Source organism: Chelmon rostratus, chromosome 6, assembly GCF_017976325.1.
Source record: "Chelmon rostratus isolate fCheRos1 chromosome 6, fCheRos1.pri, whole genome shotgun sequence".
Taxonomy (NCBI): domain Eukaryota; kingdom Metazoa; phylum Chordata; class Actinopteri; order Chaetodontiformes; family Chaetodontidae; genus Chelmon; species Chelmon rostratus.
Window position 1 is genome coordinate 25,774,630 of NC_055663.1, and position 115,617 is coordinate 25,890,246.

Here is a 115,617-nt window from a genome sequence, read left to right on the forward strand (position 1 = left end):
AGCAGCGCAGCAGCTGCTCATCAAGCATTTAGTCCCCACAGTCCTGAATGCAGATGAAACCTGGTAATTACTGGAGACGTTTTTGAAACAACCTGTGCTGAGAAGACATCTCTGAAAATGGTGCAAATTATGGTTTCAGAAAGATTTTACAACAATCATGAGAGTTTGCAAATGCATTTGCAGAATGTGTCTCGATATAATTGACTGACTGCAACGAGAGCTCATTAATGTGCCTTGAAATTGCATCGCATCCGCTCACATTACAGCCAGGTGTCCAACACTTTTGGACATTGGAACAATAACGAAAAGAAATCACATCATCGACGAGGGTGAATTCTTTGGCCCACAATTCAACTTCAATATCAGCTATTTGCGAGATGCAGACACTTATTTCAGAGGTGGAGAGGAGTATGAGCGCCCATGTGTTGGCAGCGCTTTGCCCTCAAGGTAAATATGCTTCTGTTTTATTTCACTTTAAATGTCACAGTTTCCATTTTAGCTCATTTGTGAAACACAACAGTGAATTTCGGGGTCGTATTTGTGTCCACCTGATGAATGTAGATCCAATATTCAGTTGCCTTTTAGCTCTGGTTTGGTCTCCAACTACTGAGAAAGCTATCTCTTATTTAGCTGCGAGGTCTCCCAGATTTCTTCACTTTGTCGTGTCAAAGTGTGTCAGTCTGCTGCTTGTTGCTAGGCAGGTAGTTCACAGTGGGTTTATGAGAGCTGAAAACAGCTGCTGGAACAGGATGAGAGCTCTGAGGCTGAATTCCTCCGTTAGACGTTTGATGCTCTTTTGTTGTGTCCTCTTCCTCTGCAGTGGTTTAATGGCACCTGACTGAGCTGATAGATGCTGAACTGCACAACAGAGCTGAGGAGAACTGCAGATTAGGAGATATTTCCAAGTGCTTTCCAAAGGCGACTGGACGATGTTTCACTTCTCATCCAGGCAGCTTCTTCAGCTCTGACAGACCGGTGGGGAGTTTCAGGTATTTCTCCTCTTGCAGCATCGTTGACCTGCTGTGATTGGCTTCTCTTTCACTCCTCTTTCCAACCATTGATCTTCTCTGGCCAAAACACCGCCTGAGATCCCTCCCCAGGCAGCGTGACAGCTGCCATATAAAATCATATCTAAAATAAAGACGAGAGTAACATAGAAACCATGCAATGAAACTCAATTTGCAGGCAATAGCAGGACAGATACAGAACCCACAGCTGGTGTTGTGGTGCAATACCATTCCAACAATGGGTAAACCACGTGCAGCTTATAACTCAAACCTGTGTGTAGTTTGAGATGCAGGCTAATGGAGAGCAATCAATCAGCTATCACAGATTAAATGTTTGATTAATCACAGCTTTATCTCTTGTGTTTCCCTTTAAAGGGACTTTAACATGAAACAAAGTATCATATCACAGCACGCTTTGTCATGGCTGCACCGTTATGTCAACATGGAAATATTCTAGATCAGGAGTCGGCAACTCGCGGCTCCGGAGCCGCATGTGGCTCTTTCATCCCTCTGATGCGGCTCCCGAAAATAATTAATGAGCATTTAACTAAAAAGTATTTTATTTTAGTTCGTTCGTTTTGAAACAAATCGCGCTCACAGATGACAGTTTACGATCCTGCGTATACGATGCAGGTGACGGCGCACAGCGCTGATGTGCAGACGCTCTGCGCCGAGGTTCAGGAGCAGAAATCACATTAACCACGTTTGATTTATATTTTAATTGCCTATTATTGAGCATATATTCATATTTTTTCATTGTTCAGTGAAATAGTATATTATACTATTAGTTATTATTCAGGTTGACAGCTGACTGCACGCGTCAGTAAAAGACTGACGGCACGCAGAGAGTGGACGGTATTTTTACCTTGCTGCCGGTGGAGAATTTAAGTTTGGTGTTTTTTTCATAAATCCAAGAAGGACTCCAATAGACATTGAGAATTTTACTTGAAAGTATACCCAACGTCTTTTTGTCGGACTTCAAAATGTTGTTGTTGCACGCAGAATAGCAGTCGTTCAGCTATTTCATAAATGCAGCACATTATCGTTTGTTTGTACATAGTATAAAGGCAAAAAAAACATTATATGCAGCGTTATTTTATTTGACACGTCAAAAGGGTTTTGTGGCTCCCAGTGTTTTCTTTACTGTGGGAAACGGGTCCAAATGGCTCTTTGAGTGGTAAAGGTTGCCGACCCCTGTTCTAGATGCTTTGTGCATTATTTTATATAATGCATGCATTCAACAAGAGTTTGAGATGAACTGGAAGGTGGAGCAGAAAGTGAAGTGAAGTGAATAAAATGCATTGAAATTTAAACCAGACCAAAGTAAAACTGATGTTGACACACAGAACTTTACATCCACATGAAAGCTGCTTTCATCTTCATCACTTGTAAGTCTTGCTTCAAGTATCTCCTTATTGACTTTATTTTTCATGCCAACTATCATTTGAAGTTATTGTTTCTCACACTTCATGTTGAAAAAGTCCCTTTTAGTCCCCTAAAACTAGAAAAATAGAGACCTGTAAGATGAGATTTAGCTTAATTGATCCCATGCCAGGACAGTTATGTTGTTACATGTATACACATTATACAGAAAAAGTGTATGAAAAGAAAGTTGTAGAAATCACTGAGCTGTGAACGCGTCCTGCTGTTTCTTCTGTCACCACATGCCTGCAGCTGTTACTCCTACGTGGGCCGCATCGGTTATTCCCAGGCTGCCTCTACCACAACACCGTCCAGCACGAGCTGCTCCACGCCCTCGGCTTCAACCACGAGCAGTGCCGCTCCGACAGAGACCAGTACATCTGGATCCTGTGAGAGGACATCGAGCCGGTCTGTGCTCTCTGACGTGATCAGAGTGTTACGCCTGCATCTGATTATTGCTTCAGCTATTTAAAAAAATCTTTTGATTATTTCCTCAATGAATGGAATTTAGTAAATATAAGAAATAGTAAATAAATATAATAAAAAAGTTAATGTTTTAAAATGTTCATTATCAAAATAACAGATTCATCGATTATTAAATCCCCAAAAAACCTGAAAAAATCCCGAAATTTATTTTAAATTTAATCTCATTTATCAGAAATATTGATTATAACTTTAAGTATATTTTTACAATGTTCATAATGTGACTCCAGCTAAATGTATTTTGTAAATTACACCAAAATTGACATTTTGTTTTATTTTTGGGGAGTAAAATTGTGGTAAATTCCTCTTTACTGTGGTGGTGGTTACCTGGTGCAACCGGCCCTCCGATCTTTCATCCTGATACAACGTCTTGATGAAGTGACGGACAAACTTCCCACATGTTTGTGATGTTGTGGCGTCTCGCTGTGATTTCTTCCTCTCAGGTGGCATGCAGTACCACAGGTCGACATTTGTCACTTCCCAAACCAGTTTGCACAATGTTGTTTTAACTAATCACAGCCAGGTAGCTCTGATTGGTTTTAAATCTGGTGTCTGAGTTGACATTCGCACGCTGGAACACTGGTAGTGATGCTTTTCACATTAATCAGCAAAGTTTGTTTTTTTAATTCAGGAGCCGGCTTTGATATCTGATATATTTGTTTTTTCTGGATGGCGAAGGCATGAGCCATCCTACTCTGTCTCTGATTGGCTTACTCAGATGTTCTTACTCTAACCATAAACAGTCTCACTCATCAAGCCTAAAACTAACCAACCCAACCTGTGAGGGGTAAACTACAACAACCTGGAGCATGGCGTCCGTGGTGCATGGTGTAGTTACTCTCACTGCCACAAGGGGGCGACAGACGTTCTGCACTGCAGGTTTAACGTCTCTTTATCCAGATAAACAAGCATTGATTTTATGATTGATATAACTTTGTTCCCTCATTTTTGAAAGTGCCGGTTACAAATGGACTGTATGCAAAATATCGGGTTAGAGAGGGGGGCTGAATCGCGTAGAAAAGAAAGACGCTCCCCCACCATGTCAGCATAAACTTTGGACGCTCAACTTCACTGAGGAGTAAAAACACAACATCCTCCACCAATATCTGAAAATAAGAAAAAAAATCAGCCACCACTGATCATTTTCATTCCTTTAACATGAGTTTTTATCCAACAGGTGATGAAGACAACCAACAGCCTGGTGAGACATCAAACTAGCTGTTCTCTCACTCTTCAGTTAGACGCTGTTGACAATAAAAACCTTCAAACTTTGAAGCGTTGCTGGTCGTTTGTGCACGTTTGTTACAAATGTTCCTGAATCCAGACCACAAGAAAATGTGACTCGTCCGAGGGTGCCGAGTTCAGACCCCTGCAGCCCGCTGCTCGTCTCGGCTGCAGGCTCAACGCCACGTTAGCTGCTGCTAGCATAGCACGTCAGAATCTCCAGGCAAGCTGTCAAGTTGCGAGTGGTGTTGACGAGGAGGACGAAGGTGTGGTTCTGCTGCATCAATTTTCGTACAAAATTGTCCATTGAGAGTCCGACAGTGTTAAAGAAGGACCGCATCAAAGCTTCATATCCTGAAACCACACTGGCACATAAAACCAAAACTGCCTGCATGGCGAGATACATCTAGAAGCAAGCGGTTGGTTTATTTTTTTTAGGTGAACTGACCTTTAATGGCAGCAACATCGACCAGCAAGTGACTCCAGCTTCAGTTCAGATTAAGAGCATCTGATGCTGTACGATATAACCTCGAACACCGTCTCACCACAGGGTTTAAAGGTGTAATGACCAGAAAACTCAAAAAATCAACTAACATCATCAGCATAATGAGAAGAAGTTCTGGAGGTACATCAAAGATGTTGCAGAGATTGATGTTAGCATGCTAACGGCTAGCTGCAGCACGTCCTGTCTCGTAATACCACTTTGTACCTGAGGAGGCCAAACTAGCTCATGATGAAACACACTTCAAACTCGACAGAAACAAAACTAAACTGATGTATGATTGAAATATATTTTAAAATCCTTGTTTCAGTAAAATGTGACAAACTGTTGACGGGGAATATTTGAGGTCAAGCATCTGATCCAAACCAAACAAAACTTAACAGGCTCCCATACGGGAATTTGCAATGTGGCATCAAGGTGAAATATTTTTATCAGGTGATAAGTTCTGTTTCCACTTCCTCCCCCTCTGTCCTGAATATCCTAAAAAAGGACTTATTTCCGGTGCGGCTGGTGATTTATAATATGACATCTCACCACTCATTCCCACTGTTTCTCACCTGGAGGAAAGCAGTAAGTACTGTTTCTGAATCGACATTGCGCCCTTTGAAATGCTGCTTTTTGACAACCAAGACAGAAAAATCAGGAAAATGAAGTCACCGCTCGGGTGGTTAGACGTGTTTTTGGTTGCTTGTGTCTTGCTGCAGGTTATTTGTGGACATGGATGTGAAGTGCGTTCTGGGTCTTGTGGTCTTGCTGGCAGTCTCAGCCTGGGCTGAGGAGGTGAGTGTTTCACCTGTGGAAGAAGTATTAAAATCTTTTTCACAAGTAAAAGTACAAACATATGAATGCAAAAATGAGTTACTGTGAATAAAAGTTTAGAAATGTCATCAGAAAAATGTACTTTTTGTGTTAAAAGTCCTTCAGAAAAATGATTATTATTAAGACTGATGCAACAACGTGGAAGCATGCAGCTGTTTCGAGGTGGAAGAGTTGGACTTATTTTAAATACAGTTATCGTATATAAAACAAAGACTTTTCTCCAATCTTTGCTTTTTTGTGAAGTATAAGTAATAATTCACCTGTTTAGGGCTTCATAAAGTTTAAATGAAACCATGTGAGAAGTTTAGAGAGAAAGTTTCTGTCTACATTTGTTTTTCTGTCTCCTGTTTTCTTGACATGTAATTTCTGGGAATCGTCTGATTCTGTAAGTCATCTTTTTTTTATCCAAATATAAAATCCTGAGTGTTGTTTTGTTGTTTGTGCTCATAATAAAATGCTCAGTACGATCTTAAGGCTAAAATAATGGATGTAAATTTAAAAGTGAGGCTTAACCTCCTTCATGAGCTCAGTTAATTAACTGAATTCTGTTTTCTGCATGCAGGTGTTTCAGGATTTGACGGTGTCAGAGCTGATTGAGAGAGCCAATAAGAACATCGGTAAGTTCAGCCTTTAGTTTTAGACCTGATCCAAGATGACTTCTGGTTCCTCTTCATTGCCAATCATGAGAATAAGACCCAGATGTACCAAAAACATATCTAAGGCCTTTTTTAATGTACATATATAAGTGCATTTTTCATATTTGTTCAGTTATTTGTCTAACAAGGTTTTATTATTTCTTGTCCATCAAGAAGGTTTAAATTCTGCTTCCAGGAGTTCAGAATTTGCACTCCTGGAATCTGCTCCTGAATCAGGCTTAAAAATCAGATCTAACTGAAAGATGTTCCTCTGTTGATCCGTGGTGTGCCGCAGTCCGTTCTCCTGGTCTGCCGCATGTAGTGGACGACATTGCGTATGTTTCTGAGGGTCTGAGGAACGCTGACCCCTGCACGTCTTATGGCTGCATGTGGCCGAAGTCCTCCGACGGGAACGTCTACATCCCCTACACCCTTTCCCGCGTCTACAGTGAGTCGCTTGCACGGTGTCCACAGGTTATTCTGGGGGGGGGGGGGGGGGGAAATCGAATCCAAGATCATCATCGGCTTTAAAGTGATTTCTCTTTTCTGTTTGTCCAGCCTCTCGCGAGGTGTCCGTCATCGAGCGCGCTCTGCAGTCCTTCCACCATGTCTCTTGCATCCGCTTTGTCAGACGCACCAGCCAGAGAGACTACCTGAAAATCCAGTCCCTCGACGGGTCAGCACACACTTCCTACGTGTTTTCCTTACGCCGCCCTGTCCACATTATCACAAGCAAATGTGTTGATCGGATGTTTTGTAGCACATTAGCTGTATAGGCTCATTTCTAGGAGGCCGAGTTGCCTTTAGGCGGCAGTAGGTTGCTTTTTATGAAATGTTCCACATGATTCTGTATCGTCGCAGGTGTTACTCCTTCATCGGCCGTAGGGGCTACGGGCAGGAGCTGTCTCTGCGGCGCTCCGGCTGCATTTACCACCACACTGTCCAGCACGAGATGCTCCACGCACTGGGCTTCCATCACGAGCAGACACGCTCCGACCGCGACCAGTACATCCGCGTCCTGCTGGAGAACGTCACCCCTGGTGCGTCACAATAAAACAGGAACTCAACAGATGAAGTGGGATGAAGTAACAGAAAAGTGATGTAAAAGAGTTTGAAGATTGATACGAAACTCATAGATATGAAGTTACAGCCTGTTAGCTTAGCTTAGCACAAACACTGGAAACGTTAGGAAACAGCTAGCCGGACTCTCAGCTCTGCTAAAGCTCACTGATTAACATATTACATCTCACTTCAGTGTTTTCAATCCTGCTTCTATTGCATGGAAATAATAATATCAAGCACTAAACCTCCACAAGAAAACAAATATCCCAAAATGTCAAACTGTTCCTTTAGCAGCAGTATATGTAACCACAGGTGTAGGTACCACTCAATGCATGCATAGTGGAAACAGATCGAGACCGAGTTCGTGATAATTCTCTTTTCTTCTTCAGGAATGGAGCACAACTTTGATAAAGTCAATACTCTGAACCAGGAAACCACCTACGACTACGGCTCCGTCATGCATTACTTCAAGTAAGAAAGAAAAGCCACTCAGTCACCACTGTGGTGATGGAGAACATTTAAAGATGCGAGGGGCCGGTGTGGGTCTGCGAGTAACAGAGTGATGCATTTAAAGGGTTGACACATGTCAAAGCACTGCACAATGCCGGCCTGAGACAAAACTATTTTAAAAATAAACCCCCCGCATGCATAAGAATGCAGGATTATGGCTAAAATGTTGATCAGGATTTTTTTTTTCTCCTCACTTATCTCTCACATTTATCCTTATTAACTGTGATTGTGCATTAATAATTGTTTATCATTATTGCTATAAACTATAATTTGAAATTACTAAAGAAAAATGGGCACAATTATATTTTAAATTGAAAAATCGTCACATCAATAAATAAAATTTATCAAAATAATTCGTTCTATAATGAAAGTTAATCAAATATTCAGCAGATGAGTTTAAAGTAATCAAACTAATCAGAAAGAGGAGTTAACTTCTCCTCCAGTTTAAGTGGATTTTCTTTATACATCCTGCTGTTTTGAGTCTGTTTTTACAGTTTTTGCTTTGTTTGTTTGATTTTTTTAAAGTTTTTTTTTCTTTTGCCACATTGTTCTGGCAGCTGCGTGGTCTTAATCTGTCGCCCGCGTCCTTCTCGCCGCTCTCGTTAATGTTTGGCTTTGTGTGGTTTCAGCACTGCTTTCTCTAAGAACAGCCTGCCCACCATGGTGGCCATCCCTGACTCCAACGTTAAGTTCGGCTTTGCCACTGAGATGAGCCAGAAGGACATCATCCGGCTGAACAGGCTGTACAAGTGCTGAACAGGTGCTGGACAGGTGAACATCACGCAGCGCGGTTTTTCAAACACAGCAACTCAAACATCTCTGAAGCAACAACTTTATCAACTCTTCTTAAACAGGTGAATGAGATCATGCATTCATCCTTATCAGCATCATCTTCATCATCGTTGCTGTCTCCTCTGGCTCAACAATAAATTCTATATGATTTCATCAACTTCAATAAATGTTCCTGTGAGTTTTACTTTTACTTTTCCTTATAACTGTCAGCTGAACTGAGTCACACTCAACACAGCAAGAAATACTCTAAAAACTGCATCATCTGTCATATATATGAAAACCCTTCATCCCTAGTTAAGTATTCAAATTTTTATGATGATCAAATAAAATATTACAGCTGCACATTAATCTGAATCTGTGACAGGACGATTGATAATGTAAGAATGGTGGAATGTAACAAAGTACTTTTACTCATGTATTCTGCGTAATTACAAATAATTTGTACTTTACTGAAGTATCTCCATCTAATGCACCTTTAAACTTCTCAGAGGCAAAAGTCGTACTTTTTACTCCACTACATTTGTCTGACAGCTCTAGTTACTGGTTACTTAACAGATTGCATTTTTTCGTGCCCTTTCATACTCCGTCTCATTAGTCCATTTGTTTAATTTGAGGTCTTCAGCATCACTTAAACTATATTTGTACTTTCCTGTTGATGCCGCTGCAAAAGTTTGAGTCACACGCTGATCAATGTGAGATGAAAGGAAAATCTCATCATTCATTCAGGCTACAACTTGTTGTGGGAATCTGCAAGGTGTTGGTTTTCCTTATCAGCTGTGAACTTTCTTTTTACCCGGCATTACTCCCACCTCAGTGTCCTGAAAGAACTACGTCAGGCTGTGTTGGGTGATGAGCTGCTTTTTGTGTCGTGGATGTCTTAAAGGTCAAGGTCATGACACCTCCATCAACACAGGACTCGTACAAGGACAATCGAACAAAGTGAGCTTCAAAATGGACAAAAACTGAATCCCATGTGTGCAAAATATGTAAAATATGAAAATGTCGCGTGTGAGAAAAGACACAAATCTGAGGCGCAGATTGAAATTAAGTTTATTGAGCGCATTCAAGCGGACAAGCCCCTTTAATTCTAATGACCCCACTTCCTTTAATGAAATACCAATAATTTTAAAACCCAATACGAATTCTTCACAGTGTTTTTCAGCACAGCACAAATCTCTCCTCCATCATGTTTTGACGGGTGCCTCCATGTTCCACCTGTGGGGTTTTATGTCAACAGCAGCCGCCTGCCAGCACAGCAGAGCGAGCCGTTCCCACAGCTCGGCTCGGCGATAACCACACTGCGTTTCCGGTGGACGCCTTCTAATGTGAAGCAGCAGCTGCAGGAATCAGCGCAACGAGGCCGAGATGTGAGGGTGTGATCCGGCCCACAGGGGTGAGACCGCGACTGAAGTCCAGACACACCTTGTTTGAGGGTCGAGCGTCACAGCTTGGCCGTAGACGTCGTGGAAACGCATGTGATCAGACTTGGCACAGCTCAACACTATCAAAGCTGTGGAAACACAGCAGTGCTCGCATGGTCTCTGCAGCACAATGCTCGCTTGTTTGCTCTTGTCTCGGGTTGGGAGTTTGCCTTCGACAAGATCAACACTCTGAACCAGGAAACACCCAACGACAGCAACCCTGTCCAGCCTCTCGCGAGGTGACGTGTCTTCTTCTGTCTTTTTTATTTATATAAAACCAGATTGTCTCAGCGAATCATCCAGGACACCATAAAACCTGATTCATCTGTGTATTCAACAAGTTCTCAGCCAGCGTGGGCCTGAATCTCACCACTGTTTAAACTCCAAGAACAACCCGCCCACCATGGCGCCGGTCCAGGACCCAAACGTCCATAACGTCCGTAACCAGAGTTACGTCACCAGGCTCAACAGGCTGAACTCCAGATAAACAACTACTAAATACACACATGCACAACACACACACACACATGCACAACACGTTCATTCGGCTGCATGTGGAGCTGAGAGCCTGAAGGAGCTTTCGCCCACGTCATCGTTAGGTTTTCTTTATCGCAGCACTGTTGAGGAAGTTTTAGAAGACGGTTTCATATTTGACCTGAAACTCAATGATGTGGCCTCGGTTGGCCTCATTTTGTTTCCTGTAAACTGAGGCTTAAGTATTTATTGTGGATGTGTTTATCAGCTCAGAGTCAGTTGGTAAATGCTTCTTTGTGATGTTTTGTATTTTGTGTGTTACAGAAAAATGAGATTTCTGCCTGATTTGAATGTGATTTTAATTTTCCGGTGAAAGGCCCACACGAGTTTCTGCCTGGTTCAACGAACCAGTGAAGACGCACATCTGTATGATTACTGAGCCTTCATTCAGTGTGAATACAAACGTCTGGAACAACAGATCCTGACGCTCAGTGAAAATACGTGTTGACTTGTGGTCGTACCTTGTTTCTCCTCTCGATTGTTTTCTTACTGTAATGATGATAATAATTCTGTTCTGCACAGTGCAAATCGTGTCAGTAAAGCTAGAAAACTGCATAAATCATATTTTTCTGTCACTAAAAAATGGCTCTTTAAAAAATTAGACAACAATCAGACATTTTAGATGCATATTTATTGATTAAACAGGAAAATCCTGAAAGAGGGCAGAAAGTAGAGTGAAATGGATGCTGACAGGCCTCCACTCTCTACATGATTCAGGGTGGTGGTGGTGGTGGTGGTGGTGGTGGGATGTTGAACCCGCTGTAATGGCCCTAACAGACGACTCCTTCTGCTGCAGTTCACATCAGACAGAAACTAGCTCCTGCAGTACAGCAGGTTGATGCGGTTGATGTCGTTCTGGTTCATCTTCCGGGCCATACCAAACACAGCGCTGGGGTCTGGGACCGCCACCATGGTGGGGTTGTAGTTGTCCCTGGAGAAAGCCAGCCTTAAAGGAGGAGACGATCACAGCCCGCAGTTATTTCTCCTGCTCAGGCCGTGATGTTACATACAATACAGAGCTGTGGTGCTTAAAGGATAAAGGGATGGTGAAAATGGTGAAAAACAAGAAGAACAACAACAAAATGAGGAAAAACAAACTGAGAACCAGTTCAGAGGCTCAGTGTAACAGGAAGCACGACGCAGGGATGACAGCAAGCATCAGACAACTAAAACACAATCTGCAAAGAGAATCTAAGGTGGCGTTGTGGGATGTCATGTTGAACTGACCTGCTGTAGTGCATGACAGAGCCGTAGTCGTACGGAGTCTCCTGGTTCAGAGTGTTGAGCTTGTCGAAGTTGTAATCTTCACCTGCAGTGGGGAAGAAGTATTAACAGCCTATATTAAAGTAAATTATATCATTAAATATTACAGGACTGGATTTTTTATTGCTGATACATGTAAGCAACATATTAATATCATAGCTGCTCAAGGTGGGATAATTTAACCACCTCTATATTCTGTCTGTTGATCTGAAGTTAAAAATCTAGTGTAACATGTAACCAGAGCTGTTGAAAACGAGGCTGATTCGCTTCCTTTACATGGAGTCAAAAATTCCCCTCAAAGCTCACCCTCGAGGATGTTCTGCGCCAGGATCCGGATGTGCTGGTCCCTGTCGGCGCGACACTGCTCGTGGCTGAAGCCCAGCGCGTGGAGCAGCTCGTGCTGGACCGTTCCGTAGTAAATGCAGCCGCGGTGGCTCAGAGACAACGTCTGGCCGTTGCCTTGGCGACCCACGTAGGAGTAGCATCTGCAGAGATGTTGGATAGCGCACTGAGTTCATCCTTCCTTCAGCAAGACACTTTTCAACATGGCTCAGCCGTCACTGACGTATGGAATTACATATGATATAAACCACATTACATTAACAAGCCTCATCGCCTACGCACCCATCCAGAGACTGGATGTGGAGGAAGTCCCTCTGGTTGGTGCGGGGAAAGAAGCGGATGCAGGTGGAGTAGGAGAAGGAGTTGATGCCTCTTTTGATGATAACCAGCTCCTGAGAAGCTGGAGGGGAAAACACAAGGATGTAAACCACAGTTTGAAATAAAAAGCCTGAAATTGGACGTTGTTCTACGATTTCCTTACTGCAAACCAACCCCATGAAAAGACCAAAACCAACGACCCTCACTATCTACAGGAAACCATCCCTCCACACAGTAATGAACCATCAACTGTCTGATGACATCAATGTGTTTTACTGCTGGTTTAATAAGCCGAGACTCACACCGTCACCTCCTCCAGCTCAGCCATCACAGCTAGCTGGATCTGGATCTGTGAAGAGGAGGTGTGAGGTCTTTCTGTGCCACCCTCCCGTCTGAAAGCTGAGCAGCTGTCCACCTCTGAAGCTGCATGAAGTCCTGCCCTGCTTCATCTCGGCCCCCACAGTCACAGGATCACATGCCTACAGGCAAATCTGTGGTCATGAAATCCTTTAAAAGACTGCTGCTGAGCCACCTGAAGGACATCACAGGCCGCCTGCTGGACCCCCTTCAGTTTGCCTACCGGGCCCACAGGTCAGTGGATGATGCAGTCAACCAGGGACTGAACTACATCCTGCAACACCAGGGACACACAAGGATCCTGTTTGTGGACTTCAACTCTGCACTCAACACCATCACCCCAGAAGTCCTCTGCTGGCCTGCCAGCCTCCACCTGTCAGTGGATCACAGACTTCCTGACAGACAGGAAGCAGCAGGTGAGGCTGGGGAAAAAAATCACATCCAGCACCAAGACAATCATCACTGGAGCCCCCCAGGGATGTGTACTCTCCCATCTGTGCTTCTCCCAATACACCCGGAGACCCATCTGTTATACTGCCGAAATCTGCAGACACAACACGAGAGACGGGAGGTTGAACAGCTGGTCCTCAGGATGCAGTCACAACAACCTGGAACAGAAGAGACTAAATACTGTGACACTCTACTTTACCCCAAACACTGCCCCCCATCACCACACTCTCAGTATCTCCCAGGACATAAACTCCATCAAGATGAACTTCCTGCAACCAGCCCAGGAAGTTCAACCTGCCTCTGGAGCTGCTTATCCAGCTGTGCTCCACAATAATCCGGTCTGGGTCGGGAACAGACCACAACGACAGTCAGGACTGCACAGAAAATCTTTGCTGCCATCCGTACACCCTGGGCACAACCTGTTCCAACCCCTCCCCTCTGGTAGGCGCTACTGAGCTCTGTATGCATAGCAAGCAGACACAAGTCCAGTTTCTTCCTGCAGGCCATCACTATGATGAAAAGTTCAATCATATTTTGTCAATAATCCTCTCATTCATCATACACTGACACACTATGCTTGTTCGTACGTTCAGTTCATTGTTGGTTTTGGTCTTCGCTTCACGCTATCACCAGCTTCCTTTTTTTAGAAGAAGTTGGACCTTTGCAGTTATTTAAGAACATCTCTGCAACAGTGTACAAAGGGATATATGGATGTGCTTACAGTAGTGGTTTGTGATGACATAGGGAATATAAACCTTGCCATCTGTGGATTTAGGCCACATGCATTCGCGCAGGACGCAGGGTCTGATGCTTCTCAGGGTGCGATGATGAGACACGATGAATGGGCGGTCTGGGTTACTGTCTGCAGAGACAGGAGAAGAAATGAAATGACAGTACATGATGTTTACAGCATGACAACTCCGCTCCTGTGTGCAAACTGCAGCCAAACTGTAGCCAGCGACTGTACGTTCAAGTCATTGTTAGCAGAGCCATTACAGTTCACTGCACACACACAAGCCCTGCATGTAGTTACACCCATTATAAACTCATGTGTCACAGACATAATCAGAACAACCAAAGCACAGCCATCCCATGACTGAAGTCATGATCACAGCTACAGTCTGACAGAATCAGCTGGGACATACGCTCACTAGCTCTGCTAACTAACTAGGGAGCTAACATAGGGAAAGGAAAACTTGATGAGAAGGAACATGAAAGTATTGCAACTCATGCAAAAGGCTTTGAGGAAAAACATTTCTATGAAATATTCATAATAAGCCATTTTCAAGACACTTTGACGTCACAGCAATAAAAGCACAGGTGTAAATAATACAAGTAATGACGGCTGAATTCCATTTAGCTGCTGCAGTTTCAGGGCCTTACGGAGGCTGCTGTTGGCTTTCTCCGACTGCTGTGTGACGGTCGGGTGTCCCTCATCTTCGTCGCTCTGGTCACCGCTCGCTCTCTTCACAACCTGCGAAAAGAAAGCATTTCTGCCACGAGCACTATGAATCTTCCAGAAATAAGCCAACACGGACAAAATGTCCCTAAAGTGAAAGTTTCCTGCTGAAGTGACTTTGAATGTGTTGATCTGAAGACCAGGCACCTGACTGAAAGCTCCAGCTGTGGAACTTACCCCCGCCTCGGTCCAGGCTGAGACTACGAGCAGGACCAGGAGACCCATGATGCACTTCACTGCCGCCATGTTACCCCAAACAACCAGCAGGCCGAAACCATCCAGCAGTGTTCGTGTTAGGAGCGTCAGGAGCAGGCAGGCAGTATTATTCCCTCACCTTTGCCTCTTTATTCCTGCTCAGTAGGAAGCGTCTCGCTCTGTGAAGTCATCCTTTATAGCACAACATGCAGAGATCCACCTTCAGCAGACCGTACGCTGGCATCGCCTCCCTAATCCTGCAAATAGGAAGAGATTTACCTTGTTAAACCTCAATGAACATGAGTTCATTTTTCTTATCTTAATGCTGACAGCGAGGTCCACCCTTAGCAGATATACAGCATGACCACACTAATCCAAGAAGACAAAGACGGTGTTTAAGTGTTTACTGTTGATGCTGAGCTTGACTAAGTGAACTAACTGCACTGAGACTACGTGCTCTTTGGGAACATGGAGGGGTCGTATGCACCGTCTTTAACATGTACATATGATATATATGTATGATTTTAAGCTTTTAGCTCTAGTCCATTACATTCATTTGAGTTAGCAGCTACCTATAGCCTTGCAGATGAGTCTCAGTAGTCTATATCGAGCTACTACAGACACCATAGAGGAAGTAATCCTGTGCATGCGTGCTGCTCGGTCATTTATTGTGTGTGAGACGGCTGCCATGTCTATTACGTTGCATCCTTGATATCATGGTCAATAAACCAAAGTCTGAAGGCAAACAACTCGTATTAATCCTGCAAGCATTCAGCACAGTTCATTGTTAAACACTAAACCTGTGGATCCAAACCGTTTCTGCTCGTCATCCCCGGCAGAAAAACAGGGTCTGTTTGGGGCTCGTTGTCACAAGGTGTTAGCAGTTGCACCAAAGAGACTCAAATTTTGACAAAAAAGTAAAGATTAGTCCGAATGTTGATTAAATTAATACAGTTTCTTGCAGCAGAACTTCATTTTTTTCTTCTTTCCTCTCTCATCAATCATCTCACGACCCCTCAGATTCATCCAGTGACCCTTTGGACGGTCCCTGACCCTCAGGTTGGGGACCACTGGAAAAAATAGCTCCACTTTGACCAGCCTCAACAGTGAAATACTACACATGCACTGATGCAATCCAAACATGTAAGATATCCCGTACAGAAGACGTTTTTCTATCACGCAAAAACTCAACAAGCTGCATCAGCTGGTTAAAAGCTGATTTTTAATGTATTGTTTTAATCTTTAACACCACTGAGAATAATATCAGCCACTGGTTATCAATTATGCAAGAATGTCCAGATTATTCATTTCAAAACGTTGTATTTGCCTGTAATGGAGAATAAGGACAGCTGTCGATATTTTTCTGTTATTTTGAGATAATTAAAGTTTTTAAAGACATTTCAGGATTTTTTTCCCCCACTGGAGATTAAATGTCAAAAATGATTAAATACATCAGTGAGGTATTTGTAATGATAAATGAGCTTTCTGCAGATTCTGTATCAGTTTCTTCACATCTAAACCAACTCAAGTGTTGGCACGTAGTTTCTATGTATTATTATTGGTGTACATGATTAAGAATAATTAAGATAAAATCTGATTGTTGTAATTTACTGTGCAACCATTTAACGTGTACTGGATCAATATGTGATACTATGATAAGTCAATATGTTGGCCTTCATGGCCTTTATGGACGGTAATCACAAAAAATAATTTTGGCAAAACAAAGTTATTTTTGCAATGCAAACTATTCATACGTGGTATCATATAATTTAGAAACAGGGTTAATCTTTCTCAGGTGATTTATTACCTCCTTCACTAACACTGTGACACTCGCCTTACTCAGGGGCTTTGGACTGTGGAAAAACAGGGGACTGGATCCCCAGAATTTTGTGCTACACCCCTGGTCTTGCTCAGGAGGGCGGGGCCACGACACCTCGAGTCCAATCAATAGAAAGATCCGATGTTGAGTAATGATTCGGGGCTTAGGGTGTTTTATTTTAATTAGATTAGTGAACTGCACTGTCAAACCTCCTTGTTCCACCAGGAGGCGACACATCATTACAGCTCGAAAACACTTGACATGCCCGGACACCCTCTGCTACACCTGTCCTTCCAGCCAGACACTGATGTTTTACTACCTGAGGTCACAAAGGCAGGCAGGCAGGTGTTTCAGTGTCTTTGATACTGAACACCTCAGCATGAAATCCTTTGCAATGGAAATCAGCCACTGAAATAATTCAAATATACACCAAAATCCAGGAAAAGGGTAAAATATGCAAAAAAAGCACTATTTTATGACAAGTTTTACAGATTGTTTGTGCATAGCTTTAGAAAAGCAGGAACTGTTGTTATACGTGGCTCAAATCTGCTATTTAATAAAAGGCCAGCACCGACCTCATATATCAGAAAAGCAGCCTAACTATAGATTTAACACCTGGCTGTGCTGCTCCTGGCCTGCAGGTCAGGACTCCTCCAACAGCTCACGTGACAAATCTGAGCGCCTGTGAGCTGATTCACAGAATAGAAGAAAGAAGGAACAACACTGTTGTGCATTTTTTTCATCTCTTTGGGCCTCAAATCACTCTGACTGATGTGTGTGACAGCTTCACATTAGGGAGTCGTCAGACAGAAAAGCATCTGCAGTCACCGGGTTGAACTGAACAGTGTTTGCTCTGGGCAGGTTCCTGAAGTGGACGCCGTGCAGCTTTGTGAGCGTGAAGCAGAATCGCTCTCAGCAAACCTGCACAGGTTAAATTCAGTGTTTTAAAAAACCTTTTCTTGAGGATTTTATCACCCTAAAATAAGACGTAAGGACTGAATCTGCACCTTGCAAACACAAAATAAACTGAAATAGGCCTTAAAATGTGGTTTTCACAGGGCCCCGTGCAGATAAAGTCAAATCCTCAGTTTCTAATGTGTTGTTTTTCTCAGCAGGTCGTCCAGTCGTCCAGTAACAATGTTAATAAGAGCATTAGTTGGTAATTAATGGGCGATTTGCCAGTGGCTGTGACAGGAAGTTCCTCCTGGATGTTACTGTTTAAATACTGAAAGAGTCTTCATATGGATGAAGATTTGAAAACAGTACAGCTGATCCAAAACGCTGCTGCCGTTAAACTGACTGACTGTAATGTTCAGGACTGTGCTGGGGGGGGTGACGGCTCCACGAAGCGCTGAAGTCGACAACTTTCTGGATGACTCATCTTGGCATCTGAAGTCGGGGCAGGTTCTGAACAAGACTGTCGTTGTCCCTGAGGCTGGGTGCCAAGAATCAGGGCCGTGACCTCGACCACGAGCCGGCCCGACCGGGTGGGACGGTGATGGGAAACTCTGCAGACGGTGATTCTTCTGCCTCTTCTTCTTTTCTCTCTTCGACTCATTTTCTCTTATGCATGTTCGCATTCCTCAAATGTTTAGCATCCTTTTTTCACATGAACAAAATGTCAAGGTGCGTCCACAGTCGATGTCTCAGCGAAGGAGATTCCTCAGTTCACCGAGCACTGTGGTGGGTATGTGTTACTAATTCTTCAAATCCCTGAGAAGAAGGTTCAGATAAGCACTAAGACAGCAGGGCAAAAGATTCAAGAAATAGAAAATGCAAAGTGGTTCCATCACAAGCAAGTCCTGCATTCACCATTTTACTCAACACTACATGATGACGAGTACTCAAAGCATCACAATTTAATAGTGGAATCAGGAGTTCTGTGTCATCTTATTGGATTATTATTGCAATAATAACTTGTCTCTGATACAGTTTTCCACAAATACATTTCAGTACATCTTTAAAAATTATATTCACAAATGTGCAAATATGTTTTCTTTCAGGAGTTGAACTTCTGTTGAGACACGAGCTGCTTCCTGCTTCAGTGAAAAGTCTGTTCTCTCTCAGTGTCAGTGCAAAAACATGTGTGCACATGTTAAACTGAGTAACGCTTCCCCTCAGCAGATGAATGAGAAAACAGCCTTCGACTCGTAGTTTAGTGTGGATCCTTGAATTTGGGGCAAAAAGCAGTGACTGCAGCCTTTCACTATTGAGTAGAAGCACCTGTTGGCAGGTTAGACAGAGAGACAGTGTGAGGGAGACAGTGGAGGGAAGACAGCGAGCTACACTGAGAGGGAAAGAGATCAGAGCTCAGAGGGGGGAGAGAAGAAGACAGAGCAGCGCTGACTTCAGATCAGCAGGGATGGTGGCTGAACAGAGGCCTGGTTCAGCTTCTGGCAGCCCCTCAGGGACAATCAGACGGAGATGTGGCCCAGATCCCGGCTCTCCTCCTCCTCCTCCCCTCAGCTTCCTCCCTCTCTGTCAGTAGAGTCACTATCTGGACCCTCCACGTCCTCCCATTTGAAGCTCCGGCCAGGATATGGGATCCGGGGCTCGCTGTCTCGCTGTCTTTATGTCTTTCCTGTGCGCCTGCTGGTCCACCCAGCCTCAGAGCCCCGGCACACAGGACCCAGTGATGGCCGACTGGCCGCCCGGCTGCCCTCTCAGTCCACTATGCCCTCTTCGACAAAAAGGGAGTCATTGTGCCTGCTGCGTGTCCCCACAATGAGCGAGTTAATACGAGCCAAGTATTCCCTCAGGACTGAGGCAGGGGGGCTCTGGCTGAGGGACCCTGCTGCTGCTCCCCGACTCCGGCCTCATCCATCAGTGTCCGTTCAGTCATCTCCGGTTGCACCGCTTTCTCCCGGTCCTCCTCTCATGGTCATCATTTGAGCCCGGAGCTGGAGGCCTGTCTTCACATCCCTGCCCACCGCGATGGACCCTGAGGACATGGTTTATGGGTCATCCACGGATCGCTTCCAACACATACAGGAAACACTGTACAGACGACCAGTCATCTATCCTAGTGATGGATTACTACTATTTTAAGGTCCTTGCAGCAGTGCAGTAAATGAGTATTTAGATTTTATGCTGCTTTATCATCTACTCCATTACATTTCAGAGTAATTGTAATTTTCACTTCATAGTCAGTGGTCATTTTGCTGGCTCAGCTTTTATATAAAAACATTTTGTCCCTCGAAGAAACGCCAACAGAATGAGACTAAATGTGGAAGCCCGTCAAGGGAAAAAAAATTCAGATGTCCTCAATAATTTTTCTGCGTGCATGTTCATCATGTGCATGAGACATCCTTTCATTTGCACAGATGTTCCTCGGGTCCTAACGTCATTTCAGATGCTGATTTTGGAGGCAGGGTTATCCACAAACCGTCCGTCTTGAATCAATAGTTTCCCCTGTGATGGTGCAGGACCCCCCCTTATAAACACCAGTTAGGCCAATTACAGCAAACATGATTAACCTCATTTGGTGAACTGTAAGATCAAGTGAGTTAGAGCGGTAGTTCCCCTCAGCTGCCCGTAAACAGTTCAATCTGCATCTGCAAGGTCCTGGTTCACCGAGTTCATTCACAGCGTCTGATGACTTTGACAATAGAGGGACCCCGTCAAGATGTGGTCTAACAGTGGACATATGTGAAAGAAAGCTCAGAGTGTTAAAGTAAAAAGCTGGTGTTGTTGTAGATTTTTTAACAAATGACATGAAAAGACCAAAACCAGCAAAGTGTTTTTGCATCTTTAAATACTGTCTGACTTCCACAGCCTGTCTGTGGCCCCCCCGGCCCTGCAAACCCCAGGATCTCTTCAATAAATTAGAAATAAAATAGTAATAATAATAATAATAATAATAATAATTAGTATAGATTTTTTTAAAGGCTCAGTAATTTCCTAAGACATGGGTCCTGTAGTTATTAGAACAGGAACACAGTGTGTATTTATTTGGGACTACTTTCTGTGGCGGATTAATACACATCTGGTGAGTATTAACAGCAGCAGGATGATACATGTGGCGTTGAGTTGAAATAAACTGCAGTGTGTGTGCTCATGGTAATGAAGGATGTCAGCGAGTGAATCAGTGTGGCTCACTGGAGGGTTTCTGGTCAACAAGCTCCAGAGCTCCATCAGGTCTTTTCATGGGATTTGTTGATAAGAAAAACACAGAATATCACCAGCTTTGCACATTTCTGTGGCCTGAATGCTGCAGCTTCCTCCGTAAGTCCAAAGACATAGTGAGGTCAATCAGAGACTGTAAATGTAGGAGCAGCTCAACGTGCTGTACACACAACACAGCCTAATGTGTGTATTCATTGTCAACTTCGCAGAAGGATCTTAATAAATGCTGGTTTCAAATATAGAAATATGACTGCAGTAACAAATGTAAAACCTTCACATCACTTTAATAAGCTTCATGTGTGCTACCAGTGTTTAGCATGGCATCAAGCAACAGACAGCTTGCATGCCTGCTCGTGTTTCTGGCCCAGCTGCTCCTTTGTGTTTCGTGCTCGGCGTAGGAGCGACTTCAGCGGCTGCCAGGAGAAACCAAACGATGCACAAGATTCGACAACACACACAGCAGCACTACTACCTCGACAAAATGTTTACTGTGATGATTTATGTGTCTCAGGTTGGTGCACGTTGATTTTTATGTTGCACGAAAGCAAAGAAGGCTGGAAAATAATCAGAGTCATAGAGGCTTGGTTTAAAAAGGTCCCAGCAACAATGAAAAGTACATTTATTTATGTAGTCGGTTAAAACACATGTAAAAGTACCAAAGGTTTTCATGTGATCATGACTTTAATGCTGAAGCTGGTAAAGGGTTTTTTTTTCCCCTAAAGAATCAATAAAGTTTTAACTTAAATTGTCATATTACAACATCATTTATTTGTTGATTTTATTTTGTACTATTCACCTAAATGTGCAAACTAACTTGTGACTGAAAAAGTACAATAACTGCCTCTGAATTGTGGAGAAGTAGGAGGGGGGGTGGAGGTCGTCTCTGGACTCCCCCCATAATGACTGGCTGGTTACCTCCATCTGACATCTCCATCTCTGCGGGAAAGACGGGAATTCACACCTGAAATTGTCCCGTGGACGACAGAAAACCGAGCGACAGCCTGGTGCAGATACCATCATAACAGTGTGTGGCATCAAGGGAACGTGTAACACCACAAAAAAGACTTTTGAAAACACTGTGCGGTGAAAACATCTATTTTTTTATGATCTGAGGTGAGTTGCTGTCAAGATTTCAGTGTCACCAACTCATCAGTGAGCAGTTCACACCTGAAACAGACACATTTCAACACATCTGTGGGTTCAGTTTTGTCAATTTCTCCATTGTTGCTACATTACAGCTGTTTTCCCTGGTGACAAAATATTACACTGAGATTATATTTTCTGAAGAATGTTCTAAGTACACGTTGTGCTATTTTTGTCACCTTCAAGTATACTTAAGTGTACATAAGCAGTGCCTGAGTACCACATGAGTAATACTTGAGTGTACTTGGAATGTAAATTGTTGCTAAATTGGAAGAACGTTTTCCAAACTTTACGTTTAATTGAAGTCCACCAGTGAAAATCAGGATTCATGGGCTTCAAAACACACTCGCAGTACAGCTGTATTTGTGTTGGAAATATAGTTATATATACTTCAAATGAAGTGAAATTAAAGTACACTTTAATTAAGCTGCTAACAGTGTTTTACAAAGGACATGACAAGAAATTTAGTTTTCATAAATACACTTTATTGCTATCAAAATTATTTTAAGAACTTTTTAAAAGTACACTTAAGTACAATTTCTAATACACTTACAATAAAGTACACTTTCTGTAAGTACTTTGAAATACCACTTTAAGTACTGCAGAATCAGTATATTCATTTTTAATACATTTAAGTAGAATTTAACAACATCTATTTATAAGTACACTTTTTAAAAGTATCTGTCAAACACACTTTAAATGAAGCACAAACAGTAAAAGTGTTTTCATGATGACTTTTCTCTGCTGCAGTTGTATTTCTAACACACTACAGTAAATGACTTTTTGACTGGGAGTTGGGTGAAAACCTTACAGATCAAACATGTCAAACATTCAGGAACCGTCTGTCTGAGTCTGTCCAACAGGGTTTGAAACATGAGTGTGAAGGGTGGACAAGTTGTTTTTATGAACTCCCCGAAATTAATCAGTTTCAGCTAAAAAACACAATAATACAGGACATTTTCTTACTCAAGTCAACCACGTGTTGCCACTCACATCCCTGAAGTCACCGCACAGTCATGTTCTCTCATTGTTATCCTGGATGTCGGTCGTGCAGCGTTTGACCTAAATAGGGACTTAATAACCTCATTCTGGATGACCAGGCCGGATCAGCATCAGTTAATCCTAAATGCCACATCTGGGAGCTGAGAGGGCCCCTATCCTCTCTCTGCTTCTCCTGGATAAACAGACCCAGAGCTGAGAGATTTGAACTCTGAGCATCGACTCGTGTAAGATTAACATTCGGGCTTCTGGTTTGAGGCCTGTGCTGTTTGGTTTCAGTTCATAAATGGGAGGCGTCACATAAAGTGAGCTGCAGGGTGATTTACTGAGCTGAAACGAGTGGAACAGTGAAGGTGCACGAATCATCAGCTTCATTGATTTTAGTAAATATCTGCTTATTCTCAATCTGATGCAGCAACATGTTTCAAACAAGTTGGGACAGGAGCAACTTAAGACTGGGAAAGATGTGGACCGCTCCAAAAACACCTGTTTGGATCATTTCACAGGTAAACAGGTTGATTGGTAACAGGTGACAGTATCATGATTGAAAGGCTCAGTGGTTCACAGCGAGGATGGAGCGAGGTTCACCACTTTCTGATCACTTGATGGTATAAAGGAGATTAATACCTGGACTCAGGAACATACTGAATATTCTTTACTTGAGCTTGTTTTGAACATTAAGATTCTACAGATAAAACATGTGATGAGCTGCTAAAATATGATTCATTACAACAAATTATCCAACAGTATTAATTAAAAAAAAAGCTCCACCTCAATTAAGTTAAAATAACAAACATGACTTGCAGGTTGCATGAGTGCATCAGCAAAACAGCAACAAACAGACTTTATTAAAACACAGAACTGATATTCAGTAACTGTTGTTTTGAAGTAAATGTTGATGGAATACTTCGTTATATTGGAGTATTTTTACATTGTGGAATTACTACTTTTACTTAAATTTGAACGTTTCTTCCACCTTTAGAGACAGGCAGGATGTTGGCCTCCTAAAGCCTCAAATGCAGCCACAAGCATCTCTTCTATAATGTGGAGCTTCTGGATTTTATCATATTATTATTTCTTATTTCCAGTGAGCATCAGTTTGGTTTTTTGGGTTCATGACCTCAGTATTTCTAAAATGTTTTATACATGTCTTCTTTTCACCTATTTTGAATTGTCTTTATTCATCTGGGTCATGTTATTGGCGCACCGGTCCCTGGAGGTCCCTCAGCCCCGGTTTGCAACCACTTGCTGGCTTATTTTATAGCTACAGAGGCCGACAAATGCTGTTGTCAATCAGTCCGTCCAGACGCACCTCCTTTCCAGTTGGGAGCGCACCGGGTCTTCGCATCTGGATTTTACGCGTCGGTCGGTCCACGCCTACAAGACTGCCCGCCTCCCCCCGCTGCAGCCCGCACACTCGGCTGTGGGCTTCACGACGGCGGAGACCTGTCGTCCTCTCCCCCCTTTCACAGCTCCTCCAATTTGTCAAGTGTCGTCTCTCTTTCCTTTCAATGGCCGTCCGTGGCGTGATTCGCATTCAGCAGCGCAATAGTTAATGAGTGCCGGATGCGCCCTCACTCCAGCAGACCGCTACAGTACGAAGATGGCGTCGGAGGGAGCCAGCGGGGAGCAGCCTCCTCCGGTACAAACACTGGCAACCGCCGTGCTGGGAAGTGTGGACACGGTAAGACACGGGGGTTCGGGACGAGGCGGACGCTCGCCGGGTGGTTTTTGTCGGTGTGGCGTTGAAGCGGTCCCGGGGAAAGGAGGGAGAAACGCGGTGCGCATCTATTTCGCACAGGCTCGTGAAGCAACAGCGGTGGCCAGCGGGAGCCTCGCGACAGCGTCTGGAGAAAAACAAGGGGCTCGTGTCGGTTTTCGGCTCCCGGATGAGTCAGAGCAGCCGCGCCGCGGCTCTCGCGCGCGGAACGCTGCGTTTTCGTCCACACGAACGTCGCCGTGAGTTCTTTTGTTCGCCTCCGCCGCCGGCTGTGAGCGTTATCCTGCAGCCGCCGCTGGCTTCACGGGTTGTAGCTCAGATATGACAGCAAGCGGGTTCATACGCAGGCTGAAAGCCGGCTGCCTGCACCAGAGTTAAACCTAAAAACAGGATTTCTCAAGGCTGCTGGAGCTGAAAACATTTTGAATACATTTTTCAGATGATATTCACCTGGACTGCGGAGCTGATTGTGCATGAAAACCTGGTGTTTACTGAAGTGGTCCTCCACCAGTCAGTCCTTCACAGGCTTCCACAGGTTGACACTGATTCTGAGACCAGATGATTGACTCAAGGCCAGTCGAGTATTTCTCTAAAAGCTGACCCTCCTTGTCACTGACCAGTGTTGAGCTTCACTTGTTTGTACACACCTAGCTGTGATTTCTCACACTTGGCCTTTTGCAGGTGGCGGCTCATGTGCCGAGGCTGTAAACTGATCAATCCGACGCCCGGACCGCCGGGAGGTCGTGAAATCCTTCCCCTCCGTGATGCAACCCGTCACGCTGCTGCTGTCCACCTGTCAGCTAATGCAAAGCGGGCAGCGGCGCTTTTCAGTTTTTGTCCTTGTTTTTTTGAACTTTGCAGCACATCCTGTGAAATCAGGATCTTTGGATGTGAGCTGGGGGAGGCAGGCTGGCGTGAGCGCGTGGAGTTGCTGGAATAGAAAGCCGCCACGCTTCCTGAGGTGGGTGGGTGGGAGTGTGGGTGTTGAGGTGGGGGTAGGGTCGAGTGGAGGAGATGGTGGGAGAAGAGTTGCGGGGGTGGATGGAGGGCAGAGGCAGCACGGTGGAGGAGGGGGTGGAGGCCCTGTTCACCAGACACCTTTCTAAATTGGTCTTAATTTCAGTGACTCAGCTGGCATAGCTGGGAGTACCGTGTCAGCCAGCCCCCCCCCCTCTCTCTGAGCGCGCTCAGAACTGCCTCGAGGCTACTTTACATTTAGCGTCGAGGTGAACAGGTGCTCCGGAGACATGAGAGCCGGGCAGCCTCCTCAGCTCACCCGCCGCTCTGCCAGCATGCTCTTCCTTCTGCAGGTTCCAGCCAATGACAGGGGGCTTCCGCCTCCAACCCCCCCACCACCCACCACCACCACCAACGTGCCTGCCGTGGTGGTTAAATAAAGCACTTTGCTCTTTGCTCACCCCTGTCTGACTCTCCGTTGTTGGCTCACGGTGGGGGAAGTTTCTCGTTTGTGAGGACCAGCTCTCATGGTCCAGAGAGGGGTCAGAGGTCAACGCAAGGCACTCTGCCGGTCAACTCCGACCCATTTACCATCAGAGGTGTCCGTGTAGCTCACAGTGTGTTGAGTTTTGTAGTTTTGAGATTATTCTATGAGTCGGTGAGCACTGAGGACGTGGCAACACGACAGGAAGCATGAGTCAGTCGATTAAATGAGAGTAAACAAACTCCCAATTAGGCTTTGAAGAAGTTTAAATGTGATGTCACCTTTGATCAATGATGTCTGATCACCTCTGAGTGAAAATGTGCCAAATGTTAATTTAACGTCATTCAGCTGTGCTTCACCAGCTTCTCACTCCAAATACTGAAGATCCACAGCTGAGCGGTGAGATTCTTACACTGAAGCGAGATGATCAGCTGATTCGTCTGCTGAAGTACAAAAACGCACACTCCACTGGCGGCCCTGCATCAGTGTCACACAGCGGCGTGTTTTTCTCTCTGGCACAAACAGACACCAGCTGCAGAGAGGAAATTCACCAGTGAACGGACAAACTTTTCATCTTGGCCGTCGCGGAATTAACGCGAGTGATCTGCAGCTGATCCGATCTGCTGCCGCTCACGTCCGTCGTTCTAACAGCGAAGAGCGAGAGGCTGCTCCTTCCATGTTTTCCATCGTTCTTTTGGCTATAAAAAGAGCGAGGAGAGATAAAAGCTTTGGAGGGAGATCTGCTGGCGTTGGAGCTTTAATGAATCCGTGTATTTTGCCGACCGGGAACTGGATCCAAAATGGAACCAGCTGTTGGAAGCCATCCTTGGTGTAAACAGTCACCTAGTTTAGCCGTATTTAGGTGCAACTACCCCAAATTGTTGGTTTTAATCTCCCGTTGCATAGAAGAACTGTGTGCACACATGTTCAGCGGGTTCAGTAGGTCAGAGTTGAAGCAGTCTTCGGGAAGCTGCTGTTTAATGAGCAGCTTTCCTGTTTGGTAAAGCTGGTCTGATGATCTGGCTGCTTGTGCTGCTTCTGTTAGAAATTAAGTTTGTAGTTAAAATGCTTTGATCACAGATAGGATTGATGGGAAAGCTACAGAAATAAACTCCTGTTTAAATGTTCAGCTGCGTCTTCAGGCCGCGCTGGACTAGTCCTGGACCAGGACTATTGTGTACTGGAAGCCTGAGAGTGGTCACCAGTGGTTATGTGGGAAATGCTGCCATGTTGGAGCAGTGCCATTAACACGAGTGGCTTTAATGTCATCGCTGCTCCTTCCTGACAACAGAATTTCTGTGCCCAGAGACTGTGGGGTTCAAATGACCCTGTAAACAACTCGGAGAGGTCACTGGAGGAGATTAATAGAGTGTACCATTATACTTAAAGGGTCACCCAGATTACAGAAAATACAGATTTTATAAATGAGCTCTTGTGCTACTGTTTTTCTAACCTTATGGAAGCATTTTTGGTTGATTTGTCCAGTTTTTATTGTCTTTATTGTTCTTTTTTATGTCTTTTATTCTTAACAACTTAATTTCCCCAGCGTGGGATCAATACGTTTATCTTATCGACACGTGCTCTGGTACAATAGATTCATGTGCATGCACAGAATATCCCCGTAAAGCTGTTTACATGAATAATGAAAATGAATATTCCACTAATCATCCTGTCTACATGCAGCTGTGCACGCTTTACAAACGCAGCCTCCACCTTTCATTCGTTCACTCGCCTTCATGAAAAGATCAGAGTTGTGATTTTTGTGCATAGCCAGAAACCCGTTGATGAGACTTTCATGTATAAAAGTAGGTGTGTTTCTCCTTCAGACCAGACCAGTGGGCTCTTCTTTTGTGCGTGCATCATCTGCAAACTGCAGTAAAAACCCCAGTGGAGATGCATTTTCTGAATATGTGACCAAAGAAACATGAATAACATCAGCGAATTGCACTTCATTCAGAATAAAGCCTAATTAGGAAAATCCAGCGGGAATATGCTGTTTACATGACCCATATAAAATCTGGATTATTGTCATATTTGGAATAATAATAGTGGAATTTCAGTGTGTATGTAATTGTAGTCAGCGTCCCTGTTGCTGTTCTGTATAATCCAAAATGGAGCTGAAACAACTGGTCAATTAATCAATAGGTGGAACCTTTTGGATTGTGGAGCAGTTTGAAGATGTGACCTGAGGCTGTGGGGAAATGTCATTATCACTGTTTTCTTACTCTTAATTAACTAAATGATAATGGAGAAAACAGATGATTAGTCAGTAATAAACAGCTTTCATCTAAATTTCAGAGGAAAAAGCTCCTATAAAAGCTGGTATACAGTGTGAGACCATTGATAGAAGAGGTAAATGAGACAATATATTTAATGGTAATTAAGTTATTCAGGCCTTTCCCTCACAGGCGTCTGTTTAGAGGCTCGCAGTAACAGGACATGACTCTGAGAAGCTTACAGGCCCACACAAGCTTTTGCCAGCAGAGCACGGTGGAGGAAGTTGCACAGAGCGAGCAGTTGCCTTCCCCCCCCGTGGCTCACAGTGAAATGGCACAGGCCTTATTAAGTGGACCGGGGCTAACAGCGAGCCTCCGAGTGCCGGCCAGGCTGCTCGCGCCCTTGGCGCAAAGCGCACGGCTCATGGAACAAATTAGTGTTCGCTTCCCTCACCTGCTCGCTGTGCAGAAATGCCGGAGAGAAGCAGCGCGCCGCCTCCACCCCCCACCCTCACCTCATCTCACCCGCCACCCGAGGCCCCGTGACCGGACGGCGCGGCTCAGGGTTGCCGTCCATCAAGGCTCCCCGAGTCGTCCAATTCTCTGAGTGGTGAAAACGCTGCCGGGAAAGAGGGGGCTCGGCGATCGATTTGAAGGCTCGATGCGAGTGAATCAATCCCTTGGAATCTCTCCTGCTTTCATTTCCAGGCCCGCCGTGATGGCATCAGAATAGAAACGTGGTTCGACTAAGCTGAAACATGTGATTGACGCAACTCTTTCCAGCTCCTTGTTCTGAAAAGAAAAAGGTTCATATTAGAGTGAGCAGACACAAATGTTCCTTTGTTAAGAACTGATTTTTTTGATAAGACCTGACGTGATTTTTGCTCAGCACCTGTCTCGAGAAGGCTTTTCTGGCTAAAACGTCCTTTTGGAAAGGAGAGCCTCTGAAGCAGAGGGTTCATTCGTATGGATTTATTACCTCTGGCCCTGTTTGAGCATGAACTTTTCCCCCTTGAAACGTCACAGGAGCGTGTAAAGGACACATAGAAGGCAGCAGCTTGTTGAAATCCCACACCGGCCTGTTCAAAGTCATATTCTGTGTGTGGGACCTCTGGAGACGTGGGACTCTTTGATGAAATGGAATAATCTTGGCTGAGCTTTTGATACAGGCTTGTAAATCAGGCGTAAATGGCCGGCTGACAACTGAACATCACCAGAATGAGCGGTAGCAATCGGGCTGATGTGCGCCAGAGGCCGGGACGCTCTTCGCCTCCTCCATTTGCTCTCCCGGCTTTGGTTTGTTAAGGTTTTATTGAACAAATAGCCTGGTGAAAAGCTTCCAGATATTGGTAGAGCAGCTGGATGTGGCTTTTTCAGCAGATGGCTGCTGGAGTCGCCGGCGTGGTGACTGGAAATTCTTCTTCCACCAGACTCTGGTGTTTTCTTTTGGCCTCTATATGTAAGGTTGCATCAGTTTTTTGACTCTACAGCCAAGAATTTCACTCATGTTCCTCACCTGTGTGAGAAAAATCCCTGCGAAGGTCCCTGAACACAACAATTTGACAGTTTGCTTTGGAATGTCGACTAACCAGGTGCTGTCGTGACGTTCGGATGTGACCAGGAAGCTCTGTGGGATCAGATGAATAGGACTCGCTGCGTTGTCCCAAAATCCTGACGCCATGACAGAGATTTCCTCTTAGTTTGTTGTCGAATTTTACATCTTAACTCTAAAAGCCAAGCTTCTGCCACATTTCTCATGTTTCGAGTTCGTCACAGAATCGTCTCTCGTGACTTTTCTGAGATCTATACAAACCACTAAACTAATTTTACTCTTCAAATGAACACGTATAAACACACATACAAGAACTCAGTGTGTAACCACGAGTTGGCGGTACTAGATCTCCAGTGTTGGAAGACGTGCTCAGATGCAAACTTTAAATCTCCCTCCTCTCAGAAATCAGTCTTTTCGATTGGTTTTGCCACGTGAACAGTGTGCAAAAATGCAAAGGGGCATGTTTTTATGTTTTTTGTATGTGTCCTCCTACACTTGAATGTGTAGGAGGACACATCTTGTGTCCAGCGCTTAAACTTGTGAAATGAAAAATATTTGCATATTCATGTATTGTGGAATTTTTAATGAGGGAGAAGGAGTAGGTTTCATTTTCACGATTTTAATGTGATTTTACTTTTTCTCTGCAAAAACAATGTCAGACACACAGACATTTTTTCTGTGTGCGTGTGTGGAGGGAATCAGTAAAAATAGCATTATCAATACAATTCAGAGCTAAGTTACTATACTGTACATCAGGGGCTGCAGCTAACAATATTTTGGTGTTATTGATTAATTTCACAGTTATTTTCTTGAATAATCGATTACATTTGGCCTAAAAAATGTCAAACTTTCCAAACCGACGAGTTTGTTTTGTATTTTTGCTTGAAAAATGGAAATGATTAATCAATTAGCATCAATGAACTAATCGTTTCGAGTCTACTTGCGCACACAGTGTATTATTTTATTGTTATTGCGGATGAATTAACCTGCACACAACATTTGAAAGCTGAAGCTGATCTGAAGGGAGCAAATTCCCTCAGCTTTATATATTTTGGCTGGTTAAAACTACAATAATGCAATATTTTTATGCGCTGACCTTGTGTTTGTAAAATCTTGTTGTCACACACAAGCCTGGCAGACATAGAGGAAAGTAAAACAGTGTCTTAAAGATTGATCAAATGGAGAAAGTCATTGTAATTGAATGGGTTCATCCAGAATTAAATCAGTTAAAGTTTGAGAGGCTGATGCAGGTAGAGAGAAGTGACAGAATCATCAACAGGACATAGTCATATACATTTGGCACTTCATTTAATTTCTAGTTTTACATAAACATTTACTCGTTTTTTATCGCACAGACCACATGATTCAAAGTCAGACAAAAAAAGAAAATGGACTTTAGCTGAAAGAAGTCATGCTGTGCTCCTATGAACAGACTAGACAGATGCAACAAATAAGCTTTTAATAAGTAGACCGGAAAAAGCTTTTAATTGACATGAGGGGAAGCATGAAGTGGTCTGGTCACTCCCAATTACAGTCATCTCCGCCCGTGAGCCCTGCGGTTGCTACGGACCAAATAGGTGCTTAATGACCTAGCTAAATGTAATTAGACCTTCATCGCTTCAAGGTAGGTCGGGACATGTAGCCTAATCTGAGGGCTGCACTTAATGAGACCAGCTGGGAGTAAATGGTGCATTTGTCATATAAGCAACTTTTTTTCCTGCTGGTGGGGTCTGCACAACGTGGGTGCAGTGCTGGACGGGTTGTCAGATTTTTGGTTGCACTTGTTTCAGCACTGACGGCGTATAAGGATTTTGTTTGTAATCATGAAATCTTTAAAATCAGACACTTGAAACTTAGCTGCACAAAGGTGTTGCATATGCAAAGTAGTCATTTTTAGTTAGTGTCATGGCTGCAGGCCTCTTGATTGGTCGATGACAGTTTATAGCTGGTTTGGTCCAAAGTGAAACATCTTTGAAACTTTAAATGGATAATTTCAATGAATGTTCGTCGACATTCATGAATACCAGAGGATGACACCCCCATTATAATGTCCTCTGCAGTACTTCAACCTGTGCTGATGGTGCACAGGTCAGATGCATCAGCGATTATTAGCTGGTGTATTCAATGGAGGAACGGTTAGCTAATATGCTAAATGTTAACATGCCCAACATCAGTAGGTGAATAAGTATTTAGATTCATTAGTATTTAGATTCATACTTACTTCAAAAACTTAAGCAAACATGCAAAATGTTGCAGGCTTACATTAGCATTTGCTAATTCTAAAGCGTGGATATACTCCAGAACAGACACGGAGATGACGCTGTTTATTCGAGACATGCAGACAATTCGTGCAGCCCATGTGGTCCATATGTACGGTATAATATTATTATAAAGAACAGTAATAATTTGAAAGATTCAAGCAAATGTGAGCATATTATGAACATCCTAGCTTTAGCACGCTAAATGTCAGCATGTTCACACAGGTTGTTGACATTAATAAACACTGCGGACTGGTTAAAGAATGATTTAAAACCGTTTTGACGTTGAAGACGTGTTTGGAAAATGAAGTGCTGATTGCGTTGTGTGATTCTGACGTGTTGTTTCTGTTGCAGAAATGTGAGTTCAACATGGATAACCTGAGCAAGCCAGAGCTGCTCACCCTGCTGAGCATCATGGAGGGCGAGCTGGAGGCCCGCGACCTGGTCATAGAGGCCCTGCGGGTGAGTCCAGACAACACCGACGCACTCCTCCGCTCGTCAGCTGAGCCGCCGCCGCCATATTAGCATTGTCGGGTTTGATGGAACGCCACCTGCTCGGAGGAGATTGCCTTTGTCGGAGCCTTGAGATGAGATGATTAGCTGTAATTGTGACCCAGCACTGAGTTGGTATCACTCGGTTTAATGAATGATGAATGGTCATGAACGCTGCTAAATGAACGCAACATCACAAAATCTGAGTCGCCGGCTTTTTCCCAGAAATGTGCAGAACACTTGTGAGATCACGATGAAAGACTCTGCCCACTGTTTCTTTCTTTCCTTGGTAATTACCCGCTGATAAGCACTCTCTCTAATCGCCTTTGTTGAATGGAGCTGGCTGAGCGACTGGTTAGCATTTAGTTTCTTGCCAGAGAGGCCAGTGTGATCAAATCATTGCGTCCACCCAGCACCACCTGCTTAGCTAGCGGTAATAAACACATGATTGAAGTCACTGGCTCTGGCTCTTGTTGCTCCTCAGTGACTATTACGAACCAATTAGGAAGAAGCCGCTTGAGTAAAAGGTGAAATTGTTTTCTGTTGGCTGTGGAAATTTGAGCCTGAAAAACAGCACTGTCTGTAGGTGATCACTGCTAAACGATGTATTCAGCAGACTGTGAGGTCGTCTGAAGCTCAGCAGCTGGTCAACACACAGACAGGTGTGTAAGGTTTACTTTTTTATCCTAGGATTACATTTATTCATGTATTTTTGCAGAGCAGTGCATGGTACACTCAGTACTTTGAACTACAGCAGAGTGAAATCTCTACATTTGGAAGTGTTCTGCGAAGTAAAATGAATCTTTACAGAAAGTGGAGGCAAAGCGCAGACAACAGCACTCAAACTCAAAGATGACATTCCTTTTCAATCAATCGTGGTTTAAATTCAGAAATTGCAGATCCAGATAAATCACATTCCTTGGTCCCAGACCGATCTCTGAACCTGCAAACTTTCGTACATCTTTGTAACCCAGTAAATGTGCAGCAAACCTGTAAAACATATAAGAAATTGAAGCAGATGGAGTCTGGAGAGCTTCCACTGGTCACACATGGCAGACTAGTGTTCGTGGTGTTTGGAGCGTCGTATAACAGCTGTAATGGGGGCTGATCTAAGCTCTGCTCTGTGTGGCGGGCTCTGCCCTTCATTTAAACAGCGTGGAAGAGGACATGAGCTGCTGTCAGATCTGTGAAGTTAGAAGAGATGAATCTGATTCTGCTCGGTGAACATTTACTGTCCTCGGCGATTGAAGTGAGTGTATGCATGGGAAGAGTTGAAATGGACGACGTATTGATCCTGATGGCGCGCAGGTGGTGGCTCTGCGCCGCCCTCGCGTTAGAGGTCGCTCGTCCTCTGCCGGGTTATTTCCGAACCAACACGCGCACGTCCCTCTCCGCTGTTCTGCATTCAGGTCAGGATCTGCGCCTCGGTTTGTCCACGCTCTACTTTGAGGCTGTCCTCTTTTGATAGGCCGTTAACGTGCAGCTCATTCACAGTGTTGGGGCTGCAGCGAGGCTCGCGTTCAGTTTTAAGGGTTGCTGGTGTTCCTCTGAAGCAACAAGTGGAGCCTGAGCGTTTTGCTGCGCTGCAGGGATCGAACCTTTTGGTCGCGTAGCACCTCCTGTTATGTTTCTGGTTCAGCTCGTGGACGTTTTAGTTCAGTGTTCCTGACATTGAGCCTGTGTGTGACTTTCCACTCGTTCACTTTACTGATATTGAACAGCTCTTTCTTTCCACATCAGCTTCTTTTCATCTTCATCTTTTTGCTTCTCATTGTTTGCAGTCTTCTTCCATTCAGGTCCATCTGTCTATCGTCTATCATTTTCGCCGTCTCCCTTTCTTTAGATTTAGGACAGTCTGAGCCTGGGTGTCACCTCCTCTCTATCTCTTTGTGTTTCTGGTATTGGATTTTTGTCCCCTCCACCCTCACCGCCATTTCACCCGTGTTTTCTCCTGGCATTAAGAATCCCTGCAGGCCCCTTCTTCCCTGTGAATGGATATCCTATCCAGGTTTCAAAGAAATAAGCCTCCTCTGTGTGCCCTGACGGCTCTCGCAGAACACAATGAGCCTGTTTGTTCTGTCGCCGATAAGCCCCATCCGAGAGCGAGGGAGTCGGAGGCAGGCAGGAAGGAGGAAGAGCCGGGAATGAAGAGTTAGGAAAGAGTTGAGAAAGAAAAAGGAGTCCAAGTCGTCGGTTCGAATCAGAGCGAAGGCGATGGAGGGCTGGAGAGATGCAGAACGAGAGGGTGGAAAATGGAGGCCTGACATCGTCTCTGACAAAGCGGGACAGTGTGACAGAGAGGATTAAGTCGACTCCCCTGTCCACTCGCTTTCCAGCTCTCTATCCACCCCTCCCCTTCCACCCAAAAGGCCTAAAGAAAAGCATCATCTGGCCACCAGCTGCAGGGCTATCAATGTGCACAAAGCTTATTTTTAAAAATCAACCCACAAATCAAGCTAACCAGCCTTAATTAGTCAACATTTTCGAAGCGTCTTGCAGTGGCACAGTTTCAGAGAGCTTCGCAGGGATCTGAACCCTCAGCCCTGGCTGTTTTAGTACAGGTCCTCTATCTACATACTGCCCATTCCCCCAGCGTACCGCTTTACTGCTCCCACGCCAAAAGCTTGGACCGAACTTCCGTGGCTTGGCACGACTGCTGCGATTGTTTGTGGCGTTGGGGTTTTATTAGGAGGCTTTGGTGCGGCAGATTAATTAGCGTGTGGCTAAAGCTGGCTGAGCCACCGTATCAGGTTTCATCCTGGAGAAAAAGAAACGAGGCCGTAAGCAGATTAGCCAAACGACAGCGATATCACATGATTACCGTGGCCGATGGCTACACAAGTCACCCATTCTTCTGCGCCAAGAGCTTTTCAGGGGGCGTTTGAACACCATGTGTTTACCCGCTTATCAAAGCAGGGAATAAATCTGTTTTATTTGTATCATCAAATAGGTTTAAGGTGCATTTTCAAGATGATGTAGCTGTTTTCACAATCAGTGCATTTAGGTTGAGTGACGGCTGAGTGGCTGCCTGAGTCAAAGTGGATAAACTCGCCTGCCAGGACAAAGATTAAGACTTTGGCCGATGTCCAGGGGTAATTTCCCCACTTACACGAAGAAATAGTTTTACAAAGACACTGAGTTGTTCTTGATTGGAAAAAATGGCCTCTCCTGGTTTCTCCTGGTCTCCTGCTTTGCTGTCCACTAACTCTTAAAATGACCTCCTCTCATTCTACAGCGGAGGCTTGACAGCTTTACAATTCATATAGCCGGTGTGCAGCTGGATGCCAGAAACAATGAGCTAACAGAAGCTAAAAAATGCTAAAGTCCACAAGAGCTGTAGAGTTTGGTCTCTGTCCCGCTGTGGTTGATGTTACAGGTTATCTGATTCAGTGTGATGTCAACAACACCAGCAGGTCAGCTGTTCCTTTTCTTTTTAATGCTCTAAACAGAATGAAAGTCAAACACACCCTCGTCTGTGAGACATCGTGGACAGTTGGACAGTTTGTCAGTTTCTAGCTGTCATGTCCTGTGAGCTTCAGTGGGAGAGGAGAACTGTACGGGCGGAGGTGTCCAGATTGGACGTCCGTGCTTTTGTGAGGATGACTCGATTGGATCATTTCAGGGGCGAGGAGTGATCAGCAGAAGGCCAATGAAAAGCATCTGAGTGAGCAGCCACAGACGAGCGATGCCTCTCATGACGAGCGTTTTTTCCACCATTTTGCAAGATGTGCTTTCACTGTTTGTATCAGAGCAGAAAACAAATGCAAAGTTGAATCTTTCTCGACTTCTCTTTGACTAATAATGTGCAACACAACGTTTTTGAAGGTTTAATTCACATTAAGTGCCGTCTTGTTGCGACTTGTTGCATTTCAGAGCTGCAACAATTAATCGATTAGATCTTAACTATTCAATTAATTGACAACGTTTTGATAATCAGTTAAATGGTTTGAGTAAATCTTTGAGAAAGAAGTTGAATTTCTCTGATTCCAGCTTGTTAAATGTGAATATTTCCTGCTTCTTTCCTCGTCTATGACCGTAAACTGAATATCTTTGAGTTGTGGACATTTGGGGACTTTGGGAACCACTGATCCACATTTTGTAGACCAAGCAGCTAATCGATTATCTGAGACAAATCGTTAGTTGCATTTGCCAGTAATGGATGGATCCAGTGGAACAAAGTGATGGCGTCCCAGCCGGGGTTGATGGTGCCATTCCTGCGGCAGCTGCCTGTTGAAATGTTCACATTTACTCCTGAACAAACCGAAACGAATGGCTCTCCTCTGCCGCACTGACCGAGCGCTGCTCCGGGGTAACATCACCGTAGACGGCGGTGTTTGGGAATCCAGATGGGCGGTCGGCGTTTCTGCCCACCAGCGTCCAACCGCACGCGGGCACGGCTCCCCGGGAGGTCACGTGACCAACCATATGACTCAGAGAGCCCGCGGAGCTGCTGTCAGCGCTGGGCTCGTACACGCTTAGCACAACACAGCACATGCCCCGAGCCATCAGGCTTTCTCCAGCGTCACGTTATCTCCGACCATCTAGCTATTTAAGGCATGCCCTGTTGCTGGGCTTTTCCAGCCCCCCCCCCTCCACACACACACACACACACACTCACACAGTGTTTGTCTTCTTCTGTATCTCTGTTCGTCTCTTTTTGTTCCTGTAAGACTTTGTGTTTGGACACCCCGCCTTCCCTCAGTGTTCCCCCCATGTCGCTCGCTGCTTCTTTGTTTCTGTCTGTCCTCTTATCTCTTCGGGCAGACGCCTAGCAGCTCATTGCTCATCATTACTGTCTTTCTCGCGGTCTCCCTCCTCCCACATGAATCTGTCCTTCCCTTGCTGTATCTCTCCGGCTCTCTGGGCTGCGCAGCTAATCCGAAATATATTAAAAATCACGGTGCACCCGCTGAACTGCGAGAAGCTGCCATTTTTTTCCCCACTCCCAGATAGAGAAGGATGCGTTAGAAATCTTCCCCGACGAGTTCAATCATGTGCTGCGCGAAAAATTTGTGAAGTGATCTTTACATTTCATTCAAACTGAACAAAATATGTAGCAACGTTATCATCACCCACACCTGACTCATCTTTTTTTGGGAGGTGTTGTAGATATTGGAAATGAAATTGGGATGAGAGCCTTTGAGCCAAGAAAAGTAATTTTTTTTTTCCCCGTCAGCACCTTGGCAGGGTGTGTGTTGGCAGGATTTTAAGTCAAAACCACTATTGCGAAGGTAGTTTGCCAAGTAAATCTTAACTGTGTGACAATTTGGAATAATCAATCAATATCTGTAACGTCTGACTGTGCGAACGTAAATATTTAAATTCAGTTAGGACGTTAAAAAACAGCCTTTTTACATGTTGATCTGAATCTTTGTTTGTCTCACACACACACATACACACAAGCCAATCAGCATCCTGCTCTGATCGGTCGGCTGCCTAGCAACCAGACCCCCCAGCCCGGACCCTCCTCCTCAAGCTCCCCGGCTCGTGTTTCACTGCCACCCACTGACATGACACTTAGGAATGAGGCTACAAAGACTCAGAGTCGGTCTTACTCTCAAGCCGCCATCAACCCCCCTGTTTCAGGGGAGGTGGTACGACCCGTTAGTGGACGTCTCTGGAGAGCCGGTTTCTTATGACAGTCTCTTTTATAATTTTGTTTTTTTTTTTTTTGTTAGTGGGGTGGTTTTTGAAGGGCTGTCAGTCAATGCAGAAGATGGGACTAGTCCCGGGGGGGGCGGACTGTCTCAGAGTTGAAAGAGCATGTATGAGTGTGTGTGTGTGTGTGTGTGTGTTTGTGCTAGTATGCATGTATAATGTATGTCGGGCTACAACTAAGGAATATTTTCACACCCAAGAATCTTATTTCTTCGATCAATCAGTTACACAGTTAAAACGTCAGGAAATTATTTTAATGAAGTGTTTTACAAGTTCTCCAGTCCACGCTGACACATTGCATTTATTTGTTTTGTACAAATGGGTTCAGCATGTTGGACGTGATTGTTGTGTAGGTGGTAAAAGAGGCTTGTTGTCGGGGGTCCGGCCGCAGCATCGGCCTGTCTTTTCTAACCTAAATGACAAACAGAAGTAGCGCCTCGTTGAAGTGCGAGCTCCTCGTTGAAGTGCGAGCTCCTCGTTGAAGTGCGAGCTCCTCGCTTCGTTTTGGCTTCTCTGACTTATTCTCCTGGTCGGATTGACGCCGTTCAGCTTCACCTTCACTCTCCTCCATGTTTCTTTGTGTTGCCTTCGTGCAGATTTCCTGCGTGCATCCTTAAAATCTGAAGAACCCAAAGCACGGTCCACATTTCCCATCATGCCGAGTGCTGGTTGCTTTTTGTTAGTGTTTATAATGTGTCTGCTCAGAACACGGTGGCTTCTGTTGGTAATTTTTAGCCGTTAGCGTCGTAGCTGCTACATCTCCTCCGCCCAGCTGTGTTTCGCTGCTGTGTTTGTGAGCTCTTGTCTTGTGGTCAATGTCATCAAAGGGTCGACAGCACAGAGAGCCGCTTCATGTCTCGATAAATGACAGAACACGATATCAAACAACTGACGCCCTTCTATCGTCACGTGACACATTTTGTGCTGCCCGACCCCCCTCATTCATCTGAATGGGACCGTTGCTTTGATACGGTGTGTGTTGATGCACGTGTTTCCAGCTAAGAAGCGAAAGTTTGTTGAACCTGATTCGACTTTTGCTGCAAAACTAATTCAGCATCATCCCTCAAGATCCTGCAGTGATCAGTAAAATACATGCAGGCTCACGCTGCCGGTAGATGACTTTTTATCTGGACTGCAGAAAAACAGATCTGGCCTTTATAAACACAGAAGTCTGTCCCCGACTTACTGAGTGACTCATGAAGTTGCACCATTGGTCAGCCGCGGTGGAGTTCCCCCGTTGGCTGCCTCAAAATGAGTCGCCGTGGACGGTCCTCATTAGCTACTTTCAACCTAGTTTTGTTAAGGCTGTATTTCGCCGTATAGTGTGCAGGAAGCGTCTGCAGTCGGAGAAATGATCTTTCTTCAGGCGCTCTGAGGCAGAGCTGGGAGAAAAGTGTTTTCTGAAGTCTGATTTTCAACTTTGATGCCTCAGTATAGGTTTGAATGTGTCCGTGTGTTCACTGTGTGTCGTGTACGTGCAGAAATCTTCACTGTGGAACCAAGCGATTGGTGAAGTGCTTAGGAAGTAGGTCATAGCAACCATCCCTCTCACTCTCTCTTAATCCTCTCTGAGTGTAACCCCCCCTCCTCCCCCTTTATATAGGCCTATATTTCACTCTTCAGCCTCTCGCTCTCTCCTCATTGTTGACATAATTATATAACATACGCCGTTAGGTCGAAGCTTTTATCTAAAGTGCCTCACGGTGCTGCGAGTGCACATGTCTATAACATGGGTGGCCCCAGCGGGACTCGACCCCCAACGGTGGAAGCGAACGTGGGATGTTCTTGTGAAGTCGGACACCTGACTCTATGTTTTTGTGTTTCTGGGTCAAAAATAAAATCAAGTTCGGTTTTTCTGGCTGCTCAGTTCTTTCAGGAAACATCCACAGTGCTGCGCAGCCAGAAGGAGGCAATAATGTGATTTATCAAGTGTCAGTTATGCTCAGTGTCAATGAATCTGTTGATTGTTATTTGAATTGATTGATTGTTCAGCCTGCAAGATATTGAAAAAACAACCCGAGTTGACGTCTTTAAATTGCTCGTTCTGTCCAAAGAAAATCAGTTTACAAACATATAAAAAGGCAGAAAAGCATCAAATCGTCACAGTTTCAGAGCTGGAATCAGACAAGTTTTTTGCTTGATAAAACGACACTATCAACAACAAACGAGTGAGAATCGAAAGCTCTCCTGTTGCGCAGTTAATAGATAAATCAACTAATTGTCTCCTTATGATCAGTGTGAAAGCCGGTCTCAGCGGCTTCCCTTTTTGTCGAGGTGAAATCCTGCAGCTTCGCCGTCGCCGTGATGCTTTCAGGGCACAGAAAGGACAGAAATGTTTGTCTTCGGGTGTGTTTGTTTTCAGACCTGTGACGTCTCAGTTAGTGGGGGACGGCGTTCTCGTCTCTGCTTTAGCTCCGCTAAATATCTAAACAGTAACAGCTGGACGTGAGCAGTTTGTGTTCGTCTCCCTGGACGCTCATCTGCTGACAAAACATTAACACAGGGCAGCTATGCCGGTTATTGAATTGAACCTTAGATGTGAGAGTATATTCTATTACATGGTCTTGAACGTACCCCAGATTCAGATCCAGTATGAAAACTTTGTACATTCATAAATCCTACAAGAACATGAATGCTTGGTTGCTTTGAGCATTGACTTTGTTAGTGCCTTGCCAAGTGGCCGTGACTTATTTCCCCTTCCTCTTCCTCTCTTTGCCGTCTCTTCTGTACTGAGGGAGGCTTGTTGCAGAGACTTCTCCATTAGTGTTTTCAATATTGTGTGTTAAACAATGTGTTGATTTCAGGGTCTGAAGTTTGTTCCATCTTTTTTTTAATATGTGAGTTTCATGAAGCAGTTCAGTCCTAAAACTCCCTGTCCCACTTTTCCATCTCCCTCTCTCTCTCTCTCCCTCTGTCTCTCAGGGTCTCTCGGTCAGTTGATTTGATGACATGGCTGCTGTTTGATGTGGGCTCAAAGTGTCACGAACACTCTCAACTCTCTCTCTCACTTACACACACACACACACACACACACACACACACACACACACACACACACACTGCAGCTCCACGTGATGAGAGAGAGACAGTGACACAAACACAGAAATAGTCAACGCTGCTCGCCTTACCTGATCCTTCTGAGCACTTGTACAATAGAGTTTGGATTTGTAAAGCAGTTTGTGTGTGTGTGTGTGTGTGTGTGTGTGTGTGTGTGTGTGTGTGTGTGTGTGTGTGTGTGTGTGTGTGTGCGTGTGTGCGTGTGCGTGTGTGCTGTGTGCTGTGTGCACACAGAAGGACTTTGTGTTTGCAGAAAGTATTCACAGTCTTGTGAGAGGCGTAGAACTGAATTTGGAAGAGCTGACCTGATTTGTTCTTCTTCTGTCAAGCCTTTGCTGGCGTGTCGGTAGTTGAGGGAGCACAGAGGAAGTGGAGGACATAAAACCAGTCAAAGATCTTGATCAGTTAGTTAATGATCCCCGTAAAGCTGCATCAGCATTTAAAAAGGGTTGCAGATCTGTGGTGCTCATGTTAATCAGAATGTATTTCCAACCTGTAGTTTCTGATGCTCATTGATTACAGCAGAGATATTTAAGAGAGTTAATTCATCAATAAGTCAAACTGCAAAGAAGTGACCTGATCAAGCTCCACACATGAGAATTAATTATTTTTCCTCTCTTTTCTGATTGCATATTTAATATATTTTGGTTGTTGACTGTTGTTTATGGCAAAACAAGACACTTTATGTCATTTTTATAGTCATTTTTCTGCCATTTTATAGGCTAAATGACATTTCAATAAATCTAAAAAGTAATCATAAATACTCCAGAGTTGCAGCTCAAATAGAAAATCCTCTACTTCCTGACAAGTCACTATATACACTCCCAGGCCACTTTATTAGGTACACCTGTACAATCTAATGCAGTCCAGTACAACAGCTCTGCCACATGTTCTTTATTTATAAAGGTTATAATGTTCAGTTTTTATTAAAATTAAAATTAAATTCACTTGGATGTCTGAATACCTTCTTCCACTTGATCTACTTCTTTTTCTGTGTGTTGAGCAGCTTGTAAAGCAACAAGGCAGTTTCCCTGCAGGGATTTTTCTGAATCTGAATGTGGATGTTTGTTACTGAGGGTGTGGTTAGCGTCGATGTTTTACTGGACTACAGATGTGTTTCTTATATCTATGAGCAAAACATTAGAAACCTCTCGTTCTGTTAAATTAACATCTCTGACAGCGTCAGTCAAAATGGAACATTATTATCTTTGTGAAGCTGATTTCATGGCTGAGCAGTAGAGCAGTGTTAGATTTGTCAGGTGTGCCTAATAAAGTGGCCACCGTGCTTGTTTAGCTGCTGTGCATGTCGCAGGTGTGAATGACTGACGCCTGTTTGGAGGTATAGACGAATAAAACTGATCGGCATCGTGGTAGCTGTCGAACACACATGTGCTGGAAATGCACATTACTCTCTCTCACACACACACACACACACACACTCTCACAGTGCCTGTGTGTGTGTGTGTTTGTGTGTGTGTGTGTGTCTCTCTCTCACACACCATTTAATAGAGAGTGGGTGTTCAGCTGGAGCAGAATGAGAGCAGCAGCTGTGAGTGGTCGACTTCAGGTTACCATAGAGAGAGAGGGGAACGCTAAAAATACGAGGGACCTCGTTGTTTCGTTTTTCGCCATCTTTTCGCCGCTATTCTCTTTTCTTCTGCACATGAAATAATATTTGTGCTCGTCTGCTCGGCCCGTTAACCCGCTGCTGACGTAGCCAGAGGCGGCGGAGAGGAGCGTGGGAGTTCTCCAGCTGCAGCGGGAGGAGCTCGAAGGGAGCGCAGCAGATAAAACTTAACTGCTATTAGCTGCGGTAGAAATGAGAGCAGATGCAATTAATGCAGAACAGCAAAATAACACCCAGTGTGACGCTACGTCTGTGGTGGTGTCACTAGTGACACTCTGAGGAGCTTTAATGCACCTAAAATGCTGCGTGACTGCGACTCTAATTGAATCTTTTCATGATTCCTTTCAAAGTATTAAACAGCTCAACGTCATGTTCTCAAATAAATGTACATTTATATTCCCAGATGAGTCTGAAGGGTAAATCCTGACAATATAGAACAATTATTTTGCTCTAATTATGTTATGAATTAGAATAATTATCATAAGAGCTAGACTGATGAATCAGTCGATACTAGATTAGATCTTTAAATGAAGCTTTTCCAGCTCCTGCTTTGCATTTGACGGTGTAAATCACCATCTTAAATCTCTGGCTCATCTCTTTCCGGACAAGAAAGCTTGACATACAGTGTCACTGCATTCTTATCGTCTGCAGGAAAAGCGAATGAGGGTGCAGCATCCCTTTTCAAGGCAGGAGTTCATGGGAAGTGTCTTAATTCTGAGAGGCGGTGCAGTGTCATTTACACAAAGACACTATCACAGCTAATTTGAAAATGATTCTCTGACGAGGAAAGCAGTTTGCCAACAATTAGAGCAGCTCTTCATGCCTGGGCTCTTTCAATAATGGCCTTTCATCTTTGCAAACCTCAATACAGGCCTGATTTTTTAATTTCACTCTACATTTTTCTCCTTTGTGCTCAGAAATATTCATCTTTGAAGGATTTAGCTATGTTTTATGTGCTGTTGTTAGAGCCTGAAAAGCTAGAAAAGGGAAGAGAGTCCCGTGACTTCAGGGTCGCTCAGCCTGCAGCTGTTATCGAACAGGTTAAAATGTTCAGGCCCCGAGGCAAAATGAGCTGAGCCACCCACCCAGTGGTAGTCGAACGCCTCGGGTGGATGCACTGCGTCTGTGGCACGGAGGGTTTGCCAAGAAGCAGCTTCGGCGAGCTTGTGTGCGAGCTGGTGATGGAAAGATGGCGCCTGAGTCTCGACGTGTGTGAAATGATGGGAGGAGGTGTGTGAGAGGCTGTGAGCAGGAGAGATGCTCCAATCTAAATGTCAAAGAACCACTGAGTCACTGGGAAATGGAGGCTGTCACCGTGTGGGACTGTGGGCTGACGCCAAGTGAGCGCAGGATGTTGGAGGGACGCCGCGGATGACGATGTGACGTTTTTAGCCGCGCTAGCAGCATGGCTGTCAGGATCCATCACTTTGGTTTGGACTGAAATATTTCTGCAACTGTCTGATGGATTGTCATGAAATTTTGTACAGATGTTCACGATCCCCAGAGGTTGAATCCATCTGAATTCAGTGATCACCTGACTTGTCCTCTAGCTCCATCATGAGGCTCAAATGTGTGATGAAATGCGTCAACAACTTTCAGATTGATTGCTATGATATTTGACATGATGAATTTTTTTTTAGCCCAATTTCACTTATGGTCAGCCACAGCTGTATTTGTGCAAATATTAGCATGCTAACATGCTGCACTAAGATGGTTGCAGCATTAAACATACCCCCTCAGCATGAAAACAGCAGCAAACATCAGCATGGTGGCGTTGTCGAGGACGACCTCAGAGCTGCCTTAGTGACGGTTCACTTTAAGTTGTGTTTAATGGCAAATGAAGAACAACACCAAACCCCACAGCTGGAACGGTGTCCTTAAACTCTGTTATTTGATACTTGATCATCTGTCAAATATTTTGTTGCTTTCAGCAAACACCACTGAATCATCATGGAAATATTATTCATATATAAGTATATGTACACCAGAAAGAATAGAGAAGATAAACTTTATGGATCCCATGCCGGGGAATTTTTTTGTTACAGACAGCAAGAAGGAAAAGGTGATGTAGATAAAGAACAAATAGACAATAAAAAAGGATACAAAGTATGTATATATAAAAGAGTATAAAAATAATAATTGCCCAAATATTGCACAGTAGAATACTACATGAATGCTATTTATATAATTATCTATAATAAGAATACTACAGGCACAGTGTGTCTATATGATCCCCTCTACTTTCACCATTAAGGTATATCTGCTTTATATTGTATCTAAGCTACAATGTAGTGTAGAATTGAGTTGTTATAGTTTATGGTTTAGAGAATATTATAAATCTAAGATGAAACTGACTGAGAGACAAAGACACAATTAGAAATCTGTCTGTTCCTTCAGCACCACGGACAGCAGCATGGATTTATCCAGTTATCCACCGTTAGACTGCTGATATTTCGGAGTCATGACCAGGACCATAGATCTATAAACCTCAGTCCTCCCTCAGACCTACTGCAAATACCAAATGACTTGAGCGAAGCATGTAACCTGATGAAGTGGTTGTGTAATCCGTGGAAATGTGAAATGGGACGTGGTTAAAGGGCACTCAGTCAAAGTAAAACAAACCAACAAAGGCTCTGTTTTTAGCGCGTTCATGGTTGTTTTCAGCATCGTCGGATCCTGATGTTCCAGCTAGAGGTTTCAGTTGAGTCAGTGTGGGAATAAGGGCCTCTACCTCCTTTTCTGTTTCAGCCATTAATCGATTACACCTCCCTCCAGCATGCCTTGCTCTCTCCCTGTTGGATTCACAGTAATGCATTGTAGCGAAAGCAATTAAATTTACAAGCATTCAGCAGCTACTACAGCACTCCATCTGCGTTTTCTGCTCTCAGATTCGCCATTCCTCTCCAAGGCAACGGCAATAACAAGCAGCCCGCCCTCCTCTCCATCTCCACTTTAATGTTCTTCATGGTGCGATGCTTGTGCTATTCTGTTCTGGGTGAACCGGAGCGTTGTGCCCTGGGAGGGGGCCGGAGGTCGTGACTGGTGTGGGTGAAGAAAGCGCCGTCGAGGGTGCTGAGAGTTCTGCTTCAACACAGCTACCGCTTTGTCTAGACGTGGAGTTCCTGCGAAACACTGGCTGCTCTGTTCCTGCCCCTGACAACAGCGTCTGGTCAGATCAGCAGAAAACAAGTTGTCTGCGTGGAAAAAATGCACTCTTACATGTCTGCCTCTCGTCCCGAGGCATTTTGTACCTGACAGAGACAGGGGTCACACCTGTCGGGCTGCACCGAGCAGCTTCATCCGGAACAATAGAAACGTAAATGAACACCTTTCACTGTAAGAGCAGATATTGTTGTCTAAGTGAGACTCAAATGCTTACTGAATCTGCCACTTTCATCCAGAATACACAAACACAGCCTTTGTTCTTTCAAAAGTTAATGAGCTAAAGATAATCTTGGTGTTAAGATGAGTTTGGGGAATCATGTGGGGCTCATACATACACATGCTGCTGCAGAGTAATGCTTCACATATGGCTGCTGAGTACAGGCTGCTTTTCATCCTTAGTTAATCACAGATTTCCACATCAAACACGTGGAATTAAAAGCTGCATGACGAGGTAAACATAAATAAGAGGTACGCTGTGGATGCAACAAGTCCTTTTCATTATCTTTTATTTTTCAGTTCATCTTTTTACAGCGCAAACCTCAAATATTTAACTTACAGAGACGTGAAGCAGAGAAAAGCAGCAGCGCCTCATATTTAAGAACCTGGAATCTGATTGAATGTTGAATTTTTTTGTTTGATACTTGAGCAATTAATCAGTTTTTGGAAAGTTATTGATACTATATTGTTATATTATTGCAACGCTTGCTGGACTCACAGGTAGTTTTATATGTGTTCTGCTTGTTAATAATTCAATTTCTCTTTAGCTTTATTTCTTTTTAGGTCAAATGTGAGATATTTCTGCTAAATCACTCAATCCTGGTGCTCCAGTTCTTTAAGGTATTGGTTCTGGTACCGCTGAGGCCCGGCTGTATGCAGGCTTTTATTCTGTCCTGCTCATTTCACTAATTAGTTCGTCCTCCCTGGACGGAGACTTGCTAATCAGCAGAATCAGCCACGGTGGTGGTTTGTTGGAATGAAAACCTGCAGACTCCAGGGCCTTAATGGCACAGAATGACTGTTTCAGAGAGTGCCAGCACTTCTCTGTTCGACAGACACAGAGTAGAGGGCGTACCTGCTGCTTCGGCCCCGCCGGCGTGCCAGTGACCCCCTGTTTCACACCAGAGCTGGTTCACGCCTCGGCAGCCGGCCGCGTGGCAGGGCGGGACCGTGCCAGAGCTGTTTGGACGCCCAGGACCTGGAGATGGTGTGAAAAGAGCTCCATCCAACTGAAACTGTGATTCCACACCATTATTTACTGAGCGCTTCTCTGCAGAAACAAGTGTTTCTTGTTTTTTTGGATCATTCCACATCTTTCCCAGTCTTTTGTTGCTCCTGTCCCAACTTATTTTAAACGTGTTGCTGCATCAGATTCAGAATAAGCAGATATTTACAAAAACCAATGAAGCTGATGACCTCAAGCAATAAATATATTGTTTTTGTGCTGTTGATTAACAGACATTCTGTTTTATTGATGTTTTACCCATTTTGTCCCATCTTTTGTTGGTTTATTGAAAAACCTCAGCAGATCAGTTGATAAGGGACACACAGGTTGGTTGCAGCCAAATGCCTTCATATAGTATAATGTACATATGAAACACTCATGACTCCACAATGATTCCAGATTTAATAAAATTGTTTTTCACATTTATTGTTTTCCATCATGCTGAATACTGGAGAAGACGTTTAAACCAGCTTGTGGTCAAGCCGCCGCCTTTTACTGCTCCGTTTGCGCCACAAGCCTTCATCGTTGGGGTTGGTTTTGTTCTGCCCCTCCCAGGCTGTTTTAATTCAGCTCTATGAAATGTTGTTTTTAACAGTGCCAGGAGGCACCACGTCGTTACAGCGCGGCCTCTTTATGGGAAGCCCTGGTATGTACATTAGAGGTTTTGTGAAGGGAGGAGGCATTAGAAAGGAGGGGGGGGGGGTTGAGCTCGCGTTGAGCCGATGTTGATTCTCCGAGGCTCGTCTTTTACGTGTGTTTGTGTTCCAGTATTTCCGTCTTCGTCAGGACCAATTAGGGTTTCGACCTGCAGAGTCGAGGCATTTTTGCAAAGTGATGAAATTTGGCCGCTCTTCACTGTTGCCATGAACCAAACCGGGACTTGGGTTTAGGCTTAACGTTTAATTAAGATCAGGTTGAGATACATACTGCAATGTAAAGTTGAGGATTTGAGGAAGATGAATGAAAGTTGCCAGAAAAATGGGAGGTGTGTGTGATGCATGAGCTTTTGGATGACGAAGAGAGGAGCAAGGCGACAACTGACACTGATATATATATGCAGGCGGGTTATTGGAGATGAATAGAAACGTGGTTGCCAGTTTATTAGGCACATTAGCAACTGTAAATGCAGTTTAAGCAGCCCTGCAAAAAATCCGGACTTCATGAAGGTCTTAAATGTTGATGTTTTGTTGAAACTGTTTGTGCTTTTGTGTTGCTGCTGAATTTGTCTCTCTAAAAAATGGTTCACTCCATTTATATCAGTGAGTTTAGACTAAAGCCTGGAGCATCATCACAAGCTGCATCCTCCAAACTGACTGAACACAGATCAGTCTAACCTTCATGAAGGCAGGGTTTATTGCAGGAGTCCCTAATAAACTGGCAGCTGAGTTTTTGTACACACTGTCCGAGGATGGACAGAGTAAAAGTAGTACCTTTTGTTAGCATAGCACAGCTCGTTACAAAAGCCCTGCTGTAAAAACTGTCATTTTTAAACGTAATAATGTTGAAGCTGCCTCAGAGAGGTGTTTATTAAGCTCTGTGGTAGTTTCATAGTTTAAAAAATGGCTGGAAAACAGTTTAACTGAATCTCGTTACAATGGAAGATCTCACAAATCCTCCAAATATCTCCACAGTCTCAGCAAAATGTGATTTCAGCTCGGCCGCGCTCGACCGACCAAACCGAAGGTTTTATTTGGGGGGAAAAAATCTCCCAGTTTTGAGCCTTTTCACACCACAGGAGCATCTGACCTCGCCCGAGGCTGAAAACGTTCCTCTGTCCGCACCCTCCATCTCCCCTGCTTCCTCCCTCCTCACTCTGATAACCTCTTATCTCACCATAAGACTCACTTCCACCTGCCTCCTCTGCTGCTCTTGCTCTTGTCCTTGTACCTCTTTATCTTTCGTGGTCATTTCAGTGTCACACGGCGCTTCGCTGTGACTGATTCTTCCTCTTTTGTACCGCCTGTCATCTAGAAATTGAAGCTCATTCTGCTGTGGCTCCCATTAGAATTAAAACATCTGTTTCTTAACTTTTACCAATTAATCTTTTTCCTCACACATTGTTGGAAAGTCTCTGCGTACCGGCCTTTGAGAGGCATCCTCTGGCCGATCGGTAGCATTGGCTGAAACTCTCTGTGTACGTGACATTTTGTGAGCAGCTGGAAGGGAAATCGAGATCTAATGAACATGCAGTGGGATGTAGAAGTGAAGGTCTTCCCTCTTTTTCACGATAAAGCCGCAGTAAATCTCAGTTTTAAAGATTGGTTGAGCGTTAACCTTTTTAAGTGCACATACTGATTAGGAGTTCACAAATGGTCAACCGCCATTATTTGCCACTCTCGTGAGCTGCAGTCAGCTGTAGCGCCGCTTCCATGTCTTCTCTTGCTTTTACACAACAGGAAAATTTGGCTCTGGGCCTGCGGACGACTTCGTGTAAGTAGTTAAAAGAGAAGTGATCGGGGGGGGGGGGGGGGGGGGGGGGGGGGGGGGTGTCAGTCATTATCTGAGTCTTCAGCCCACGATCCGCCGCGGCGCTTCCCTCTCCGACGTTTAACAGCCTGTTGGTCCGTCGGCTGCACTGACCTGAGAGCTAGAAGCTTCCCTGCGGGTCAGTCCAGATAAAAGAAGCGAAAATGGCTGAAATGGTAGATAACCCCGTCAGCACACATGAGAGCAGGCAGGGTCTGTGGAGGGGGTGTCTGCTCAGCAGGAGCCCACACCCGGCGCTCCAGACATACCGTGGCTAATGGCTGTGAGGGACTGATCCAGACTCCCTGCGCACCCCCGTCTCTTCCTGTCTTTCTCACACTACATAGATCCTCGGTGCACCTGAAATCCTCCCTTTTGATTCCTGCATTGGGGTTTTCCTCAGCTTTCACTCCTTTTTCCTCCACCCTCCCTCTTTTCCTGCCAACCTTCCTGCATCTACATTGAGGAGGCTTCAAATGTTTGATCACTGACATTACATCGATTGTTGGGACAAATAATCGACTATTCGGATTATTAATTGCACAATTGCTCAACTGCTCTGCGTCTTTACCAGCAACACATTCTCCAACCGTGAACGTCATCATGACCGATGCTACGTTCAAGGTAAAGTGAAGTTACGGTACGTTTGGATTGCGAGCGGGTTCGTAAATGTATTTCAAAACAGAAAACACTGCTGCTCATAACATGACGTACCAAGGCTTTTAATGTTAAGATAGCCAGGAAGGAGCCAAGAAATTCTCTGAATTTTGTAACCGGTTCTTGAGGTCCACTGGAGCTGCGGCAGATTACACTGTTGTTGTTGTTGTCGTCGGAATTTAATGGATCAATTCAGGAAACATTCCATCAAATAATCAGTGAGCAAGACTTAGAATTAGATTATGATAACCGATTCATCATTTAAGTCTAACTTGCTGTTTTTCTACGTTTTATATCCTGTATTGTATTTATCGAGATGTGGACTGGCAACCTGAAGAAGTCGCCTTGCACTCTGGGAAACATTTTTTATTCTTTCCTGACATAATTGAAGTTTTCTCCAGAAAATTGCTTAAGATAGCTGATATAAACTTCATATAATATTTCTTCTGACATGACGCTGACACTGTAAGATGCTGCTGGAATCTGCAGATCTCTAATGAAAAGCATCACGAATCAAACCGAACGCTGTGGTGTGTTTGCAGCTACAGACACGTTTGGCCGTAGAGTTGATGTTTGCTGCCCTCCTGCTGGGACTCAGGCCTCGGCGCTGTTGTGAACCTCGGCAGGGTGACAAGTGACCACCGGCCATAACCGTGGTGTCCTATAAAGAGAGGCTGGCTGTGGCTTTGGCATTTTGTGTTCCCTGCGAGCCACTTTGGCAGGTAACCCGTCATTCAGACGTCCGGTTTCCTTCTAAAAGTGTCATTTCTGGTAAAATAGTGAAACTCCAGCGTTTACTGGCTGCTGCGGCCTTCTGACAAACAATTTCATTTCCTGCCCGGAGCATCATGGTGTTGTTTTTCTGTCTATATTTGTCTTTGTGTGTGTGTATGTGTGTGTGGTCAGGTGTCCAGGGTTGCTGAGCTCTGTGTTTTTAACTGATGTGTGATATCAGAGGAGCTGTTGGATACGAGCCCTTTGGCTTGTACCTCGGCCTTTTTCATCTCCGCTCTCTTGCCAAGCTGGTGGTAATACACACATTCAGGTCCAGTGTGGGAGTGTTTACATGAGGTGTCTGTGTGTGTGCATCTAAATTCTGACTAGTGCATTACATTTTCTATTTATTCACAAACTCACTATAAATTATTCCCTCAATTTTTTTTTGTCCATGTATTTGCACGTTTCTGTGTGTGCGTGTGCGCGTGTGTGTGTGTGTGTGTGTGCGCACGTGCTATCAGAGTGTATCCACTGTTTAGAGCTGTGTGTTTATGTCATTGTGTGTGTGTGTCTGTTTTTGTGCTTCCAGGATTTTTTTTTTTTCCAGCAGGGGTTAATCAGCTGGATATAAAGTGCTGACACACATTTAATCAGAAAAATAGATATGCATTTGCATGACTGCACCACACACACACACACACACACACACAGAGTAAGTAATAAACACACTTGCGGCCCTATCAGATGTTGGGGGGCTTTTTGTGCGTCTGCCCACAGGGACTATGAGGTTTAATCAAGCAGCAGGCCTGTGTTGGTTTACTGTGGCATTAAGGATAAAAATAGGCTGCAAGGAGCTGACTCTACTGGGCAGCGAAGCCACACAGCTGCAAGTCATGCTGTGTGTGTGTGTGTGTGTGTGTGTGTGTGTGTGTGTGTGTGTGTGTGTGTGTGTGTGTGTGTGTGTGTGTGTGTGTGTGTGTGTGTGTGTGTGTGCGCGCGCGGTTGCTCTGAAGCGTTTGCCTCAGTATGTTGTGTTTGAAGTTTTCTGTCCTGCATATGTTTTTAAAAACAATGTTTGCATATACAGTAGCTGAGGGATTGAAATGTTGTGTGTGTGTGTGTGTGTCATTTGTTATACAGATGCTGTGTGCATAGAGATTTATAGGCTTTATTTGACTATTATTTAATTTTCAGTCGAGCTGTTTGAATGTTTAGGGCGTCGTATGTTGCCGATAGGATTTTAGGTCATGTCATGTTAAGTATGAAGCTGGAGTCGGGACACATTTAGCCTAGCTTAGCATAAAGCCTAGAAGCAGGAAGCTAGTCTAACTGTCCAAAGATACGTCTGCTAAAATCTTTAAAGCTCAGTAAGTATAGCATGTCGTATTGCGTTGGACAGGACTAGGCTAGCTGCTACCGCTCTGCTTCCAGTTTTTATGCTAACCTGAGCTAAGCTAACAGGCTTTACCTCGACACTTAAGGACAGCGTTGCTGTCAATCTTCTCATCTCACTCGCAGAGAGGTGGAGTTGTTGAGTTTAGTTAAACAAGCTGACGATGGACGAGCCCCTGAAACTGCATCAGACCATCATGAGACCCTCAAGCTCTGTTGAAGAAACACACAAATTGAATCCTCTTCAGGCTGGAACCACTTAAAGACCCTCACCATTAAAAGGAAGTTGCAGTTTTTCAGTTCTTCCTCAGCTGTGGTGACGGAGGGACCTTCATCCTAATCAGCGGGTGATTGGCTGACATCCAGCGTCTCGTAGGAGCCCAGACTGTTCCCTGTGTGTGTGTGTGTGATTTAGGATCGGAGGGTTAGGAAGTCCTGGGAACGTCGAATCAGGATTTTCATCTGTTCCTGTGTGCAGCAGAGAAAGACGCAGCGATGAAACATCACATGACCGTATAAAGTGGGTCTCTGTGCTCATTCACACGAGGTTTACTTATCATTAGATCGTAAGCTTCTTTTTCTCAGCGCAGCCGCGAGCTGTGAGAATATGGATTTATTGTGTGTGTCTTTGTATTTTGTTGTGTTTTCTTGTGTGTGTCTTCCTGTGTGTGTGTGTGTGTGTGTGCATGTGTGGGGGCATACAGTATCTGGGGCTTCATCAAACTTTCATTGAGGTTGTCGGCTGAGCTCATTAAACATGAGTGGAGAAAGCTGCCACCGAGAGGCATTCTGGGTAAAAACATCACCGCGTTAGGCCTCTGGCAGCCTCTAGTCTGCTTAGTAACACATCAACAATAGAGGTGTGTGCATGTGTGTGTTTGTGTCTCCTCTCTTTGGTAAAGGATCGTATATTTATTAAGATTCGGCGTTTCACATCTTTCAAATGCCCCCGTTCTGCATACACTCCTAAAACCTCAGCGACCTGCCGGTGGCTCAGTCTCAAGCTGATGCACGACTCTGAACGACTAACGAGGTCTGAAACTGATTATTTTCATCATCAGTCGATGATTTCCACGATTAATCACGTAATGATTTTGTCTGTAAAATGACAGAAAATGGTGAAAAAAGGTCCAAAATCCAATCTTATTTTGTTTACAATGATAGAAAACAGAGAAAAGCAGCAAATCTAAACCTTTTCATCCTTCCATTAATTGGTTGAGGATTAATTTTGATTTTCCAGCTCTAACATCCTCTAAGCTGCTCCTCACTTTGAAAAGGAATCGCTCGTTTTCAGGGTTACTTGTCATGAAGCGACCTCTTTCTTTTCTAAGAAATGAACAAATTCATACTTTCCCTCGCTGTGTGAAGTTGGTGTCGTTCTTTCATCAGACTGTTTGAGTGCAACAGCCTGAAAAGAGAACATCAATGTTTCATCAGAGATCATCGTTCTGTCGTTGCACCTGCGAAAGAATCGGTGTGAAAACACATCGCCGGGAATGCCAGGCGCTAACCCGCCCCGTCCTGTTGTTGGGTCGGTTATATAACGATGTCCTGGTTCCTCTCTGATGTCACAGGGATGTCAGCTGTCTGCCCCGGGGGCAGCGCGACGACCGCCCCCCCCCCGGCCTCCACCCAGCCACAGACACCCACAGACGTGAATGACTGATGGATTCTGGAATCACTTCCACGAGGGGCGCCGGTCAAGTTAAATAGTTTGACACCATGAGCAGAAACTGAGCTTTTAGTTTGTGCAGCTCGACCACCAGTATGACGGAAAATCAAATTTTATATATATATTTGCATCAGAACATCATATTTAATCCGACAAAACACCTGAGCGTCTCCCGTGCACACACCTGCATACAAGGTGACGCAGTCCTGGTTGGAGATCCATCAGTGCCGCTGTCTGTGAGGTTGAGGTTTAGCTTTATGATCATCTCACCCAGATCAAACAGTAGTAACGTTTAGTGTATTAAAACTACAACTGAAGTACAGAAAAGTCATGAATGTTCACAAATCCTGATTTTCACTGGTGGACTTCAGTAATTTAGCAACTATTAACACTTCAAGTATACACAAGTATTACTCAAGTGGTACTCAAGGTCTATTTGAGTACACTTAAGTATAATTGAAATTGAAGTATAATTTAAGTATAATATTTGTTCAGTGAGAAGAGGTGTGCAGTGCATCATGGGAGAGTTTTTGCAGACCTGCAGAGAGATGATTGTTGGTGTTTATTGTGACGCAGGTGGAGGAAGTTTTCGCTGTGGCTGGGGATGATTTGAAGCATACAGATGAGCTGAGCTGAGCGGTGGTGTTTTCAGTACGATGCATGCAGAGCTGCAGGCACCGGTTGCGGTTTTGGTGAACGTCAAACCTCCATAGTTGCTGGCAGCGGCGCACACCTTCATTATGTTTGGGTTTTGTCTTCTGTAGCTCTAAACTTTATTTATAGCAGCCGAAAGCGGGCGCTGTAGTGAAGCCAAAGGTTGCTCACGAGTCCACCGCTCGCTGTTCTGATCCAAACACAGCGGCAGAAAGCAAATGCAGGACACTCGGTAGCATATTGACACTCTGCATGAGCATGCATCCAGCTTTCAGCAACAACATGCTCATACTGCGTAGGTTTACTCTTACACCTTCACCTGCACGGTGTAGCTCCTGAGAGGTCGTAGCTGTGTGTGAACGCAGCCTGGCATAGGAGGCAGTAATCTTTCTCATCTTTCATCCCTCCATTCATCCGCATCTCTCCCTCTGACAGTCTCTCTCAGGCTTTTTTCTTCCTCTTTTTCCTCTCTGAACCTCTATTCTTCCCTTTTATCTCAATCTAATTTATGCTGTACCTCCTCCACCTCCCTTGTCCGTACTGTAGCTCGCGCTCTGTTATCTGTGTCTCTTTGTCACATCAAATCCTTTCGCTCATATTGATCCCTCTGGCAAAGTGAAATCCCTTGTGATTGCAGGTCATTGAGTGTCAGATGCTCTCTTTCACTCCCTGCTGGGACACATATCTGATTCAGTGTTACAGTAATCACTCTGCATACTGATGCAGATCCATGTGGTGTGTTTCAGAGGCAGCCTGCACATTTAAACACACACACACACACTCGGTGTTACCTACCTGTGGTCATGCTGAATCTTAAATTCCACTTTTTCAACTTTTCTCTGTTAAAAAGAAAACGAGAATATATGTAAACAAATGTCCGTATGTGCATTTTAGTAAAAGCAGTTTATGTATATCGTAAAATACAGAAATCATACACAGAAGGAGCTGGGGAATAACTCGGTACTTTCATGCTAGAGCATGCTGATTTATGCTGTAGTGGATTTGCATTGTGATCATATATATGGTCAGATTTACCTGCTTCCAGAGCCGCTGTTCACCCAGGACATGAGACAAGGTGTATGCAGATGGTCTAAAAACAACTACAACGTAGTTATTGTGGTCTGACCTGCTGATTTGGGCCGTTCACCAGCAGAGTCGACAGCTGGAGCTGCAGCAGCAGCTGGGACGACTCAGGGAGGCAGTTATAGGGCCCAAAGCTCTCGACTGCTGCAGTCTGGGTCAAAATGTGCCCTGCCTCTTAGAGTCATAACTCAGATCAGTCTGATCTGAAACCATTCTGTGTCATTTATGCTTCCCATGGAGGTCATTATCTTCATTGTTCCTTCAGTGGTCCTGTGATAGTTGTCTGTACATCAGCGAGGACAATGCAAACAGGAGAAAATGTAAACATAAGAAACAAACAGGGCTCAGCTTCCTGTTTACATCCTGCATCAGTTTTGTCTGACCTGTTCTAGGGGACTGGTCTAACAGCATCCGTCTGTTTCATGTCAGACTTCAGCCGATGAATACGTGTCCTCTGAAGGAGCGTTCATCTCACCGTCCAACTATCCGACTTCTGATTCCAAAAACCACAACATGCTTCGTTGAGCTAACTCACCCAAACCCCCCCGGAGTCTTTATCGGGAAGTGGGCTGTCTGTTCCTACGAGAGAGCCGTATGATTGGGTAGAAACAGCATCGTTTCAAATACGTTGACCAAGAATTACATTTATTATAGAAGGTTTTATTTTTCTTTTATTTGTGTCGTACTTTAGAGACTTAAAAAAAGACATTTTTCACAGCTTTCTGAAACTTTATGGCCGTGCGATTAATCGAATAATCAGGAGACGTAACCAGTATGTAAGAAAAGTGCTCAGACTGCCTGAACTGCTGAGAGTAAGATGGTGTGTTTGTGCTGTGGCCTTTGTGGAGGAGACTTGTGATTGTAGCTTCAGTTTTTACTGTAGGAGCTGTAGGTGACCACCTGTCCGTGCTAAGCGTTCTTTATGTTCTGCAGTTTATTGGCTTTAAATGTCGCTGCTGAATCGCAGCTCATTGACTGATGATTTGGGAGAATGTGTGTTGAAGCGAGGATGGGTTAATTGTGTGTGTGTGTGTGAATGACAGATGGGCCTCAAGATTGCTGCCAGCATCCCCAGGGTCAGCGCATCCTGAGGGACTATCCACCCCCTGCCAACACACACAAACACACACACACACTGAGAGAGAGTCCTCCGATGTTTTGGAGGCCTCCATATCTCCAGAGACCAGAAATGGATCCGAAAAGATCACCCCCCCCACCGAACACCATCGGCCAATCACGGCGCCTAATTCGCTCCTCGCTCGATGCTGTTTGTCAGCTCGTCGAGCTCTGACCTAGAAAACCAAATGGAGTTTGGAGTCAGTGAGGAGGCAACACAAATCAGGTCGGTTATCACGCAAAGAAGCTGCAGAGTTTTCGGTGCTCTGAGGTGCAATTTCTCACATTTGTACCATGAAACATCCGACGGCTGCGATGGTGGAAGTCAGCAGATGATGCACGTTCTCTTTAAAACCCACAAACCTTTTTATTAACTCAGGAACTTGGCAAACAGAAGAGTGTCTCGGTTTTAGTTTTGGGGTGTGGATGTTGTCCGTCAAACAGTCCAGCAGCTGGAACTGCTGGAAATGCACCAACAGTCATCCTGCTGTTATTTCATCAGTTCAGGTTGTTGACATCACACTTTTGAGCTCAGTATCAAACAAATCTAAAGATAAGATAAGATAAGACAATAAAAAAGATGCAAAATAAAATTGACAGTAGATAACAAGATGCAAATAAAATCAACTATGGAAGGCTATGTGTCCTTGGGTTATTGCACAGTAAAAACAAATAAATAAATACACATTTATATAGATATAGCTAGACATACATTGCACAGGATACAGTAAGTTGCACAGATATATAGATATTAGCATATGATGACATAAATAATCTATAACATGACTCCACTCTCTTTAGGCTACCTTAAATTCTATGCATGCACAAAGGAAATTAACTGTAACATACAAAATCTGACTGGTAATGCTTTACTTGTAATTTCCATGACTGTATAATCTGACATGATTCTGTATCTGTATTAATATGTTAGAGTGGAGCGTGTTTGTGCACCTCGTAATCACAGTAACTGAGACAAGCGGCCACGTTATGAAAAACTAACTGATAAGGACACAGAAACAAGTAAAAACCTCTCAGAGAATAAACAGTAACAGCACTAAAGCAGAGTGTCCTTGAGCGAGGTGCCGAGTCCTGCTGTCACACACACATCAGTCCCAACACGTGACGGGAAAAGACAGATGTGAGCGGCGCTTCAGCTCCGAGGTGGAGGTTGGACCGAACAGTCGACAGCCTCGTCACGCTGACCCGACCCCGTGCGGCTGAAACAAGAACCCGCGGAGGGAAAGGTCGATATATTGACGCGGCCGTCCTCCCGGCGAGCCGCGGCACAGATGCGACCGGCAGCGCAGCCGCTGACAGGAAGCGTTGATTGAAGGCCCGGCGGCTGCAAACCGGCGCCACTTACGAAAAAACACTTTAGCTTTAGTGGCTGTGATCGTGCTCCTCGAGGCTCTTTGCTTGTTCCATACGTTTCCATCATGCTGAGGTTGTTTCATGGCACCGCTGGACCGCCGCTGCCTGCACTGCTGCCTGCACACAGAGCGTTTGATGTGAAAGGACATTTAGAGGCTTGTACACAAACTAAAAACAGGTTCAATAGAGGAATTAATTTAAATGTCAATTTAAGATTAAATTAATTCCTTCTCAACTTGGCAAGAAATTTTGTTTTTGTTCACTTAGAACAGAAAAGGGATGTTTGTGCTCTGCATCATCTTCATAGACTTTGTCTCTTTATATTGTCACAATAACACAGGCTGACTGCTGACTGATGTAATAATGCTGGAATATAAGTGTAATTATATTCCAGCATTATTACATCGGTCAGCATCCGGCTGTGTGACACAATGGTAATTTCATAAGCAGCGTTCTCACAGGGCTCTTTATGGTTTTGGGCGTCTCTGTTGACTTTTTTGCTGTTGTTCACCTCCATTATTGTTTTTCTAATAGATCATATAATCTATTAGATTTCCTTTAATGAGTCAATAGTTTTTTCTAGAAAATGTCAAAAAAATGCAGAAATCTTCAAATTGCTTCTCTTGACTGTCTCTAAAACCCTACGATACTGCACAATATGACATATTTGTAATCTGTTATATATTTTCTGATGTGCAATACTACATAGATGATATGTTTTATCATTCATATTTTACTTGTGCATTTCAGCCCACTGTGAAACTGAGCCGTTCTTCACAGGCCAATATTTTTCATACTCTTTGGTATATAATGTAAATAGCCTCTATAGTTACTTTTATTTTGTCTACTTTTTTTTATTCTCTATTTGTTCTTTTCCTACTTCTCCTTTTTATTCTTGCTGTCGTAACAAGTATATTTCCTCAGCGTGGGATCAATAAAGTCTTTATCTTATTTAATTTACGAGGATATGAAACAAAAGCCAACATAATTCCTCACATTCTGGCGATGAACTGTGTATCTACTCGTGCAGCGGAGTTTAGGTGAGTTAGCTGCCTTTGACTCTGCACCTGTGCATATACATATACGATCATATGATGACATGCATGTGTTTGAGTGAATAAGAGAAGAGCTGTGATGAGCAGCTGGCTGCTGGAAGAGAAACAGGGAACTGAGACACACCTATTAGACTGAGTGCACTTCAAATTACGACCGTCTTTATGCCTCCTGCATATCGGCGCGTCGTCTAATTTCTTCGGTTTAAGCAAAGCCAGCTGATTGTGAGCACTTTCTTGGCAGTGCAGCTCTCATTAATAGAGCGATTGAAAGAGGAGTGTTTCTCATTCGCTCTGCCTCTCCTGGTTTTTGCTGTCTCGTTGTTTCCCCAAACTTTTCGGCTCTGTCGGGCTCTGAACCGAGCAGCATCTCGAGCATCACGCTCTTGAATCGAGCCCCCTCGAGCGCACCCCTCTCTGGCCGTCTAATGTTTGCTTGTGCGTCTTTCCGAAAATGAGCGGCTTCTCTGTTCGACCTGATGATGTTTGTCTCGGAGCTGGACTGGCAGACTGCCACCGACTTGACATTCACACAGTCATGAATGGAGTGAAATGAGCCACTTGAATACACGCTGCTCTTTTCTCCGTTTTGTGAAGTTTGGAGTACCCTCTGCTTCTTTCTGCCGAGGGCCTCTCTGCGCTCCAGTTGCCAGGCTTTTTTCCGCTTCCCTGCTCTCTCACGTCTCTCTGATTTTGTTTGTTGCCACCGTCCTTCCTTGTGGCGTTTGTCATTTCTCCACCTCTCTCATCTGTCTTCTGCTCTCGTCCATCTCCTCCTGCAGCGATCCGTCTCTGCTCCTCTGCTAAGACAAACTCTCTCTTTCTGGCCGTGTTCCCTGAACCCTCCACCCACTGAGTGCTGCATGCCTGTAAAGGTTGATGCTAATAATACTGAGGTCTCGCTCCCAGCCCTCCACCTCTGCTGCACTTGTAAATAATATAGTATCACTATAGTATTACTGTTGCTCCTCTTGTAAATACAGTACCGCCATCCCGAGTACCCCTCCACAAACCAGTAGGTAAACATCTTGTTTCAGGCTGCTGGAGGTCTGCTTCCTGTGGTTCACATAGTGGAACTGAAGCGTGGGCATGTTGAACTTAAATCCCCTCACTTTCAAATCTGACCGTGATCAGAAATATCTGATCTTTAGCATCTTTAAGCTGGATTTGATTGAACTGTTGTTGTGCTGATGAGAGAGCGGGGGGGTTTAGCTTGCCTTGGAGAGCAGCTAAAGCTGAAACAGTGTCATTTTGTAAGTTTATGTAGTCTAGAGGGCAAACCACCGGCTGTATGCCGCTGCATCGTGCCATGTGACACCCGTAGCTTATAGCAGACCCAGACAGATGCTGTGGTCCAGACAAGCGAATCGATGTAATAAAACTGGGGAAAAGTACAACAGTGTGTTCTCTCGGGATGACGCGCACATGATGATAAGACATCACGCCAACATGTCTTAAAAGTTGTTTCAGAGGTCTCGAAAGAGAGAAATGCTGAAAAAGTGAAACAAAACATGCAGTTAAAAAAATGATGGAACAGAACTTACTTGTGCTCTGTACTCACGTTATTACCTCCACCTGTTAGTCATCAGGACTAGCGAAAAGCTACTGGCTTGATTTTCATGAAAGCAGCTGGAGGGGTGGAGCACAGGCCGAAGAAGAACCTGCTAAACTAAACGTAAATACACGCATATCATGCAACTAATTCTACTCTGACTTACAACTGAATGTGAAACTCATAGTTTTGGAAATATATCCAGACTTAGTGTGTATAGTGTTGCAGGTTTTCAAATCATAGAAGGGTGGATGGGTGAAGTTTTTGGTCTTGGGGTTAGGTATCCTGATAAAGGTTCTGCTGTAGGACTGTATGATTATCAACAAAATAATACAAGATCAAGTCTGTTTGTCAAGCTTTTCCAGAGTTGCCATGGAAACGAGGGAGAATCTGCAGAAATAGACAGTGATTGAGTCTCGAGATGGAAGATTTCTTCGTCATTAATTTAGTATAAGTGATTGACAGTGTTCTGGATTCTGTTGTTGCTTTTAGATTCAAGAATTTTTGATGCCGTGCAGACGTCAGCAAGATGTGAAAATCCAAAGAGACTGAATAAAAGCACAAAGTGTTTTCTTTTGGAAGCTCCAGTCTAGAAACATCAGGATCAGCCCACAAAAGCTGCACTGGTTAAACTCTGCAGCTCACTGTAGTTTTGCTCTAATGAAAGCCAATGGATCTATGGGATCAATAGCGCCTCAGGGGAGCTTGACGTTTGACAGCTGATGAGATCTCAAAGGATTTGGCTCTAACCCGGACGCTGTAATAGGGTGACCCATGACCCTGAGCCCCGCAAACAGGAGATATTGACGAACCTTTCCATAGCTTCAAACAGGAAGAGAAACGAGCCAAGCTGAATGAGAGCAAAGACTTGTCCATAAATCAGAAAGGAGTTTGTTTTGGTGTCACTGTAGTTTAACTTCTCTCAGATTTATTTTACTTTCTTTACAAAAGCACAATTTAACAATTAATTCTGTGAAAAGCAGTATCGTGAAAGCAAGTGTCACAGCTGACTTATTAGGCTGCTCTTATTTTGAAATATAAACGAAGACTCTGAGGTTTCTGAGGCCAGCCAGAAACACTTTATATCTTTCAGTAATCTTCAAAAACATCTTAGACAAACCCTGAATTGATTAAATGCACAATAACAACATTTAAGGCTGATAATCAGAAGGAAGACAGATGCACTAAATGAACTAGAGTGATGAGTTTGAGGCCTGTGGGATTTAACAGCATTTTAAATGTTTTCTTCTCTTCTCTGTGAATACTCACCCTGGAATTCACTTAAAAAACCAAAAACCTTTGGTCTGATAAGTGACGGTCCTGACGTGGAGGTGAAGAGCAGAGGAGGGCGGACCGAGAGCTGTAATAGACTCTGGGTATGTGTAAATATTTAGAGGAAGATCCTGGGAGGTGAAGAGTCGTCTAAAGATCACGTCGCATCGCTCTCGTTTATTTACTGCAGCGCTTCCCAGAAGGTTCCTGTCAGGTGGTTCAGACGGTGCCTTCAGGGCACTTCAGCTTGAGTCTGTCTGTTGAATTTAGAGTTGACTAGTTCCATACTGTTCCGATCATCTAATAATTGTGATTTTTCAAATCAGAAAACCACAAAATCCATCATTTCAGCTCCTCATTTGTGAGGATTTGCAGGTTTTCTTGGTTTAACATGATATTAAATCAATAATTTGGGGGTTTGGAATTGTTAATCAGACAAAAGTTTTTTGAGACATAACTAACGATTATTTTCAGTAGAGGTTAATCTGCCAATTATTTTCATGATGACTCATTTAGTCTAGAGGATACACATTTTCACTTGAAAAGTGACTGAAACAATTAATCAGTCATTGTTCTTATTAATTATTATTAAGTACAGCTTTATATTTATTGAGAAAGGTTAGTTGTGTGTTGAGTTCTTGATGTTGGCTGAGTGTTAGCGCAGGCAACGACTGCTGCTTTAGTTAAGTGTAATTTCAGATGTTGACTGTGAGCAGAGGCAAGAAGACGTGGCCAACATAAACACACCACAGAGAAAGGTGTGTGTATGTGCGTGTTTATTGGAGATGTTTGGAGATTAACTTCAGATTTCAATTAATTGCAACTTTTTTTTTTATCCTGTTTTCATCATCATCTGAAAGATTTTCTATCTTTCTGTTGTTTATCGCCGTCTCTTTCTCTCACACTCACTCACTCACACACTCACTCACACACACTCACACACCTTTCCTCTGTGTGTTTATATTGGCCTGCTTGCAGTCAGCCATCAGCACCATCCTCTCTAGATTCACCATCAATCTTTGTGTGTGTGTGTGTGTGCGTGTGCGTGTGTGCGTGTGTGTGTGTGTTTGTCCAGACTCCATCTCCTTCTTTGGTGAAGCATCTCTGAACACCTTCCTGTCGTTGGTCCTCTTTGTCTCTGCTGTCTGTTCCTCGGTCTCTCACACTCTGGCTCTTTGTCTTTCTCTCGCCTCCACATTTAATTTAAATGTCTCTCCCACTTATTAAATATTCCTCCCTCACCAACCTTCTGCTGCTGATTGATATGAATCATGATGCTTTTCAATAAAATCTTGTAAAATTGCTGTATTCACGCCTGCAGTTGAACAAGAAAACAGCCTAAAGATTTTGTTTGGCTTCGACACGTGACTTCAGATTTTCAAACATTTGCAAACATGATTCAACCAAAGTGTTTCCTGCAGATTTGTAGCAGGCTCATGCATTACAGTGTATTTCTGCAACAGGCGTTATTCTTACCACACTCTCTTACTCTAAAGTCTGCGTTTCTGTTTGTGTGCATTACTTTCTGCATCTTACTGTGTCATTACTCTCTCACCACCACTTATGGTCAGAGGGTTTGGTCTGTGTGCAGCTGCTGCACTGCAGCCAAGTGGGTTTTTGGTTGGGTATTATTTGACCATTGGATTACTGCGAGCGGTCATCTGCTTGTGGTCAGAATGATTAAGAGCAGGTTTGACGAGGCTAATGTTACTGAGCTGCGCTCAGAGCCAACCGATGCCAGCTTCTGCTTGGAACAGCAGTTTGGATAACATTGGACTTTACAGAGGCTTTACCCCATTTACTAATCCACAGGATCTGATGAAACAATCCCTCCAGCTGTTTAGGGCGAGCACCTATCTAAAAACCTGGCTGGGATGTTGGGATGTTGACAGGGAGTGAGTATGTTGTTGTAGTATCAAACCAGGGTCCCTCAGCAGGACAAAATAATTAGCATATTTTAACATCTTCCACCGCCAGCTTTTATCTAGTAAAAAAAGACTTTAAGAAGCAACTGCAGAAGGTATTGTTAAAAAACAAGATATAAATGAAAGCAACATTTCCTCAGATATAAACTGAAAGCCAAAGAAAAAGTTGAATAATGGCAGGAGCGACACAAACAAATAAAGGCCAGCTCTCAAAGCCTTGCTAAGAAATCAAGGGGTTCTGTCCACTGTCATGTTTGAGGACTTTTATTTTGAAAAGTATACAGAAAGTGTTGAGTTCATATTTACAGCATAATGCAGTAACTTTAACAGGCCAAAAAGGGGGGAAATCCAAATGAGGTTTTGTACTATAATATAACCCATTATACCTATTAAAGGGATAGTTCGGCATTTTACACATTAATCTGTATGGCATCAACATCTACAGTCTCGTGCTCTCACACTGACTTCGCCCCCAAAGTGTCCTCTGAGCCGAGATCTGGCCAGTTGTGGTCAGTGCGAAAGTAGTTCCGGTAGGTTTCCTGGGGCCAGATAAGGCACACGTTTTTCCTCTCAAAACAGCACTCATTCGAATCAGTGATTTATTTGCATAACAAAAGACGTCAACCACAAAACGTCACACCTCGTAATCGTTTGGGTCTAACTTTATCCCAATTGCGATCAATGCGCGCTGTCAGTGCTAACCGTTGTGTGCGAGCCAACTGATCTCTCGTCAGTGTTCGATGGTGTTTACAGAGTGCAGACGACGCAACGCAAACGAGCTAGTTTTAGAGCTAGGAGAAGGAGAGAGAGAAGAAGTCCACCGGCTATTCTTTATTTGGAAAAACGAGATAGAGACATGGTGCGCACTTGTGCCTATCCAGGCTGTACCAACAAAGATGAGAGTGGGTCTCCTCAAACATTCCACCGATTCCCTTTGACGAATGTAGCTTTGAGGAGACTTTGGCTACTTTTCTCTGGGCTTGAACGTGGAGCTCACCCAACTACCGAAGATGAGAAAGCTTCGCGTGTGCAGTGACCACTTCAGCGAGGACGACTTCCAGAAGGACAGACAAAGAGACGTATTTTGAAGAGCACTGCTGTACCTGCACCCCAGGTAAACAAAATTGTACCACATATTTTCTATAGCATCCGTGTATAGTCTTCTGGTGATGCACCGCGGGCTATGCGAGTGCAAGCACTGAGATATATTCTATCTCAGTGAGTGAAACATATTCATCTATTGGTGTCATGTCACCAATGATGTTTCACATACATAATATGTTGGCTACACTGTTATTACAATGGTCAGAAACTAATTACTACGTGGAATGTGCATGGTTTCTATGCGTGTACGAGAAGTCCATGACGGCGTTGGCTAGCATAATGAAGATAAAGCTACCCTTGTCAGATTCTAGACTGGAGAAATAACGGCAGCACCCAGCATATGTTTGAGCTAAAAATTCCACAGATTTTATTTTCAGATTGTCACATTTTAAAATTTGGTAGGCTACTAGAAGAATTTCTGACATTGGGACAAATGATGCACCCTGCCCGTGTAATTTGGAAATCCGTCCAAAAAAATGACATGAGAACTCGAAGCAGGCACTTTCTGAAATCAGACTGTAGTCTAGCTGCTAGACATTGCCTGCTAACAGATAATGTTTCTTGATTACTTATCTGAGTAAAAAGTAGACCAAGACCATTTTGAAAACTCTATATAACTGTTTTTTTTTCCCAGGAAAAAAATGTTATACAAATGAATTACATCTTAGTTTGCCTTTCTATTTTAGAGATACCTATTTGTAAGCTCATAAATAGCATTCGCACAGCATCACAGGACACACATTACCATATTGAGTTTCATATATAATGATCATACACCATCCTATCTTGTGTGTCTCCCCCCCCCCCCCCCCCATTTCCTTTTTCCTAGGACAAGAGAGATATAATGTCTTCCATTCACGGCAGTCAAATCAGTGGGTTGCAAGAAGACTGTATGAGCCAACAACACAGGAGTTCCCGAAAGATTTGGTGGAGAAGGTCATCCAACGACGGCTTGACACCAATGTGAAGCTCGGAGACCCAGCTTTCCACATACATCCTCCAGTCATCATACCAGCCAACATTGCCCCAACACCAAAGCCAAACAAGGCTGAATTGGTTTCAGCACACAAATCACGCTTTCATGAGACACCTGCCACTGAGAAAGATGACTGAGACTGTATATACATATATTGTCATAGAAGTGTGTTTATTTACATTGTTTATTTACATTTGTGTCTTTACATTTGTTTTGTATTTTTAGAAAATTGCACGTCAAAAAGAAATTCACAGTAAAGCTTTTGATTTTTAAAATTCTAAAACAATTGCAGTGCATCATTTGACTCTTTGAAACCAGCATATTGTCCACTTGGTGATGGATATGTTCTTCTTATTAGCGCCACCACGCAGGAGGGAAGAACTCTTCTGTTGCCAGGACCAAGCGTCTGTCCTTTCAGAGCCCATTCCATTATGATGCGATAGGCGACCAGCCTGTACTGTCTGAAATGCAAACAGAAAATAAGTTTATGCACATTAGATATATGAAGTGTGTCAACATTGAGTAAACTGCATAGTTATTATGGTTGTATATAAACACATTTTGTTTAATTGACAACACAGCAGTTTGTCAGGAAGGTATCTTCATTTATGCACCAGCATTTCAGGCTACTGTGAAATAGGTATCCTTATGTGTTTTTATACATCTCAGAGAAAATGTCCTTTATGAGTACACTTTGGGCCACGGCGACATAACCCTTAGAGCTCTCTTGACATAATATGCATAAGGTAGGCCTTGCTTTATGATTGAAGGGCATTCATGAGTAGGCTGATATTGAGACACAGTGATGCTCAGAAGTAAATTTTGCTTCAAGTATGATGATGAAATGAACATAAATTACTTTAGGGATGCACTACATTATGTATTTATATTTATAAGTGCCACCCATGACATGGTATGTATAAAACTATAATTAGATTCATTCAATGTTGGATGTGATGACTGTAGGTCGCACTAGCCTACTGCATGGCTCAGACTAATACAATATAACGCCATAGAAGCAAGCAGCTTTGTAAAAAGTAGAAGTTATCTTACTATTTTATTGACAACACCCATACTATCACGTTGTTACAACTACAATACCAAGCTGCTGGTGTTGTAATAACATTTGTAAGAGTACTTCTACTTACATACATACAACTCGGTGTAGGCTACAATTGAGCACTTGTAGGCCTACTGTAGGGTATAAGGCAATAGCATCAAAATAACAGCATGTAGACAAAAACTCACTCTGCAGACAACTGGCCATCGGGTCCAGCAGGTTTGGGGCGCTTTTTCCAGTTTATTTTCGGGATGTGGAAAAAAGTCTCGAGGACACCAGCATTCAGGATTGCAGGCAAGTCGTTGTTATTGGTGATGCAGACAGCTGCTGATGCGCCAGCCTCCTCGTCAATGGAAAGGTCCTGCATGCGAGGCATTACGAGGTCCCATTCATGGCAACAGTAGCACTCAACCTCGGTCTGCATAACTTCGCACTTGTTGCACGTACACCACCTTGTATCAGTCACTCGAGGTCTCGCAGCTGCGGCCCCGATTTCACGTTCCACATCTCTGCTCGCCATCTCTCTCTCTCTCTCTGCCCGTTCTACCTCCATCTGATAGAGTTCTGCATCCGTATATTCGGGTTCATACAGATATCCTTCTGGTTGTGTGCTGAAATCATATTCTTCGTCGCTGCTGTAGTCAGACATGGTGTAACTAGCTTTCCAAACGCTAAACTGTGAATGAAACACCTGGCTTAGCTACCTGTCACGTATAGTGGCTCCTGCGCGCATTGATCGCAATTGGGATAAAATTAGACCCAAACGATTACGAGGTGTGACGTTTTGTGGTTGACGTCTTTTGTTATGCAAATAAATCACTGATTCGAATGAGTGCTGTTTTGAGAGGAAAAACGTGTGCCTTATCTGGCCCCAGGAAACCTACCGGAACTACTTTCGCACTGACCACAACTGGCCAGATCTCGGCTCAGAGGACACTTTGGGGGCGAAGTCAGTGTGAGAGCACGAGACTGTAGATGTTGATGCCATACAGATTAATGTGTAAAATGCCGAACTATCCCTTTAAACAGAGGGAATTAGAAATAAAGGCCTGCGTTCAAATAAAGGCCTGTTACCTTCTGCAGCTGAGTTAAATAAAGGCCCTGGTCACTATTTGAGGAAATACGATGTGTATAAATATGAGTTATCATAGGTCCCAGAAAGTGTAGTTGTTGCCAAGGTGAACTGAATGAAGTGAACATCTAAAAACAAACCATTAATCCACCCATTTTAAGTTCAGGTTTGAGTATATCACTATTATATTCAATTCAGCTTTATCGTCTTCATAATTGTGAACAAAACATCGTCTTATCACTTAAAGTGAATACTTCCTGCTAAAAAAACGGAGGGTAAAGAAGAGATTCTTCATAATAAATAGTTGCATAGTGAATAAACAAAAAGGGTCATTTAAAATTAGTGTACATGCTACCTACACACATAAACTTTGTACTAGACAAGAGCGGATCCGGTGTTTTTAAACTTGCTCGTCTGACCCACACAGCGCACCTGTTATCAGCTTTCGTCTGTCTATCTTTGTCAGGTTTTTCTTTTGTTGGCGTCACACCTGCTGAGTGTCGCCACATGGGAATGATGTCAGCTTTCACCCAAATGTCAACATCCAATCATCTGAGGAACAAGAGGAAAACATATGCATGAGTCGTGATGCTGCTGCTTTGTGGACAGCCACATCACTGCATGTTTGATACAGAGCTGTTTCCTTCTGCTTCGACTCTATTGGTTCTTTGGGTTCAGCCCAGTGGAAGTGTAAAATCAGATAAAGCTAAAAGGCTCTTAGCTGATAGCACTTATTCCAAAAGGCATATGAATGCACAAGAAACTTTAAGTTAGATTTTATTTTCGACTGTGCAGATCTGTCTGAACTTTGGGGAGCATAGCTCTCTGCCTCACAAGTTTACTGTTGCTATGCTTTGTTTTTGTTTATTAGCCGTAGCGATTATTCTGCGTTGATACGCTGTTTGGACAGTTTGCCATCTTAGGCTTCCGATTCATCTGCTGAACGTCCTATTTACATTCTCCTGGAAGTCGACGCCAGAAGATGAATGATAAACATTAGAGGCTGCAGCTGTGCAGCTGACGAATGTTTCGGCTGTGGCGGTTTGCAGTCAGTCGAGGCTCGTCTAGCTAAATTATCCACAAAAGACAAAATCTCTTTAGCGTTTTGAAAGGTCTCAGTTGAGGCCCAGTATGAAAACCGTGATACCTGGTCTGACTGTGACTGTTACTGTGATCATACTGCCTCAGTTCAGAGGACTCCATCTACCATCGCCATCTGTCTGTGTAACCTGAGAGCAGCCTGCTGCAGTGCTGAGTGGTTGTGGAGTCAGGCGGGCGGGCTCACAGTGGTCAGGGGCGACTGGCAGTGGGGATGGGGGTTCAGGGTCCACAACATAGCCTGATGGGCCAGAATTTCTCCTTAAGCATGAGGCAGGCGCCATGTGGACGAGGGAGGGGCTGTGTGCTGATGCTGCTTGCGTTTAAAGTAAAGTAGTAGCACCGCTAAAGCCTTTTATAACCATAAATATGTGCTCGCTCTCTCATTATCTGTCATGTGATCATCAGCAGACACATTCACTGCAGCTGTTTAGGACTCGAACCTCTATGAATGGCCGCCTGCCGAGATCTTCAGCTGGAGAAAGTGCAGAAACTGAAATGTGTTTTGACTCATTTACAGCTCATTTTCTTAAATGCCTTCTTTGCTGCGAGCGACGGGGTCCAAAATGAAAGCTCGACGAGCTTTTGAACACAAGAGGCATCTGTCTGCTCCTGTCATTGGTTTGAAGCTGGAGAGGTTCAGTTGAGAAAAGAGGGGAAGTCATGTGTTTGCATGCTCCAATCAGAATCGAGCAATGTTTGAATCAGAATGTGATGATGGTGGGTTGCTTGCTTAAAAGTTCAGCTGCAGTATATCACACAGCCACAAGTGATGAACGCGTTCTGGAACATGGTGATAAAGAATTGATTTTGTTTCAAAATGTATGAAGCATGTAAAGACTTGTAGTTTGGTATGGTGATTCTAAGATCCACGATGCAGATGGAGTCGAAATTAACCCATTTTGATGTTACAGTGAACAAGTGAAGTAACATTTTTCCCCCTCCTCTGTTTCCTCTAGGCTCAGAGGAAGGAGGTGTTCCTCCAAGAGCGATACGGGCACTACAGCCTGACCGACCCCTTCCTGGCACTGCAGAGGGACTTTGAGTGCGGGGTCCCCGGAGGAGACAAGGAGCGGCGGCCCCTGGGCTCCAGCCCCATCTCGGTCCTGGAGGCCGTCATGGCCCACTGCAGGAAGATGCAGGAGCGCATGTCCGCCCAGCTGGCCGCCGCCGAGAGCCGCCAGAAGAGGGTAAGAAACAGAGGAGGTGACTTTTACTCTTCATGTCAGTGGAAACAAGTATGACAAGTACCCTGCAAGTTCAGGTGGGGGCACACAGTACAATCATTGGGCCAATAATCATTATTTTTTGGCATCACGACCAAGCTGGCTTGAGTCCATCACACTCTGGGCCAGCTGTGGTTGAGTGTCAGCACAGAGAAATCACAATTCTGATTGTTTGCTTTCTGATCCAGCTGCTGTCCAGCAGTCTCATCAAACTTAAAAGATAAAAAGACATTTATGAATCGAGTCTGGACCACTGACATCATCTTCAGGACCAAATGACCATAAAAATTGTGGCCGAAAAATGCACGCAACAGTAAAAGAGTGTGGTGTGCATAGTTGGATTGTTCTGTGAATAGACAGAAATACAGAACATTCATTTCCTGAAGCCCATAAAGAACCAGTTGTTGTTTGACGACCTCTGAATTTACAGCATTAATGTCTAAGTGCAGAGGAGCCTAAAGGAAGAGTCTGGATCGCTAAAATAATCAGGATTCATCCCCTGTGGGCCGCGGCCGTCTGTACGACTTCGCTGAGATTTTTTGTTCTGTTCTTCAGAGCCGTGCAGCTACAACAGCTCTGCAAAAAAAAAAAAAAAAAATCAATCACATGATGCAAAATGCATCATTTATGACCTCGTGTTTGTATACATTGTTTAATTGCGGTGAGTCAGCAGTCAGATTAGATCGAGGTAAATAAAAACAAGACATGGCTGTGTTTACATCAGCAGACATTTCTTCTGTTTGACCACAGATTGTGTTTATTTACACACGACTCAAATCTCTGTGGCTGAAATTCACCAGAGGACGATGTGGCGAAGAGAAAATTGTACGCCTGTCTGTGTGCATTAATGTTTGGAGCGTATGCATGAGCCTTATTTGAATTTGGTAGGAGTGTGTGTGTGTGTGTGTGTGTGTGTGTGTGTGTGTGTGTGTGTGCACATTATGTGTGAACTTGCTTTTGTCATTTCTGCTTTGACGATCAATTGACTTTTGTGTGTGTACGAGTGTGTGTTTTGTTCTGGGTCTCTTTAGGATTATGTGGCTGTGATTAACCGGGCAGCCAGATGTCGGCTATGGCCCTGTCCCATTTCTCTCTCTTTCCCTCCGCCCCTCAGTGTGGAGGAATATGGATGTGTGAAAGTGTTTGGATGAGAGGCTGGCAGAATGAGTGTGGGTGAGTAATCGAGAAGGTGTGTGTGTGTGTGTGTGTGTGTGTGTGTGTGTGTGTGTGTGTGTGTGTGTGTGTGTGTGTGTGTGTGTGTGTGTGTGTGTGTGTGTGTGTGTGCGCGCGCGTGTGTGTGTCCTGTCCCTGAACTCTGTAATAATAACAGAGATGATATAGTTTTGAGCCAAATGGAACGTTTAACCACACACACACACACACACACACACACACACACACAGATAGATGAGGAGGAGGAGGTATGGAGGAGAGAGGAAGGAAGTGGATGTTTTGACAGGAAAGCTGGTTAAATTTGGGGGGCTGTGGTTCAGTGTGTGTTTGCTGTAGTCCATCTAAATGGAAATGGAAATATCTCAGATTTTACTTCAGTGGCTTTTGGGCTCATAGTGACCATTGTGCTACTTTGACCAGTGCGGGGCAGCCATACCATAATATTTTGTTAGTTTTTTTTTTTTTTTATATTAACAAAATCTGCTCAGTGCGTCAGTTTGCCAAAATAAAATGCAGTTAGAAAAGTTTTCCTGATATATGTAGATGAGGAACTATAATCAAAGAATAAGTGAACGAGTCTGAGAACTTTTAACACTTTCTGATTCTTGGTGCTACAGACACGTTTCAGTCGATACCGTCCATTACCGGTGTTATTGGAGGAACGGTGCACTTTGGACTGTGTTCAGGTGTTAAATCACAATGATCAGTCTGGTACAGACACTGTAGTACATTTTTGGATATGGAAGGATCCTAACTGCTGCACCGACAGTTGTATTTTGATGGAGCTTGATGGAGCTTGGCAGGAGGAGGTGCATCTTAGTAGAATCGGCTTTTTTGATGCAGTTTTTTTCCTTTATTAACTACTACAAACAAAAATCAGACAGCAGCAGTAGTTTGTATTTTATACAGACAACAACAGAACCATCACCAAACAATAGAAAAGAAAAATAAAATAAATGGGGGTTGAGTTCTGCAGGTCATAAACTTACTACCTTATTGGATGTGCATTATTCTAATACATGTTTTATTAAAATACAACAGTTTGATTTAAGAACTAACTTCAGTTATACTTAGTGAGCGTATTTTCATGTATATTTGCTTTTCAGATTTAGCTGTTTTCATGAGTGCATCAGTCCAGTCTTTGATGTGATGGAGGTCTGAGAGGCAACGCAAGGCAGGTTTATTTGTGTAGCACCTTTCAGACATAAGGAGAAATGCATTAAAGTGACATTTAAAAGCACGATTGAACAGGAAATCATATCAAATACGTGTTTTGCACAGTGTTCAGCTTGTATTTTGCTACAGAAGCTGAAAAAGATATTAAGTTATATCTTTTATGTTTGCCTTTGCTCCAGCTGATCAGACTGATTTAAACAAAACTGTTGTCTTGTCAGAGGTGATCTGTCCACACCAGGATTTTTTTATTTTGATTAAAGCTCAACTGCAGTGACGACACAGGAGGGAAATCCCATTCTCCTTCCAGACGTTCCAACATGCAACCAGTGTTTTTCTCCAAAGACCCTATTGTGGGCCGAGAGCTAAATGGTTAATGTTCGGTTTTTATCTGCGTCAGTGTGGCCACAGCCTGGAATGATGGGAAACCTGACTCAGATATGTTGTCAGGGTTATTCGGGGCTCCCATCACATTTGTTTACCCGGATATCACCTGAAATCCTGCCGTTTTAGTTTCACATTTCTCTGCAATCACTCACAACACGGATCAGGAACATAGCTGTGTGAGACGACTGCGACCTTGAGAGGTTTTGCTTCATTTGACCCTAAAAAATGTGCGTAAACAGAGAGGCAGCAACCACAAAATAACGGTTTACCCTTTTGAGCAGAGAATAAATCACCGTGCCTCCAGTGATTACACACTTGTACCTAAATTGTCAATAACAGGGTGCAAGCCCATCAGGCAGGGAGAAATGGTTTGGTTGAAGCCTTTTAAAATGACAGATGACACAACAACAAACTGACGCTGCTAAAAGACATATGCTCGGTGCACAGAGGGATCCTCCGGTTGCTGGGTAGAGTGAATTTCACCAGGATTGTCCGTGCTATCTTTATCCTCTCCATCCGTTTCCACTCTCGTCGTTCTCCTGTGAGTAAGTCGTTGAATTATCCATGAGGTCTTAGGCAAGCTAAAGGCAGGCAGGCAGTTATACGTAACGCACTCTGAATCGGTTTATGGGCATAATGAAGACACCCCTACTCCCTCATCTCCTCCTCTATGAATCAGTCATGAAATTGGAGGAAGCCCCCCCCCTCCGCGACCCAACAGTGGCAAATGTATTTGTTAGGTTTTGTGGGTAAACATGCTGCCAGCGTGTTGTTGATGTTATGTTGTGAGGCTGAATTTGGAGGCAAGGTCATGACTGCGGGTGCTGAAGTTCCTGTGTCTTAAAATAGTCCTCAGGCCTCCTCCTCTGCCTCCTTCTTCCCTCATCCCCAGCTCTCCACAGGAGCTGAATAGACGGTTTTATTCTGCGCAATGCTAGCTGATACCTTGGTGCTGCATTTTTTCAGGTGCAAGGATAGACCTCCAACTTGAAAGCTTTATTTAAATGTTTCATTAAGCAGTGGGGGATCTAAAGTCCAGAGAGCTGCTACCTGAGGTGCCTGCAAGGTACTTCTAGAAAATTGAGTTCCAGGTTAATGTCATTAGTATTTTACCCTGCAGATGATGGCACAATGAGTTTATGCATATGGAGGACAAGTGTGAGCAAAGATTTTACACACTCTGCTGTGGTTATCATTGCACACACTGAGAGGAAGGTTAACCACTTCATTATGCTGCATTATACCTTATCAAACAAAGAGAAAAGTCTCTGAAGATGTTTGTCGAGGGAAAATCTCTTCAAGCAGGATCCTAACTAAGTCAGACCAGCGACAACAATGAATCAAAAACCCACTGTCGTCTTGTTCATTTTATTGAGACCACCAACGGAGAGTTGGCACATAGAGGTCTGGCAAAAAATATATTGCATGGTCATCGGGCAAAAGAGCTGAACCTGGCTTAAACTTCACCACAGTGGAGTTCAACCACCAGGGAGAATAACGTGGAGTGTTGAGTGTAGATTGTAGCGTTGTGCTAAGCTAACAGCTTACCTTGCAAGTGTAAGGATGGAGTAGAAATAACCTCTGCTTGTAAAATCCTGCAAAAAACCTTGAATTAAAAGACATCTAAGGCTTAAACGTTTGCTTTTTCAGATCTTGAGAAACGCCCCCCCCCCCTGCACATTACTCCTCACAGGAAGTTGTTTAACTGCTACTGTCTGTAGACAACTTGTTATATTTTGGCTGCTCCCCATGTGGATGTGTGCAACTCTATGAATGTGAAGCAGATGCTAAAAACAGTCTTCATGCGCTTTCCTGATGGAATGAAAATGATGATATATTTATATATAGGTCATGTTTAAAAAAAATAGTTCATACGATGTCAGTAGGCTAAAGTGTTTACAGCTGTTCCAAACGGCACCAAGTGAAACGCTGCTTGTCATAGAAAGGGGTGAGATGGGCTAATCGTTTGAATATGGGGATGACGGTGGACACAGTAACATAAACAGGTCTTTAGCTGCAGAGGAATCCAGCTTACTTCCTCACCTCCACACACCTGACCCATCCTTGGCCAATCAGCGCGTATGAATGTGGGACTGTTGATTTGAGAAAGGTAAAGAAGTGATTGGATTCAGCCTCCCCATGAGGTTGTTTGGCGGTGCTGAAGCTGCTCGACCATCCAGCAAGCACTTCTGTTCAACCATTCTGGCCTCTTTACAGATTAAGAGGCTGAAAGATTTTCAAAAGCTTTTCCAGCACTGCATGTGGGTCATAGATCAGCGGTGGTGTTGGCTTTATTTCATTGTTATACATATTTCAGCCTAACTTAATCCTGCCTGGTTCGGTCTTAGCTGCCCAGTGTGTCACCACCGATACAGCTTCCCTAAATTTGTTCTTCCGAGGCATTAGGCTGACTTACAACAGACATAATCCTCACCCAATTAGCAGCTGGTCGTAGCACCTCCTTTTGAGTAACGGCTGGCGTTCCCTGGGCTCTCCCCATTGCTTATTAACCCCTCACTCCTCTGCAGCATCAGCTGGTGGAGATACGCCCTCCGTCATGGTGGATAGGGGGAGCGGAGGTGGGAAGGGTAGGGGTCTCGTTAGGGACAGGGGTGGCGGGGTGTCGGCCCTTTTGTTTGGGGCTTGTTAGAGCGATGGGTCTTTGCAATTGGGTGGAGAGCCCCGGCTAAGCCTTGTTAGCCTCTGTGAATCCAGCTCTGAGCTAACAATAGCAGCAGCGCTCCAGATATAGAGGCCAGGGCTTTGACAAGTCATCGAAATTCAACCGTATGCAGGGACAGTGTCTCTCCGAATAGATAAATGAGACTCTTTCCCAAAGCAACCTCATGGTTTAATAAAGTGTCTATTAGTGTAAATATCCGCTTATCCATCTGTCTTGCCTGTCTTTTTAATCGAGCTATGTTGTCTGGCTCATTTGATTAATTTGGCTTGTCCACGCTCTTCTAGAGGAAATTATTCCGGCTCATTTTAGCTTTGTGACTAACGAACGACTCGGTTTTCATATTTGGATGGCTGCATTACCCCAGAATGCAATCGGCTGCATCTAATACACAATTACAGAATTAATTGAAACACTGCGTTTGTACGCAAAGTTTTTTCTTATTCAGATGATTTATGAATTTAATGTGTGCTGAGATTGGCAGTGTGTCACAGATGGGGTGCCGGTGAGGCAGGTGGCATGATGGTTGCAACTGAGGTGTGTGAAGTATGTCTTATGAGAGTTTTGGCTGCTTCACATACATGTTGAGGTTCATGGAGCTTGTACAGTATGTACAGTCTGTCTGGGTGGTGGCTTGATTAATTGCAGATGATCTGTGTTAAAAAGGGGAGGAAAAAATATCACACACTTGATTGTCACGTGTCTTTCACTGTCATTTGGTAATTCTGTACCCAAAGACGCTTATTTATGTGCTCTTGTATCTGCTCTCGTCTAATGCTGAAGCTAGCGCTGCTGCTTATAATTCTTATTATTATCAATGAATTCTGCAGATTTGTCTCAATTATTTATTTAGTGGATAAAATACCAGAAGATAGAAAGTCCTCACATCTGAGATGCTGGGACAAGCAAGTGTTTAGTGTATTTGCCCGTGAATGACTTTAAGAAAATTAGCTTTCTTTAATTGCTTAAGTAATTAGCTGACTGTTATGTTATGATTTCTTGACACAATTTGTGTGTATTTGTAAAATCTTGCATTGATCTATGCTACTGTCCGCTGACTTTGTGTGTATTTTTTCCTCCAGCTGGAGATGGAGAAGCTGCAGCTCCAGAGTCTGGAGCAGGAGCACCGTAAGTTGTCGGCGCAACTGAAGGACGAGCGCGAGAAGAACAAGCACATTGTCATGATGTTGGTGCGTGAGTGCAAGCAGCTTGCCACGCGGGTGGTGGAGGAGTCGCAGCGCTTCGATGAGCTCCAGGCTCGCCTGGATGAGGAGAGTCGCACCTCTGGCCGGCTGCAGGAGGAGCTGAGCTCAGAGCGGCAGCGCAGCCAACAGATGGAGGCCAAGATGGAAAAGCAGCTGTCAGAGTTCGACACAGAGCGGGAACAGCTGCGTGCCAGGCTGGGCCGCGAGGAGACCGAGAGCCACAGTCTGCGGCAGCAGGTGGAGCAGCTCAGGACTGAACAGGGCGATGGGAAGGATGGTGGTGCTGTCGCCCAACCTGCTGCTGCTGGAGCAGAACCTGCTGCTGCCACCGGCCCACCACCCAAACCTAAAGCTCTGACGTCTGTTTCTGTAGCCACAGAGCCCATCAGCTCTCGAACAGCGTCTTGCCAAACGGACCTGCCCCCCACTGAGGTGGAGGGTCCCAAGAAGACCCCCCTCACTATACCCATCAAACCAACCCCTGCCAACTATGTGGGCCTGAGTCTGCCAAAGACGACTGGCCGCGGGATCGTTCACAGCAGCTCAGGAGGACTGGCACAGACAGAGAATGGCTCAGAGGGCCAAGTCCCCCATGGTTTACCCAGTGGAGTCAGCCCCCGTGTTCAAGCGGCCCGATACAAGTTCCAGGAACAGGACCAAAATGGCACAGCATCCCAGAGTCCTCCGGCCCGTGACCTCTCACCCACCAACCGGGACAACTTTGCCGCCAAGCAGCAAGCACGCCACACCGTCACACAGGTCCTTTCGCGCTTCACCAGCCCTCCAGCAGGAGGTGGCGGACCCCTGCGTCCAGGCCTGCCCCACTCTGCCTCAGAGGGAGGCCCTTTTCCCGGCCGCCTGAGCCATCCCATTGGCCTCAAGTCGCCCACGGTGGCCAGGATCGACCGGGGAAACCCTCCCCCTATCCCTCCCAAAAAGCCAGGGCTTTCCCAGACCCCCTCTCCTCCTCATCCACCCATCAAGGTGGTGGGGGACAGCAGCCGCTCCCCTGGGGCTGGGTTAAAACCGGCCACGCCCCAGCTACCACCCAAACCTGCCCTGGACCTGGTCCCAGCCCTGACGGCCTCTCAGGTGGGTGCCTGCTCCCCCTCCCGCTCCCCGGGGCCTGGCCGGGGCCCTCAACGGCAGCCGGCAGCAGCATGTGTAGAATGCCCCCCCGTCATCAGCCCTGCTACCACTGTCAGTAGCCCCTCCTCCATAAACCCCCCATCCACCTCCTCTTCCATTAGTGCTCCATCCTCCTGTAGCTCCCGTGCCTCCGCAGGCAGCCCCCTGGCAACAGCATCAGGTAAAGGGGCTCCCACATGCTCCATCTCCCTCCAGTTCTCCCCACTGCCTCTTCTCTTCAACTGTCTTTCCATGGCACTAGCCTAGCGTAGCATAGCGTAGTATAGCATAGCAATAAGGTCACAGGGAAAGTGGGCTAACCACAGGAATGCAGTGCAGAATAGCACACGGGTCGATTCAGTTTATGCCACTCTGAGCCAGACTCTGTCCCTCAAACCTAAATTACCTTGCAAGATCCAGTGTCGCTCACTGCACCCTCTCTCCACTCATCTCTGTTTCTCTGCCCTTAATATGTCCTCCCTCTGGGCACTTTTCATCTCCCATGTTGTCACGTTAGCTCTGTCGTAATCAGTATCAGCAGCAGCCAGTGACAACATGTCGCTAACCACTAGACTAGAGGTTAGCCACGTCAGGGTGAACGGAGGCAAAGCAGATGTTTTCCCTCTTGTGTACTCAGATTGGTTTGAAAGCCTTCCTACCAGTAACCCCTCTCCTCTCTGAAGCTGATGCCAGAGGCTCCTCTCTCCTCCCCTTCCCTTTTCCATCCTCCAGTAGCATGCCATGACCACTCCTCTGCTTCCTGCACTCTTTCTATTTCAGGCACTAACCTCCTGTCCATTCTGCTCTCTGTATGTAATTTAATCCTTTTCATGTAAATGTTAGCATTTAAATTCACCTTGTGATGTGCCTTTAGTGCTATGCTTGGTTTACACTGTGTTGTTTGATTAAAGAATAATTCCAGTTTATCACAATTTGGTCTTATTTCCATAGTTTTGGCCATAATTTCTATCTGTAATAACATTATACACTCTATGATCTCCCAAATTGTGCCTCAAAATGAACTCTTTTTGATCATTTGGCCTAACTGTTGGCGTCTGATCGTCCCACTGCTCATCTTTGTTGCCCAGTCTGACATCTTGATAGTGATGTTACTGTGTATCTAGTTGTCATAGACAAGACAACAAGACCAAAGTTAAAATAAACTGGAATTATCCTTAAATGTACCTGAGAAATGTGACAGAATAGATTTGCGTTTTTGAACGTCCTGTTCTTTGCATGCAAAAGTATCCTGATATGAAAGTACAGCATATAGCTGCTCTGTCTCGTCAAGTAAACAAGTGCTTTGCCAAGAACAAAAGACCTTAAAGTGACTTAAAAGGCAAATTATTAGGGATGTGGCTCTCTGCTGGTGTGGCCATCAGTTAAAACATGGGCCGTCTGAGGGGATTGCTGCCCCCCAAGTGATATTTACTGACATTTAAAGTTCAGATGCAAGCCTCTGTACAACTTCTCTTGTAAAAATAAGTTTCACACCAGTGTTGCCAGCCTTTCGGATTTCATTGCATTTGATTGCAGCATCTAATCTGATAAAGCTGTGGAGTAGTTTGGAGACATTTTGCTCCTTCCTAGACGTATTTATCGCAGTTTCAAAGCAGGTCCACAATCTCACCTGTCAGCAGCCAGATATGTTTTTGTAGCCTTCGTGCTTTTCCTATTCCCCACCATCTCCCACTCAGACAGAAAGTGCAGCCATAACAGCTGCCATTATCATTAGCTATGTACTTGAGATTCTCTGCTGCGCTTTTTCTCTCTTGTGTCTCTGTCTTCAGTCTATGAGACACATTTCTGCACTGCAGTTCTCCATTCTGTCGTCCCAGTTCAGAACAGCCATATAAAACCCAGGGTAAAAGCAGCATATCTAGCCTTTAGCATGACGCCTCCTTGTAAACTGTAAACAGTTTAAGGAACTGTTGGGGTCAGTAATTTTCCATCTTTTTTTCTGTTCTTCATCTGTTTGTTTGTTGTGCTTAATCATTTTAAATTGTGCTGTATAATTGGAACAGTATGTCTGTGAGCCATGCATCTATATTCATGTGCCCACTGTGTGAATATTGTGGATGAATGATTGGACTGAAAGATGAACGCTATCCATCATCTCGCTCTTAATCTGATGCGATGGCGGGATTGTTTGTCAGCAGCTCGCTTCACTTGTTGATTAAATTACAGACTTTTTATCGGAGGGTTCCCGCGTATTTAGAAACCTCTGGAAGAGCTTTGAATTTAGCAGTGTTGTGCTGCATGTTCCAACGTTCAGAAATAAAAAGACAGAAAATACCAATCTGTTACCGCAGTAAACAATATGAAGAATGATGATCCTGTTGTTTTCTGAAACACAGCAGGACAGTCAGTGTTTTACTCATGTTTGCAATGTTTTTGTTCACTTGTTTTAACCCCTTGACGCCTGAATTTATTTAGAATTATATAAAAAAAATTAATGCTTTGTGTTTTTGCTTTCAAATTGATCCTAAATTAAGAGGAATTCGTTAATTTTTCTGTAGCACATACACTAGATTTAAATTTAGATATGATGCAAATTAGCAACAACAGGCGTTAATGCTTAAATGCAATAAAAATACTATCTATCTATCTATCTATCTATCTATCTATCTATCTATCTATCTGTCTATCTGTCTATCTATCTGTCTATCTGTCTATCTATCTGTCTCTGTCTCTCTGTCTCTCCACTTTTTTCAATGCTTAAATGCAGTAAAAACATCTTTTTTGTGTATTCAAAATTCATTTATTTCATCAAAACAGCCACAAAATTGGCTTACAACCATTACATTGTGACAAAACCCAACGGATGTAATTTTCACTTTGACTGGTCCGACGAGAAACCAGTGCTTGCAAAAGGTTCCTAGGTGTGTGTTGAATATGCACAAACCGGAATTAGAGGAATGCATGCGCGATTCGGCTGCAATGTGGATTAAAGCGGTATGATGCGAATCAATCAGCGTTAAGGGGTTAAGTCACTTAAATAATATTTTCCTATGTAACAGTAAATTATCTTTCTTTGTGTTGTGCAGCAAAGCCTTGTTCAAATGGAGACATTTTTAAAATTCTAGTCGTGATTCCAAATGTTCAAAGAAACTAAACATATCAGGCTGAATTTCACGGAAATGTGTATAAAATAATGAGGAACACACCTGGACTATTTCTCTTTAATAGTCAGCCATACAAACATGCTATTATTATTGAAATTTTAAAATCAATGTCAGCAGCATTTTTCTTCAATGAAAAAACATACCGTTCATGACATACATGATGCAGGGTGAAAAAGCTAATTTTTTCTACATTCATGGAAATGCAACATTAAGAGGAGGCAATCAGGAGTTCTAAGAGGTTAGATAAGAAAGTTGACTTATTTTTCAAGATTCAGATTGTGTTTAGAGTTTTGGTTGAACAGGCATCTGCAGCAGCAGGTGTGAAGGCCAGAGATAATCTCACCGGCTGAGTAAAGTGACTGAAGCCTCAACCACAGGAGGCACAGCTGGATGAGTTCCAGCTAAAGCTGAAACAAAACCTCAGTGTGTCACTTAACCTGTCTACCTGTTTTTCCCATAATCCCCCATAATCCTACTGATTTGTACAACATAACCAGCCACCACATGGGATTTAGCCGAGAACAGCTTCAGGCGACAGCAGCAGAAACTACCTGGATGGCTTCTGTTGTGACTAACTGAAATAAGTGCACACGTGCGTTTATTAGCAACAGTTAGCAATTGGAGACACATTCTTTTATGTTTGGTCCATCCAGTCTCCTGCTGAAAGGCCAGTCATTTCAAATTGTTCAGTTTTACATCAAAATGTGTGAATGGTGCTACTTTACTATGCGGCAGTGTTGATGTGCAGCTAGTGTAGCTTATGCTAATTAGCCTAGCCTTTGTAGCACATAGCTAAATAAATAGCAAGATAACATGCGTCCCTCCAAAAACAATGAGCATCATAATGGATGGCTGCATGTTAGCTTGCTATTTAGCTAGCTAGCATGCTGCCCTTAAAAAATGATGAACGCCATTATGACTGGCAGTACATACCTAGCTAAACAGCAAGAAAGCATGCTTCCCTCCAAAAGCAATGGACATCATAATCGATAGCAGCATGTTAGCTTGCTATTTAGCTAGCTAGCATGCTGCCCTTCAAAAACATCACAATGAATGTCCATCTTTGCCAGTTTGCTGACGTTTGTGACTCTTTTTACCCTCTTTTGTTTCTCTTGAAGTGTCTTTAAGGTTGTTAAAATCCTCCTTTTCACACTGTCTGATGATATGACATTGGATGCAGTGTATTCTGTATCAGAAATCACAAATAATTTGCCTCATTTTATAAACGTTTCCCCCAAATTGTGCCTGACACACAGTATATCTTTGAAACTTTGGGATGTCCAGGAGAATTTAAAGTAAAGATAAGGTGATCTGAACAGTGTTTGGCTGCACAACATGAGCTTGTCCTCACCGGCCTGTAAACCAGTAGTCGTCCTCTGGGTTTAATAAAATCACTGCTCCTAGCTCTTCTTTGTAAATGTTGATTTAGCTCCAGCCTCCTTCTGTACTCCTGCTGCTGCTCAGACAAAAGAGACTGTGTGTGAGGAACTGAAGTGTGCTCTCCCCCCCACCCTCCAACCCACCCACCTTCTTACACCCTTGCTCTCCAATGCTCAGCACTTCTAGAAGCTTCCTCTTCCTCCTGCTCCTCCTCCTCCTAGTTTAACCTGTGCTGCTCCTGCTCCTCCTTCCCCCTGCAGGCTGGTGTCCCTCCGTAGTCTCCTCTCTAAGCGGCGGTGGGCCTGCTGCCCTGGACGGCGGGCGCCCCCTGCTCCCCCAAGCTGCTTCCCAGGGAAATGTCACTTTAATGTCAATGCTGCTTAACCAACCAGACCCGACCACCACCACCACCATCGCCACCACCACTACCACCACCAACGCCACCTCTACCACCAACACCACCTCTACCACCGCCATGGAGATCAGACCCAATCATCTCGACCAAGACCACCGCCTCTACCACAACCACAACCAAACCTCTGCCTTGTTTGCTGCTGCTCAGAATGGACACACAGGTAACTGACGTTTGATTAATCAATACTGGTGGACATGTAAGTGGCAGCATTAAAGGTACAGTAGATATCCGACATTATAGAGCTAGAAATGGACAGAAGCTGCATATCTACTACAGTCAGGTCACATCTTGTTGACAAGTTGACATTTTTACAACTTTGTAGGCTGGTTCCAGTGTTTTGAGTCTCAGTATATTTAAATCTGATTCATCTTGTGTCAGTGTTTCAGCATTTTCCCATCAGAATGTCCTTGCTGACACGATGGAGAGGGCTTTAAATCTAAAATGTGTACAATTTTCGTGCTTTTCGTGAAATTTTAATTAATAATTAAAGCATTTTATTGGCTTTATTTTTGGGGTGGGTGCAGTGAAACTGTTGACCTTCGAAAAACATGGCTTTGACCCTGGAAACAGACACTTTTGTAAGCGGTGATATATTTGTGAATTCTTGGCTACACGGTATCAGCGTTTGGTTAAATAACATTTTTTGGTTGCAGAAGGTTTCTTCCAGCAGCACTTTAAGCAGCTGAATCGCGTTTTTAAAGCGCAGGTGAAGCCGGTGAGGATGGAATCGCTGCCTGATTTTAAAGAGTAGTGTGCAAGCAATGGCCAGAGGCTTGTATTGATCAGTATTGACTGATGAGGAGAGGGTGATGCATCAAAATACAAGCAAAGGTTTCACACAGGATCGATTGTTCTGTGACCACGTCCCTTACAGCATCATAAGTCACCGCCATGATAATGATTACAAAGTCGATCTATGAATACATTAATAAGATAAGATCATTAATAAGAATTTTTCCTGCTGTTCAGTATCTTCTTTTACTGCACATTAAAGGAAGGTTTACACTGAAAAGAGATTGGACTCAGTGGTTAGACATGAGACGCCTCCACAAAGGAGATTTATCTGTTTCAGTCATTCAGTTGTTGCCCTTTTCCAGAGCAGCTCACAGTGGGCGATACAAGAAACGTTCAGCAGAAACACAACTCAGGTGTTTCAGCCATCAAAGCTGTGACATTTCTGTTTTTAACAGAGATTTTAACCACCACCTGATTTCTTACCACCGCTAATAGTCTCTGCAGAAACATGGTCCCGGGCTGCCATTTCTTTGCTAAATCAAACACGATTTTGTGCTTTTGTTGGCCTCCAGTGAAAAGAAAATGCGATGCTAATGCTCAGTTTGAATAAAAGATTTCCCCTTTCATGCAGCTTGACTTGTAGTCTGCCTCAGTGAAGGGAATTTAGGTCGGGGTTCTGGAAAGGTTTAGCATATGATGGTTGTGCACAAGGAAACATTCGGTTAGTACTGAAGATCGACTTGAAGAAGGAAGCGTGATGAACTTGGTTGCAGTGATTAGCAGTAGGTGACAGTTTCTATCAGACTGAAAAGAGAAAATACAAGGTGACGAGCAAAGTGAGTAATATTTATACTGTATAAAACTCCTGAAAACCAGGGTTTTTACTGTATGTGTGTCACAGAGCGTTTATTTGGAGTCATATTTTGTCCACCTGGTGCATCAAATCCAGTATTCACTGTACTTTCAGCTCTGTTTTGGTCCACTCCACTTCTTCCACCATGTCGTTTCCAGCTCTGTCGGTCTGCAGTTTGGTGCTGGAGAGGCAGCATGCAGCAGCTTTTACTGCTTTTGTGATGGATTTAGCTGCTGCTGCGGCTGAAAACAGCACAGGTGGACTTGCAGGTGCATTCAGCTGATGATTGTCTCTGGGTTCATCATGAGGAGCGCCACCTTTCACTCACAAGTAGTCATGTGATCCACTGTTAATATGAAAATACTGGTTACAGCAGCTTTATCAGAATACATAGGAACGAACAAGAAACATAAACTATGTTGAGGATTGTCCATTGTTTCATTATTCACTTCAAAATTTTTGAGGTTTAGAATGATTATAAAATAATATCAACTTTATTTTTCTGAGTGACTTTACATATTCAGCTTTAATTTCCATTGTGAGAGCTTATCTTAATTCAAAATTTATTCATATTGCTTTTCTTTTTTCTTTTTATTGTATTTATTATTATTATTATTATTATTATAGTGCAGTGCAATGTTTTTTATGCACGTGCATACATTTTTTAAATTGTGTTTTTTCTACCTACCTCATGTCAGCTTAGTGTAGGTTGTGTGTTTTGTGACGTGAATGTCTGTCTGTCTGTCTGTCTGTCTGTCTGTCTCTTTGTCTGTCTGTCTGTCTGTCATGTTGCTATATCGTAGTCAGTAAATGAACAAAGCGACTCGGCTTCTTCTTGTTTTGACTTGGTTTTCGGATTTTGACTCCTCTTGTGATTTCTTGTGCAGCCTAATGCTAAATGCTTCGTGAAGCTAACGCTTAAAGGCAAAAATTAGCATTGCCAAGCTGTTACCTGGATGTGCCTTTTGCAGCTAGATGAAGATGCAGTGAGAGGACAGAGACATGTTGCTGATAAACACTCCGCCTGCGCTGTTGTAAATCCTGTAATTGTACGAGCTGCAGCTGATCCCATTATGTTGGCTGCCATCAAAGGAGATGGACTGTCATGTCGGGGCTGTAACCTCAGCGCGAGTGTCGGCTACATGCTCGTTCAGCTGACACACACACACTCACACACCGGTAGTAGCGTGCATACAGTCACACATGCAGAATAATGAATGCACACGCACACACACACACACACACACACACTTTGCAGGTCTATCAGGATTCGCTTTCCTGCCGAGCTGTTTAGTAACACTCTGTCAGTCGAGGAGCGCTGATCCATGAACGCGGCTCGTGCAGCTGAAGGACAGCTGTGCTCATAGGTGGACCTGCACAGAGAGCGCACACACACAGACACACACAAACACGCAGACTGTAGCCATCAATATTTCATTGTTGCTTTTCCCAAGAGTTTTCCTTCTCATCTGATCCCGTCGTCTGAGCCCCGTTTAGCCCTCCTCCCTCGCTGCCTTCATTTCCCGAACCGGCTGACAGATATGTTCAAACCACACGCAGATGGTTGAGTGTTCGATGTGAAAACATGAAAAGCCACAAGCCCTCGCATAATAACAGAGTCGTGTATTTTTATTCTCGCTGTGTAGTGGCAGTGCCACAGCATGATGCACTTCACTGCAAAGTTTTGACTGAAAACAGGAGGAACAACAACACTGGAAACATGACATTCACTAACATCTGCGGTGCGAAGCCAAAAAATGGAGAGAACGCTTTAAAAATGGCCGATTGCTGACATGTAATCTTGATACTACGCAACGTTTGTTGTTGTAAACTGAGGATGGAGTGAAACTACTCTGTCCAGTTGGACAACAAGTTGAGGCGAGTGGAAGCAGAAGCTGTGGCACCAGCGAATGCAACCGCTGGGTTCATAGACAAAAAACACAGTTACTAACACAGTGTATGTCTGTGCTCGTTCACTCAGAGATGTTTTGGCAGTTTTTGTGGTATTATGAGCTTCTACTTGACCGCCTCTCTTTGTCTGTCAGAGTGTGTGAAGCTGCTGCTGTCTTCAGGATCACCTGCTGATGTATCGGACGAAAATGGATTCACACCTTTACACTTTGCTGCCGCCCGCGGCCACAGCAGGTGAGCTCGACTCCACCGTCCTGAGCTGCCGCACACACGCACACGCACACACACACTCTCTCCACAGTTGTTTTAGATACCTGTGATAACATTGCACTTACTTCCTGTCATTCCCTAGAGGCTTTAACTTTAACCATAACCGCACGGCCAACCCCAACCGCCAACTACCCTTGATCTAAGCTGGGAGGGAAAAAAGAGTGTAAGATAAGATAAAACTTATTGATCCCACGCCATGGAAAATAAGTTGTTACAGACAGCAGGAGTAAAAGACAGACGTAAGCTGTGTTTCCATTGCCCCTAGAAATGTGCAAATCCTAAATATCGCAATGAAAAACTGGTCATGGAAACACCTATATTTCGAAAATCCTCTCAAATATTGCTAAAACATTTTTACGCTCTCATGAGGTGGTTTTTCAGACGTTTCGATATAAAAGTGTATTGCAAAAGTGTAATGGAATCACTTTTTTATTTACACGTCACCGAGGTCAGTGGAAGCATAACGCTTTCGGCCATCTTCCTCAAAATGAAATCTCGCGGGACGTCCGAGAATTTACGAGAATTTCGGCTGGTTTGCAAAACACTGTTCAATGGAAACACCTGCAAATAGCATTTGAACTTTGCTGAAATTTCAGGAATATCGCTTTTATTTTGCGAACAACTGTAATGGAAATGCAGCTATAGAAAAAGAACAAAAAATACAATAAAAAAGGATAGAGAATAAAATCAACTGTATATATGCACATTGAATATACGAGTATAAAAGTAGTGTTATCAAAGGAAAGTATGATCACTCTCTAATTCCTTCACCCTCAGGGCCAAACAGGCATCTCTTTAGATATTTCGTCATGGATTTTTCTGTCATTGTGAGAGTTTATATTGAATTTTATATTCTACATCCTTGGGAAGTACTTTAACCATATCCTACAAAGATTTAATTGTCAAAATAGTAAGAAATGCAGGTTCCCAAAACCCAAACTGGCATCTTTAGACCGCTTGCTTTGTCTGACCAGCAATCCAAAACCCAGAGATGTTTAATTCCCAATAATATAATACTGAGAAAATCGTCACATGTGAGAAGCTTGAACTGGTAAACGTTAATCAATTATCTAAATGTTGCTCTGCCTAAGTTTCCTTTTGATCGTCTCATCGAGTCTTAATTTATCAGTGACATTACCCAGTTAGCCTGGTGGAACATGTCACTGTGCTTATGTTTTCAGTTAATGACTCATCATATGTTTTGCTGCGAGACGAGCACAGCTAGTCTGCCGCCGGTGACCACGTTGGGTTTCGGTGTCAGAGTCAGTGCCAGCACGTCTGCTCGGTGTCAGCCGGCGGCTTTGCGGCGTGCAGTGCGGACTGTCAGGTTGAGACTAGTCCCGCATCACATGTGAAGCTTTATGGGGTGATTTCCCACAGCTAAACTGAGCCCAGATCAGGACGGTCGTCCATGTGTCCAGCTTGATTTCATTTCTGGGAAACATCTGCTCCGTCACGACGTACACAGTCGGTTCTGATCGCTCGTATTGATCCTGATGTATCGGCGGGATGAAGCTCGAGCTCACAGCCAGAGAGCCTCTGTCAGCTGTGGCGTGTTTGTGTGCCTGTGCTGCCAAAAACACGATGCCCAGGACCAGCTGGGGAATGTGCAGTGTTGTAATATCTGATCACAGTGTTATTTATAGAGTGGGATATCCAGAAGGCATGCTGACACACACACACACACTCACACACACACACACACACACACACACACACACACACACACACACTCTCTCTCTGAGAGTTTGTTTTATGGGGTTAACTGTTTTTTCGGAGGTCGTGAGTCAGTGGTCGTGTTAGCAGACCGGCTCAGTTTCCTCAGATGATCGTCTCCCTTTCACTACTGGTGGAGGGCTGATTGATGTCTTCCCGTATCTCTGAACAGGTGCTGCTCAGAGCAAAAGCAAACACCAACATTTAAGAATGTCATAAATCTGATAACAGAGCATGAGCTGATATTTGTGTTTTTTGGAAATATAAGTAAACTTAGACACAAATGCAAGAAAATATATTAAACTCTCATGATCATAAATGGTCAAATAACATTAAAAAACACCCCATAAAACATTTACAGCTCTTCTATTTGTTTGACATCTGCCCACATGTGCATTGATATAAATACATGAGCGATAAACCAATATATTCTTTATCTTTTAGAACCACAATCAGCTTTATTAGCCGAGTCTGTGTGCACATACAAGGAATCTGAGTCTGGTTGAAACATTGCACTCAATCTATTTGCAAAGGAAAAAAGACATACAGCTCAATGAGGGGAAAAAAAATCTTTAGCTTGATGCTAATTTGAGTGTTTGAGTTCAGTAAAATAAGCTGAAAATAGTTGAAGAAGATGTTAAAGAGGAGTCTGCTTATCAGGCCTGTCTTATAATACAAAACTAGCAGATACAGTAATGGGTAAGTGTGCAGTACGTATATATTTGTATGTTTGTTGGTACTCGTGTGTCTTACGTCGCCGCCCTCCCTGCAGCTGTGTGGAGGCGCTGCTGGCTGCAGGAGCTGCTGTGGACTCGGCGGCGGCGGGGGGACAGACCTCCCTCTTCCTGACCTGTGAGGCGGGCAGGCTGGACTGCGTCCGGGTCCTGCTGAGCGCCGGAGCCGACCGCTCGCGCGCCACCACGGTGAGTCTGTTACAGTCATGGGTGATGTTTGTAGATTAGATTTTGAGTCACAGTGTTGTCACACCTGTCCTGCTTCGCGTGAAGGCTTTGAGTATTCTCAGGGATTCGGTCGTCTGGTTGATGCGAGATAATTAATGTAAGGGCTTCCTGGGTCTCCATGGTAACCATAGGGGGCCTTTAGTTGCCGTGGCAGCATGTGATGAGACCCTATATTTAGTCGCCTGCTTTGTTCCACATTTAGCAGCCTGGCTTCCCTGCTGAGCCGGAGAGCTGCTGAAGTCTCCATAGCATATCTGACCTCTTCAGCACAAACGTATTTTTAGACAGCAGAAAATGTTGGCCAGTGTGTTGGGTCAGACGTAATGATTCAACATGGAGGAGCGCTAAACTGGGTTAAGAGCGTGAACGTGCAGCACAGTCAGAGCTTGTTTCTGTCAGTTTTATTAAAAACTGATTTCAAAATCTCATAGAAAATTTAAGAAATAGTGTAAAAAGTGCTCAGCTGAGTTGAGTGGAGGCATAAAAATCCGGTTGTAATGAGCTCAAAACGATCACGGCTTCGGGGTATTTTCAGTAAAAACCTGAAACATTTGAAATTTGCAGTATAAATACTTTTGTATCAGCAGTAACACTGTCAGTGAACCTTTATCTCTCTGCAGGACGGCTGCACGGCTCTCCACGCCGCGGTGCGCTCAGGACACGTGGACACGCTGCGTCTCCTCCTCTGCCACCCGACTGAGGGTGACCCCACTGTGACCCCCGACCCCCCCGCCACCCTGGCTCTGCCTGCCGCCCTGCTGAACCAGGCAAACGATGACGGCTGGACGGCTGCACACATGGCCGCTGCCCTGGGCCTCAAGGTGGGAAGGAATGAATTTCCCCACACGGCTTTTCAGCCTCTTGTAGCTCATTTTTTCGGCTCTGAGGAACATTTCCTGTGTGCTCTGAGCCCTGACACTGCCCCCACCAAAAGACGTGCAGAAAAACTGGCCTCACATTCGTCAGGTGGACAGAAACGCTTCTGAAAATAATGCTAATGTCGCTCCACTGCTGCTGCATATTTCTACTGTGCATTATCTTATAACTTAATAAAGCGACGATGTATCAGGGCTGTGTCTTCTGTCCTCTAGTGACCAGAAAACAGCTTTAATATCCCTTCCACATGGAGTCCACCTCCTGCTGCTCCTCTGCAGTCTGCTTTGTAATGTTCAAATGTTTCCACGCTGAGGGCATATTTATGTGCACTACGCGGACTCTTTACCTACACTTACTGTGATCAGCGTCTTCCGCTGACGTCCAGTCGTGCCATCAGTCTCCACAGCGGCAGGCTAACGGCGCACCTGACCTTGCCGGCTGAAACGTCGCGCTCAGCAGAAACGAATGCAGGAGACACCAGACTAGACTGAGTCTGACTCGAATATAAATGAAGACCGCTCATTGATACGTGCTTTCGTAGCAGAGAGGCGACACACCCTTTGTGACGTGCATACTGTACACATGTTTATTACTCACAAATGGCAAGCAACCTGTGTGTGTGCGTGTGTGTGTGTGTGTGTGTGTAGGAGTGTCTGGAGGTGCTGTGCAGCCACAGTGAACAAGACATCGAGAGGCGGGATAAATGTAACCGGACGATTCACGACGTGGCGACTGATGACTGCAAAGATCTACTTGAAAACCTCAGTGAGTGGCTTCCTGTTTGGTTACAGTATGATTTTGCTGACTCGTGCCGATTTTGGGGACATGTTGAACGTAGCCTGATCGCACCACAAAGACAGATGACCACATGCTGAGATCACAGCGCCTTTGAGTCGTGGCCGTATTGACAACATTCACAGCATAAGTCAGAGAAGGTGGAATAATGTGTGTTAATCATCTATACGGCTTCATTTCCTCTCTAAACTCGTTTACTGAAGCTGTTTGATTCTGTTCTCCCTCAACAAATACAGTCAAACATGTTTAATCATGTTAGCTCTGGATATTTATTTATTTCACCTCTGAAACTGTTTTCTTGCTGTTATTATCTGATTTAGTTTTGATAAACTGATCTCAGATACTTATGGGTCAAAACAGATGTTTTCCACATGTTCAGTGGGCTAATCAGTTGTGAACTAGTAATCATAGTGATTGACTGTGCAGTTACTGTAATATAATCTACAACAGAGGCTCCTGAACTTGCATAAATACACCATAAAATGCCACAACGTCTACATGCAGGAAGAACTCAACAAACCGTGGATCACGCGTACGTTTATGAACTCAACGTACAGCAGCAAAAAATAAAAACACTCTTCTATTTTAATTCGGGAAATGAATTCACACATCGTAGCTCTTACCAAAACAGGTCTGTGGACCAGTTTGGGTCGTTTAATATCAGTTAATTAAATTGATATATTTATATAAGACATGATTGATTTCTTGATATCGTTCATTTAAACAGCTGAATATTGGAAAATACTTGAACGCCATATGACTTTTTCCTGGAAGTTGATATTTAATTTTGAGTAACTCATATGTTGGAGGTTGTTTTCTAAATAAAAACATATATTTTTTGTATATTATATAACATTATTTAACATGATGTCTTCAGTATTCAGGCTCCAGGTAATTTTTCCAAGCCTTTTGTCCATCACTGTCTGTATTGATCCATAGGAAAAAAAATGCCTTGATTGGCTCCAGACTGTTAATTAATCAATGTTAGCTATTGTGATATTACTCATGGTTCTGAAGACCTTTTCTGTCCTCCTCCGTCAGACTCCTACAGGGTCCTGGTGCGTCTCCAGTGTTCAGGTGGAGGCGGAGCGGGGTCCATGTGTCCTGTGGAGGCCCTGGAGGAGGAGGCGAGGGGCGTCACCAGCAGCCAGTCGGTGCTGGGCCGAGTGTCAGTGGACCGGTCGATGCGTTGGTCTGAGCTGAGCTCCACCCTCAGCCGCACCTTCACCTCCTACCTCCAGACCCTCTGTGGAGAATGTCCGACGAGCGGGGAGGAGGTGCAGCGCCCACCGCTCGGCCTCAGTCCCGCCAGTATTGCCTCCATTCTTATAGGTGAGGAGCCTTTCTGTATCTTCTCCATTCTTTCTCCTGTGTAAGCTGCTACTCTTCGTCTCCTCTGAGCATTTTGGTGCACCTGTGCTGTTCCCTGCAGCACCTGAACGTGATGAAGACGAGGATGAGGTGTGTCTTGTTGGCTGTGGTTCGCGCTTGCTGTCTCTCGCTCTGTTTAACTGCAGGTTTATGTTTCTCTCTGTGCGGTGGAAACGTTAACATCCTTCTTGGGTTAATGGACTGTAGCATATAGAAGCCTGCTTCTCGTGAGGTAGCCTGCAGCGGCCGTGTCGGAGCTCCTCAGCTCTCAGCCAGCAGTTTTTAGAAACAGCTGATTAGCATTAGCATGGGCTAGCTGTGTGCCAGTTGTTCTGTCTTTTGTCTGTTTATGTAGCCACAACTTTTTTGTGCAGGTTATGGAGTTGACAGGACATCTTTAAAATGTCTTAACATAAAGCAATGAAAAGCAGGGAGATTTACCAGTTCACCACCCAGCTGTAACTGGTTTAAGGCTTTTGATGTTTAGTTTTTGGTGTGTTGATTCAACTTTCTGCTCATTTTTCAGGCTGTAGTTTTAGATGTTTCTAATATTTAATCTTTATTGATATAAATGTGGTGGACAGAAACAGCACCACCGTCTCAGAGTGAGTCCCGTCAGCACCGACGGTCGCCACTCGTCCCGTATGAGACCGAGTCGACAAATTAGACGCACTGTCCCTTAATGGATAACTTTCGTTTTTTACAACCTGGACCTTATTTGTAGCATTAAATATGCCCAGTTACTCACCCAGACAACTTTGGTGGCAATATCCAGCATCTCTAGACAACTACCTCTGACGTGGATGATGTCATTACCGAGCGCTGCACACTGCGAGCAGCCAGCCACAACACGGCTAACTCTGCGGTGGTCGGCTAGTTTAGCATGCTGTACTCTGATGCAAACGCTGCAAGCTGCAAATGAGGATTAATAAAAGTAAAAATATTCTCACTGACTCTTTATTTCCTTTACATTCATGTTGAGAGTAGCAGATGACTTTGAAACTGAGGCATAAAAGCAGAAATTGCTGCATAAAAATTCGCCAGAATGTAGGAAAGTAGTGTCTGACTCCCAGAATCTCATGGGAGGAGCCTCAGACACCACCTTAATTTGTGTCCCCTGGGCATGGGGCCGCTGGCAAGGTGTCCCCTACTGAAGGTAACGACACTATCAGCACTTTTCAGCACAGTTACACCAACAACCGACCATTCCAGCCTTCGTGAACGTTGGATCAGACTGCATCAGTGTTAATGAGCGATGCTCGTAAATTCTCTCTCAGACTGTTTCGTGTTCGTGATCGTTCCCGACCGGCTGCAACCTGTTTGTGTTTGAGCTGTGGCAGTTTAACGCGTCGCCGCTGCCTGTACGTCCTGCTGGAACAGGATGTGCGGCGTCAGATGCGGCGGCTGACGGCCAGAGCTTCGCACACATGATGCTGTTTTTCTTTAAATTGATGAATAATTAATGTGTTGGTGCATGTGTTGCTGCAGGGGCTGTTTTTTTTTTTTTTTCTGGCGATCAGATGTCATCGGTGTGTGGTTGGTTGTCTTCAGCTGAAGGCTGGTTTAGGGTTAGAGTTACTGTGTGTGTGTGTGTATGTGTATGTGTGTGCGTGTGTGTGTGTTGTAGTTCAGGTCTCAGCCCCAGACTGACAAAAAGAAAATCGATGTCCTCTAACAGCAGCGACCGCCGTCTCTCTCTCTTTACCTCTATGGGCACATCTCACGTGATGCACGTTTACGGTCGCTCACACTGTTATTATTGCACAAAACAGCGAACGAGTCTGGTGTGTGCGTGTGTGTGTGTGTGTGACGGTGAAAGAAAGCACTAGCAGAGGAGGAGGGATGCATAATGGATGAGGGGGAGGGAAGAAGGGAGGGAGGAAGACGCCAATTTAGGAGAAAATGTCTGTCTTCTGTGTCAACCAGGATCAAACTGCAGACATCCAGACACTCTTTGGTGTCTGGCTTTGTGTCTGCATATATTTCCCTCAGAGTGTGTGTGTGTGTGTGTGTGTGTGTGTGTGTGTGTGTGTGTGTGTGTGTGTGTGTGTGTGTGTGTGTGTGTGTGTGTGTGTGTGAATTCTCATTTAATTCGTCCACTTTGTCGGCAGCCTTTTGACAGCACTACAACTGCTTGCTTGTTTCAACTAGTGCTCAACGTGCTGCTTATTTTACCAGGAAAGTCCCTCGGCGTCCTGATCGAGGCGGCGGCGGCGGCGGCGGCGGCAGCACAAAGAGCTTCAGTCAGGAAACATGCAGCATTTGAGCTCAATCAATTAATCGATTGATCAGAATGTAGATAAAGCTGCAACGACCAGAGCATTAACTGATGAGTCAGTGGGCAGAAAATTAAGCAATTGTATCGAAAATCGTTTTTCAAGCAAATTTTCTGAACATTTGATGGTTCGTTTTTGTCCGTGTATAAAAGAAGGTCTCACTGATGAAGGCCGGGTGGAGGAAGACATTAAGAGCGTTGTCAGACTGATTAAATGACGCATCGCTGATCGTCTCTTCTTTTCATGTGGACACAGATGTTGTTGTTGCAGTGGCGGTTTTTCAGACTTTGCTGTTTTTCATGAAGTCTTTTGCGTTTTTTTTTCCTCTGTTGGTGCGACAAAACGAGACATTTGATGATGTCACTCCCAATCAGCAGTTTTCAGTGTTTGTGGTGTTTAACAGATTAATCAATAATGAAAAGAGTTACGTCAGTGGCTCCGGCTCTTCAAATGTCGGTATAAACTGCCTCTCTAATCTTCTATGAGATGCTGCTTTGATGAACATTTTTCACAATTTTCTAGACTAAAGGATCAATTCTGAAGAATAACTAATGAAAATAATTGTCCAGTCGACGTAGCTGCCTTCAGCGGACACAACCGTTAACTTCTGACGAGGTTGGAGTTGAAGTTCGAGTTCAATTAGTGACTCAGCAGTTTCTCTTGGGCATGAAACAAAAGTGCAGCAGTAGTTTGGTAACTTCTCAGAACGAATGGCGTCTTGGACAAAACTTATATTGCATTTCACCTCAGGGGAATTGAACCTTTTATGACTTTAGTTTTGTGGTTGCAGAGCTGCTCCCCTTTAAAAGTCATCTGTCACTGAGCCTCGTTCTGATTCGTCGGCCCCTCTGTTCAGCCGCCGAATGGCCTTTTTTCATTTCCCCTTTGCTGCTGCCATCAGAACGAGCAGTTAGATGAAGCTGGAGCCCTTCGGTGCTTCCTGGATCGTACGGCGGTTGTAGACCAGCACAGGAAGCGAGGCCTGTTTTTGTTTGTTTGTTTGTTTGACAGACCCTGGATCTGCTGTGACCTGCGAGCGCCGGGCAGCTCGTCTGTTTAACATCGTGGAACGTGAAGCTGAGTCAGACGTTGTTTTTCTGTGGAGGCCCAGAAACAGCTGCCGGTGAACGAGCGATGTCCCGCTGACCGCTTTTCTAAACAGGCGCGGGGGTTTTTCGAGCGATTGGATTCTCATCTGTTCTCCGGGCGGCCGCAGGTTTCCATTCATGTCAGTCAGATATTAAACACAACTTACAGAGAGTGGAAACAGGCTTTACAATCCATCACCATGAACATCATGTTTTTGTTGTGTTGCTGTTGTTGCATGGCGATGCATTTGAGAGCAGGAACACTGATGCATTCAAGTGCCCGTCGGAAGGTAGAAAAAAAACTTCTTCATGTCAGACTGGATTTGGGAGGCAGCTGTCCTATTAAACAGAGTGTTTAATGCAAACATCTTATAAGAAGTATGAGAGTAAAGACACGAAGTCTGGTAGGAAAAAACAATGTTAAAATCTGTTCAGCATCTTGTGGTTCTCTGAAAGTGTGTCCTCGAGGTTCTCTGTTCTTGGGCTCATAGTTTTGGGACCTTCTCCACTCTCCAGGAAATGTATCATACATTTTAATTGCTGAAACACCTTTGATGAAGCATCATCTTACACGTCCTAACGTGATGTGTATTTGCTCTAATTAGATCCTGAGAGAGAAGCCGTCGTAGTGTTTCTCCTGCTTTGTGTATTAGAGGAGAACAGAAACAGCGTTTCCTTCAGAAAGGCACATTCTGTGCTTTTGCAAAGCTAACGTGTAGATGAATTATACATTGTGGTGCGTATGATTTATGCAGACACGGTTCCGTAGTATTTGTTACTGTATTTGTTGCACTTTGAACAGCTATGTGTCCAGGCCTATTGTCCTAACGCGTCTCTGCTTTTCTCTTCCAGGAGATACTGAGTGGCTGCTGGGTCAGGAGCTGCCTCTGTCCCCCTGGGACCTGGTCAGAAAGCCTCTCAGCCAGCGCATCACCATCCGCCTCAAAGGTACGAATCTGGCAACCGGAGTCTGCGTTCATGCTGCAGCACCGAGCCAAAGCCGCAATCAGAGCTACCATCACCGATAACAAATGCCATTTGGTGGCTGAAAGATGCATCCAAAATCAGTTTGGATGCATCTGCAGCGTAGGCAGTACCAGGATCTGCCCGCTCAGCCACACAGCATGAAGGAAGATGTAAAACAGGATGTGTTTTCAAGTATTTTCACTAAATTATATTAATAATCTGTCAAAACTAAAGTCGAATTAAAAGCCAGAATTAATAAATGGTTGTAACTGATCAACTGATCATTTTGATGACAGCTAACAGTGCCGGTCATGTGACATACAGCAGGTTTGTCCTGTGAAGTCACATTTCACACATAGTGACATCCAGTGTTATCCCACAAAATGAGAACAAAAATCAAAACTCATTTGTGCTGCATTAAAAGAGGTATTTCCAAATAAAAGTGCTGCATATAAGTGGATTTACTTTTTTATTGAAGTTGACCCACAAGCTCACGATCCATTGAAAATAGATCCATGGCGGATCACTGGGGGGCCACGAGGCCCACCCACACTTTTCTAAATAAATGCTTAAATAATACAATATGTAAGATGCTCTACTGCAGATAGTTTAACTGCCAAGTTCTTTGTTATAAATAAAATAATTGAACAATATGTGCAGCTCCGTTGCTTCACTTTAAGTCAAATATTTTTGGCTACAGCATGAATAGGCACGCAGGTGGAGGCAACATGGTGGTAATTGGACTGAACTGGAGCATCCAACAAAGATCTGATTTAAAAGTTATTTCTTAAAGTCGACTTACGGCGGCCTGCACAGCTGCATGCAGCGTGGTTGCCACCCATTCAGCATCCATCCTTAACCTCAGCTCTGATTGGACCGTTTCTCCAACCGCTCTCTGCTCCTATACCCGATAATGACTCACTGGAGATCCACTGTGCTGTTTTTATCTTCATTATGACACGATGGCGTTCTGTGTTATCGCCACTGGCCTTTTTTTGATGATGAAATACTCAAGCAGTACAGGAGTGATTAAAAAAAAAATCTTTGTTTTACACCATTTTTAAAGACGTAACTGGGAGCAGAACAGCAGCAGAACGGTTCCTGAGACGCTGCTGTTAATGATTACAGATGAGTCACAGCAGCAGCAGACAGTCTCGCTCTACAGATATCCGAATAATCTTTCTTACTCTCTGCTGCTGCTGCTGCTTCTGTTTTGCTGCCTCCGTTCCCTGAACCGCTTTATCTCGTGCATTTCTCGTCTCGTTGAGTCAGGAAAGAAAAAAAAAAAAAAAAGCACTGAACAATTGTCTGGCAGCATGAAAATCAGGCTGAGCAGCAGCCGAGCTCTCCACCCCCTCCCTCCACTCGCTCGTCACTTTCTTTTTCTTCGTCTCGCTGACCCTCTTCCTTCAGAAGACGTCTCACGAAGTGATGGGAGGGGGACTGCTATAACAGCTCATCACCTCAGAGTACATTTGATCAATTAAATGAAAATAAGGTTGATATCACTCATACGCATAAAACCCAAACATAATGCACCAGAAAGGAACTGATATGCAGCTTTGAATTCATGCGAAGGCTCCGGGGACGAGCTATGGATGAGTCAGTGCTTTTGATTTAGCGCGTGCAGATTAAAACCTCTCGCCGCTGTAATTCCTCCCACTCACTCATACAAAGCATTAATCTGCTGTTAAGTGAGTAAGTAGCCGCACTGACCGCCCGTTTCTGTTCTAATTAATCGACGCCGGCGCTCACTTTTTGTGCATCGCAGCTGTTGAATGCTGACTTTCTGGACGCCCTGACTCCAAGGGCACCTTGAGGTTTGCAGCTGCGTGATGTAAGCGGAGAGTTGAAGCTCGCTGTTGTCGGCTGCTGACACTGAGCGTGTAAACCCGAGCGGATCTGAGGATTTACTGTGTGAGTTGTGTGTGTGTGTGTGTGTGTGTGTGTGTGTGTGTGTGTGTTTGACAGGTCTGTCTGAGTCGTGTCTCGATGAGCTGGCTCTGGAATACCTCTTCCCGCTGCCGCTGCTGCACAACTACGTCCGCCTGGTACGCACGCACACGCACACACACACATTCATGCAAACACACTCAAAGGACTGCGAGGGATTGAGGGATTAGATGAGTAAGACGTTGAAAAATACGGAGGAAGCTCGAAGTCTGCAGCGGGAGAATAGTAAAGAAAGGCAGAGGAGAGAGAGATGAAGTGATGGACAGATGAAAGGGAACTGAGAAAGAGAGGATTAGAGCTTCACTGCCCCCTGCTGGCTGTGTCGAGGCGAAGGGAATCAAGGCCACATTTTGTTGTCGTGAATTAACATTTTACAAGAGCAACAAAATGCACGAGAGCGCATGCAGATGAAAGACGCATCAGCGACAGAACACACAAAGAACGTGAAGACTCTCAGGGCTGAGATCTCATCCAGCAGCATCTGTAACTGTCTGAAGTCCCACTTTTCATGACTGCTGTACGTGTCTGACAGTAAGCCGATGCTTAAATCCACAGAGACTTCAGTCTGACGCTGAAATATGTCTCACAGCCGAGATCAGCGCCGGTGCACGAGGATCTGTTAAGATAGTTTCAGCTGCAGGCGTTGCATTTTTAATGAGTATTATTTTCTGTTTAATCGATTCATCGTTTAACGCATAAAATGTGAGAAATGATGACAGATGCACCTCACAAGTGAAATCAAAGTTATGTCTTAAAGGTCCAGTGTGCAACATTCAGGAGGATCTATTGGCAGAAATGGAATATAATAGTTTTCATTAGTGTTAAACTAAAATTAGAATGAGCTCTGTGTACCTACAGAGAGAGCAGGTCCTCTTCCATGGAGGCCGCCATGTTTCTACAGTAGCCCAGAATGGACAAAACCAAAACACTGGCTCTAGTTCAGGCATGTCAAACTGATTCCAGAAAGGGCCATGTGGCTGCAGGTTTTCTTTCCAACCAAGGAGGAGCACACCAGGCTGGAATCGAATAATCAGCTGATCTCAGTGTTCAGCTGATAACTAAGTGATCCCTTGATGTTGATTGGTTGGTCTGCTGTGCTCCTCATTGGTTGCAACGAAAACCTGCAGCCACACGGCCCTTTATGGAATCAGTTTGACATATGTGCTCTAGTTAATGCATGTTTGTGTGTTACCTGAAGGCCACCGTAGCTTCTCCTACACACCTGGAAGGGGAGGGGGGTATTCAGTTGATTACAATGTTCAACCTCACCACTAGAGGCCACTAAATCCTACACACTGGTCCCTTAATTGATTAAAGCCAAAACCTGAAGAATTTAGTTCACAGCAACATAAAAACAGGAAATTAGCAACAGTTTATGTTAATAAAGCTGTAACCAACATTTTTTATTCTCAATGATACAGCTTCTCATGTGACAGTTTATTTTAGGTGTTCAGTTTATATCCTCAACAGAGGGACTTTTCAAACAGAGCAGAGCAGAAAATGGAATAAGGGAGGAATCATATCCAACATGGCAAAAGAGGGTGAACATGAAGTTTCTGTGTGTCTGCGTCCAGGTGGAACAGTATGGAAACCTCATCTTTCACGGGCTCGAGGGCAGCTGTCAGGAGTACATCGCCAATCTGGTCGCTCGCTGCATCAAGGTACGTGCACCCGTTCACCAACACAGATCCAGGAAGCTGCCATTGTCCATGATGGAGCGTAACATGAAGTAATTAAAGGGAATAATTCATCTGCGGCTCCAATAGAGGAATAAAAAAATCCATCAAAGTCTCCAAACAGCTCCTGTTGCATTGAGCCTCGTTCTCACCTCACAGGTTGTATATATGTAGAATGTTTTGGAAAGATTTAACCAATGACAGACCAGCACGTCCTGCGTTGGTCCACTCAGGTGAAGGAAGAGTTCATGTCGATGTCTGACAGTAAGACTTAAAGTGACGCCTCTTCAAAGCAAATTCATCCACCAAACCGAGAAACCGAGCTTTTCATCTCAGACGTTCCTGAGATGAAAACGTTGAATTTGACTCCGCGTGATGCAATGAAACAGAATCTGGATGCAAACCACCAGAATCTCTCATTACATGACGAAACTGCAGGGGGGCCACCGGTCCAGTTCTGCTTCGGGACACGAGCAGGTCGGGGTTTTGAGGATAACTCGTACGGTAGAAATGATAAAAAATGATGATGATGGTTTTCATTTGTGGAATTTGGCCGGCACGCTGGCAGCTATCGCAGAACGCATCTGGTAGTGTTCTCATGAACTACTGTGAGAATCACTGCAGTGCTCAATCTGTAGCGTTACCATGGCAAAGGCGTCGAATGGTGTCTTCCTGCAGTGGAACAGAAATCTGATAGGAGCCTTTTAAAGTAAACCCTTTCTTCCACTGTATTTTGATGGTTTAAACAGCTTTTCTGTGCATTGACCTCTCCTCTTTACCTGACAATGGATGATGGTGGTTAATTACTTTAGCACTGTGTATCCAGCAGGTGATACCACCCCCCTCTGTTGATCTTTAGTCGTATACTTATAAAAATCGTGCGTATGAGCTGAATAAAGCGGCTGCATGTCGCCTGCGCTCTCTCTGATAGCGGCGACGTGTCTGGAAAAGCCCTCTCTGCTCATTCAAATTCTCCTCCTGCTCCGCTTCTCTCGGAGCATAGTAGTAGTAGATTTCCTTTGTTTCCATGACAACGTGCTCCCTTCTCACCTCTCCGTCTCTTCACTCATCCCCACACCCCCCCCCCCACCCCTCCCTCTCTCCCTCTCTCTCTCTCCACCAGTCAAAGCAGGAGGCGGGGGGGCTCGGCTGTGATGTGGTGAGGGTGGAGGTGGAGGAGAGCCTGACCAAGGAGCAGCTGCTGGAGACGTTCATCACCTGCGGTAGGCGCACACACAGATGCAGTCATGACACACGCTGACGGAGGTGATGCTTTTTTAACATTTGTAGATTAATCGATTAGTTGATCGACAGATCAAGAGAATCTGAAACAGTTTTGTTGATCATTTGTCGATCACACACAGCAAAAAATGCCAACAAGTTTCTGTTTCCTGCATCCGTTCTGCAGGAACGTGTGAATATTTGCTGGTTTCCAATGATAGTTAATGGAATATGTCACAGTTTTTCACTGCGTTCTGACATTCTTCAGAGCAAACGATCACTCAGTTAATCGAGAAAATAATCAGCAGATTAATCATCAATGAAAATAATCATTAGTCGCAGCCCTACACCCATTTCAGTGGCTCATATAGGTGAAATGTTCAGTGTGAAAGATAAAGTCTACAACAGATAAGTGCTATGGAAGCTAGTATTTTAGCATCTGACAAGCTGATCTCATGTGAGCTGCTTCAGTAACACACTGATTTACATCAACCCTCAAGTTTGATTAAACTAATTGAACTTCATTCCATCCGTTATAGGATTGCTGTCATATCCTGCTTTTGATGCATTTCATTTAATAGTGGATTGTCTGTGGGACCCTGAGACAGGGCCGTAGATTATTGGAAACTTGCTCTCCTGCTGTCACTTATGCAGCAAACAAGCTTCCACTAAAGGCTGCAGACAAGGATTTGGCCTTTTTACTGGAGGCAACTGTGAAAACATTAGTGAATAAAACTTAAAAAAACAGTACAAATCAGAAAAACATTAGATGCCATAAACTGAAGTCCGAGCAAGGACGTTGAATAAAGGTGTGAGCAGGTAGAGCTGCAGGCAAGCCGTGGAGGAGTGGGTGGAGATGGAGGCGGAGACTGTTTGCATCTTCATGGTACCGTGCGGACTAAATGAAGGTGGTGTAGAGTCACAGCTAAACCATTTTAAGGCAGGAAGAGACTGAAAAACCTCTAAATATGAACGTTTTTAGAGGTTTAATCAGTGTTGGCAGCTGTGGGTCCATAACTGCCAACTCATCAAACTGACTTCTTGTTGCCATGGTGATGATGGTGTCTCCTCCCGGTCTCAGGGTTCCTGGTGCCGGCGGTGGGCTCGGGGGGTCACACCGGTCACTGTGTGGTTGTGCTGCTGGAGGGACTGAAGAAGGCTTCGTCCCTAACGGGCCTGCTTGGAGACCTCTGCCACAGCCTGGACAACAGAGGCTCGGCTTCGCCGCTGGTCCTCAGTAGCGGTACGACTCACTGCCGCCAGGCTGCAAACATACATCTTAAAGTCACTAAGTGCTATAACCATGTCATTCCAGCATTAAATCCTCAGTGTTTAGGAGCAAAGGTGCACCGAAGTCAGAAATGTTCAAATTCTGCAAATAGTAGCTGTTAAGACTGAAAGCATTTTTTAAGTTTTTGAGCAATGTTAAAAAATCTGTGATTTATCAGGAAGAAAAGTGAACTGGAGTTAAACTTATCTATAAATAGAAGCTATTCCATTAAATCTGTTGAAGTAGCTTTAACACAAGCAGCGAATCCTCCTCATCCAATCTCAAGTTACCTTTTTCTACAACAGATGCAGCGCAGTATTCTGTCCTGCGAAGCCGTTCAGATACAAATTGTTGTTTTAATGCAGGTTCTATCCAGGATTACTACCGTATTTTCTGGACTATAAACCGCACCTGCATACAAGCCGCATCCGCTCTACTTAAAAAAAAAGATATGCAAGCCGCAGATATTTATGTTGTTAGATTAGATATTTACTACATGTACATAACGATTTTGAACTGTAAATGTACATGTATGTACCTAAATAGATCCTTTCCTAACAGTGTCTTTTAACATTGCAGCAACTTTGCTGATTAAAACGGCACAGAACCAAGAGAAAATAACCGGTATTTATTTATCTTCATTTCCCCTGTGTTTGAAATCACGTCACTTTAACCATCTTCGCTGAAACCCACGAAGTCGTCTTCTTCAGTGTCGGAGTTGAACAAACTCAGCAGCGCTTCGTCACATCTGTCTCCATCAGTCTCGCTCTCCGTGTCACTGTCATCCTCCGGTGAGGTTGGCTCTGAAGGTGCGCCGCTCTCTTCGCGTAGCAGTCCAGCCTTTCTGAACGCGTTGGTAGTTGGAAGTAGCGTATTCTTCTTTTCATTTATTTTGTCCTAGTTTTGATTCTAATTCCAGTTAGAGCGCCCCTAGCGGTGGAAGAAAAATCCACAGAATAGCCGCACCTTTGTATGAGCCGCATGGTTCAAAACCTATGAAAAAAGTAGCGGCTTATAGTCTAGAAAATACGGTATCTGATTAGTTAGATTTTAACACAAAATGTTCGTATTTAAAATAATAGCATGCAAATGCTGCAGCAGAACCAGATTACTTTGTGCATCAAGTGTGATGAAAATGAAGAATGTGCTCAGTGGTTGGATAAACTGTCCTGTAACAGATGTGAGTTTGGGTAAAAGTGTCAGATAAATGCCTTCATCTTATAAAACCTGATAAACCACCAGATAAATGGTCCACTAACAGAATGATAGAGAATTAATGGACTTCCTGTCCCACCTCCCCCATTTGTTGGTCCCTCAGGTCCCCACCGCTTCCGTGAAGGCAGCTTCCTGATCGCCACGCTGTCGAAGCCCCGCCTGCAGGGATCAGAGCTCCGTCTCCAGCAGCATTTCCGCTGGGTGACGCTTCGCTGGGACCAGGAGCCTCTGCACGGCCTGCTGGGAAGGCACCTCCGCAGGAAGCTGCTCCATAAGGTCAGTGAGGGAATTGTTCTGAGGACTGTGATTCCAAAACGCTTCTTTTAGTCAGGATTTATAACGCTGCATCAAAGTGCTGTGAAAGAGAGCAATAAAGTGAATAAAACATGCTTGGAGAAATCCCTCTGTTGTCAAGGACTGACTGTTTTAATCGAGTCTGTCTCCTTTTTGTTGCATCAGTCTTTTGTTGTGTTTTATCAGCAAGATAAAAAAGTGAAAGCTTAATCTCTTCCTCCACCACTCCTCCAGATGGGGACTGGCGTTTGGTCACCTGATGGCGTGATGGAGCGGTCAGTGTTGTGGGTGAACCAGGTTTGGCAGCAGCTCAACGCCTGTCTGTCCCGTCTGGGGACCCTTGAGGCTCTGCTGGGACCACAGCTCTTCCTGTCCTGCCCTGTGCACCCAAACAACACGCAGGCTATCGTCAGGTGTGTATGTGACTCACATCGTCTGAAAAAGCTGCTCAGGATATGTTAAATTACATGTTACCGTAGAAGAAATCCAGATTAAACATGGTTCATTCTCTAATTCTCTTAGGTTTAGCTCCAGCGTTAGCAGACACAGGCTAGTAGAGAGCCTGTACAGAGCTGGATACCAGACCCAAAGATGCTGCCTTGTCAGTCTAATTGCTCACCTGGTGCATATGCCAAAAAGATCTCTAGCTTCTAGGTTACTTCTGAGGGCATGCAGACTCGCATGCACAGTGGAGTTAATCCCATCATGCCTCTGGGCAGGCGCGCTCAATGCACCAAGCTTCCAGGAAGTGTGCCTGGCTTTGAAACCCAATTTGACATAAATGGCAAATAGACTGCATTTATACAAGGCTTTTCTAGTCTATAGACCACTCAGAGTGCCTTACAACACACACACACACACACACACACACACACACACGGGCTGGGAGCACATAGTGGCCAAACTGTGTAATTACAAACTGAATCGCCTATTTCTCCCCTCAAATGTGAACTCTTTAGCTGTGTATGAGGCTTCTGTTGTTTGAAACCAGTTGAACCAAAATGAAGCACCCCCCCCCCCCAGCTCACGGTTCGTCACCCACCAGCAGGAGAGTTGTGGTCCGGCGGGGGGCAGTGCATTCTGGTTGTTGGAGGTTTTCACGTAGCACCAATTTAAAAAATATTCACATCTTTCTGCTGCATGGACGGCCCAGTTTTAAGATAATAACATTTTTCCAGCAGTGAAATTCCCCTTTAAGAGCCAGAACCTGGAATGACTCAATTAATTAATAATGTCCAACCATCAATTGTCAATTGTTGTTAATTACTTTTCTGCCAGCTAATTAACTAAACTACCACGACTACTGTTTCAGCACTGAAAACATCCTTTCCTTGTTTTCGGAGCTGAGCGTCAGTGCCCTGAAGTTAAACCTAGTAATGTGTGTGTGTGTGTGTGTGTGTGTGTGTGTTACCGTCCAGGTGGCTGGCTCGGCTCTGGAACGCTGTGGTCGTCCCCCGTGTGGAAGAAGCCATCATCTCCCGGGTAACAGCCAGGCGCTCCTCCTCCACCGCCGCCACCACCTCCTCTTCCTCATCGCCGTCGTCGCAGCGACCGTCTCCTAGCAACTGCGGGCTGAGTGCCGGGCAGCAGGCTGTGGTGAAAGCCGCCCTCAGCATCCTGGTCAACAAGGCTGTTCTCCTGGGCTGCCCCCTGCCACGACACGGTGTGTGTTCCAGCAGCGGCGGTTCCAAAGTAAAAACGTCGGGAGATGCTGATCTGTTTTTTTTTTCTCCGTCTCCCGCAGAGATTGACAGACACCTGCTGGAGTTTCGGGGCGGGACCTTCCCTCTGTCGGCCATCGGCTCCTACAAAGGAAGTGGCGGCGGCGGAGGAGGGAGGAAGGGGCGTGACAGCGGCAAGTTGAGACGATCCAACACCAGCCCTCGGAAGAAGGGGAGCCCCACCTTGAACTGGAGCTGCGGCGGCTCCTTCAGAGAGGGTAAGACGGACGCTCTGATACGAGCTGTGTCCTTCACATTACCTGAGGGCGCTGTCACACCTGCCGTGTCAGGTGTGAAACTTCCCCTGAACCGCAGTGTGGACCGAACGGCTGAATCCGGGTCAGACAAAAAGAGGTGATGTCAGTCTGGATCAGACTGAACAACAGTTTGTTTCAGGTGTGAAACTTTGTTTTTCGGATGCTCGGACTTTCAGACGTGTTACAGGAAGTTCAGCAAAACAAACTGAGCCACACACAGGGACAGCAGGAGAGCAGATGGTTGACCTGGGGTCCATTAGCTTTATAAAGACTTAAGTCAGACTTGAGTCAGTTGGGAAAAACCCTTATTTTAACAGGCAGACGTCAGACACGCCCATCTACAAACCATCAGGGAGACGCTGCTCACAAATCACATAATTGAGATGTGAAAGTAAAACTAACTAGATCAAATCTATACAATGCAATGAAAACACAAGCGCTGGTTCAGACCTTGGTTTGGACTTTTAGGTGTGAAAAGGCCAGGAAGATTCCCTTAAACACCTGAGTGCATGAGAGAGCGTTAACCTTGGATGTGTTCTAATGATAAAACAGTTAACATTACAGGATGTAACGTTTCACTTAAATCAATAATTGACAGCAGGTAAAGGGTACATGTTGTAACTGCATGATGCTGCATGCAGGGTGCAAAGAGCTGCTCAGTCCTGGCTTTCATTATTTACATCCTGCAACTTTACAATACCACATGACTTTGTGATAATTCCTGACTTCACAAGCAGACGATGTCACCACGTACTGAGGGCCGCAAAGGATACACCAGCGCTGTGGAAGGGGTCTTTGAAATAGGACAGACTTAAAATGTGGATTTCAGAGGCTCCAGCTCCAACTCCAAAGTGCAGTTCCTGGAATGGCCACTTGAGACTGGCTTCAAAAGCAAGTCAATCCCCATAGACCACCATATTAAAATGCTCAAATTTATAGCAGAAAGTTTCATGTAACTCGCTCATTTAAATTATATTAAGCCTCAAAGTTATGTATAATTATGGGTCAGGCTGCTTTGAGTGACAGCTAGCTGCTACGCTTCATCAACCTTCATTCAGCCCGTCTCAGCTCCACCCACTCTCCACCTCTTTGCCCATTTTTAGATTAGGTGGGAGTCTGATAGAGATGGTGGAGGTCGGAGCCACTGTCTCTGAGCTTCACACTGCTTCTGCAGAAACCAGTGGGTGAGACTGCGTCCATGTTTTACACCGTCCATCCAGGCCTGAAGTGGGGACGCTGGCTTTGTTTCAGCAGAATCCACAAGGGGGCGGTGTTTGACAGGTTTAACGTATGCTTCCTGTTGCTACCATTTAAATATGAATAATATAATAGATTCCAGTAGGAGCAGGTGTGAAACAAGTTTTTGTGATTTGTGTGAACTGAACTTGAAGTTTGTTCCTAACTTCTTCTTTCACAGTTGTGTGTCAGTAACTGCAGTAATGCATCACCTCATAATTCTAATCATCTCATCAACATGTGCAATACTGTGGTGTATATGTGTATTATTTATACTGCATTATTCTACTACTACTAGTAGAATTACTATAAATATTACTACATATTGTTATTAGTAGTAGTATTAGTATTGGTATTACTATTGTTATAGTCTTAGCAGTAGTGGTATTCTATTAGAATTAACAGAGATATTTCCACATAGATGGTTGCTGTTTATTGCAGCATAATACACGTATCTGACGTATTTACATATTTCATGTTTTTTATTATTTATGGTTAATTGTCATTGATTGGATAAGACTTTATTAATCCACAGCCGGATAAATTTGGGTGTTACTGGCAGCAGGCAGGAGCAGTTGGAAAAAAATAGCGACAGAATAGAGAAATACAAAATACAGAATAAAAGCTGAATATATGTACATTTTATACAAATGACTATATAAAATACAAAATATGGAAAAAATATATATTGCCACAAAGAACTATAAGAAAACTGTTGCAGACTGTTTACATTCTGTCTTCAGATATTTCTTATTCCTTTTTCCTGTTTTGTCAGTGTTGCACAATGGGAGCAGCTGATCCAGTTTCCTGTCGGGGATCAATAAAAGATTCTGACTCTGATTGTTCGTATCTGCTCGTGTTGCAGGTTCGCTGTCGAGCACTGATGTCAGCTACATGGCCAATGGCAAAGATCAGAGGTTAGTGTTCAGTGTTATTATTTTTATGATTATGCATTAGTAGTGTTAGTAGCAGCACCTTCAGGCAGACTCGTCTCAGACCGAACCAACGAGTCTAATAATTAACATCCTGAACGGCACAATTTTCATTTTAAGTTCCTGCCGTTGAGTTGAACGAGGACCTCTGGAGGACTAGCGACCACTTTGTGGAAGCTAATGGGGTCCATTAAAGAACTAAGAGCTAAACTAAATGTCACTGTGTTCGCAGGGAGCCCATCGGTCTGTCCGTGTTCTCGGATGACGAGACAGATTTAATCCGGGAGCTGCAGACCATGTGCTCCAGCAAGTCCGAGCCCGACATCAGCAAGGTGCCGTCACTCATACGATGATGTGTGGACTGTAAGGGCGGATGTGGCTAAAACAGTGCTGGTGTTAACTCTGCTAGCACTCCTGACACGTTTACACATACATGCACAGTTACACTGAGGAACAGAGGCATCTGCAGAGGTCACTGCTACATAATCCAACACCCCCACAGACCCGACCTCGCCGCCAGCGTTGCTGGTTTTCTACATCACCCAGTCTAACCTTCCATAACCGGTAGCCTACTGGTCATAGCTTTTTTTTTTTTTTTTTTTTTTTTAAAAGGCTCTGGTTGGCCAGCCTGGCTTTAGGGTTTTATCGCCACCTGTGTTAGGAGCTGTCATGCTCCTATCACCACTTCATTTGTGTAAAAACAGAGCTTGTGTGGCCTTTTTCTTCCCTACTGGAAATGCTGCGTCCAGTTTGGGTGAGGGGTGACGCCCGGTAGGGTGTGCAGGAGGGGGAGGACTTAATACAAGTATGTATTTGCAATATCAACAAAGGACTTGAGAGTAATATGCAGGCATGAGGAGAAGAGCAGGAACAGTCTGTTCAGCATCAGCGTCTGCAGATTTTTTTCAAATTCTGATCCATTTAAACTCATTCTGGGTTTTCTCTCAGACAAATGCACATTAGCCGTCCTGCGGATCAAAGCCGGGACCGCTGGCTGCTGCTGCGTCTTTCTGCCGTCCAGCAAAACAGAAAATAAACAGCTTCACAGTTCAGAAGCCACTCAGGTCTTAATTACACTGACATTTCCAAGCACTCGGCTTTTAGGTCACATGTTTTGACTCAGTGCTGGTTCTTGATTCATCGCTGTCATCCTCCCAAGTATAGAGGGTGTGTGTGTGTGTGATACCTGTGCTGTTTCAGATGAGGGCTACAGCTATTTACTGGGTGTAAAAATGACTAAAGAAGAAATGATTCAGGTGTAGTTACTCAGCAGCTTCAGGGTATCGAGTGTTGAAACGTGCTCTCAACTCTGAAACCTTGTCTGAAAATAATCTGACATTCAGTGTTTTAAAGGGATATTCTGGTGAAAAACACTCGTCCCTCAAAGAAATACTGAACCGACTATGTCAAAAATCTCTCGACAGCTTTAAAAACTGACAAACTAATCCCCTAATCTCAGACGTTCACCTGCGTGGCCCTGATGCTGCTACGCCTCATCACCCACACCCACCCAGTCTTTGCCTGCTGTAGTGAACAAAGCGCAGACACTCACATCCGGCGCCGCTTCACGCTCGCTCTCCTTCGCCTCCCGCAGATCTCTCAGGCCAAAGACGACTTGATCCTGTTCTCCAGCTGCCCCAGCGAAGCGACGCCGCCCCACAAGGCCGAACGGGAAACCGCCGTCCAGCAGCGACCGCAGACGGTGAGAAACAAAGTCTGAAGTCGCCGTGTGCAACCTGTGTTGTCCAGGCAGCAAAGTAACAGCACAGCAGAAAAGATGACAGATTTTAACATGCAGCGTGGACGTTAAAGGAACGCAGCGTTCCTACATTTCTGTGCGGCTGCACCGCCTGACAAACACAAACAGGACTCCTCCTCAGCCATTCCTTCTGTCGGCATTGTGGTTATTTTCTCTGGAGAAAGAACAGCAGCCTCCACTAAGATCACCGTCACTCCGTCGCCGCCTCACTGAGCCACAAACTGGTGACTCAAGTTTAAAATGAAGGTGTGCGTTTGTTTTGTGCGACTTTTAATCATGTGTCTGTGGTGCGTTTGTCGTGACCTCACACGTAATTGAGCCGTCCGGTATTAACAGATTTAGGAGGTGTCATTCAGCTCCGCGGCGCCTTTTAGCCTCTTTTAGCTCGTTATTTTGGACTTACAGCAAATTGATGTCATCATTTTAAACAACTGAGACACGATTTTAAACTTTTTCAGAGCCTCGACCATCAGAATCATGCAAGAAAAAAAGATTAAAGCATTAAAGAGGAAATGTGTGAATTACTTCAGTATCAATAGACAGATGTGGACGAACATATAAAGTCATTTAACCCTGATTTTTACTTTACATTTCAGACTGTGTAGCTGAGTTTGTGTTGGGCCCAGGTTTAACTAAGTCTAAAACAGAGTTTACTAATCTGTCCTCTGGAGGCTTAGTCTTCATCGTCCATGTGTTGAACTGTGTGGCCTTGAGCTGCAATCAATTAGTTATAAACCAAATTTTCTCTTTCTTTCTTCCTCTATGACAGTAAACTGAATATCTTCTGGTTGTGGACAAGACATTTAAGAACGGCATCTTGGGAAACAATAATCCAGCATTTTTCACCATTTTTCTTATGTTTTTAAGACCAAACAACTAACCACTAAATGATGGACAGATTCATTGACAATGAAATCAATGGTTATTTGCAGCCTCAGTGTCGTCCATCATTCACAGCTTGTCCTCGACTGTACTAACACAAATGACAGAAAAAGTTGTGTAACCAGTGAGAATAAGAGTAGTTTGTTCAAATGCACGTCAGCTTTAATGCCATTCAGCTGATGTTTACAGCTGCAGGTCGGCTGCCTCCCTGTCAGGTGGGGCTGCTGCAGCTCTGCACTTGGATAATATTGGTTCAGTAGACGACTGACGTGGTGATTAAAATGGCTACGATTCACCAAACTCTCCGTTTCTCTGTGCAGACGATCGTCCGTCAGTCCGGCCGCGGCTCCAGCCAGACGTCCGTCCAGAGCAGCGAGCGGCGTTCGGGCCCTCGCGCCAAATCGCAGCTCCCTGTCCCCAGCAGCAGGGGGCAGCAGACACGAGCCTCCACCGCTGCCAACAGCAGCAGCAGCAGCAGCCCCAGCCGAACCCAGACGCCCCCCAGCCGCAGCAGGAGCGTCACCAACAACAGCAGCAGCAGAACAAAGCAGGTTCCCCCCAGCAGCAGCAGCAGCAGCAGCAGCAGCAGCAGCAACAACAACTACTATCGCAACAACATCAACGACAACAACCAATCACACGAGGACATCTGGATCCTCCACAGAGACCTGCATGAAAACAACAACAGCAAGTAGACATGTTCTCCCCCACCTCCCCCCTATGATTCCGCTGTGAACCTCCCTCCATAATGTAAAGACTAGGTACCTGACGACCTTTGACTCTTAGTATTTGTACTTGTTATCCGTACTCGTTACACTGTACTACAGTTGTGTACTTGGGGACCATAGTTTTATTCTATTAAAGTATTTGAAGTATTTGATCGTTTGGTTTGGTAAGATTTTACGTGGGGAAAAACAGCAGAAGGTAATGCAGCAGGTTACTTTACTGTTGCCTTATTCCAGCGTATCAACCTGCATATTATGGGACAGTATTCAGCAGACGAGATACAGTGTAAGAATTTACCGAAGAGACGAGATATAAAGTGTTTGACTGGTGGAAACTGACTCGAAACAGTACTGACACAGTATTCAGAGTACTTTAAGTGAAGTGCTGTACTTCTGCTCCTGGTATAAGGCCATTGAAGAGTAACTGAAGGTACTTACAGGTGTTGCCTTCGTGGTGAAAACTGTTTTTGGATCAAAGAAAGAAACAAGCAGGTTTTTATTCTTTTTTTTGTTGTTTTTGCTATTCAGTATTTTGAGATATTCAAGTGTTTTATCTTTAAATAGTTGCAAGGTTGGTTACTGTTGAAATTAATCAGGGTTTTACCAAATATATTTGTAAATAAGAATTAGTAAGTTTAAATGCTCTATAGATCGGTGTATGTGGTATGACGCTTGTACAGTGACGAAACCTTAAAGTGAAACTGCTGAAAAAAAAGAAAACTTGTACATAGTGTTTGTAAAACCGGTTTGGTTCTGAACCCTTCACTTGTTTCAAAGTGAAGTGGCTGTGGCAATAAGTAATAGAACTGTATAAACACAGGATGTCCTCAATCAACTGTAAGCCATAATAAATACTTTAAACGCCGTCATTTCCCCCGAGTCATGTTCAGTTTGCCCCCCCCCCCGCTGAGCCCGACGCTGAATTCAGACTTTTCGTTTTTGCTTCCCATCATCACTGTGTTCCTCGTATGTTTTTACTTTTCAGGACAAGTTTTATTTGAAGCGGACATTGTTTATATATATAAATATATCTATACATATGTACAGGAGAGATTTTAGTCGACCTATGATTTGGATCTGTACGATAGCTGTTTGAGGTTTAAAGAATTGTCTTTCAAGCACAAACATTAAAATGGCACTGTTCAAAATCCCCATTGGGCTTTTTCTGTTTTTATTGTTGATTTTACATTTTTAATAAAACGCAGGACCATACAGAGCCCCCAAAGTCCCAGAAGAGGAGTTTCTTTTAGCATCTGTAGTATCAGCTAAGGTAAAAATCTGTTCATATATTCAGATACATCAAGTTCTTTGTTAAATTAGGTTATAAATATCCCACATTTCCCAGAATCATCGACCTGCAGAGCAGGGATATGAAGTCTTTGCATACAGCTTTGAATTTGAAGTGATCTCCAGGTGGAAGGAACGACGGTGGTGACGTGTAAAAGGAAACGTGACGATCGAGCTCATTTCACAAAACATCTCAACATAAAGCAGGTTTAAGAATGTAGCGCGTTCACGCTGGAAAAGTTACTGAATTAAGTGTTTTGTTGGTGAAATACTGCATTTGATGCAGACCGCAGGCCGCTCTGCTGCAGAATAACAATCCCGACAGTTTCCACGGTGCATAAACATGAACACAGTGTATTTTCAGTTTGCATTGAAAACCCAAAGACACAATTTACAACACGACAAACACACTTTCATCACCACAGCAGGTAAAAACACCTGGCGACCACAGTGACTTTCCTGCTACATACCTGAGCCTACGTACCTGCACAGCGACACCCGTAGCACAGGCAGTGAATGACAATTAAAATCTGGTTCCGGCTCCTAAATGTTAAATGTTAATGACAGGACAGACAACAAACACCAAAAGCCAAAATCTGATTATACACCAAGTTACAGCCAAGTCCAGTACAGGCAAACAAACCCACGCTCCACATAGCAAACAGAGTTTTGGCACTAGTCCTTCAATGTTGGTTTTAGTCTGTAATCTCACAGAACACATGAGCCCCATTTCATCACAACTAGAATCTAGAATCCAAGATTACCAGCAACCAAACTCCTTTTCTGGTTCAGTTTTTGCCTCTCTTGGATGAAGCGGAGGTCCTCCCGAATTCATCTCTTCTAGAAAAGATGTGAGAGGTCGTGTACCCGCCTCCATCGTCTTCTCAAGCAGCATGTTTAAGACAAACAAAAATATAATAAATATAAAAAAATAATGAATTTTACCAAAAAATGACACAACACTGAAATTCTCAAAATCTTTAGTTTTACTGGAAATAGTTGATTGAACAAATACATTTATACATTTTTGGACATTGTTCTGTGTCCCTTTCCTATGAGTAAGAAACAGCTTTGTTCTTAATTTACTCTGTAAAAAATAATCTGTCACAGTTAACACATCAAGGTATGTCTCCGTAGTACCGTCATTTTCTGCATCGCTGCTTTACAAAACTATTATTCAGTATGAAAGGAGCAACACACCCAAAGGAAATAAAGTGATGTTAGAAGAGTCAAAACGGTTTCCAGTTTACGAGGGAAGTTCACACGTGATGGAAAAAGAAGAAATGCTAAATGTTTGTACAGCAACGCTCTGCAAAAATAGACTTTATTTCACCTAGAAAACGTTTGTTTTTTGATGAATTACTGGCTTCCAGGATTCATCAAGTAACAGAGGTTGAAAAATTAAAGTAAAAAGCATAATTTGTTATCGAAGATCACAATTTCACAACTACACTTGATTTTATGGAGGAACTGAAAAAACTGCACAGCATTTAATCACTGAATCATTTGCCGGTTTCCTCGCTGTGAGAGCTGACGAGTACCTCGGGGTGTCTCTAAAGTGCATTCAGATAGGAAAGTAAGGGAATCTGAGTCATCGCTCGTTAGCAGAGTCGGCTAACAGCGCCACGTTTCCTGTTGGTGTGTGTGTTTGTGTGTTGACTGCAGGGTCAGACTCGCTTCAATGCGTTCCACATGAAGCCGCTGCAGAAGTCTGACTGTTAGCTGCAGAACTGCTGCAGGTCGCTTTGTTTTTGTTGTGTATTTGCAGGCGCTTCATCATCATCTGACGGTCGACTCATCGGCAGCAGTTATTTACACTTACTTCATGCTTCTAAGTCGTGTGCTGACGTTAAATTCCGGGTTTCCAGGCCTGCCTTGATTAAATGATTGCAGAAATAATGAAGCTGTTTTCTTCATATGGAACGTTTTGTGAGATTTCATCGTTCCTGA

The 115,617-nt window shown here is 44.3% G+C and overlaps 4 protein-coding genes across 4 annotated transcripts; 2 read left to right on the top strand and 2 right to left on the bottom strand.

Moving 5' to 3' along the window:
- Positions 1-5,355: 5,355 nt before the first annotated feature.
- LOC121608554 (high choriolytic enzyme 1-like) lies at positions 5,356-8,543 on the top strand. The gene is made up of 7 exons (XM_041939872.1): positions 5,356-5,418; positions 6,020-6,074; positions 6,388-6,540; positions 6,651-6,768; positions 6,954-7,132; positions 7,544-7,625; positions 8,294-8,543. Exons 1-7 carry the CDS (start codon positions 5,356-5,358, stop codon positions 8,418-8,420), a joined length of 777 nt encoding a protein of 258 aa, XP_041795806.1. The 3' UTR covers positions 8,421-8,543.
- Positions 8,544-11,041: 2,498 nt separating this feature from the next.
- On the bottom strand, positions 11,042-14,939 carry LOC121608552 (high choriolytic enzyme 1-like). The gene is made up of 7 exons (XM_041939871.1): positions 14,778-14,939; positions 14,525-14,615; positions 13,863-14,003; positions 12,299-12,416; positions 11,981-12,159; positions 11,639-11,720; positions 11,042-11,357 (listed from the first exon to the last, which is right to left on the bottom strand). The coding sequence occupies exons 1-7, from the start codon at positions 14,844-14,846 to the stop codon at positions 11,225-11,227; spliced, it is 813 nt and encodes a 270-aa protein (XP_041795805.1). The 5' UTR covers positions 14,847-14,939; the 3' UTR covers positions 11,042-11,224.
- A 9,451-nt stretch (positions 14,940-24,390) lies between these two features.
- Positions 24,391-113,526, top strand: cttnbp2 (cortactin binding protein 2). The gene is made up of 23 exons (XM_041939344.1): positions 24,391-24,565; positions 32,423-32,530; positions 70,488-70,718; positions 77,250-78,681; positions 83,266-83,580; positions 87,054-87,153; positions 89,678-89,828; positions 90,488-90,688; positions 91,391-91,508; positions 92,580-92,870; positions 97,126-97,221; positions 99,211-99,290; positions 100,767-100,853; positions 101,992-102,091; positions 103,171-103,332; positions 104,678-104,850; positions 105,103-105,281; positions 106,287-106,531; positions 106,613-106,807; positions 108,948-108,999; positions 109,247-109,346; positions 110,609-110,716; positions 111,976-113,526. The coding sequence occupies exons 1-23, from the start codon at positions 24,437-24,439 to the stop codon at positions 112,348-112,350; spliced, it is 5,028 nt and encodes a 1,675-aa protein (XP_041795278.1). The 5' UTR covers positions 24,391-24,436; the 3' UTR covers positions 112,351-113,526.
- LOC121608174 lies at positions 66,537-68,054 on the bottom strand. The gene is made up of 2 exons (XM_041939345.1): positions 67,547-68,054; positions 66,537-66,759 (listed from the first exon to the last, which is right to left on the bottom strand). Exons 1-2 carry the CDS (start codon positions 68,005-68,007, stop codon positions 66,576-66,578), a joined length of 645 nt encoding a protein of 214 aa, XP_041795279.1. The 5' UTR covers positions 68,008-68,054; the 3' UTR covers positions 66,537-66,575.
- Positions 113,527-115,617: the final 2,091 nt, after the last annotated feature.

Coding starts and splice junctions, on each gene's coding strand:
- LOC121608554 (XM_041939872.1), top strand. CDS start 5,356: ATGGATGTGAAGTGCGTTCTGGGTCTTGTGGTCTTGCTGGCAGTCTCA. Junction 5,419..6,019: donor TCTCAGCCTGGGCTGAGGAG/GTGAGTGTTTCA, acceptor TTCTGCATGCAG/GTGTTTCAGGATTTGACGGT. Junction 7,133..7,543: donor GCTGGAGAACGTCACCCCTG/GTGCGTCACAAT, acceptor TTTCTTCTTCAG/GAATGGAGCACAACTTTGAT.
- LOC121608552 (XM_041939871.1), bottom strand. CDS start 14,846: ATGGCGGCAGTGAAGTGCATCATGGGTCTCCTGGTCCTGCTCGTAGTC. Junction 12,417..13,862: donor TGTCATCACAAACCACTACT/GTAAGCACATCC, acceptor TTTCCCCTCCAG/CTTCTCAGGAGCTGGTTATC. Junction 12,160..12,298: donor CACATCCAGTCTCTGGATGG/GTGCGTAGGCGA, acceptor ACATCTCTGCAG/ATGCTACTCCTACGTGGGTC.
- cttnbp2 (XM_041939344.1), top strand. CDS start 24,437: ATGAGTGCCGGATGCGCCCTCACTCCAGCAGACCGCTACAGTACGAAG. Junction 83,581..87,053: donor TGCTCAGAATGGACACACAG/GTAACTGACGTT, acceptor TTTGTCTGTCAG/AGTGTGTGAAGCTGCTGCTG. Junction 109,000..109,246: donor GCCAATGGCAAAGATCAGAG/GTTAGTGTTCAG, acceptor CTGTGTTCGCAG/GGAGCCCATCGGTCTGTCCG.
- LOC121608174 (XM_041939345.1), bottom strand. CDS start 68,007: ATGTCTGACTACAGCAGCGACGAAGAATATGATTTCAGCACACAACCA. Junction 66,760..67,546: donor GATGGCCAGTTGTCTGCAGA/GTGAGTTTTTGT, acceptor TTTGCATTTCAG/ACAGTACAGGCTGGTCGCCT.